The sequence below is a fragment of the Crinia signifera genome, chromosome 1, assembly GCF_055691185.1.
Source record: "Crinia signifera chromosome 1, ASM5569118v1, whole genome shotgun sequence".
NCBI classification, from domain to species: Eukaryota; Metazoa; Chordata; class Amphibia; order Anura; family Myobatrachidae; genus Crinia; species Crinia signifera.
The window spans coordinates 238,950,990-239,095,168 of NC_139217.1; the positions used below are offsets into that span (position 1 = coordinate 238,950,990).

Below are 144,179 nucleotides of genomic sequence, written 5' to 3' on the forward strand. Positions count from 1 at the left end.
ATGAGGCCTTTTTAATAAGTAAGCAGTCTGTGTGCATGGATGTTTATAAGTGAATGAAGTGTATGTGTGTATTTTTGTTAGTGACAGAAGTGTATGTTATTTAAGAGGTGTGCTGCATGTGTGTTTTCAGTGAAACAGGTGTGTGTGGATGTTTTTAAGTGACAGAGATGTGTGTGTCTGTTAAGTGTAAGGTGTTTGCGCATGTGCATGTTTGAGTGAAACAGGTGTGTGTTTGTGTTGAGTGACAGAGAAAGTGGCGGATTTCTGAGGGCCACCAAGGCACGTGAACAAACAACCCGTGTCGTTTATGTGATTTTTTTTTGACATATTAAACAGCAAACCCACATATCACAGAAGCCGGGCGACCCACAAATCACCTCACACAGAAGCAGGCTGACCTGTATACCACTCTTATAGGGAGCCAGGACACATACTGGGAGCTGCAACACCTCTGTGGGACATTGGGCACATCCCCTCCCCATGAGCAGTGACACAGAGAAGGTAATGTTGATCTGTATGCTGCTCCCTGCACACTTCTATCAATGGTTTCTCTCTTCTCTCCCTCTTTCGCAAACCCCCCCCTCTCTAACTTTCTCCCTTTTTTCACTCTCACTCCCACCCCCTCTCTCTTTTCTCCCCCTCCTCACACTCATTCTCCCGTCAACCTCCCCTCTATTCTTCCCCTCTCTCACTTTTACTCTCCCCCTCCCTTACTCTCACCCTTCTCTCCCACTCACTCCTTTTCTCACCCCTATATCTCTTCTCTACCTTTTTCACCCCCCCTCACTTCTCTCAATATCTCTCATCCCCCTTTCTTCTCCCCCTCTCACATACTCACTCACTCTTCCGCTCTCATCCCCCTCTCTCACTCAAACTCTCTCCTCTTCACCCCATCACCCATCTCCTCTCTCTTTTAACCTCCTCTGTCTTGCTTTCTGCTCACACTCTCTCCCCCCTTTCTCTCAACTCTGTTTCTTCACGCTCTCTCACACTCACCCCCTCCCTCTTTCACCCCCTTTCTACGTTCAGCCCTCTCCCTCCCCACCTAGAACCCTCTCTATCTCTCACACTTTCTCCCCCCTCTCACACTCTCAGCCCCCCCCCACTTCCCACAATTACTTTCACCTTTTCTCCACCTTTCCTCCTCTCTCTCACTCCCCCACTCTCTGACCAAAACGCCACCCCTTCCGCCCTTCTCTCTCCACCCTCCCACTAACTCCCCCTTTCCTTCTCACTCTCCACTTTTACTGTACCTCTCACTCCCTACTCCATCACTGCCTGCCTTCCTTCTCCACCCCATCACCTTTTCACTTTTCACCACTGCTTCTCCTCATCATGCCTTCAGAGGCCAAGAAATAGTTGTGAGCACACACAAATAAACCCTCCCCCGGTCATGGTCCCCCTCCCTGTTGTTTTGTTCTGAATCCACCCTTGTACAGAAGTGTCTGTTTTTATTGCATGACAGAGGTGTGTATGTGTATGTAGTAGGAGGGGGGGCACCAACATTTATCTTGCCCCTGGGCAATTGGGACGAACATACGCCACTGCTAGGGGCAGTACTAATATTGGGGGTGCTGAGGCACACACAGAGCCAGCTGCTATGCTATAAATGAATGGAATTAATGGGCAGTAACTGCCTTTGCTGAATGCATGTTATACTTCTACCTTTCTTTTATGTGTCTAAAATAATTTTACTGCTTCAACACCGTAATGAATATGCCTGTTATACCCCGTTCTCACTGCAGGCAAATTCCCGGGTCTAGCACGTTGACCCGGTAATTTGCCTTTTAACATTTTTTTTTGCAGTGTGAACTGTCTGCATACCCAGATCTCATACATGGGAATAACCCTTCTTTTTACCCGTGAGTGAGATCCGGGTATGCAGACATGGGTTGACCCATTCTCACTGCCAAAAAACCTGTGTTAAAAGGCAAATTACCGGGTAGAACTGCTTCCCCCGGGAATTTGCCTAGCAGTGAGAACGGGGGTCCCTTGCTGCAGCTCCTGATATTTAAATGCCGGGTAAATGCCGTGTAGTTCACACTCGCAGTGTGAACACAGTATTATTAAATATTTTAAGAAGCTATGGGGGGATTGGTTAAAAAACAGTAACTATCCAGACAACAGAAAGCTGGAAGGTATTCCTGTAGCAATCTTAGCCAGGTAGGTAGACAAGGTAGTGTGCGGAATACCGACTGCCGGCGTCCTGACCTTTAAGTATGTGAGGAGCGGGAATGGGTGCTCGGGGATGGGGGCGTTAGGTTTTGGCACCAGTGGGGGGATTAGCGCTAAGCTGTGGGGTATAGGGTTATGCAATAATGGGGAGGGCATTGTGCTATATGTAGCATACACATGTGGCCTAATATAATCGCCTCCGAGTTCAGTGGCACAGCGGGATGCCGGCCTAACTCTAAATATCTTTTTTTAAAGAGGCGATCATTTACAATGCATGGTTTTGCCGAACTCAAAGGCTATTACATTTGGCTAATGAAGTAAGCTAGTATACAGCATAAGGAATCATCATGTAACATATACTGTTCGAGTTTAAATAAGAAGCATATTAGAGGTCACTGAAGGGGGTCACTATTGAGGGGCATGTCAAGCTCTTCATATGGGTGTGCCTATGTGTAAATGCATGTTCTATATAACATTCGTAACTATAACTGTATAACATTAGTAAATATATGGCGGGAAGTTTTGCAAGAATTGAAACTGACTGCTGTCTAAAATATAGGGTTTATATATATTCGCTGTGATATGCATTTTGTTCTTACTTAGCACAATATACAGATGGGGCTTGTCCCATCTTTGCAGGGCTGGCGTTTCTAATGCCAGCCCCGCCATCACACCATCCCCGCCAGGGGACGCGCGCACGAGACGGTGTGTTAAATGTTATTTTATTGTGAACACTGGACTGACTGAAACATGAAGACACCACCTATATTTATCGGATGTGATGGTTTCCATATTATTATAGCATTAGCCAAATCATTATGAACAATTAAACAAACGTGTTTGTCTAAAGAAAGATTACTATCAAAAATTACTACCCTAAGTCACTCTCTGGCAGCAGCATGCTATGGGTCAGTGAACACCAGGACAAGACACTGTGTGCTTCTGTCACCCTCCTGTCAGGAGTTCCCACAATAATGGATAATAAGAGTCATCAGAAGAAACTCCTGAGCAATTACAGCAAATCACTGTCTTTGCGATGAAACTCCTTGGTGGCACCCCTGGCAGGATCTGAAGAATCCTGGACATTAGAACAATGCAGGACAGCAGGAGATGTTTGACTGAAATGGAAGTCTCCTGCAGGATGCAGGAGGGTAAGCAACTACTGTATACTACATACTATATACATTATTGTATAAAATGGGATATCTATTCATTTGCAGTAGGAGAAAATGACATATCATTGACAAATATATATGGTTTATTTTAACTGCTCCTAGGCCCTTTTCCAGTTAAATCTGGTATATTTTCTAGCGGTAGTTCTTTTCCCAATATACTGAAGGGACATTGATGGATTACAAACGAAGTATTATAGAACCAATTTTTAATAATAAGCTAGGACATGCTCCTTATTTTGTAAACAATAGTTGTTAGTAATGAATGTGCCTAAATATCACATCAGCGTTTCTTCTTTCCAGTTGAAGTTATGGGCCAACAATAGTTTCTCATTTTGGGGAAAATGAATAGGTTATACCTCTGATGCGGCATAGTTTGTTTAGTAACATGACAGAAAATAAAAAAGGGTAAGTAATACTGTACATTTTCTCATGATCAGAACAGTCTTGGTGTTTGGACACAGGAGAGCACACACCTCTAGGAGCCAGAAAGGTCTTATTTCTATATAGACCACTTCCATACCCCTGTGTTCTTCAAAGAGATCGCATTTTGGAATTTGGAGTATATCCCGGATTATATTATAAGGGGACTACACTCCTATTGAATATATATTTTAAAAAAAACCTTTTATGAGGTTAGAACAATTCATCTCATTTAATGTTTATCCCGGATTATATTATAAGGGGACTACACTCCTATTGATTATATATTTAAAAAAAAACCTTTTATGAGGTTAGAACTATTCATCTCATTTAATGGTACTCAAATACCCGAATTTATCCAAAAGAAGTTCTACAATTCCCATTACGGGCACCGCCCATTGCCCTAAGATATTGTTCTAATTAAAGATATTCGGGTTTATATTCACTACAGCCAAAAGCTTGAACTTATACTACTAATCAACAAACAAATTTATTATTATTAAAGGACTAAACAAGTTAACTGTTTTATTCTATAACCGGACCGTACACCACTGCAAATTTACAATATTGTTGAATAAAGATATAAGAAGATCCACTACAATACTTTTTTCACCCCTGATGAAGTCTCATAAAGAGACGAAACGCGTTGGATAACCATTGACTATCATTGTGATCCATAAACCAAAGAATTCATCTGCATTAGAAAAACCTTCCATAAGATGTTATGAGGTTTCTGTTTTAAATGTTTTAAATAAATGTTTTCTACTTTGAAATTGTTTATGGTTTATCTGGTATTATAAAGGAAAGACAGGAAATATCCTGATAAGTTTATAGGGCGCTATATAACACTTGTGGTTTGGACATTGGTTTTTTGATCTCTCTAGTAGGGGATCAAGTGTTATCAAGCGACCGACCTAGCATAGCGCAAATTCTGGAGATATTGTACAATGTACTGAATTATGTCCATAATTAGTTTGTTCCGATTTTTTATATGTATACCTACCCTGATGTTATGTGTGATGATTTCATCTAACAACATTAAACATTCATGCATTTTCACTATGTGTTTTTTTACTCAAAAACACACACATTCACACATCGATCGTTACCCCTCACCTCAAAATACAAATATAACTGACATTACACATCTGTATGTACCTGCCCTTACAAACCCTCAAACATATTTTGGATTAACAACACAGGCAACTTCTAACTGTACAGAAATTGTTTTTTTTTTTTTTTTACAAACGTTAAAACTTAAAAAAAAAATTAAATGTGGGCCTCAAGTTGGGCATAAAGTATATTTAAATACAGGAGGGTCAGGAATATCTCCCTCATGATCCGTGCCACCTCCTCCTGGTGCTGTTAAGTGTCTGTAGTGAAGGGGGAAAAAATAATAATATATAATATACACAAATGTTTGTTGTATTTTAACATAATACCAAGTTGTGAGTTAAGTGTGAAGGCCACATACATTTTTCAACTACATTGAAGATGGGTCTGCTGTAATCACAGTACTAAAATCTAATATGTGCACACACACATACTGTACATATTACATAACATTAAATAAATTCCTCCTTCTTGGATGAATGTATGCTGTATCCCAATTGGTAGGTTTGTGTTGGGGGACTCACCTCTAACCTCACAATTAGGCTGTGCTATTTAAGGGTAATGACATTGTTGCGGCTTAAGCACTCCTTACTATTTAAAATGTAGGACATTGTTGTACAAATTATAGGCCTACAGCTATGTTTGTAAAGCATGCATCTGCATGGCCTCACACACTATTATCATACCAATCTATAAATTAATGTTGCACATCATGCTGGGAAGTCTAGTTACACAACACCTGGACCCACATAACTTCAACACCACTAATGTAGGATATGTCATTGGATGTACTGTTATGTCAATTATTCAAGGGGTGAGGCATGGCCACACTCAAAAAATCCACCAAGGGGACCCTTGTTCCTGGAGAAGGACAGGCCACACCTCAGGGTCGACCTGCAGTGATATGTTGCAACTAATGATGATGTTGGATACACATATGTGGTTGTTGTGATTGTTTATGTGTAGAAATGTGTGGGTAAATATTAGCCACATTATTTACTTACGGCTAGTGGAGACATCCTGCTCGCCGCTGGTTGGGTGTCCTGTGTTGGTGGTTGGGGGGGTCAGGAGCAAGGGGGATGGGATTGGAGTTGGGATAGAGGTAGTGGGTTGGAGTGGGGATTGGAAAGGGTTGGGGGTGGGTGGTGGGGAGTTGTAGGGGGGTTGGAAATGGGGTGGGGTGTGGGTGGGGGTAGGGGTGTGGGTGGGGGTAGGGGAGTGGCTGGTGGAAGGGGACGTTGATATGGGGTGGGCACCAGCAGGCCCCAATGTCTCCTCCTCCTCCTCTTACTCCTCCTGGGCGGCCTCCTCCTCCTTTTCCTCCTCCTGGGCGGCCTCCTCTTCCTCCTCCTGGGCGGCCTCCTCTTCCTCCTCCTGGGAGGCCTCCTCCTCCTCTTCCTCCTCCTGGGCGGCCTCCTCTTCCTCCTCCTGGGTGGCCTCCTCCTCCTGGGTGGCCTCCTCCTCCTCTTCCTCCTCCCGGGCTGCCTCCTCCCGGGCTTCCAAAATTCACACAGAGTGAGCCAAAATTCACGTTATGCCACACAGATTAAGGCAAAATTCACATTGTGCCACATGGATTGAGCCAAAATACACACTACACCAGGCATATCCAAACAGTGGCCCTCCAGCTGTTGTGAAACTACACATCCCAGCATGCCTTGACATAGTTTTAGCATTCCCTAATAGCAAAACTGTGACAATGCATGATGGGACTTGTAGTTTCACAACAGCTGGAGGGCCATAGTTTGGACATGCCTGCACTATACCAAACAGATTGAGCAATAATGCACAATATGCTTCATAAATAGGGACATTGGCGCGCATTAAAAATTTACACCATAATGCCCATTACATGTTAAGAAAGACACCATAATCTCCATTACGTATTATGCCAAACACCATAATGCCTATAAAAATTTATGCTACATAAGTGTTTCTTACCTACATGTTCATTGCGAGGGGTTCCATGTTCATTGCCAGGGGTTCCATGCTCGTTGCCATGTGGGATTACATGCTCATTTCCAAGGGGGAATACATGCTCGTGGTAACTGGGGGTCAGCCGACTCCAGGCAGAAATGACAGCCATTGACAGCCGGGCAGAGAGCAGGGGGCTGCCCGGCTGTATTCAGAGCACTGCTATTTGAAATAATACCCCTTTCACACCAGAAAATGCAGGGACTTACCCGGGAATATGGTCCCAGGATCATGCAGGGACATTCCCGGACTGGTCCCTTTTACACCAGCCTAGTCCCTGCATTTTCTGGTGTGAGGGGGAGAGAAAACCACCCCCTTTAAAAAAAACAGATATATCTTTGGAACCAACTGACCCATTTACATGTAGGCTTCGAATTATTTTGGGCCCGTGAAACTAGGCCGTTTGGTTCCAGAGAAATCTGTCCTCAAACAACATGAACAGCCATGAAATGACATTTCAGAACTGAAAATAATTGGTTTACCCGCAATATCTCTAGAACCAATGAACCCATATGGACCTGGTATCAGATTGAAGGCCCAGCGATTTGAGCTCTACTAAGATCAACCTCGAGCTTCTGTGATGCCGGAGGGGGAACTGGCAGCCGTTGGAACCGGGTGGAGGTCAGAATTAGCGGGTCCCATGTTATCCTATGGGGAAAACGTTCCAGGTTTGCCTGGCGGTATCTCCGGTTCCCGGGGGCTAGCGACGCAGGGCTGGGCTCGTTGGAAAGCCCTGGCCCTCAGCTACAAGATGGTTCTATTTGGAGAGTGGGCCTGGAGCTGTAGCTCCATCAGGCCCATTGTTAATCCGGCCCTGGGCATCAGTGAAGAAAAGGCAAGTGTGTTGCTCCACCTGATAATGTCATATGTGTGTACATATGTTACATGTATGTTTTGATAGTAATAGGAAGGTGTGTTTGTAGATATTGCTACACTTCAATGTCACATGTGAACACAACGATGTCTAATAACCCACATTTATATATGAAACATGCACCATTGGTGTGATGTGAGGTCATGGGCACACTTCTGCTCATGTGAAGTATGTGATGGGACAACAGAAAGTGTGTAGTTGTTAAAGAGTTGTAGTATTAAGTTCCAGATGATGCTACTGAAACAAGGATGTGAAAACTGTGCACATGTAGCTGGTGTGAATCTACACATCCCAGCATGTCTTCCCATAGTTAAATAACTCCATATTATCAACACTGTCAAGATGAATTTGTTATATTGTACTGTAATGTATTGTTGTGTCGAGGTGAATGTATGTAATTGTCAGAAACTTTCAATAAAGAATAAATAAAAAAAAAAAAACACTGTCAAGCTATGGTGGGATGTGTAGTTTCACTACAGGTGGAGGTGCATAATTTGTCCAAGGATTATGTCATTTCTGCATAGTGATATATGTATGTGCATTTAGTGGGCTAATGAATTAGATGAGACACTGAAATGCCTCATAATGGAGACATTAATGTGTGTGTGGGAAACATAAGCACCAAAAACATAAGGTCACACACACTAGGAAATGTAACATAGTCATGATGTTCACTAGCACAGTGGTGAACATATCTCATGGTGATATTTGTATGTTTTAACTTGTAGGTGGTCAGACTTTAAAACTACACTGAAGAGGAAGATGACTGACCGGTACAACCACAGCATGTCCACCGGGAGGGGGCCTATCCCAGAGAACTTGGAATATACCCCCCGGGAGGAGGAGGCAATGGATGTAATTGATGTTGCCGAGGTCAGGGGGATATCCAATATGGATAGTGAGCTCTCGATGGAGGTTTTTGCTGCTGCTTTTGATGGTAAGTCACAGTAATGCATTGTATTTGGGTAGAGAGATTTTTTTGTGTATGTGATGGTGACATTGTTTAAAATTATTATCCTAGAAGAAGCAGGACCAGCTGATCAACCGGCAGCATCTTCCTCTTCAGAGCCACAGGTGGAGCAAGTGGTCCAGCCTCCACCAACACACCACCTTCCACCACAGGCCACATCTGATGCCAGGTGGATCGAGATGCTGGACAAGATCCGGCAGCAAGGGTTGGAGGCTGCAGGCCGTCAGCAGCAGTTTGTGCAATTCATGGGGGATTGGAAGGAGAGCAACACCCAGCAGTTTGAGGCCATGCAACGCCAGAATGACATTCTGGCGGCTGGCATGCAAAGCATTGCCCAACAACTCAGCCGCCAGAATGACATTCTGGCGGAGCTGCTGACCACCACCAGGTCCCTAAGGGACAATCCCCCATCTGCTGGGCCACCCCAAGCTGCTCCCCAATCTTCCACCTCTGCTGACCCTCCTGTGTCCACTAGGGGAAGAGGGCGCCAGCCTTCAGTGCCAAAGGCCCCTGTCCCCAAGGCCCCATCCAAAAAGGGGAAAAAAAGGGCCAAAAGAATGACACCTGGTTCACTTCCTTTGTGTTTGGACCCCAAATTTTTAAATTGCACTGGACATCCACTTCCTGAGTTGGCCATCTATCCAATCTATCTTTAATGGGCATTAAAGTCCTTATTTTGACCTCTAGAAATGCAGGTTTTATTTTTGGTGGTGTGTATCATGCTTAGTATTCTCCCTGGTTGTTGCAGGTCGTATTCTGGTGTCCACATTTCTCTCACCATTGCATTTGCAGGGTAACACATGTTTGGAGATATGCAACCTGTTGTGTTGTTGTTGTTGATTGTTATTTTTGACAATATGTTATATTTATTTTTTCTTTCTGAAATTAAATTGTGAACTAAGCTGTGATGCTGAACAGCAAATAAATTTATTTTAAGAATTAAAACACAATTGTTGTATGTGTAATTTCTTGTGTGAAACAAATAATACATTTATGTGTACTTACTGACCAGGGTATTTTTGTGCATTTATTGAAGTGTTGTAGAAGTTTCCTATGTGTAACCCTCTCCATGGCCATTCACATGTTCATATCCAACTTTTCCCAGCTAATTAGTTTGTGTCAGCACATGTGCAGAGCAACTTAATAGGTGAGAAAGCAGTTTCTGTGCAGGTGAGTGAACTCCAATATTAGTAGGTAAAAGCAGGTCCAGAACAATGCTCTCGTCATGGAGTGGGTGAGGTAGGCTAACAGGGATCAAAATGTACATTTGTGTAGGAATGCACAAAGGCGTAACTACCATAGGTGCAAGGGGTGCAGCTGCTATGGGGCCCAGAGCTGAAGGGGGCCCATCTTTATTGTATAAGTTATATTTTCTATATACATTTATCATCAATATTTGTTATATAGGGGCCCTTACAAACTTTTGCTATGGGGCCTGTGAATATCTAGTTACGCCCCTGGGAATGCATATGTGTCCTCCCTAAAAAAACAGTAATGTATTGGTACAGGTATGTTAAAGATGTGTGAGTCGACCAAACATGATGAAATTGCTTGTGAACAAACATGTTAACACATTTTCATAAAAATGATTTCTCAGTGTCATAAGCAGATGTAGGAATCCTTTGTTAAAGAGATGTGATTGCAATAATGTGATTGGTGACATTTTACATCCAGAGTGTAGTAAAAATTTAATTCATAGCAGAGCAGAAAGTGGTACAGTAATGTATTTTGGGTGCTATACAAAGATTGTGTGCAAAATAGTGGCCATGGGCTGAAAACATTGCAGAAACATCCTTTGTAGGTGTTAGATGTGGTTTATGTATTTGTATCATAAATACAAAACATATGTTTGTTTTAGAGTGAAAACGTTAACATATGTCGACGTGTGTAGATTGAGTGTGCTGCTGTGTAAAGTATAGGAAAACACGTAGTGATTGTGTACAAATGTTTTAGAAATACCTACCTTAGCATATATAAGCTGGTCTTAAAAAGATTCTTACCTTAAATAAAACCAACCTTTACATGTAGAGAAGTGTAGAAAGATATGCTTCCAATGTGTTTGAGTGCTGTGTGTGGCTTGCAGGTAGTGAAATAATGGTTTGGACTTAATAGACTGCAGCATTGCTTATAACATTCAGGTGCATGTGTTTGAGTAGTAATCAGCGTTAATTAGCAGACCCAGGCGTCCGCTCTCATGCGGTATCTGTAGGGGTGGTCTAAGGTGGCGGTTGGCGTCCGCCTGTTTTGTGTCTGAAATGAACGGTGCTTACGCCGATCGAGCGGTAGTAGCAGCGTACATTTTTTGTGCACACCCCCGTGTACGCCCATGTTTACACCCAGTTTCCCTCATTATTTTGGCCGCTCCCCTCAACATGCCCCTATGCCGCTCACAATGACCGTACTCTTGTGGACAGGTTTTTTCGCACGGAAAGACCCGTCCGTGAGCGTTGTGGAGTCGTCGCGCCTGCGCATTGCGGAAGGTACGCATGCGCAGATCAAAAAAAAACCTGGAACGTACGCTTACGGCCCAGCCGCACGAACCAGAATAACCTCCGAGAGGTGATCTTAACCAACAGGAGTAGTAAGAAAATATGGGGGAAATTTACTAAGCTGTCCGATTATGGTTGACCCACTGTACAAATAGGATTGGCTGCGATCAGACATTTTTTTTGGCCTGAGAACTCGGCAAATTTAAATTGCGAAGCATGTAACATTGCATACAGTATATTTTGAAGCATGTACTACTTTTTGTTATTATTATTATTATTATTATTATTATTATTATTATTATTATTATTTTTAGGAGGCCATTGTGACAAAACCAGACCATTCCTGAAGTATTATGAGACTCTATCATATGATAGAGATACACTTCTTCAACATCAACAGAGATCAAAAAGAGCTCAAAATGAAGAGGAAAGAATAATACACATAGAGCTATTTGCATATAAAAGGTAACACATGATATACTAGGGGGAGCAGCTCTATAAAATGCGTGCAATTGTAATTGTAAACCCCAAATTTGTGCAGTTCTAAGAACAATGGGGCAGATGTTATATACCTGGTAAAGTGGAATGTGATAATGCACCAGCCAGTCAGCCCCTAACTGTCATTTTACCACAGCAGAAAGTGACACCCCAGACAGGAAAGAGGAACTGCACAGGTTTTGAAAGGTAAAGGGTGCTAGAATGAACACTAGTCTTCTAATCAACCACCACCTTAAATGCAATTATTAGCAAAAATTACTGACCCCCCCCATTACTGGACATTACTTGAAGCTTATTATCATCTTTTACTTATGTACTGCCACAAGCATCACAAACCAGAGCACTATTCAGCGATTAAGCAACAGTTTTATACATTCATACAAAGAATGGTTATTTCACAAAAAGATTAATTCAATGTGAAGTAGGGAAAAATTAGAAGTGACACACTATGGCTAGTAAAAACAAGGGGTGACATTCTATGTGTAGCGGTAAAAACCGCATGATTTTTACCACACCTAATTGCACTTTTGAAAATCGCAAGATTGGGCCGTTTTTCGCATATTTGATGAGATGCAAAAAACGGCCCAAATAGTGCGACTAGGTGCGATTTGATGCGATTTCTTTAGTCCTGAAAATGTGCGATTTGCAGGAAATCGCAATTTAAAAATAAAACAGCTGCGCGGGGTCCCCCGCCAGAGCATAACCAGCCCCGGGCTCATTGAGCCGGTGCTGGTGACATAAAGTCACGGTCCCCGACAAATAGGGGTGAAACCAGCACCAGGCTCAAGGTCCGGCGCTGGTTCCCAAAATACGGGGGACAAAATGACTAGGGGTCCCCCGCATTTCAAGAACCAGCACCAGACCCAACCAGCCAGCAGGGTAATGCCACAGCCGGGGGACACTTATTATATAAGGTCCCGCAGCCAAAGCATTATCCCCCTGGCTGGTCAGCATGGGCAGGGGTCCTGGGGAAGTGGGTACCCCCCCAAAGAAGGGGTCCCTCCCTCCAGGAATTACCAGCCCATGCTGAAAGTCTGGGGCTGTTAATATGTACCCAACATGTGGGCAGACACAATGGACCAAAGTCGCTGGTGGGATATAGGCAGGGGCAGATCCAGGAGAAAATGACAGGGGGGCACCATGATAGGAGAGGGTTTGGGAGGGCAAGGGGGGGATTAGTGGTGCCAGTGTACATGCTAAGAGAGTGGCGAGAGAGAGGAGAGCAGAGAGAGGGCAGGAATGGGATTAAAAATAGGCCCTGGTGTTTAAAGTACACAGGCCCACATTGGCAACAAAAGTGAAGGATGCAGTTATTAATAAAACTTTATTACATACACACATCCACACACCTCACTTTTACACCGCTATACATACCGATCCAGGATCCAGCGCTGGTCTCTCTGCAGCAGAGCCGGTCAGCCCGCACTATCAGCGGGCTGAACCGGCTGTCTCCGATGCAGCTAACAGCTTCTGTCGCGCTGTCCCAGCGCGACACAGGCTGAGAGCGTGACTGGGCGATGCGTCTCCATGGAGACGCATAGCTCAGCCCTGATTGGCTGAGCTATGCGTCTCCATGGAGACACATAAGCCGGAGACGCTCTCAGCCTGGGACAGCGCGACAGAAGCTGTTAGCTGCATCGGAGACAGCCGGTTGTCCCCGCTGATAGTGCGGGCTGACAGGCTCTGCAGCAGAAGGGAGACCAGCGCTGGATCCTGGATCGGTATGTATAGCGGTGTAAAAGTGAGGTGTGTGGATGTGTGTATGTAATAAAGTTTTACTTTTCTGTGTGTGTGCTTTATTTTAACATTCTTTTTACAGGTGGACTACAAGTCCCAGCGGGCCCATTAATGCCCCACATGCTGGGACTTGTGGTTCTCCAAGTCCCAGCTTGCGGGGGAGGTCTGCTGGCACTTGTATTTCTCCTGTATTAAGCAATGTTAGGAATGTGATATTAACCCTATCAGGCAGGCGTCCAATGGCCAGGGATGCTGGTGACAGCCCCGGCTTCAGCCCTGGACGGGTGAAGCCTGGGGGGGGGACCCCTTTATTGGGGGGGTCCCCACTCCTCCAGGTACCCCGTCCAAGGCTGACCAGCCACGGTGCTCATGGTACGGCCGGGGGACCTTGTGTAAAAAGTGTCCCCCGGCTGTGGCATGACACTGCGGGCTGTTGGAGCCCGGTGCTGGTTTCAAAATACAGGGGGTGTGACGAAACCAGGCCACGCCCCTTTCCGTCATATGTTGTTCTCCCGCCTCTTTCTGCGCTTCAGCAAAGAGAATTGCAAAATGCCGGCGATAACCGGATATTATCACTGACTGTATTTATATCTGAGCTGTGTTCCCCAGACTGCTGTATACAGGGGACATCACAGGGCGGTATGTCGGACAATAATAGGATGTTATACTGAATAATCCAAACAGGTTATTCCATTAGGCTGAGTATGTGTGCTACTGGAGGGAAATATTCCCTCATGTTATGTAAATGACTGTAATATGTTCCCAAAGCTTTATATACTGTATCCCATACTGTTACATATGCATATGAAGGCAAGAAGATAGTTTCTGGGCACAGGAGAAACTGGGAGGGAGGATCAGCGTTGGTATCAGCGATGGTATCATGAATAAGGGATTTCTGACTCTGATGTTAATTATGGCAGTCTTCCCAAAGGCGTATTACTTAAATAATGTAACTGTATATGTGGAGACAAATGGTGACCAAATGCTTAGATTAGAACCTGGTCAGTTTGTGTATAGTTTTTGGTTCAGGGATCAAAGGGCCTCTTTATAGGCTGTTTAGTAACAGAGACAACAGGTAGTGGCAGAGACATCCACTTTCCCCCCAAATAACAAGAAGCTAAAGGATGGATAACACCAGGGTCAGTCTCCAGAGAAGAGATCTGTTTACATGAAGGTGTGAAATCCCTCACATACACAAGCTTCAAAGCCAGATGAAGGGAGCGAGTTAATCAGCCCCTGAACAGGTAATAGGAGACCCTGTTACATTTATGCAACTGCACCCAGCATAGGAAGGGTTAAGAATTCCTGAGGGAGGGGGAGAGGGGTGCCTTTGGGATGTAAGTGGGTGTTTGCAGGGAGAGAGGAGAGAGAAGTGACTGAGCGTCAGCGCTGGAAGTTGTGGACTTGCGGGTCCTGTCCAGCTGAAGCTAACCTGAGTGGTGTCGTGGTAAGGTTCTGATAACGTGACTAATACTGATGGCCTTTCTGTATATAATGTATATAGACTGTAATTGCTGATTTTACATGTATAACCCGTGTGTAAAATAAAGGTAATACTTTTGTACCTTTGCTATTGTGTATTCCTGTGCGATCTCTGGAACTCGGAGTGACCCTGGGGCTCTGCGTGAGGCATAAGTCGCGCTGCGCTGCTGCATGACCCCGGGATCTTCACAATTGGTGGCAAGCGGTGGGGATCGCACACCCAAAGGAGGGAGAGCTAGGGGCTCGTATCTTGATGCGACCAGGCTCTGGAAACACAATAGCCAGTAATTGGCCAGTATTAGCTCATGTTTGAGGGACCTGGTAACCATTGTTCCTAACAAGGATGCCGGTGAGAAGAAAAAGTATACTTTGCGAGGGCATTAAGCGAGGGAAAAATTCCGCTTAAGTGCCGGCTTGTCCAGGGGACAATCCCTGCAAGCGAGGGAACGGCGGAGTGTGCCGTGGCCCAGAAGCGGAAGCTGACGTAAGGGGGTCCAGCAAGTGACGCTGACCAAGCTCTACGAGTGCAGCCCGTGTGGAGAATGGCTCCAGGAAAAGGACAGAGACGTCCAAAGAGAGGCAAGAGGTGCCCACAGTCACCCAGAGCAGTGAGACTCATAGATGAGGAATCGTCATGGAGTCGTCTGGCTGAGGAATGGGACTGGAGAAGCCCATCCACGCTGATGCAGCCCCTCTGGGAGGATTGGGAAGCAGCATATCGGTGGATTAATGTATGGACAGGAGCTACTACAGAGGAGAAAGCAGCTTACCTGACCGATGAATTTGAGCAGTATGTATCTGAGGCTGCTGCAGGAAACCTGCTGCATACGGTGGCGTGGAAGGCTTTTGTCACAGAAGTAAGTAACGCCACGCATCAGCTAATGCATAGAAGCCGGATCGCTGAGGCCAGCGTGCCAGCACCGGGTAAAGTGGTTCCTGGGAAGGAGCCCGCGAAGAGAACTCAAAGGGAGGAGGAGTTGATGGTGCCACCGGGGTGGATGACCGAGGGGTCCACTACCGAGATCCCAGGGGGGGAGGCAGAGGAACTGTGGCCTGCAGAATCTGGAGCTCCATTAGCAAGAATGAGTCTGGAGGACCTAACTGACGAATGGAGGCTACGATGCAGCACACCCCCTGAAGGCCGCTCACACTGCACGCTTATCCGATGGGTGTACGAGCAACAAGAGGACCCGCTACATGCATTCAGCGTGTATAGGAACTGTGTCCTGTGTCCAGGAGAACTAAGAAGTGTCCAGGAGCAGTTGCAGTGTCTCCTGCACTGTTATGATAATGCAGAGAGGGTCGCCCGGGCACAGGGGCAGCTGAATTCCCCAGAGTGGCTGGACCAGTGTCAGCGGGGGGAGGCAGAGGAACGTCGGCTGCTGCAGCTTATGCATCCTCAGAGAGCCACAGAACTAGATCCCCCACTGACACAGGGAGAAATCACAGAACTGTTCCCATTCAGTGAGTTGGGAAATGAGGAACTAGCTGTGGAGTGTCCCTGTGATATCGCACCAGGGACCCCGGACTCTAAAGGAGCCCTAACATCATGGACTGTGATTGTGGCAGATGGATATCGGGAAGAGGATATTTATTCCCCTTGCATTGTGCCAAGTAGTGTGGCTGAGCGGGGCACTGTGGCCCCACATGGTGATGATGGACTGGTGCACACGGAGCCCGTGATAGATGGAGCAGTGCCAGTATGCAGTGCAGGGGCTGCCCCAGAGAATAGCCCCAGAGCAGAGCAGATCTCGGAGGCTGGGACTGTGATGGCTGAGTCCTCGCCACAGGAGGTACAAAGCAGTGGTCAGCCACTGCTCCAAGCAGCTAGCCAAAGGATGGGGGTGCACCCAAAAATGGCACCCCAGGAAGAATGGCAGTACATCTTCCCTTTTGCAGATGTGGGAGATGGAGACTTTGAAACTAGCGGCCAGGGGGTCTACAATGATTGTGCCCCAGCAGAGGGGGCAGTACTTCTCCCCTACATGACCACCAGCGGCCCAGCGAATGAGGGCATCTTGCCCCAGGAGCCCCAGCATATTCAGAAGGGGGAGATGGAAGGAAGTGTGTCTGGGGTGCGCTCTGCCACTCTACCACCCCAGGAGGATTATCCAGGACAGTTCCCACTTAGCCATCAGAGCCAGGAGGATCTGGAGTCAAAGGGCAGGTATGTGACTGGGGTGCCAGAGCAGGGAGTAGAGGCTGGGGTGCAGCGCTTCTATGAGTCCCCTGCAAGAGTGACTGACTGTAATTATGTGCCCGGGGAGCCGCTGCAGCAAACAGGCAGCCACGCAAGCAAACATGGAGGGGATGGTCAGAGGCATAGCTCATCACCCCCCTTCGCCTCAGAGAAAGACACCTCACCACCCAGCATGGCACGAGCAAGAGAATGTGAGTTTGCACCTGGGGCTGTAAGGGAGATGCCAGCAGTGCTGCCGTACAATGCCACCCCACCAGTCCTTCTCATAGCCAGGCTGGGGAAGCAGTGCACCCTGGGGAAGATGGAAGTTTGCCCAGGGGAGGCCCAGCAGTTATTGTTCAAAGGGCTGGGGGAGGTGTTCGACCCAAGGGGGGGGGATTGTGGGTAAATCAGGGGGAGACTTGCGGATACCCCCTGCTTCTCTGCAGCCATTGTGTGAAGGAGAATCCCCAGGACCGCTGCCTGCTGCTGAGGGCAGGTGGAGGCTGGGTGTGCTCAGGCCCTGGGAGGTGGGGGAAAAGGATCCCACCAGCAAGGCCCTTAAATCATCACGTAAGGGTCCAGAGGACCATCTAGAACTGGGGGAGGTGTTTGTGGGGGCTTTTGAGGGAAGAGCCGGGGAAGGATTGCGGATACCCCCTGCTCTTCTGCAGCCATGGTGTGAAGGAGAATTCCCTGGGCCACTGCCTACTGCTGAGGTGGGGGCAGAGTGTGCTGAGGCCCTGCAAGGTGGATGAACAGACATGGATGGAAGGTTGCCCAGGGGAGGCCCAGCAGCTTCAGGGGCTGGGGGAGGTTTTAGACCCAAGTGGGGTGGATGTGAAGGCGTTTGAGGGAGGGACATTGTCGGTACCCGCCGCTCCTCTGCAGCCAACATCAGCACTGTTGTTAAGAGCGGCCAGGTTCCCTGATGCTGGTCTGCATGCGCACATCGGGCCCCTCCCAGTTGCGCCAGAGGCGGGGGGAGGAGGAACAACCAAAAGGGAAGGCAAGGAGGAAACATTCCCACCTGACAGTGGAAAACCCTGTACCAGGAGCACTGGAGGTTGTGCGCCAAACTGTGAATGGCTGAGCCCAGGAGGGCCAGGGATAAGCAATACGCAGGGACATTGTGTAGCCGTGAATCGCAGCGGCGGTAAACAACAGGGGTGCTGTGTGACGAAACCAGGCCACGCCCCTTTCCGTCATATGTTGTTCTCCCGCCTCTTTCTGCGCTTCAGCAAAGAGAATTGCAAAATGCCGGCGATAACCAGATATTATCACTGACTGTATTTATATCTGAGCTGTGTTCCCCAGACTGCTGTATACAGGGGACATCACAGGGCGGTATGTCGGACAATAATAGGATGTTATACTGAATAATCCAAACAGGTTATTCCATTAGGCTGAGTATGTGTGCTACTGGAGGGAAATATTCCCTCATGTTATGTAAATGACTGTAATATGTTCCCAAAGCTTTATATACTGTATCCCATACTGTTACATATGCATATGAAGGCAAGAAGATAGTTTCTGGGCACAGGAGAAACTGGGAGGGAGGATCAGCGTTGCCCGTGGTTACGTCACTGCCTCCAGGTAATGTTCTTAGTAAACTGCGATGGTATCATGAATAAGGGATTTCTGACTCTGATGTTAATTATGGCAGTCTTCCCAAAGGCGTATTACTTAAATAATGTAACTGTATATGTGGAGACAAATGGTGACCAAATGCTTAGATTAGAACCTGGTCAGTTTGTGTATAGTTTTTGGTTCAGGGATCAAAGGGCCTCTTTATAGGCTGTTTAGTAACAGAGACAACAGGTAGTGGCAGAGACATCCACTTCCCCCCCAAATAACAAGAAGCTAAAGGATGGATAACACCAGGGTCAGTCTCCAGAGAAGAGATCTGTTTACATGAAGGTGTGAAATCCCTCACATACACAAGCTACAAAGCCAGATGAAGGGAGCGAGTTAATCAGCCCCTGAACAGGTAATAGGAGACCCTGTTACATTTATGCAACTGCACCCAGCATAGGAAGGGTTAAGAATTCCTGAGGGAGGGGGAGAGGGGTGCCTTTGGGATGTAAGTGGGTGTTTGCAGGGAGAGAGGAGAGAGAAGTGACTGAGCGTCAGCGCTGGAAGTTGTGGACTTGCGGGTCCTGTCCAGCTGAAGCTAACCTGAGTGGTGTCGTGGTAAGGTTCTGATAACGTGACTAATACTGATGGCCTTTCTGTATATAATGTATATAGACTGTAATTGCTGATTTTACATGTATAACCCGTGTGTAAAATAAAGGTAATACTTTTGTACCTTTGCTATTGTGTATTCCTGTGCGATCTTTGGAACTCGGAGTGACCCCGGGGCTCTGCGTGAGGCATAAGTCGCGCTGCGCTGCTGCATGACCCCGGGATCATCACAGGGGGACCCCCAGATTTTTTGTCCCCCGTATTTTTGGATCCAGGACCGGTCCAAGAGTCCGGTGCTGGTTTCAGAAATACGGGGGACCCCTACGCTTTTTGTCCCCCGTATTTTTGGAACCAGGTCCGGCTCAATGAGCCCGGGGCTGGTTATGTACAGGAGGGGGGACCTCACGCCAATTTTTTTTTTCATCACAAAATCGCACATTTTAACAAAATCGCACCTTTTCATGACTAAAAAATCGCACTTTTCATCCCGAAAATCGCCCTACATCGCACTTTCTCGCACTTTTCATGCCGGAATACACTCCTCATTAAATATGTGATTTCTAAGAAGAAATGCGATTTTAAAAAACGGCGATACAGGGCGATTTGAGCAAAAATCGCATTTTCGGAAAAACGGTCAACACAATAAATCTCGCCCCAGTTTTCCACAAGGTATGAATAACAAATATATCAAGCAGTGGCTACCGCAGAGTTTATTGTGAAGAAACACTGGGTGATATTTAATAGGATGAGAGATTCAGAAAGTGATAGATTTGGGAAGAAATCTCCAGTTTTTTTAAAGCGGGAATCATTTACACTTGCCGCTTTAAAAAAACCTGGAGATTTCTCACCAAATCTCTCACTTTCTGAATCTCTCATCATATTAAACCTCACCCTATGGGTGAAATGTAATAGGGTGAGATATTCAGAAAGTGAGAGATTTGGTAAGAAATCTCCAGGTGTTTTTTAAAGCGGCAATCATTTACTCTGCACAGCCAGTTTGATTTTGAAGTGTAAATGATTACACTTCAAAATCAAACTGGATGTGCAGAGTAAATGATTGCCGGTTTAAAAAAACCTGGAGATTTCTTACCAAATCTCTCACTTTCTGAATCTCTCATCCTATTACATTTCACCCTATGTGTCTGATGAGAGATAAAACTCCAGCCTGTTGTTTGAATTTAATGAGGCAAAGAAAATATATTATTTAGATGTGTTTATTAGAGCGATAATTAAGCACAAAGTATACTTTAACCCTATATGAAGCGGTATCTACAGTTGACCACGTTTAGTTCAAGTGAGACAGTTATAAATGAATGTCTATGGCTCTTAAAATATGCCATTGTGTTGTTCCGCAGCAGAGGATAATCAAATAATTTATATGAAAACCATTTTTTTTTTAAACTCTTTATTTAAACAAGTAGAGCTAGGTGAACATTTTACATGTAAGGACAGTAAACGCTATACGCAGATAGCTCAAATGTTTTAATACAACAGTTGTACTTAGAAAGGATACAGAGGGGGGAGGAGGAAAGGAGAAGGGGGGGAGGGTCAAGACATGAGAGAAAGCAATAAGTAGGTTATGATGAATTTCGTAGGTGACAGAAAGCTCGAGAGCAGTGATGAATATCAAAATACAAATAGGACTGGGGATTTCAAATGAGAAGACATATATACGTTATAATAGCCATACCAACAGGGACATAGAGGCAGGAGGAGGATCCGAGGGCAGGACGCCAAAGGGTTATCGACAGCTCTCATGTGGCCTGATAGACACGGTTAGAGGTAGGGTGGTTTGCTAGTAACCAGGGATTCCAGATTAAAGCAAATTTATGGGGGCAGTCGTGGAGGTAATAGCTGATCTTTTCCATGTTTGCTATATAACCAATATAGTTATGTAGTGCCTGCAGGGTAGGGGGAGAGGGTGATTTCCAGTTTTTGGCAACAAGTGATTTTGCAGCGGCTAACACATGAGAGAACAGTTTATTCAAGTGAGGGTCTAGGTTCTGAAAGGGGCGGGCTAGTAAAAAGGACCACGGGTCCAGGGTAATTGCAATGCCAGAAAGAGATCTCAGCAGGTCTAGGACCTGGGACCAAAAGGTGGCTATGATGGGGCATGTCCACCAGATATGGTAGAGAGTTCCTCTTCTCCCGCAGCCCCACCAACAGACCGGAGTAGCCGAGGGAAAGATTTTGGACAACCTATCAGGGGTATAATACCACCTATAATATAGTTTGTAGGAGGTTTCTTTTATGCGTGTGGAAATTGAGCTTTTGGCAATTCCCTCTCTCACCTCGCCCCAGCACATATCGTCTGGGGGGGGACCAAGATCCCTTTCCCACTCCAGCTCATGGCGGGTCCGCTTGGGAGCTGTAGCTTCTATTGAGATAGAGTATATTCGGGAGATCATCCCCCTGCCCATAGGGTTCACGATACATTCCCGTTCAAATAGGGTAGGAGCTGTTATCGGACTGGTGTGGTGGATTGAGTTGACAAAGTGGCGGATCTGAAAATACTCATAGAAGAGGGGAGTCAGTGAGGGGTATTTAGTTTTAAGGTCATCTAAAGATACCAGCGAGTTCTTAACATAGAGGTCTGATACCAGTTTGATACCCACATTATAGCACGCTTTAAATTGGTTAGGTGCACATCCCGGTGGGAATTCTGGGTTGTCCCATAGGGGGGTAATGTGGGAGGGGGAGGAAGAGAGGCTAAATTTGGGGAAGGAGTAGTTCCAGAGATTGATGCAGAATCTAAGGGAAGGGAGCAGGCACCTGATGGGCTGTCTTAAAGTTTTTGATAGGCCCCAGATGGAGGCGAGGGAGCGGATCCCCAATACTGAGGATTCAAGGTCTAACCATGCTAGTGTACCCGTTGGCGCGAATGAAGCAGCTATTTGGCTTAGGTGGCTTGCTAAGTAGTATGATTTGACATCCGGTAGCCCTCGCCCACCTGCTGCTCTGGGAAGTTTAAGAGTGTTGAAAGCCAATCTAGGGGGTTTATCGTTCCAAATAAATCTGGTTAAGGATGCTTGAATTTCCCGTAATACTTTCTCTGGGACTTTTACTGGGAGTGTCTGAAATAGGTAGAGAAGTTGGGGGAGGATAGTCATTTTTGTAGTAATAATCCTACCAAGCCATGAGATAATATAGGTTCTCCAGAGTGCAAGATCCTTGTTGAGTTTATTTAAGAGACGTGGGTAGTTTTCAGAATATAGAAATTCGTAGCGTGAGGTTATAAAGACTCCTAGGTATTTAATTTTACGAGGTTGCCATTTAAATTGGAATGTAGAGGCGAGGGAGGTTTTTAATCCTTGGGGGATATGTAGAGACAGAGCTTCGGATTTAGAGAAGTTGATCTTATAGCCAGAGAGGTGGCCATATTCGTTTATAATAGAGTATAGAGCAGACAGGGAGGATTGGGGGTGGGTGAGTGTTAATAAGACATCGTCCGCAAAGAGCGAGATTTTGAAGTCATGGGACCCAACTTCAACTCCGCGAATATCTTTTGACATTCTGATCATGGCGGCAAGAGGCTCAATGACCAAGGCAAACATGAGAGGGGATAACGGGCAACCCTGTCTTGTGCCGTTGGTTAGTGGAAATGGGTCTGATAGGGTACCATTGGTCAAAACTCTCGCTGTTGGGGAGGAGTATAGAGCTGAAATTGCTGAGAAGAATTCTTTTATACCAAAAGTTTGTAGGGTTTTAAACAAGAATGGCCATGAGATGCGATCAAACGCTTTCTCAGCGTCAAGGGCTAGGACTAGCGAGGGGGACTGTCTATGATTTAGAATTTGAATGAGATCTATTGTACGCCTCGTGTTATCTCTAGCCTGTCTTCCAGGAATGAAACCGACCTGGTCATAGTGGATCAGACCTGGAAGAACGCCATTCAGACGAGTAGCTAAGATTTTGGCATATATCAAAGTTTAACAGTGAGATTGGTCTGTAGCTTGCACATTCTTGGGGATCTTTACCTTCTTTGTGAATGATAATTATTTTAGCTTCTAACATGGATTAGGGGAATTTGGAGCCATGTAACACTGTGTTAAACAGGGTCCTAAGGCGGGGCGATAGAATATGGGCAAATTTCTTATAGTAGGATGCTGAGAAGCCGTCGGGGCCTGGGGCCTTCGACGGCTTCAGAGACTTCAGGACAATTGCTATCTCATCCTCGGAGATATCTTTGTTTAATTGAAGGGATGCCTGTTCAGAGAGGCAGGGGAGGTTGGCTTTCCGAAGAAATTTGTCAATGGCTCCGTCAGTGTGACTGATATTTGCTGTGTTCTTGTGCAGGTTGTAAAAATTTGAATAGAATGTTTGGAATTCCTTATTTATAGTGTTGGGGAATTGGATAATTCTTCTGTTCCATTTTTAATTGCTAGGATATTATTACGTGAGTTTTTAGTTCTAAGCCTGGAGGCAAGTAGTTTATCGGCCTTGTCCCCTTTTTCATAGAATACCTGATTTAGTTTCTGTAGGGATTTGGCTGTGCGTTCCGAGAGAAACGTAGAAAGATCTAATTTGGCCTTGTTTAACAACTCCAGGAGGGACGGGGATGGGGATAGCTTATGTTGCAGTTCAAGGGAGTGTAGTTTGGTCGTTAATGAGGCCAGGTGGGTTTCGGTGAGTTTTCTGTGTCTAGAAGTCATGCTAATGAGGTGTCCTCAGAGGACTGCCTTGTGGGCCTCCCAGAGAGTCTGCGGTGATATGTCAAGAGAGTCATTAAGTTGGAAATAATCAAGTAAACAGGTCTTGATTTGGTCTGTGTATACAGGATTATGTAGAAGTGAATCGTTTATTCTCCAAGCTGTTGAGGGAGGGCGTGCAGCAATCGATGCTAGCGCAGCAGTAATGGGATTGTGGTCCGACCATATCTTGGGGTGTATGTCAGCTGAGGTAATTTTAAGCGAGAGATCTCTACTTAGCAGGATCATATCGATCCTAGAGTAGGTTTTATGCGTCGACGAGTAGTATGTGTAGTCCCTTGCTGAGGGGTCAATAAGTCTGAAGGAATCAAATAGAAGGTGACGTTTGAGGAGGGAGAGTAAGGTCCTTGAGGCTGGGGATATAGATTTTGGTGCAGTCTTGTCAGGGGTAGAGGAGCGGTCTATCTTATTATCTAATACTTCATTAAAATCGCCTGCCATAATTATGGCCCCTTGAGCGTATTTAGATAGTAAGGCGTCCATTTTAAAAAAAAAATGTGCTTGGTTTTGATTAGGGGCATAAATATTAACTAGGGTGCATAAGGTTTGATTTAGCTTCCCTGTCAAAATAAGCCAGCGACCCTCTTTATCTGCGTATATATTATCTTGGACAAATGTTAGGTGGGAGGCTAGTAGGATCGAGACCCCTCGTTTCTTCTGGGAGGAGTCACATGCATGGAAAGTAAGTGGGTATATTTTCGATTTTAATTCTGGGTGTAGGGATTTCCTGAAATGGGTTTCCTGTAGAAAGACTAGATCACTCCTGGAGCGTTTGAGTGACATGTAAAGTTTAGTACGTTTGGAGGGGCAGTTCAAACCTTTGACGTTTTGAGAATAGATTCTAAAGGTCATAGTTGAGGTTGTTGTGGTCCACCTCGGATCCTCCTCTAAGACATCCTGCTGCACCTAGGGAGCAAGGGGAGAAACATGCACCATATACAAACAAGCCCATACAATAAAACATGATGAGGGTGACCCTGAGTTTAGGGAAGGGGGAAAAGAGAGAAAGGCAAACATAAACAACCAGGGGTAGTAAGGGGTCTAGGGGAAGTGGAAGACCAGGCAGAGGGGCTACTGGTCTGGGTTGCCGGTCAGGGGAGACTGGGGGGGAGTCACTATGTGACTGAGACCGGTCATGGGCAAATAGCCCATCTAAGGGGGCATGGCCTGGGGTGTCCAGGGGCATAACAAACTGTTAGGCCGGAAAATCCAGTTCTGGCCCGGAGCCAATAATACGTATTAAGTAGTAAATATGTAACAAGAACATTCAGTAAAGGTGAATAATATGTTTATGTATAATAACTCTATTTCCACCATTGTATAAGGTATTTCCCTATGGGAAGGACTAAATAGTGGAGGGAATTAACTTTTTATAGAAGCTGGCAAGAATTGTAGCATATATTTAGCCAAACCTTAGCTAAATGTAGTAGTCCGAAAGCCACCGAATATGGCTGCTGGCCAGTGCTAAGTCTAGGACTGTAACGGGGAGCACAGTAAATGTTAACATTCTAGCATTAGGGCAGCGCCATAGGGGCAAACAACATATCTAATAAACCTTCATGTCCGACTAACATTGTGCATGTTCTTCCGGACATAGTAGTTTCGGAGCACTCAGTCGCTGGTTGACAGTTCAGGGTGGAGGTCCCGAAGAAGCGGATAACCTTGAAGAGGGGACTTGTGACCAATCCCGGTTCAGGGACTTCCTAGGGGTATTGGTCGGGGCAGATGCACTGGAAGACTGACTTTCGGGGATGGTATCATTGGTTGAGGGAGGCATGGATAGTCCCATGGATGTCAAGAGGCGCTGGGCCTCCTCTAGGGACCTGGCGGGGAGAAAGGAAGGAGGAAGTGCTCCGTCCTGTCACCAAGGTCGTTGAGATCAGTCTTAAGAGCATTTACTGCCTCTCGTACTTCGGCTTGGACTGCCTGGACAGAGCGTCTTGTCTCCTGAACTTCGCGGAGTAGAGAACGAAGGTCGCCTCTAGTGAGAGGGGAATTGTCGGATTCATCAGAGTCTGACTGCTCATGATTTGATGTAGTAGAGCTTTTCTGTGTTTTGTCTGCTGAGAATGCGAATCTTCTTATACTCTGAGCGGAATCTGAGTTCCCCTGTTTGCGTTGGCCTTTAGGCATGGTGGGTGCCGAAATGGGGTTGTTATAAGCTGTCAGGATAGATCGGTTGTAAGATTGACAGGGTTGTGGTGGGACAGAAGGCTAAAAGACTGCGGTTTGCTAGAAAATATTAACGAGGCTCCGGGCCTAAGGGCATCATCAGGTAATCACATATTGAGGGGTCAGCTGCTCAGGAGTATGGATACTGCCCCCGTAGGTAATTACGATACAGGATTTGTGGAGGGGGTAGTAGAATGCAGCAGGTTAATGGCAGCCGTATCCACTAAGCTTGTAGGGAGCCATCAGGAAAAAGCTTGCTGTGTTGTCCCGCAGGCTCCCGCAGCCAGGCTGGTGAGGTGATGCAGGGGGAGAGATACAGTAGGAGGGGGGTCCTCCCGGCTGCGGGTCCACCCCACAGGCGGCGTATATGTAGCTTTGCCCGTGGAACCGGAGGGCCACGGAATCCTGATGTTGTGGAGGGAGGCACAGGTGAAATATAATTACAGGGGAAGGTGGATTTAAATGAAGTGTGCCTCCAAGATGGTCGCCGGTGTACCATACAGTTTGGGCTGATGGGGCAAACAGTCAGACTAATTGGCCCCAGTGGTAGTGGCTGCAGGTAGCTGGGGGTCAGGGAAGAGGGGTTAGAGGAGTGGAGGCTTTACTGTTTGGGAGTTGAGGGCACTGAGTGTTTAAGTGCCTCTTTTCTGAGCTGTGGATCCAGTGCAGCTTGCGAGTGCCACAACCAAGATGGCCGCCGCTTTATATAGGAGTTGCAGGGAGAGGATTAAGGGGTAGAAGAGGCCACTCACCCCTCGTTTTTCAGCCTGGGGGGTGTCCGGAGGAAACCCAGTGTGGGGGGCAGCCTGCAGGGGCTGCTTGAGCGATTCGGCGGCTCGCGCCCGCTGTGGAGCCCGCGGTGCGGGGGATTAGCTAAATTTAGGCCCCGGCTTCTAGGCCGCGGGTAGGCCGCAATCCGCGGGCGGCTGTACACAGTCTCCCCGACTCCGCAGCCTCCCGCTGGCGACGGCAGGCGTCCTCAGACCCACAGTGGGACCCCCAGGAGCTTGTTAAGCCACACATCATAATGTCCATAACATGCCAAACACCATAATGCCTATTAAAAATTATGCCACATAAGTGATGTTTACCTACATGCTCATTGCCAAGGGTTCCATGCTCATTGCCAGGGGTTCCATGCTCGTTGCTCGTTGCCATGTGGGATTACATGCTCATTGCCAAGGGGGAATACATGCTCATGGTTACTGGGGGACAGCCGCCGCTGGGCAGAAGTGACAGCCATTGACAGCCGGGCAGAGCTCGGGAGGCTGACCAGCCATTTTAAGAGCACTGCAGGTCCAGGCTATTTGAAATAATACCCCTTTCACACCAGAAAATGCAGGGATTTACCTAGGAATATGGTCTCAGGATCATTCCTGGGTTGGCCCCTTCCACACCAGCCTAGTCCCTGCATTTTCGGGTGGGAAGGGGAGAGAAAACCACCGACCTTCTCCCCCGCCCCTTTAACCGGCTATATTGTTTAACTGGCTATATCTTCGGAACCAACTGACCTATGTACGGCGCTGCGGACACTTTGCGGCGCCTTATAAATAAACGTACTACTACTACTACTACTCCTACAAGAGTTATATTGAAGCCCTTTGAATGATCTTGGTCCTGTGAAACTGGTCCGTTTGGTTCCAGAGTAATCTGCCCTCAAAGAACATGAACAGCCATGAAATTACATTTCAGAAATAAAACAATCAGTTTACCCTCAATACTGTATCTCCAGAACCAATCAACTCCATATAGACCAACCTGGTATCAAATTAAAGGCCCAGCGATTTGTATTCGAATGAAATCAACCACGAACTTCTGTAATGCCAGTGGGAGAACTGGCAGCCGTCAGAACCAGGTGGGGGTCGGAATTAGCGGGTCCCAAATTATCATATGGGGAAAACGTTGGTATCTCCGGTTCCGGGGGGGCTAGTGACACAAGGCTGGATTCATTGGAAAGTTATGTCTGAAATGACAGGGGGGCATGTGCCCAGGGGCCCCCCTCTGAATCCACCCATGGATATAGGAGACAGAAACATAACTGCAATACATACAGAAATAGTGCTATGAGGAGAGAATGAGGGTTGGGCACTGCAGGCATTTGGGGATAGTTATTTTGTATGTAGGTGTTTTTTCCTATGGAAATAAAGCTTAATGCTGACCAACCTGGGGATGATTGGTAATGTAAGGGGTTTTCGCTGTTTATTTTCCTGATTTAGTGACATTGCCCACCAGCCTTGGCTAGCATAGCTTAATGCTGTTATTGCCAATTTCAGAGTAGAACCCCTTCAAACACACACACACACACACACACATATACACACACACACAGACACACTTTTTGTTCAGTTTTTTTTTTGTTGTATTTTAGAGATGAGCGGGTTCAGATCCTAGAGATCCGAACCCCCTAAACCTACTTAATACTAGGTCGGATCCAAGGAGTTCGATGTTTCAAATCTTTCAGAGTACAAAATGAGGCCAAAACATCATCACCCGGCGTCGGATTCTCACAAGACCGGATTGCTATATAAGTCCCAGCTCCGGCGCCATCTTCATTCAGCAAGTGAAAGTCACACAGCATGGATGTGTCTGTGCTGTCTGCAGAGGGGGCTGCAGAGGTGGAAGTCTGATATGGGGGCTGCAAGGGGCTGACAGGTCACTCTGATATGGGGCTGCAGGGGGGGGGTGGAGCAAACTAAAGGGGGAACTACTGAGCGGCCAGGGTCCCATTATTAAGGGGGAACTACTGAGCGGCCAGGTACAACTATTAAGGTGGAACTACTGAGCTGCTAGGGAACAACTACCAAGGGGGAACTACTGTGGAATAAACTAAGGGTACTATTCTGTGGCACTACTAAGGGGGGCTGCTATATGGGACTGCTGTGGGGGACAAGTAAGGGGCTCTCTGTAAAAAATATATTTTTTTTTTTACTGCAGGGCTGCCCGGTATCAGTCCAGCTGTGCTGCCCAGTGTCCCATATCAGTCCAGTTGTGCTGCCCAGTGTCCCATATCAGTCCAGCTTTGCTGCCCAGTGTCCCGTATCAGTAAAAGGGAGCTGCCCCCAATTTTTTATTAAAATAAAAAATGTTGTTTTTTTTTACCTGCAAGGGGTGTTGTGTGCCATATCAGTCCATTTGTGCTGCCCAGTGTCCCGTATCAGTCCAGAGGTGCCCGCATGTGTGCTGTATAATTCCATGGGTTCCCCCATATGTGCTGTATAATTCCATGGGTGCCCAATAGAGACACATGGGGCCAGAGGCGTAACTAGAACTTCGTGGGCCCCATAGCAAAATCGTGAAGCACTACCTGACTACAGCACAGCCACAGGTTTCTGAAGGGGGCGAGCACTTCACTGCATTAGGCCCACCCTCTAAATTCCTGCGATCTTAGCACTGCAGGGAGTAGGTCGAACTGGGGCATACTTTACTGCAGTGTGGAATAGCTGCTACATCCTCCAACACATACACTTAAATTGAACAGGCTACAGGAGTACACAGGCACCAGGGCACACTGACACACACATGTTGTATAGGGACCAGGAGCACACTGACACACACACACACACACACATATTGTATAGGGACCAGGGGCACACTGACACGCACACACACATATACATTGTATAAGGACCTGGGGCACACTGACACACACACACATTGTATAGGCACCTGGGACACACACACATACATTGTAAGGGCACACTAGTGCACACATACATAATTTTTAAGGGCACACTGAAACACAAACACATAAGTTGTATGTGCACACTGACACATACATGTACATACTGTAAAGGATACAGGGACAGGGTGCAGGGGGGGAGCAGCGGGCCCTTTGAACACCTCGGGCCCCATAGCAGCTGCACCCCTTGCACCCTCGGTAGTTACGCCACTGCATGGGGCACCCAATTCCACGGATGCCCCATGACACATTTGATTGCAAAGCTCATTTTTTTCCAAATGGACAAAACCATGTGCTACACAACGTGACTAGCATGTACAAGGAGATTGTGTTGATTTATTTGATATATGACACTTCTATATTGTGTGTGACTGATACCCCTCTCACATCGCAAATCCGAGGTGGCACCAAGGATTTTGACACGCATCCCTCCCAGGAGCGACCCAGAATTTGCGATGCAATGTCCCGCACAGCAACCTGGCAACAAGGTTGTAGGAATGCAGGCTTGCTGTACTGGATATTTTCAAAACGCCCTTTCACATCGCACCCGGCAATAACATGGGTTAGACACGGGCTATCGATGTGGATGGGAGTCTGTATACGTGGAAGAACAAATTTTGTATTGTAAAAAAAGCTGCGGCTACTACATTGTATTACTTCCTGTACATCCTCAGAGACTCAGTCACACACACATATACAACTGCCCTATATCAATTAAGATGCATTTTTAGCAAAAAATACACCTAATATTGACATAGTTGTACAGAAAAGCGATCTGGTGTGCCAAGAGGGGCTGTTTGACATGACTGCAATAAATATGTGTAAGGACGTGTAAGGACATGTGTAAGGTATGTTGCACATAATCTGGCTGACTTATTCCTTGGGGTGAGATATGTAGGAGATCTATCCTCCCTCTTTCCATGTACTCCAGTTCTTATGAAATGTAAATGGTAGAATTTATATACAATTCAATTCTTACTATATTATAAGAGAGTGCCACACGATTGTAAAATTAAAAATGAATTTTATTTTACCAATAATTAATACAGTATATTAGAGAATAAAAATAAATATATAGTAAAAGTGTTTCCCCTCTCCCATCCCCCTCCCTCTTTTCTTATTCTGTACCCCCTCCCCTTTTTTTTTTCTATATACAAAAACTCAAATAAAAATTGAATCTTTAAAAAATAAATAAATAAATATATAAAAATCACACTACAATACACAATGTAAATGTTTCAAAAAGCTCCTAATTGATGTATATATATATATATCGGTGGGTGACGACCGGCACTTGGTACAATAGCTGGCAACACGGAGGTGCCTTCCACAATATAAGTATAGCGGTGGTGTTTCAAAATAAATGAAGACTGGAGGCGGCACTCTCAAAAAGCAACAAACTTGTATTCTGCACTTTAGTTTTGTTGCTACGCTTTGTTATGTTGCACAGTCAGCAGTCCTGAGGAAGGGGCGCAAGCCTCGAAACTGTCGACATGCTAATGCTGACACCACCTTTGCTGTGATTTTTTGCACTATGCTCTTCATGTTTTGAATACAAGTTTGTTGCTTTTTGAGAGTGCCGCCTCCAGTCTTCATTTATTTTGAAACACCACCGCTATATATATATATATATATATATATATATATATATATATATATATATATATATATATATATAGCAGAAATTAGAGGCCAGCATAACACAATAAAATAGCAAAAAAGTGAAATTGTATTTAATATCTTAGAAAACATTTAGGTGGACACACCAGCATAGCAAAAAAATATAGTCCATATACAAATTACCAGATCCAACAAAAGACATTGCAGGTGTAGCATGGTGGTCCACCCAGAGGGTCACTGATGCCCAAGATATATATATATATATATATATATATATATATTTAGTAACATTCAAAGCGACCAGCTCCGGAGTGGTATTAACTATATTTAAGGAAAACCACCTTCAATAAAGTGTCTCGTGCTCCAAAAAGTGATGTCCCACTTAGGGTAATTGAGGAGTTGTAAATTGATGGATAGTTCTCAAATGTCACAAATTGGTTGCCAAGAGGGGCTGTTTGACATGACTGCAATAAATATGTGTAAGGACGTGTAAGGACATGTGTTAGGTATGTTGCACATAATCTGGCTGACTTATTCCTTGGGGTGGGATATGTAGGAGATCTATCCTGCCTCTTTCCATGTACTCCAGTTCTTATGAAATGTAAATGGGAGAATTTATATACAATTCAATTCTTACTAATAAATGTATATTATAAGAGAGTGCCACACGATTGTAAAATTAAAAATGAATTTTATTTTACCAATAATTAATACAGTATATTAGAGAATAAAAATAAATATATAAAAATCACACTACAATACACAATGTAAATGTTTCAAAAAGCTCCTAATTGATGTGTGTATATATATATATATATATATATATATATATATATATATATATATATATATATATATATCAGAAATTAGAGGCCAGCATAACACAATGAAATAGCAAAAAAGTGAAAATGTATTTAATATATTAGAAAACATTTAGGTGGACTTGATGGTATTAATCATCTGGCATAATGGTGGATAACAACCCCTCAGAAGCACCATGAGGAAACCGTCGTATCTTGAGGACGGAGAAACGCGTTAAGCCTGCCCTTATCCAGCATCTGCTCACATCAACCCAGCTCCAGCCCTTTTCCTATTGCTTCCAGCACCTCCGCAAGTTTGGCCGCCCGCTGCGAGTGACCTGCGGTGATCGCAACAGCGTATTACCATCAGGCCGGCGAGTGAGTTGTCCAATCCCTCATCAAGACATCCAGAGGGCATAAGGAGACTGGGGACGGTCGTCTGCTCCCGACGATGGCTCCTGCCGCACTGAGCCCCGCCGGTTGAAGCGGTTCGCAGAGGTTAACATCATCCTAACATCTTATCCCGACAGTCTGCTCCCGACGGTGGCTCTCTTTCCAAGTGAGCCCTGCCGGTTGTTAGCGGACAACTGAGGCATTCCCCCGTCCATAACATCTCCTACCTGAGACCTCACAAGCCAAGCGGGACTGGTAATTTATACCCTACGGAACTCATTTCTAATTATCTAAAGGCTAACTGAGCTGTGGTACGCAAGTCTTATTTAAAGACAATTATGAAGAGCTAACATTCAATTATGGGACATTGCAAATGCTTATATTTCCCAATACTAATGCTGGATATTGTATTTTAGTGTTTTTTAATTTTTAATTTTCTTATGTATGGTTTTTTACAGTGTTTACTGCATTGATATATATTTTTATATATAATAAATATTTAGATCAACACAGTGCGCTCTCTTTATCTCCTTTTTGCTATTGTTTTGAATTAATCTCTGGGAGCAGCATAACTATTAAACATATAGCTGTGGTTACATTTAAAATTTAAGAATCTATATTTACTGCGCCCGATAGACTTTTTATCAAAAGTACTTGTCATTTGAATTCCTGGTGGAATCTAGGAAAGGTGGCTGCTAAAGGTGAAGCTTTGGTGCACTGACTAAGACTAGAGGATTGCTTGGCTTGCAGAGGGAATAGGATACACAAGTAGATTCTGCTGCTGTATCTGCATAAAAAACTGAATGTTACAATGTTTTCCAGCAAACACTGTAACTTAACATTTCGTAAGCAGATACAGCCCGAAATATATTCAAACCAGATATAATTGTAGTCAGCAGAAGCTGCTTGTGCATCTTTTTCACTTCATTTTGCGAATAAGACAAATTTTATTGGAAAAAGTCTTATCAAAGAAGCCTAGCACTACCGATTTGCTTGAATAGAAGAGCTATTTAATGCAAAAGAAGGCTAAATGTACGTAAATACAGCCCATGACTGGATCCTATGCAAAATGATGTAGTCTTCCTCCCTCCCCCATTTAAGAACAATGCATTGTGCAGAGGATGAGATCACTTGATGCACCTGCAACTTCTACCCCAAGACCTCTACAATAGAACAACTCTGCTTCTTCCAGCTGTGTTATATAGTGACTATTTAACCCTTTCATAAAAGTGCTAAAGATCTGTTGTTGATTTATAATAGTTGCCTAGAAATTTAAATTTGTTCCCATATCCAATATTTGATTTTTTTTTTTTTTTTTTGACGTTACAGACCAGTTTGGGTTGAATAGTGTGAAGAATCCCAAACTAAATCTGTTATAAATCTATAGCGTAAAGTGAAATGTGAAAAATATCAAATAGTGTTACGTTTTCTAGGTTACGCAAACAAAATACGGAGTGCCAGGATTATTGTTTCTTGTTAGAGCCATTGTCTACTTCAGCTTGTAATCAGTGTTAATCAGACATTTGATATTTTTGGTTCATTGTTAATGAGAATTGTTTTAAACAATATAAATCCTCTGTATTCTATAATAGGAAATTTGAACTGATATTAAGAAGAGATAATAGTGTTTTTGCAGATGATTTTGAAGTGATATCTGATAATGTGCCTCTGCCTATGGATATCTCATTTCTATATACAGGAAAACTAAGAGGTAAGAGATAAACAAAAACTCTGCATTATGGACACTAGTATATATTATAAATAAGGTCTATATTATACCGTCTGTGTTTCTGGCAAGTGTCAATCAAACTCAAAATTACTGTACTTTTGTTTTGTTCTAAATATAACTTCAATTTCCCACAGGTCATTTTCCAAAAAACAAAAAAAGCCATCACAATCTCCTTTTCTAAAGTTTCAGTTTACTTCAAAGCTTTCATCTGGGATTTTAAAATAAAACAAACTCTTCCCCCATACAAGTTTAATACAGGCATATTCAGCTACCACTCACCCATTCTGCACTGATGTCAGCAGAGACAGCTACTCTTATTGCTCAGTGGGGTAAATAAATAGCCGACAGGGGGTTGAGTGCTACGAAGCCCCATGTGGCCACATTGTGCTCACCATGATGCGCTCGCCACAAGTTTAATTCTCCCTCTATGGGGTCGTGGACCCCCACGAGGGAGAATAGCCTCTGTTAGCTAGGATCCAGACTGTTTGGCAATTAACAGTCGAAATTTCGATGTCAGACTAATGACCACCAAAATCCCTGTCAGAGGGTTACCCGACACCCCTTTGCTAGTTTCTCCTGATGGATGTAAAGGTGCAATATTATTAAACACAAAAAACATATTTTATTGCATATAATGTTGTTACTTTAAATCCAGAGTTTGAACGCTCCAAGGGAACAGCAGCATTGAAACTGCATTAAAGTCCAATACTTATCAGGCACTTAATTGATTACAATTTACATAAATCATAAGAAAATATTTGAGTGTGTCTTTAAATGACTGACAAAGAATACTTGGTGTATTAGTTCAGAACAAATGGGGTTATTCAGACTCGATTGCATGGAGATTATCAATAGAATACGCATGTGTACCACATGTGTATGCATGTGCAAGGCCATCCTGTGATAAAATCATTCTACTTTTCATCACTGGCTGTACGCAGGTTGTTTGACATAAAGCTGTTTTTGGGGGTGGTAAATGGCTATTTTCTGGCAGTATCAGATAAAAGTATTTGGCGACCATCAATTGATCTCCTGCTGCGGAGACATGCGAGGGGGCGGGTGCTCCAATGGGCGACGTCGCTGGTGCTCTGTAAGCTGCGATACTTGCAGCTTACCGAACCAACCAGAATCACCGCCTGAATGTATTGTCCTGGACAATTGACAATATAAGTCACTATTGGAAATTAGTATACATCAAGTTATTGTTTATCAATAGACTGTGCTTATGATTGAAATATATCAAATTAAATATTAAGAACAAGAAAGCGTGTTACATCAAAAAAGAAAATAAATATGTAAATAAATAAATAAATTGGGAAATACATTTTGACTCTCTCTCTTATCTCCCTCCCCCAACCCACACCCTAATCACATGGTACTGTAGGTTAATTTATGACCGGATAAATCATTATGGAATGGTCATTATTTACTAGAGGTAATAGATATCAAGATGTATTTTGTAAACGTTGATGACAAAAACTGTTTTATCACCAAGGATATAGAATGCTTTGCCTGCAGGAAGGCCATAGGATATGCAGCTAGGGTGCCAAACTTTTCAACAACTACATCAAAATTCACAACCAGATGGGTATCTTTGTCAACTAAGCAATTCAAGTTAGTCACACCACCTATTCTACATATTGTGATTGGATATGAGGGTAGTCCATTCTGAAACTCGGGGTTGTCATTAAAGGGAAGTAGAAGTGTTTTGTGAGAATTTAGCCCAGCTTTATGTCTAACCCACTGGCAGATTATTCTGACATTTTATAGTAAAGGGTTGTTTTGTATGTGTGTGGAGACTTCTTGATGATCGTTGAGATGTAAAAAGCCAACTAAACTGCCACCACCTAGTAGTTCTGTTTTTAGAGGTGTTGGTTATAGTTATCTTATCCAGAGATCCAGTCTGAAATGTATCGGAACATAGCGGCATTATTATAGAGTCAGATGTCTGGAAATCCTGCCCCTTTTCTAGTGGCTGTTTTGGTGTTATTAAACTTATTTGATGTATTTTACGGTGTCTCATAAATTGTTTAAAAAGTTTGTGTATATATATATATATATATATATGTATATATATATATACTAGGTCAGGGGTTCCCAATCTTTTTCTAATCACGGCACCCTAGAGTATCATAATTTTCCCACGGCACCCCTAGGCCCCAAAAAATATATATCAAATTAAGTAGATTGTGTTTATATGTGCTTCTTAGGGTCAGTTATGTGGTAAAGGGCAGGATTTGGTTCTGATTGTACACATTTTAAGATTGGCAGCCACCAGCACTGGTTTTGTCCAGAAATAATTGATCATAAATAATTTGAATTGGTCCTGGAAAACCAATCCGAGGCACCCCTGCAAGTGTCCCACGGCACCCCAGGGAGCCGCGGCACACAGTTTGGGAACCACTGTACTAGGTGATTCATCGCGCCCTACGGGCGATCTTCACACCGTCGTAAGGGGCTGCGCCCCCTTAATTTGTGAACGCTTGTATTGTGTGAAATATGGTTAGAATTGTATGAAAGATACCCTGTATTGCAACTTGAGTTATAGGTGAAATGTGTTAAATAGAGAGCATATGATTTGGAAGGGGTGTGTATTGTTTTGTTTAATTAAAAAGCGGTTACAGAGTAAGATGTACATTGATAGTGTGGATGGTACAGTGACATTTGTGGGTGTGGGGGGGGGGGCTGTGGGGGTTGCGTGTTGTTTAGGTGTTTGTGTGCAATAGTATAGTAGGGTGTTTTTGAGTCAGCGGCTCCCCACTGGCGGAGCCCACGACACAGGGAAACAGGAGGCTGGGTAGTGATAGGGGTGTGTGGGCATAAGGGGGACTAAAGAGGAGGGTGGGAGACACTGTGCAGCTTCTGTCAGTGGGTGGGGGTCCAGCGTGGCAGTACAGGAGTACAGGACGGTGGCCCTGAGTCAGTGTCTCCTCCTACTGGGTGGGAGTTAGGGTGCATGAGAGCAGGAGGCTGGGCTATGAGGCATGATATGGGTATGTGGGCAACACAGCGTCAGCGACTCCCCAGTGGGGGAAGTTACGGTTCAGGAGAGCAGGAAGCTGGGTAGTGATAGGGCTGTGTGGGCATATGGGGGGGGCGCGAATTGCAGGAGGGGGGGCACGGTGTGTTGCCGCGAATCACAGGAAGGGGGTCGTGGGGCGGGGGTTGCCGCGGCGAATCGTGGGAGGGGGGTCACAGAGGGGGGCGGGAGGCAGAGGGTTTCTGGCACTGAGGGCTCACTGGGCTGGTTCTCTGTCATGTGAGTCAGTCATGTGAGTCAGAGGCTCCACCCAGCGTTACAGACACACTCACACACTTTGAGTGACAGATGTAGCCAAATATATAAGAGATATATATATATATTGTAGATATTTTAATGTAATATGTAAAGGAAGGGCCTGAATACATCAGTCTCGGAAAATAAATCATCTTAATTAGGTTTAAGCATCCTAAGTATGACAATGGTAGATTTTTCCAGGTTTTGAGTTCCTCCAAGATTTTTCTAATTATGGATGTATACTTGAGCATATATAGCTTTGATATTTGATGAGAAATCTTGACCTTTAAGTATATATAGTTAACTGTAGTCCACTGCAGTGAGATATTTGTCATATTTTGGTTTCATCTAGTAGAATGTCCTAAGGAGTGAGCCACTGATTTATTTAAGTTTTACTGCAAAACTCAATATTTCTTTAAAGTTTTTAGTGTATCGAAGATATGAGGTAAGGAATCAGAGGGGTTGCAAATATAGAGGGGCACATCTTTAGCAAAAACTGTCAGATTTGCTTCACTCAATCCTACACGTACACCTTTAAAAACCACATCAGATTCCAATACACATAGCAGCGGGTCAATAGCAAGATTGAACAATAATTTGTGTTTGCTAAATTGTAAATAAATATGCACCAAAGACTTTTATGCCACTGTGTAGGATGGCTTCAGTGGAATTGCTGAATACAATTTACTGTAAACAATGAGAAGCAATTCAGACATGAGATATATCCATACCTCCCAACATTGGTGGCAGTGGAGGTGGAACACAAAATTGGGGTATGGCATATGTTCACAGTTCTCCACGAGGCCACGACCCCCGTTTTTGCCACTGTGGGGATTATGGCCAGAGCTGTGAGAGCTGCTAGGGCAGTACAGATGGTATAATGGTTAGGATTACTGCCTGACAGCGCTGAGGTCATGGGTTCAATTCCCACCATGCTACTAACTGTGCGGAGTTTGTATGGTCTCCAAATACTTGCGTGGGTTTCCTCCGGGTACTCCAGTTTACTCCCACAATCCCAAAAAATATACTGATAGGTTAATTGGCTCCCAACAAAAATTAACCCTAGAATGTCTGTGTGTGCGTGTACATGTGGTAGGGAATATAGCTTGGGGCAGGGACTGATGTGAATGTTCAACTATACTCTGTAAAGCACTGCGGAATATGTATGCGCTATATAAGAAACTGCTAATAAGTTAATAAAATATGCCACCTCTCTTCAGTGATGCAGCTTCTATTCCCTGCTGCTCTGGTAAACAGGGAAGGGGGGGACTGCCCCCCACCATGGAAAACTGCCAGCCCCAGGCATGGGACGGGCCCTAAAAACTTGACGGTCCCACAAAAATTGGGATAGTTGAAGGTATGGTATAACTAATAATACAGGATGCGGTCAATATGCCGGCAGTCGGAATCCCGGCCGTCTAAATACCAACGCCAGAATCCCGACGGCCGCAATGCTGGTACTTTGGCCCTCTATGGGTGTCCACGACACCCATAGAGGGAGAATAAAATAGTGTAGCTAGGCACCGTGCCTGCTGCGTGCCCGCAAAGGAGGGCATTCCATGGCCCCCCCTTGTCCGCATTGCGGTGGTCAGAATTCCGGCGTCTGTATTTCGACCGCCGAGATTTTGACCGCAGACATTTCATACCGGACCCAATAATACAATTTATTTATAGTTTGTAAAGAATGTAATAAAAAGACCACACTAAGCTTTGAGGAATCCATGAGAGGATAAAAGCACAGGACAGCACACTGCGTTGTTTAAAAACAAACAACTCTGTTGTACATGGGCATGTTCAGCTTGCGCAGACAGTGCAGGCACATTTATGCACACATTATTCCTTATTGTGTCCAGTCTTTATCTGTATGTCTGTCTGATTAATAACATTCTAATTATTTGATTTAGATGAGAATGACTCATTCTGTCATGGTTCTATTATCAATGGCCATTTTCACGGTTCTATTGAAACAACAAATGGCACATTTTATGTAGAATATGAAGAGATTAACAATGGCACAGTTGACTCATATATATATCATGAGACAGACATTGGTAAGTAATGTAATTTTACTAGATACTTAATGCTGTTAATTTAACTTTCATGCAATATGCCATTCCTCACTCATGTCTCCAATGCGATTATGGTATAAAGTGTTAACAGCTACTAGGTTGACAGTCAATAGGTAAACACCAAAAATTGACACAAGCAAAAGTCGACATGGGAATGGTCACTTCACCTGCCATGCTACAGTCACTTAACTGTTCCCAATTGTGTTTCTGATAAAGTATGAAAAACTTAAAAAAAAAAAAAAACTTAAAAATAAATGTTGTTCTTTTGATGTGTTGAGCATTGCTACATCAACCTTTATTTGACTGTGTCCACCTTTTTTTTTTAAACATTTTTTTTTATTGAGACATTGCATACATGTATCAGGGACGTGCAGTCAGGGGAGGCAGGGGAGGCAGTGCCTCCCCTGTCATAATGATGAAAATAATAAAAAGAAGATATTTATATATATATATATATATCTTTTTTTATTATTTTCATCATTTCCACCTCTCCCGCTGCCTCCCACCCTCTTACATTACTGCACGTGAGGGTGGGAGGCAGCGGGAGAGGTGCCTCCCGCTGTTAACATTAAAACTCCGGGGGGGGGGGGGCGGGTAGGGGCGTTCAGGGGTCAGGGTGCAGCAATAGGCTGTAAAAGCCCATTGAAAATGAATGGGGAAGCGGCACTTATACTGGTTCCACAATAACAGGGGCACCAGTATGAACGCACGCCACCAGATGTGATTGGGCCAGCAGATGGCCCACATGGAGAGGATGCAGCAGCGCGGCCAGCGGGGAGTCGTGGCGCCGCTGGGAGAAAGCCGCTGTCACCACCGTGGAGAGGAATGGCCGCCGCCACTGCCGAGGAGAGGACAGGTGAGTCAGCCAGGGGGGGGGGGGACGCGCATGTACCGGTGGCTGCTGCATACCATGTAGCACGGTGTCCGTGCCTGGCCGCAGGGGGGGAGGTCAGTGCCTCCCCAGGCAATGACCTCACCACATGTCACTGACATGTATCATAACAAACATATTGTCGTATGTTATATAAGGTTCAAATAAATACAGAACATATTGAATTGTATTTGTCCAGCATTTTTTGTCTTACCATCATACAAAGCATTTTGAGGTTATTTAAGGAGGTGCAGTAGATATTACATTCACATATTCATTCAAGACAGATAGGAGGGTCTTGAGCAGCCCTTCTAGTTAGATACCACATAGTTGTTTTTAGGCTAGTATGGATCATTCATCATCTCCCATCTAAGAGGGAGAGTAGGTATATAAGATTCCCATAAAAGGAAAAAAAAAATCCACGTGTTTACCTCTATCAACAGTCGCCTCTATCCAGTCCATACGGAATAAAAAGTGGAGCTTAGTCAAAAATAGGGGAATTTTGGGGGGTGTGGCATCAATCCATACCTGTAGGATAGTTTTTTTGCCTGTTGCACTTAATGCTAGTAGTTTTTTTATTATCTTTTGTTATACGGGTTGCAGGGTCAGAGATGCCCATTATTGCCCATTCCAGATTGAAGGGGACAAAGGTGACCAATTTAGCCTCTGCATAGTGTTTTATAAGAAGCCAAAAGTAACAAATTATAGGGCAAGCCCATAAACAGTGGTAAATGTCTGCATTTTCTTGTTGACATTTTGGGCAATTATGTGTTTCAGAGTTTCCCATATCATAATGTCTGAGGGGGAATAGTATAGAACATCAGTAGATGGCAGTATAGCTTAAGTAAATGGATACCTGAAGAATTATATCAGCTCTGCTATTGAGTGTTCAGAAGCTGTGATATAGCTTGGTCATTTTACTGATTATACGAAGATGGGTAACAAAGAGTTAGCTCACAGTTTCCAAGTGGTGTCCAAAAGAATGCAGCGGAGAGTGTTCCAGCAGGAGTAATTAATAAGTCATATGTTGTGGGTTGAGAATATGGTTAAGGGCACAACTGGTATTTCAGAGAAGGAGGTGGGCATCTGCAGAGCAGAGCACTTAGGAAGAGTTAGGTTTTGCGGTTACACAGGTCTTTTCACCGTGAGCCATCTGAGCAGATATCTATCCGTTTATCCTAGGGACACCACCTCTTTAGGGGGATTATGGCAAAAAGCTCCCAATAAGTGCAGGGCTACTGACTTTAATGTGGGTCTTGAACACAGTAAAAGTGTTTAGTTTCCTAGCTCTGGGCAGGTGCAGTATTCCACTTACCCAATGGGTCCCTCCGGTTAACAGATGGGTGTTTTAGCCATCTCCAGCAGCACCACAGCTAGTGTAATCTTGATCAGCCTTTTTTGGCTGTTGCTTCCCTTGCAACACCCCCCCGGCTGTTCCCGCTGGCAGCAGGCAGAGTCCTCCTTCCTCTCCGGCTCACTCACCTGTAAGAGTCCCAGGCAGCTCTCCCAGCTATCGCCTCCCATGCGTTAGACTCTTGGCGCGTCCCGCTCATCAGGAGGCTCTCCATCCGCCTCATCTCCCACCGTCACCGCTGGTAAGCAGGCTCTGGCTTCTCCGTCCGTGTCCAAGTTGCTAGGGTGTTCTGCTGTTATACTGACCCTGCTAGCTCCCTAGGAGAACATTATAGCAGTTATGCAGTTACTTGTATGGTGTACACATGAGGGCATTATTAACTGTACCACCTACATAGGCAAACTATTGGCATTGCCATAAGGTCACTTGAAAATTGTCTGTTCCTTTCATTTGCAGACTACACTTTAATGAAAGACGACAAAGCTTTTGAAATGAATTTAAAAAAATATAAATTTTTGGAGAAAATGAAATGGAAATCAAAGGTAGGTACTTTATACATTGTTTCATTTACCACCAAAATGTTCACATTCTGCACACTCTAAATCTATTCTTTTGTATTGTTTTGTGGATAACACTATGGTGGCCTCTACAGTGGCCTCTACGATGGCCTGTAAGTAATAAAAGGGTAATTTCAATTTCCTTTCACTTAAGCAGGTTAAAAAAATCAGGTTTCTCAAAATATACAGCACTGCTCAGTTTGGCTTTTTTATGACCTGTCTTATCTTAGTCTGATGGGACTTTCCTGTCTAGAAATGTATGTATGTAGAAAAGACGTGAAGAACTCAACTAAGGAAGGAATTTGGGGGCAGACTTATCAATGGGTGATATTCTTATTATTACTGGTGTGATAACTCCATATATAGTAAGGATGACATGTCTTAAAATGCATATAGGTACCCAGGAGATTATAGGCATATGATGTCATACTGAATATTCTTATTATAAGATACTGAAGGTTGTGTTATAGACTTGTATACATTTCATGCTGTGTATAGATAAATGCCTTCACAGAAGGTAACTGAGACTCTCATGGAAAGCAGGACTTTTATTATGGATGAATGGTATACTAATTTCATGCAAAATACTTATATGTTATAATGCCTTCACGGAGGGCAGTGGAAACTTTCATAGAAAAGAAACATTTAAGTTATAATTCTGCAAGTGAAAGGAGAATACAGACTATAAGGGAACACCCCTTACAGCCAGCCAAGTGGACCATTCCAAACAGTCTGCTCTATGGCAGAATCTGGTGGACTGTACCATTCTCCCTGCACTAGAGGGGGGAGTTTTTCCCCGATTTTGTGAACAGTCAAGAACTAGTTAATAAAGTTGGGGAGTCAAAGAGAGGAAAAAAAGAGAGCAGGAGCTGTTAAACGGTTTTGGTAGTTCCCTGAGGGAGATGGCAGAGCTACACAGCAGGCAAGATGGAGAGCAGTGCTGACAGGGAAAGTCTGAGGAAAAGTGGAGAAGCAGATCTGCGCAGCATAGTAGAAGAGGAAAGCAGTGCTGAAGGATAATACTTACCAGAGGGGAGTGGTGAGCAAATCCATCCCCCGAGTCCCATATTAGATAGAAAAAGGAGGCAGTTCCCTGAGGTAATCTGCAGGAGTGGAGCTTCAGCCAGGCAGGGAGTGCACGCAGTTCCTGGAGGGGAGGTTCAGGAGGCTGGTCTCTTAGTCATAAGAGGCGGCAACAGAGCTGAGTAAATGCTGAGACTTGCATGACAAAACGAGTGGGGAGTGGTGAGTGCTGCCCAGCCCCCTCAGTATATCCTATAGCTACACAGAGAAGTCCAGTCTGAGGGAGACTGACAGATAGTAAAAACGTCTTTCAGCAGCAGCATTACAGAGAGGGACACAGTGCCAGTGTAATAAGGATTAAGTGCACATTAAACATTGCTCAGATCTTCAGCAGAGGTTGAGACCAGTAACCCAGCACATAAAGAGACACTAGCTATTTAGTGCAAGCAGTAAAGTAATTATAATACAGTCCAACAGTGGAAAGCTACAGGGAAGTTACATCTGCTGCAGCAGTGAGAAAAGGAAAGACATCAGTTACACTGCAGTGACAGGGATCCTTACCTAACCCATGACATACCTAGTTTCCAAGAGAAGACTATAATAATTTCAACTACAGGACATTCAGAAGCTTTATATACAAGGCAGCTTAATAAGGAGCTATACAAGTTAATCTAAAGCCATACTCAAGAAAGTACTGTATTTTAGGAGTTAAAACTTCCATCTAATAGTAAATATTTGACAGACGCCTAAAGTATTTATTTCTATTTCTTCTATTTCTGTGGATTACAAATACTTTCTAAAGGAAAGCTACCTCTGCCATTATTGAACGACTCACCTTACAGGACTCAGGTGAGGACGTTAGTGACTCAGTGGTAACAGGATTTGGTCAGTGAGTAAACTCTGCAGAAGATACAAAGTGCTTGATTGTATCCTACAAAGACTAGTGTACACTTGGGGGATTTATACATTTTTGCGTAAAAATACTAAAGTGATTTTTATATTTAAACCTATGCATGTTATGTTGATGTGATACATTGTAATTGTATTGAACTGTTTGAATTGTATTAGCTCCGTATATATATTTCATTAGTACCTCAAATAACTTGTTTATTTTGTAGCAAGCAGGTGGGATTAGTTATGTCATAACCTCTCCAGCCTTAGAGAGAGAGTGGGAGTATCGAATTGAGGACAGATCCTTGCTGTTCCAGAACAATAAAATCTTCCAATTATTTTGTGATTACTTGAATTGTATCTATTGCATACTATATTGCACTTGAAATGAAATAATAAATTGTTGAATACTGACAAGAGTTGTGTACGAGCCTAAGAAGGGAAACCTGCAAAGAAAGGAAAATCATATACTTACCCGTGATAGATTTCACATTTGGCGTGTCACGAACAGGATACGTACATTAAAAGCGGAGAAAACCTAACCCAGCGTCACTCAAAATGTCTCAAGACAATAGTCAAGAAAAGATGCTTGGCAACGAGGACCAAGGAAATGCAAGGGATAGAATAAGTACAATGGCACGTAAACCGGCAGTGATAACTATGCCCTATTACTTGGGGGCGCCATGGCTTCCCACTTATACTGGAGATATGAGGACGACTGAAACCAATGCGTTCCACGACTTCAGGGAACAAATCGAGACCATGTTCCAAGTATATAGGTTAGATGAAGACCAACAAGTGGAGATCCTTTTGGCTCAGCTGAAGGGGTTTGCAAAAAGGGAAGTGAAGTCGTGGCCGGAAAGCCAAAAGAAATCGGCAAAGGACATACTGAACAAATTGGCAAAAGTGTTCGATGAGAAGACTCTATCAGAACTTAAAACACAGTTTTATTCCAGAAAACAGCAACCGCATGAAACATTTCGAGAATATGCTGTAGTATTACAGGAGGCATTACGAGATATAAAGTTGTGTGCCCCAAGAGAACCGATTGAAGAAGATGAGACGTTAACCAATCAATTCCTCGATGGAATCTACGACGCGAATATGAAAGGACAAGTAAAAATGTTGCATCGACAAGAATCACCTATTAGCTTTGCAGACTTCAAGGACTTGATAACAAGGGTGTTAGGTGATAAGCCCAAAAAAGGAACTACCCTCGGATCCGTTGAAACCATTTTTCAGCAAGTTCAATCTGCTGCCTTTAAAGACCCCATCAAAGAAATGAAAGAACAAATTGCTGAATTGACACAAGGCATGACTGATCTTTGTCGAGAATTGAGAACACTGAAAGAGACGCAGACACCACAGAGACCCTGGCAGATGGAGAGAGATCCTTGTTACGGATATGATGGGAGAAACGCTTTATGGAGCTCTAGACGACTTCCTAGAGATACATTTGATGAACAAGGAAGACCCATCTGCAGGCATTACCAAAGGAGCAGGCATATTGAGCGAAATTGCCGCAGTACGGAACATTTAAACAGAACTCCCGAGGTCCGGGACCAACCGTCGGGAGAATCTTCAGTAGAAGGTCCCACATCGCAAGAATGGATACCAAAATTCATTGGGTGTTGCCCTACCATTGAAATCAAAGTGAAAGGAGTCAGCATACCAGCATTGTTGGATACCGGGTCACAAGTGACTACGATTCGATGGGATGAGTTCATTAAGCATTGGAGGAAAGAAAGTATCATAGCCACACCACCGGTCGAGTTGAATTTGTTAGCCAGTAATGGACAATGTATCGAGTGTTGCGGATCTCCTCAATCAAGGATGTTTAATTACGGCTGTTAAAGACCAATGGTTACCGCCCATAATTATTGGAATGAATGTCCTAAGAAATTGCCCGGAAGAACTAATCTCGACACTGACGCAAGAACTGTTCAACCGACCTCAGACTGTGAGACAAGTCATGCAATACACCGTCTATGAGCGAAGAAGCCAGGCAGGGAAGAGAGTGCTGGCTACACAAGTACAAGGAACTGTCAAGTGGTTTAATGTCCGGAAGAGGTATGGCTTCATCAACAGGAATGACACAAAAGATGACGTCTTTGTCCATCAGACGGCCATAAAGAGAAACAACCCACAGAAATTTCTGCGCAGTGTTGGAGAGGGTGAGACGGTTGAATTTGATGTGGTAGAAGGAGAGAAGGGTGCTGAGGCAGCCAACGTGACGGGCCCTGGCTGTGTACCAGTTAAAGGAAGCTGGTTTGCTCCTAACAGACGTCAGTTCCGCAGATGGTCTTACCAGCCAAAAGTAGAGGATGCTGCTGAATCTGGTGGAGAAGGCATAAGTACAGACCAAGCAAGTGAAGGGGAGAGAGTGGAAGAAGTGTTCCCTCAGCAGAGACCCATGCAGTGCAGAAGTCCACCGCCATTCTTCCACAGACAACCTTTTGGTAGGGGAAACGGAGCAGCAAATCAGGAGCTTGACACCCTCCCCAAGGGGACGGAAGTGATACAGACCGATGGGGTGAACGAACACGAGCATCAGCATGAACTGGCCAAGAAAGCAGTGGAAGAAAGGGTGGAGACAGCCCAACACCCACAAGGGACAAGTTATGGCCAGAACGCAAATGCTGCATCATTCCGAGTGGGAGACAGAGTTTGGAAGCTGGATGACAATCGGAGTAACGACTTAGATCCCTTCTGGGAATCTGAACCCTACGTAATTGTTCACCTTTCGGCTACAGACACTGGGGTGTATGGAATAAGAAGAGATGGAGATGACCACCAAGTTCTTAAGATGGTACACAGAAACCAACTTGAGCCATGCCAGGACTGTACAGAAGAAGACGCAATACCACAAGTCCCCTACCATCCTATGGAAGACCCACTATATCTTCAGCGCCTTAGGGAAATACTCCTCGCAGAGAAAAGAAGAGAGGCCGAGGAACGTGGCCTATTCCTCCACAAAGATGGTGCAGAGGAGATGTCCAGCAGACTCATTAGAAGTACCCAAGGGGTGAAACCCCTCAGATTCAGAGACTGATCATAAATGCTTAAAGTAAAGAATAGTTTATGAAAAAACTGTAAATACTCTTGATTCTAAGGCATGTAATGTGTTGCAGTGTTCGATGTGTATGTATATATATATATGTAGTATGTACGATGTTTTAAAATGTATAAAGTACATTGCCTGAGGACATGCAATGCTTTACCAGGGAAAAATGTGATAACTCCATATATAGTAAGGATGACATGTCTTAAAATGCATATAGGTACCCAGGAGATTATAGGCATATGATGTCATACTGAATATTCTTATTATAAGATACTGAAGGTTGTGTTATAGACTTGTATACATTTCATGCTGTGTATAGATAAATGCCTTCACAGAAGGTAACTGAGACTCTCATGGAAAGCAGGACTTTTATTATGGATGAATGGTATACTAATTTCATGCAAAATACTTATATGTTATAATGCCTTCACGGAGGGCAGTGGAAACTTTCATAGAAAAGAAACATTTAAGTTATAATTCTGCAAGTAAAAGGAGAATACAGACTATAAGGGAACACCCCTTACAGCCAGCCAAGTGGACCATTCCAAACAGTCTGCTCTATGGCAGAATCTGGTGGACTGTACCATTCTCCCTGCACTAGAGGGGGGAGTTTTTCCCCGATTTTGTGAACAGTCAAGAACTAGTTAATAAAGTTGGGGAGTCAAAGAGAGGAAAAAAAGAGAGCAGGAGCTGTTAAACGGTTTTGGTAGTTCCCTGAGGGAGATGGCAGAGCTACACAGCAGGCAAGATGGAGAGCAGTGCTGACAGGGAAAGTCTGAGGAAAAGTGGAGAAGCAGATCTGCGCAGCATAGTAGAAGAGGAAAGCAGTGCTGAAGGATAATACTTACCAGAGGGGAGTGGTGAGCAAATCCATCCCCCGAGTCCCATATTAGATAGAAAAAGGAGGCAGTTCCCTGAGGTAATCTGCAAGAGAGGAGCTTCAGCCAGGCAGGGAGTGCACGCAGTTCCTGGAGGGGAGGTTCAGGAGGCTGGTCTCTTAGTCATAAGAGGCGGCAACAGAGCTGAGTAAATGCTGAGACTTGCATGACAAAACGAGTGGGGAGTGGTGAGTGCTGCCCAGCCCCCTCAGTATATCCTATAGCTACACAGAGAAGTCCAGTCTGAGGGAGACTGACAGATAGTAAAAACGTCTTTCAGCAGCAGCATTACAGAGAGGGACACAGTGCCAGTGTAATAAGGATTAAGTGCACATTAAACATTGCTCAGATCTTCAGCAGAGGTTGAGACCAGTAACCCAGCACATAAAGAGACACTAGCTATTTAGTGCAAGCAGTAAAGTAATTATAATACAGTCCAACAGTGGAAAGCTACAGGGAAGTTACATCTGCTGCAGCAGTGAGAAAAGGAAAGACATCAGTTACACTGCAGTGACAGGGATCCTTACCTAACCCATGACATACCTAGTTTCCAAGAGAAGACTATAATAATTTCAACTACAGGACATTCAGAAGCTTTATATACAAGGCAGCTTAATAAGGAGCTATACAAGTTAATCTAAAGCCATACTCAAGAAAGTACTGTATTTTAGGAGTTAAAACTTCCATCTAATAGTAAATATTTGACAGACGCCTAAAGTATTTATTTCTATTTCTTCTATTTCTGTGGATTACAAATACTTTCTAAAGGAAAGCTACCTCTGCCATTATTGAACGACTCACCTTACAGGACTCAGGTGAGGACGTTAGTGACTCAGTGGTAACAGGATTTGGTCAGTGAGTAAACTCTGCAGAAGATACAAAGTGCTTGATTGTATCCTACAAAGACTAGTGTACACTTGGGGGATTTATACATTTTTGCGTAAAAATACTAAAGTGATTTTTATATTTAAACCTATGCATGTTATGTTGATGTGATACATTGTAATTGTATTGAACTGTTTGAATTGTATTAGCTCCGTATATATATTTCATTAGTACCTCAAATAACTTGTTTATTTTGTAGCAAGCAGGTGGGATTAGTTATGTCATAACCTCTCCAGCCTTAGAGAGAGAGTGGGAGTATCGAATTGAGGACAGATCCTTGCTGTTCCAGAACAATAAAATCTTCCAATTATTTTGTGATTACTTGAATTGTATCTATTGCATACTATATTGCACTTGAAATGAAATAATAAATTGTTGAATACTGACAAGAGTTGTGTACGAGCCTAAGAAGGGAAACCTGCAAAGAAAGGAAAATCATATACTTACCCGTGATAGATTTCACACTGGTTACAATCGATAATTTTTGCTCTAGCCAATCAGCTCCTGGAATTTTCAAACACATTACAGTTGGCTGGCTCTCCATTTATCATTCATGGCTATTGATAACAATAATATCACTTGTTAATAAATATGCCCCACTCTTAGGGGTAGCTGAAAATATTGTATTCAGGCAAGGTGGGAATAAAAGAGGTAGTAGTCAATAGGGTAAATAGGTTGAATGGGGATAGGTTTAAAATGTATAATTAATTTAAATATGTCACTAAAATACATATTAACTAATTGATAATCTAATATCCATAGATGGATACAATCTAATCATTGTAATTGGTTATTTAAATTATTATAATTTCAGAACTGTGGTCAATTTCTTTGGCACTTAACTGTTCCTTTTGGTTTATTTTACATTTAAAATATTTAAATGGAGGGATTAGACATTGTGAAGTACATGTGATATACTTTCAATAAATGTAGGAGTATTAGCACAGACCATAACCTGTATGGCTAATGGTGGTGTACAAGAGAAGGCATGCCATTTTTATTATCTTTTAAACTCAGATATAACTCTTACAAAGTTCTATAGCAGGAAAGATAAACAACATTCCCTTAGATGACAAATTCTGTATCTAATACAGTATTTGTTCTTTACTTCAAGTATCAGCAAAACTAGTTGTAGCTGCTGTCAATAATACAATATATGGACAGGAAATCATTCCAATCAGAGGCATCACTAGGGTGGTATGCAGGGCCGGCGACAGGTTGGATCAAAGGAGACATGTGTGATGGGCCCCAGCGATCTGAAGGGCCCCAGAGCGCAGCCAGGGCCAGTCTGTGTTACCCCCGTGGCCGCTGCCTGCAGCTTGTCTGTCCATCTGACTCACTGTTGTGCACGCCACCCCCAGGTCTCTCCTGCTGCTGCAGCGCTGATGTGTCACTCACACAGTGTCCACCACGTAGAGATGCATGGCCGTAGCCGCTCAGTGCTCGGAGGCTGAGTCGGCTGTCTCCGGGCTGCACTGCGCACGGACCTTACTGGGCATGCACGGCACCCACGACGATCTGTGTTCCGCACTGTGTGCTGCCTGGGCTGTGGCTGCCTCCTCCGAGTCCTACCCTGCTGCAGCGGAAGGAGATTCTACAGCATATTTGGAGAAGAGAAGAGTCCCCAATTTGAGATACTTATACTGCAAGTATCTGGAGCAAAACTGGCAATTAAATATTAAGGAGAAAGCAATCCCTGTAGTGGGTATCTATATACCTCAAGGCCTGTATATAGATCTTTGTTCCGGCCATCCGTCATCTGCTCTACCACAATGGACTCACTAGCGCGGTCATTCCCACGAACACCCCTGCTGACTGCCCCTGCTGCACTGCCCCCACCAATGCCGACTGCCCCCAGTGGCGCTTCTGTGTGTAATAGTGCAGGATTCTCCTACCCCTCTGGTTGGTATCCGGAAGCCATTTCAAAAGCTGCATCAGCCACTAGCCAATCAGAGCTTACATACTGGCAGCTGTGGTGCTTGGCTACTGGACTGTGAGTTCTGTTTGGGTCACCAGCTGGCACCATATCTGAAATGGCCCCCGGAGGTGTAGGAGAAGCCTTTGCTCTGTTCTCCTCCCTTCACAGTGACCAGCAGCTGCGTCAGAGCCTCGGCCAGTGCGGTGAGTAAGCACTAGTCTACAGGGGGCATTATAAGTAAGCAGGGGGTGCGTGGGCCCCAGAAATATCATTGTACAGGGCCCCAAGATTTCTGTTGCCGGCCCTCGTGGTGTGTATTACACCCGATGTGTAATCCACTGGAATGGGTGATGCCAAAACGTTGTCTCCCACTCAGTGACTGGTGCTTTACTTTGACAATATCTGCAGCACAGGGAACGTCTCCAGGGGCAGCCCAGCATCTCTGGGAATACTAATGATAATTCTTATTATATATAGGCATTGGCATATGTATAATGGGTAAAAGATGTGCAGTGCACACAGGCCCCATTGGGGCCCACACCTTGCACCCATTTAATGATACTCACCTATACTTCAGCATGAAAAATTATGCAAAAATGGCCACTGCAGCCATTTTCCTGTGATTCATGCATGCGCAATAGAGGTGTTTCTGGGAACGGTGCATGGATGCCATGTTCCCAGAGTCCTCCAAATGCATATTAGACTCTGGTAAAATGTCAGAGTTTACTGGACCACCAGGGAGGAGGGGGCCCAATCACAGCCTATACACAGGCCCCCTGTGCAAAATATCCCTTAAAAATGTCAGTGTCGCTCTCAGCGACTGTTCTTTTTTTGGGTGCAATATTTAACTAAACTTCAATTAATTGTCTTGGCTGTATTTGTATTTATTTATATATTCTAAAAGAACAGTAGCTGTGAGCGATGCTGGCATTTTTTATGGATATTTTGAGGAGCTCTTTCACCAACGTTGCCACTCAAAGGATTAAAGTGCCTCTGGCCATAGGAGAGATGTATTTGCAATGGCCAGTTTGTGAGGTGTAAGTATAAATTGGTGGAATAGCAGCACTCTAAATAATTATATTTCAGTTATTACCTTGCAAGTTGTGAAATGACCGCTATAACGGTGCTAAACGGTGCTCTTTCAGTGCAACAAATAATGCATTTGTTCATTATTCAGTTTGGTTTTCAACAAGTTCTGTGTGAGTATTAGACAAACTTGACCTAGAAAATGTAGTATACGTGGTTGAGCACAGAACAATTAAAGATGCTGGGAACCTTTGATGATTTCCGTGTTCAACATTTATCTCAAGTCACTTCAAAATTAGCAAGGAAAATCAGCAATGTTAGAAGAAGTAGACATAGACAAATGGAATCCATATATAAAAGTAGAACATTCCATTTATAGAGGGACAAAATTGTTCATGTGAATTCAGCCCATGCTAAATATTCTGTCCAATCATGAGTAACAAAGACAAAACATTATAAGTATTTTAGTATTGTTCCATTAGGTATCACACCAGCTCGGTTTGACTGAGGAAGTACAATCAGGAGAATGAAAGCCCTATTTCAAGACTATTGCAAAAGGCAAAATGATTTCCAATGCCATTGAGTTATTAGCAAAATTATTAATAGCGTGCACCTATTTATCTACCATTACCTGGATTGGGGTGTAATGTCTAAATGGAGAAATGTCTGCAATAGAATCCAATCACTGGTGAGACTAATACTACAACTTGCCAGTTATCAGTAAGTGGGGAGAGTTTTAGGATTTTTGTTCTGAGCACAATAAATTATAAAGGGACCGATTGATCTGGGTTTACACATGCAAACTTCTGCGCATGTTAAATTGTCGCCGGGCTGTTCCCAGAGGAGAGGGAGCGATGGGGCAGACGGAGGCGGTGGTGGCACTGGGACATGGGACCATCCAGCGTTTCATGGGTGTCCCTATGAAAACGCTGGGCATTCCCATAGGTGCTTGGGCAGGCCTATGCCAGGTGGTTGACATCACGTGACTTCAGTTGCCCTCCCCGGCTTCGTCCTGGGGAATCACAAATATAAGTCAGCCTCAACTGACATATTTGCGAAGGCAGGAACAATCATTTAATGGTTGCCGACCATCAAATGATTTCTCCAGCTGTGGGCACATACGAGGGGATGTGTCTTCGTAACACATACGACGAGGGGGTATTCGGCAGGGCAGCACCACAGGGACTCGTTAAGCTACTGTATGAGCTTCGCAGCTTACCAAGTCAATTACAATAGCACCCATAACCAATAATGTTTATTTTTCATTGTGGATTAACATACAGACTTGTTTTATAGATGCCTGCCAATTAAAACCACTAGGAGGAGGCAATATATCAGTGCTTCTTTTGTTCTAAGCAACCAAATGTTTCCATGAAGATCAATTTGATTCTGCAAAGAAGCAGCATATCATTTTTTTTCTGTTTATCTATATATGTTGTATGAGCAAACAATCCCCAAAACCCTGTACAGATGCACTAAGCTTCAAAAGTGATAAAATGGAGAGTGTAAAACAGCCAGCCGATCAGCTCCCAACTGCCATGTCACAGACTGTGATTGAAAAATGTCAGACAGGAACTGATTGGTTGTTTATCACTCTCTAATTTATCATTTTTGAAGGTTAGTGCATCTGGCCCAAAATCCTTACATTGTCTCTAATGTGAAATTTGCTTAAGGCGCATTATAGTCTTAAGCATATGCAGAAAATGTCATGTTGCCATATCAACATTTTAACAAATTCAGAATCACAGTTGTCAACATTGTTCTGTTGACATATGAATGTCAAATTGTAATTGTTGACCTTTTGTGTTCTATCTACTGGATTTGTACATTAAACAAATTACCATTGCTGGAAATTTCATTTTCCTTTGTATTTTGTTCATTTTGTTCATTTTTATAATATGTTGATTTATATTTTAGGAAAAACCTGTCAGTAGGCCTAAGAGAAGTGTGGATTTGTCCCGTACAACATGCCTTCTCCATTTGAAAGCCGACTACTTATTTTTTAAAAGATTTACAAACTTACAAGAAGCAATTTCTCAGGTATGAAACTACAACTGTGTAATGAAAAAGGAATTAGTGATTGTTGAGTAAAAATGGCTAGTTATTTTCAGCAATATTATGTGACTACAGTCCTCTGGATATTTATTATTTATTTATTTATTTATTTACAGTTTCTTATATGGATATAGATTTGTCAAAAATAATAGTATTTCAAAATGGCTTCAGATGTCTGAATAGAAATCTGTTATAACTGCAGGGCTATAGAGAGTGGCCACAGGCCCCATTATTGAGAGGTGTGGTGGACAGTCATGGGGGAGGCATGGCCCTGGACCCTCTTACAAAAATGGGGAAAAAAGAGTATGTGTGGCATAGAGGGTGCTGGCGCGGGCGACTGTTACCCCTCCAACAAGTCCGGGCGTGGATAAAAGTACCCTCCTATCAGCACCCCTGCTGATATGCACAGTAAAGACCACTGGAGTAAGATAAAGGGAAAAAAAGACCCCACAAATTCTCAACATAATATAACAACATAAATAAAATTTCTCTTAGTAATATATAGTATATCAAGATGGTTAAATGTCTTAAAGGATTACCTTGACCATGCATTCCAGCTTTAAATTATGCTAACTTCTTTCTTTTTCGTTATATTTATCTCATGTTAAAAATAAGATGACTATAATAATATGGTCAATGCTTAATTTCAGCTTTGGCTTTGCCTAGCTCTACAAAAGTTTAACTAAGCTTTCTTCCAGAGTTGAGTTTTTCTAGAAAGCCTTTGTTTTATCTCTGCCCTGACATTTATTTTTCTGGTTCAGTCCTCACACTTTTATTCTCATGTAATAATTATTTTACAATGCAGTATTTTATGGTATGGTTTAACTCACATAAACCCTTTCAGATATGCAAAATCTGAGAATTTGAGGTCCTGCTTATAAGTCGATGTATGAATCAGTGATAAGGGAGGAGAAGTGATAAAGTGCCTGGTAATTTATCACTGACCAATCATCTCCAGACTGTTAAGTTACAGGCTGGGTTTAAAAAGGGACAGTTAGGAGCTGATTGGCCGGTGATAAAGTACTGGCCACTTTATCAATTCTCCCTTATCATTGCCTCATACATCTACCCCATAGTTACATAGTAGTTAAGGCTGAATAAAGACATGTGTCCATCGAGTTCAGACTTGCGTCCATCGACTTTTCAGTTATGTCTGAAAGGATTAGATATAGGTTGAAAGACCCATGTCCACAACCCTACAATCGACCACAGGTTTATTTCCTAGACGAGAATCCCAGATTAGTGCCCTTGTTTACATTTGAATGGTATGGCTCGGGATTTTAGACACGGTTAATCTATAAAGGAGCTGATTAGCTGTTTAGGGCTGCCTGGGGCTGGTACAGATAATCTCATCAGTGGCACGGTATGTACACTTTAAATGAGCCTCCCAGCAGCCCCCTCCTCAGCGAAAAGATGGAAGGGAGACCACTGAGAGTCACAGACAACACAAGAGAGATCATTATCTCTTTTTAATTCAAGTGCTGCATTGTTTCCAGAGTTGAAAGCCCTGCAACCATGTTTGTTTAATTGAATACATGGGTATTAGGAATGCATATACCAGTGGTCAATCAAGAATGGACATGAGGTACACAAGGTGTTTTTAAACTATTTTGTTATTTTATTAAACCTTCAACATTTGACAAGCCAGTGAGAATTGCTTTAATATAACCAAATAAGAACACTGATATCAAAGCCATAAAATCAGAAAATAATAATAAAACATTTTACTGACATGCATTCAAATGAAAAGAAATCTGAAACAGATATATTAATATACATAAACAAAAAGAGATTGGACAATCATTACGAAAAATATATGTTTGATACCACAAAGTATTTAGTAAACATTTAAATATAGCTTCTGTAGTAGGGATCATCAGAATCTCTATTAAAAAAAATGTGCACATATTTTTTTGATGCGGTGCATTTAACCAATCCATATGAAAAATGAAAAAGAGTTTTTCTTTAAACATTTCAAGGGTTATCAAGTTATTCTGAATTCATAATTTCAGAATAATTTTAGCTGATAAAACTGAATAGCTGCCTTACATCTCTGGGAACCCTGTCATCTGGAGTTAGAAGACTAAATAGGCAGCTCAAGCGCCTGTTTAAAGTTGATTCGCCTTGTAAAGAAAATGAAAATCGAAAACTTTCGACAGTTGACCCTTATCGACTGAGATTTAATACCCCCATAAACATTGCCCATTCTGGAGAGATTGGGGGATAAATGACTAAACTGTCAATAATAATATGCCAAGCCCTCAGACTAAATTTATTCTCAGAAGAACGAGACCAGAGGCAGTGATATAGGTCTGCTGAAGTTTGATTGCATTTGGGGCAAGCAGGATTCTCCAGGATACCCAAGAATCCACTAAAAGGAGAGATGTATGAGCAGTGGGAAATACATCTCTGCAAATTTGGCTATCAGGAAAGGAGTAATAGAGTACTGTACCATATTAAGAAGTTCATCAATTGTTAAGGAGTGAAAATGTTCTAGCCATTGGGCCAGATCTGTTTGCAAAGAGGTGTTCCGCAGAGGTCCTAAGAGATCGATAATAAGCAGATATTGCTCCTCTAGATTATTTAGGTACCAATAATGAATTGTTCAGAGAGTTGTCCCAATCTCCTGCGTGGATGAGTCTTGAAATTTTGCTCACAAATTATTAAGCCTGAAAAAGAGAAAATTAATAGCACAGATACTAAAAAATTTGACAACAGCTTCCAAATGAGACATGGTTTTATAAGTTTAGGAATCATAAAGTTAACCCACCATAAATAGCTCTCCAGCCTCCCAAATCGAAAAAACCTGTGAAGCCTCAACATTCTCAAAATATGGATTTTATACAACAGTTAAAAGAATAAGGTGGGACCCAATTTAGATATATACCGTAATAACAGCCATATTTTCCTTATAGTCATAGGAAGGGGATTGTCTGTCAAGGATTTCAGATGGCATGTCTCTATCTGACATCAGCTAAAAGGCCACCAATGTGACCAAAGGCAAAAGCTTATGTTAGCATATTTAGGAAATTAATGCCACTATTCAAATTGGGCTGACATAGATGAATCATCTCTAGTCATTCCAAATTAAATTGGGAAACAAAAGGTGTAGAAACTTTTCAAGGGAATTTTAGAGATATTATTTTTGTCAAAAATCCTTACAGTATCATTTAACTGCAAAACGTATGACCAGTGGCGGCTCGTACCTTTTGTAGGGAGGGGGGCTGCCTCTGACCACGATGCAGGCACCCACCCCATTGTCGCCGCTGCCGCCGCTGGTCCCTGCAGTGAGTTCATGGCACCTGTGATCTGATGACAGGCACCGGGACTGGCTCATGAGCAGTACAAACAACAGCCCACAGAAGTAATCATAGTCCCGGTGCCTGTTCTATACAAAGGACAGGCACCGGGACCAGCGCCTGCGCAGTACCGATATAGGTACTGCGTATGCGCAATCAGCATTTCCACACGGCAGCCTGAACAAAGGTGTCCTAAAGGGAGGGAACACCTCCCAATGGGACTGCCTTGGTGACTGGCAGGTCGGACTTCCAATAGGAAGTCAGTGCCAGTCGCAGTGAAGCCAGTGCAGTTTTACAGACTGCATCTGGATTCACTACAGTGGCGGATATTACCTGGGGGGAGGCTCAGGCACCCACCCCATTGTCGCCGCTGCTGCCGCCGGTCCCTTCAGTGAGTTCCTGGCGCCTGTGCTCTTATGACAGGCACCGGGACTGGCGCATGCGCAGTACAAACCTCTGTACTGTGCATGCGGCCAGCTTCTATGGGCTGCTTCGGAAACAGCCCAAAAAAGTAATCATAGTCCCGGTGCCTGTACTATACAAAGGACAGGCACTGGGACCAGCGTGTGCGCAGTACCGATATAGGTACTGCGTATGCGCAATCGGAGATTCCACACGGCGGCCTGAACAAAGGTGTCCCGGAGGGAGGGAACACCTCCCAATGGGACTGCCTTGGTGACTGCATCTGGATTCACTACAGTGGCATTTTACCTGGGGGATCCTCAGCCCTGCAGCCCATACAGATGGAGCCAGGCACTTCCTTGCAGGGGCTGGCGATTCTATCGCCAGCCCCCCGCCAGCGGCTGACACTCACCAGGGGCGTGCCCAAACGAGACACTCGTGCACGCCCCGTGGCTACGGAGCTGGCTCCACCGCCTGTCGCCTCCCCTGGTGCCTCTCACCGCCCCACTGTCCCCCCTATCCCTGCCCATCTCCCTTCAGGGAGACAGGTTCCTGCCCACACGTCCCAATCAGATGCATGCGTGTCCCAGTCAGATGGAGCACCTCTGCGCCGGTGATCACCAGTGGAGACATGCTGGCGATCCCCGACCAAAGAAGAGAGGTGCTCCTTCTGTAGGTAAAAACCACCACTGCGTATGACTAAAACATTGACTAAAATTAGACTATAATGAAACAGAGTTCCACTGATTATATCATGACTAAAACAAATAAAAAAATCATTTTGGGTCATTAAGAGTAATACTGCATTTAAAATCCTTGTCAAAATTAACAGGGACAGACAAAGGGTGACAGCATAAAGTAGTGGGAGGCAGAGGTTGACATCAGAATGCATGGGGAGTAGGGGGTTGGGCACTCGGTGAAAGGGAGAGGTAGAGGGTGACCGCTTAATGCAGAGAAAGGTTATCATATAGATAGGCAGTGGCAACAAAAGGCAGGGGGAGGCAGAGAGTGATGGGTAGCAGTGGGTTACAGGGAGAGAAGGACAGGGAGAGGCAGTGTGTGTCTGGGGTACAAGCCCAATGTCCTGCATGGTGCAGAGAACAGGGGGCATGAACCTTGGTGGGGACTGGAACACAGTAGTCTCTACTCTGTGACATGGGTCCCTGCCCTTTGTGTGTTCTGGGTGTGAGCTGCATTTAAGTGAATGGGAAAAAGTGAACAGCAGTTCATTAACTAGACAATGTATATGGCTGTGATTAGTAGTGCTGATAAGTGGCAGGACTCTCCTATCAACTGGCACAGAAAATAGGTCAGCTCTGCAGCCCTAAGGCAAGGGGCAATTCTGCACTGGGCTATTCATTTGACATTGCTCAAAATGGTCTCTGGAAGGGCCAGGGGATAACTCATTGCTGGTCTGAGCAAAGGTGAGCCCCTTAGCCCTGGGGGCCCTGGTAGAAAGCACCTGCTGCACCGATTGGTAGTTTCACCTCTGGTTGTGGCTACGTCTTCCTAGATTTGTCCACTCCCTTCAGCGTCCAGGCCTATGGTGACCCTACCTACTAAACAGTGTTTTCAGTCTACTTCCTATTGTGGGCCTCAACTTGCTTACTATACATTTTACTGGACATGAATAAAAATAAAACAGAAAAATAAACTATAATGCAAATAAAATGCAGTATTTTAGCTTTTAATGTAAACAGACATTTATTTATATTTTTTCATATAAATCATTGTCATTTCTGTATTTTGTACAGTATGTCGAAGTTGCAATTCTAATATTTACTTTGTGTATTCATTTTCTTACAGATTGCTGGATATTTAAGATCAGTAAATGCAATATTTGATCAAGTCAATTTTAATGGCATCAGACATATTAACTTTAAAGTAAAAGTGTTAAATGTAAGTATGACTTGATGAGCATTTATGTAACCTGCCTTTTGTTATCCATGATATAAAAATGTACATTTTGATGATAGTTTATATACAATTTGTGCCTTAAAATCTTGAGAGACTTTAAAATGAGGGGAGCTAATACTGAAAAATAAGTGTAAAGACATTTGTGACAAATCTCTAAAGATCTGTCTAACGTCCCCCCAGCCTGCCAAGAATAGACGCTGGCACATGTGCACAGCGTCTATTCAGCGCCAACGAGCGGCGGGAAATGGGGGCGTGACCGGAGGACGCATCATCAGTGAGGCCACGCCCCCTTTTCCCGAGTCCACGCCCCATTTTCGAGAGTCCCAACTGCAGAAGTTGGGAGGTATGTTAAAGTGTAAGACACACATGTTACAGCTAATAAGAGGCTTTTATACTAATTTTTAGGTTGCATGCCTGTGTGTGTGTGTGTGTACATGCAGAATTAATTAATTTCTTAGTTTGCTTCTATTCTCTTTACATGCCACCGATGAAAAAAAATCAGCGGCAGTTGCAGGACCAACCATGCAGGGAGCCACTTAGCACATGTAAACATACATATGTAATATGTGTACCAGCTGGTTTCCTCAGGGATCAGATGTGCTGAGTGTATCTGGAGCCGTGCAGCTCCTCGGAATCAGCATAATGCTTCACATACTCCTTTTAAGTCCACCCTTGGACTTCCATTGGCTAGTTTTACAGTTTGGCAGTGGGTTTAGGAGTGTGTGAAAACTTTGTTCCGGGGACCACATAGTCGCCTGATGCATACAGCAGTGCTGATCCCGAGGGGAACCATCCACCACAGATAATCCATACTTAATAACATGTATGTTTATATGTCATAAGTGGTTCCCCCCTGCACTTCATGGACTACATCTGGCTTCATTGACACTAAGCAGGGTGTTGAATTTTACTGGGAGGTAAAATCTTCCAGTGGTTGCCATGTACTTATACATGAAGTCTTGGGAACATTCCTCCTGTCTTACTGACATTAATCACCATGTCAGTATTGTATAGTGGGTTTTTTTTAACCTCTTCATTGTAATGTCCTCTTTACAGATATAGCCTCTTTCTTCTTGGCCTTTAATAGGATTAACTGTGAAAGACCAGTCACACTAATCCCCTGTTAATCCCCTTGCTGTATTGTTCTCTCTAATGTATTACAGCTGATCATAGGCGTGCACAGCACATTTTATTAGGGGGTGCACTGTCAAAGCGGTGTGCCTAGCACCACCTATTGGGCATGTCTAACACCGCCATTGGGTCTGTCTAACACCGCCAATCAGGCGTGCACTCACTACAATATAAAACGTCTCTCAGCCACACCCTTATATCCTGCCTATTTCAGTTTTAGGGCCAGATGTATCAAGCTTCAAAAAGTGTTAAAGTGGAGAGTGATAAACAACCAGCCAATTAGCTCCTGTCTGTTATGTTACGGGCTGGGTTTGAAAAATTACAGGTGGGAGCTTATTGGCTGGCTGTTTATCACTCTCCATCTTATCACTTTTTGAAGCTTGATACATCTGGCCATTAATCTTCTAATTACTCTGTGTAACAGTACATGCAAATAAAGTCAAAATCATATTTGGAAGGCACAGATATGTAGTGATATGACAATGGTGTAATACAATTAATAATGCAAAACACACATAATTGATTGATGGGCGCTTATTTTAATGGAATACAGGTCTAAAAAGCAAAAGTCTTTGGTAAAAGGTATTGCTGGTATTACTACCAGCAATAAGTATGGGGGTGGGGGCACAGCATTAGGGGGTGCCTGTGCACCCTTAACACTCAATGTGCGCACGCCTATGAAGCTGAGAACAATAGATGAAAGGAAGCTTTTTCTGCGCCTAGCTGCAGAAATTTAGTCAAGATGAGCCTGGCTCTGTCTGTGCCCATTTTAGTATTCTGTAACCCCTTTTTATTATAAATTCCTTTGTTGTTCTTTCATTATTACCCCTTGCTTTGATTAGAATGGAATGCTTATGGAGCATAGTAATAATCACAATGATCTCTACTTATTATACATAATATGATTGATGGTCTATTTCATACATACAATAATTAGGTATTTTAGGGATCGGTTCCAAGAGAACGGAACCCCGCTGAAACTTACCTGATCTGAGGCCGGATCGTCGAGAGTTTGAGCAATTTTCTGGATCCAGAACGAGGCCTAACGTCATCATCCCGCTGTCGTGTTCTAAAGACCTAGAACCTATATATGTCCTGGTGATCATCATTATGGCTGTACATTTCAGACAGCAATCTTCTTGTATTCTGCAAGGAGGCTGCGGGTTTAGGGACTTTTAAATGGATATGGGGACTACTAAGGGGCTGTGCGGGCTACTAATTGAGGACTACTAAAGGGGGACTGTTGTGACGGACTACTAAGGGATGACTACTAATATGCAGCTTGTAATAGAAAGTATTGCCTGCTCTGCAAAGTATATGTTTTACAGAGAAAATAGTTTATAATTCAATTTCACAAATTGGATTTTGTTTTTATATGCTCAACAGATAATTCAGGAGGAGCAGCCCGATAGTGTTATGCATTCTGCTTTTATTGGCCCAGAAAAACTTCTAATGTTACATTCCTCATCCAACTGGAATAGTGTCTGCCTGTCATACTTATTAACAAACAGAGATTACAACGGGCTCCTCGGACTTGCATGGATTGGGCTTGAAGGTAAAGTCTAATAATGCTTTAGTGCTCATTGTCAACATCGTTTTTTAATTGTAAGGCATGTTTATTAATGTTTTCTTATGCTAAACAACCGTATTTTGAAGATTTTCACAAAAATGAAGTATCCTTACAATGTATTAAGAACGGATGTTTCCTGTGTAAACCTGTCTCTTTTTGCTAAGCTGGACCTATAGGTGTCTATGTTGGCGGCTAAATTATTTATCTAAAAAGTTAGATGGAATGTTATGGCCTGTTTTTGGCTCCAGTGATCACTCTAAAATAAACAATCTTGAAATGAGAGATTTAAAAACACAACTGAATTATTGCACTGATTAATACTGTAGCTTTCCAATGCAGCCTGCAATATGGAGTTCTGATTATTGATTTCTAATTAAAGAGTGACTAAAATTTACATTTTACAAAAATACATTTACTATCTCAAAAATACGGCAATTCGTATTCGTATTGATGTGCTATCAATACGAATACGAATTGCCGTATTTTCGGGATAGTAAATGTCAAAAATAAGTGTATTTCTGGATACAAATACACCTATTTTTTACAAATTTCCTTTAGTAAATTTCCCCCTATATTTCTATAAATCCATCTATTAAATGATCAGCCATGTGCTTACATTGCGTACACCTTTAAAATATGTTGGATTTTATTAAATTAATTAGTTGTCCGCAATAATAATTACATTCATACTGTAAATATATACTGTAGTTAGTATTGTGCATATCCTTTCTTCCTTATAAAATACCCTCCATTTATGTAGAGATATAGGGGGTTATGCAATCTGGGATCACGGCTGTCGATCCCCGCCGACAGCCGTGAACCTGGCCCTTTTGCGGTCAGATCGACTGCAAAACGACAGATGGGATTCAATGCCCCGCCTGCCGATGTGCGCAAAGGGGGCATGGCCTCGGAAATGGCCGTGGATTGTCAATCTGCGGCCCAGATAACGTCAATCCACGACCGTTATCGGCAGAACAGGCCTGACAGCTTCTGAAGTCGGGCCCGTTCTGCCGTGATCCCGCATCAATGCTGTCGTTAATGACAGCATTGAATAGGGAGCCGCCGATATTTCCCACGTATGAAATAGTGGCGGCACATTGCATACCCCCCTAATTGGAAAATGAAGATGTATGTACTAGATTCTGTTCAAAGATTAGTAGAGACATAAGTCTTTTTCATTATTGCCAGCAAGTATAATAATTAGAGATAGAAATTAGGAACTAATGAACTTGATCTTTTATGATGACATGTAAGAAGTGCACCAATTTAAATATTTTAAACCTGAAATTATGTTTATTACTATATTGTTGTTTCATTTGTTCCCCTAGGAAATGGTGGAGGCATATGTTCTAAATTTTCCAAATTAAACAAAAGTATTGATATAATGGAGTCACGAAATACAGGAATAATTACAATACAAAAGTATGGCTATTACTTACCTTCAAGACTTATCCATATTACACTGGCACATGAATTGGGTCACAGCTTGGGATCTCCTGTAAGTCTGCTCTGAGAAGTAAACTGAACTTTAAGTCAATGGGCCCCCTGATACACACTATCATTGGTTGGAAAGTTCACATACAGACAAATGGCAACAGTTGGAAGAAGGATGTGAAGGCAGCTTTGCAAGCCAATAAAAAAGTGTCTTATATGAATTGTGACAGCAGGGTACTTTGTCCATGTCTCTTATGAAAGAGCCGCTTTGGGGGAAATTTACTAAAGGAAATTTGTAAAAAAAACTAGGTGTATTTGTATCCAGAAATACACTTATTTTTGACATTTACTATCCTGAAAATACGTCAATTCGTAGTTGTATTGATGTGCTATCAATACGAATACGAATTGCCGTATTTTCAGGATAGTAAATGTCAAAAATAAGTGTATTTCTGGATACAAATACACCTATTTTTTTACAAATTTCCTTTAGTAAATGTCCCCCTTTATGTGAGAGTCTGCAGACTAATGTTAAAGACAGAGTTAAATATTCACATTCTTCTGCACACACAGTACATCTTCCCAGGTAGAGCACATGTGTGTCACTGATCAGCTAGTGGGTACTTGGTATGAGTTTTGTTCTCGTTTAAGGAGGTTTGACCAATGCCACTTAGTGACAGGGTCACAGCAATACTTTTTAGACAGTGGCATATGTAAATGCTGGAACCACACCTAGAGCTGTCTGTGTCATCCTAACATTTTCCTCAATTAATTACAGCCCATAGGTTCCTTAAAACCTGTGTGAGCAGTTATCTGTTTGCCAAAAAATCTATAACACCCAGCCTCGCATTACAACATACAATGGGGCCCATTTACTAAGGATCCTATATATGTATATAGGATGTTACCAACCAGGATCACACTGCAAAATATACAATCCTATTGGATACATTTATGTCCAGGCAGGGACAGGGGCTATGAAAGTATTCAATACCTTCAAGCTTCTCAGCTGAGTGCCAGGCGGTCTGCGTATGCAACCTGACCCACGCTAACCGCACTGTCCACTGAACTGATGATAAATGGGTCCCCAGATATTTTCATCTACTATATATATATACAGTATTATAGAAATGTATTAGAGCAGATACTTTATACACAGTTATATCAGGTAATCTATTTGTACTGTTGCTTCTTTTCCAGCATGATGAAAGTACGCAATGTGAACAGTTCAGTGCTACCAACCCAAATGGAAATTATTTGATGTTTCCAAAAGCCATGGATGGAAATCAGTACAATAATGACAAGTTCTCCCCTTGTTCAATCCATTACATTGGATCTCTCCTAAAGGTCAAAAAGGATCAGTGTTTCATCGGTAACCAGTGTGAAATGTATATAATATTAACAATGTTACTAACAAACAGGGCCAGATTAAATTAGGAAAGTTGGTTTCCTCACAGGTAAAGCTCTAAGTTTAATGTCCAGAGCTATTACATTTTCTGCATTTTCCCTGTGCAGAAAACCCAAAGGGTAATGAGTGGTAACACATAGATTCCGTATTAAGGGCTTGATTCAGACCCGGTCGAAATTACACAACTTCAACTGAATTAACTGAATCTGAATCAGCTCCTAAATTCCAAAATCTATGGGTGTCTGTTCTAGATTTTTTCTCACAGAACCTTTGGGATGGCTCTTCAATAGTACAAGTGGTTCAGTAACACTGACCACAAATTGAAATGGGATATGACAGACTAGTCTATCTGCTTAGGTGATGAAAATAGTACAACAATCTTACAGTATTATTGTCCTATCACTATCAGTCACTAGCATCTGCCAGGTTTTTAATCAACAGGGGAGTTCAGGGACTTGGACGGAAAGCGGGCCAAGGTGGCAGCATTGAGGCTTAATGCCAGCAGTATATTGAATGTGGCATTGACCGAGAGTTGATCGGAGCTCAGAGATCAGCAGCCCTGCAGTGGCCATTTTCCTGAAGACCATTTACCAAACGCATGTTAACGTGTGCTTATTTTCAGAGAGTGATGAGCCTACCTGTGGCAATCAAATAGTGGAAGATGAGGAACAGTGTGATGTAGGGTATAGAGACGAGGACCCCTGCTGCTACAGTGCCAATGCAGGAGAAGGTTTGCAATGTACATTAAAGCCTGGAAAACAGTGCAGGTATGTTATCATTCCAGAACAAATAACATACACTGGAATAATATATAAAGAGATTTTACAAATATACTATGATTCAGCATGTAACATTGTGAATGTAAATTTGAAGCCAAGAAAAAAAAAATTCACAATTTTTTAATCACCCCTTTTCAATTGTCTTTCACAAAAAAAAATACATAGATCCCACGATAAGCTGTGGACCAATGTACTTTAGTGCCACTTATCATGGGAAAAAAGGGCAATTATCTGAGATTTGTCTGCATGAGGCAGGTGTCTCCTTCACACACCATAAGTAGTAGATCCTAAATGCCATGTCACGATCCGAGCTGTCAGACAGACTTTCTTACCGGCTAAGTGCCTCCGCAGGTTCAGCTTGCGGTCCAGACGTCATCTCTGCCGGCCTCCTGTCTCCCAGTGACAGTCCCCAGTGCATGGCAATCCACCTGTCCGCCGCCATTGCTCCCAGTATCCAGCATGGTGTGCACAAACACACTTTCCCGCCATAGCAGACATGGGGGCTGCCATGTTCTTCCCAGTCACATGTCTGTGCTGTCCAATCCTGTTGGTTCTGATCTCCCTGTCATACTTCCTCGGCCAATCCTGGCCACCCAGTGGGGATAAGTATGCTGGGAGCTCTCAGAACCATTGCTAGTGCTTCAGTTGTCTCCAGTGTATGGTCAGCTGTCCTTGTCTCTGTACAAGTGTATTCTCTGCTGGTGTTGTCTTCCACGCTGCAGTGTGTTCCAGGTTGTTCCATCTCCTGTGAAGTCCAGGTTATTCCACCGCCTGTGATCCTGCCTCTCAGCCCAGCGACCAAGCCTAGCTCCGGGACTCTGGTCCTTCCGATGCTCCAGCATCATCCACCATCGATGTTTCATCGCTAGTCCGATATTCCGGATCTCCTGCTTCCGTCCGTCATTCCGGACCCACAGTCATCTCCCGTCCGTCATTCCGGACCCACAGTCTCCTTCCATATCCGATACCCGAATCCGATGTTCCCACATCATCATCGATAGTCCGATATTCCGGATCTCCAAGCCAAGCTTCCGTCCGTCATTCCGGACCCACAGTCAAGCTCAAGTCTTCCGTCCGTCATTCCGGACCCACAGTCTTCACATCCGATGTTCCACCATCGATCCCACATCACATCACATCTGTAAAGTATTGCAATCTGCATGAACTCTGTTATTTCTCCTGCATACTTTACTGCCTGTTTATATTACAACCATCTGCAAATAAACTCCGGTTGTATTTTACCTCTGACTGCTTATTGGCTCTGGGTGCACTGTTGCGCACTCCATGCGCAAGGGTCCTCTCCAACCTCCCCGGTCCAGGTCCCCACCAGAGGTCTCAGTCTTGTCGACTAAGCCCCCTGGTGTGACAGTAAGCACTAGCCAAATGGATCCAGCCGCAAACCAAGCATCTCCACCCAGCCCTGTACAGCAACTGGCTGTTCACTTGGATCAGCAAGAGGCTGCGCAGAGCCAAGTGATTCATTGTCTGCAAGATCTGTCTTCCCGGCTGGATAAGCTACAGACCACTCTCAGTGGCCCTGAGCCTGTCAGAGAACTTCCAAGTCCAGTTCATCCTCCTGTAATGGCTGCTGCACCTCGCCTTCATCTGTCTGTCCCCACCAAGTATGATGGGAACCCCAAGACCTGTCGAGGTTTTCTCAATCAGTGTGAGATTCACTTCGAGCTGCAACCCAGCAACTTCCCTACTGAAAGGGTCAAGATCGCCTACATCATCTCCCTCCTGTGTGGAGCAGCGTTAGAATGGGCGTCTCCCTTATGGGAAAGATCTGATGCCATCCTGTCCAATTACAAGGACTTCGTGTCAACATTCCGGCGTATCTTCGATGAGCCTGGGCGATCAGCATCTGCCTCCACTGAACTCCTCCGTCTCAGACAGGGATCCCGCTCCGTCGGGCAATATCTGGTCCAGTTCCAGATTCTGGCGTCTGAACTCTCCTGGTGTGATGGGTCCTTATACGCAGCTTTCTGGCATGGCCTATCCGATCGTATTAAGGATGAACTCGCTACCAGAGACTTACCCTCAGGTCTAAATGACCTTATATCATTGTGTATCAAAGTAGACCTACGCTTCCGAGAAAGGGCTGTAGAACGTCACAAGAGCGCTCCAGTTAAAGTGCCAACTCCTCCACCTTCTTTACCCACTGCTCCCGCAGTCCATTCCAAAGAAGAACCAATAAACCAATAAACCGCTTCCGTTTGTCTCCCGGAGAACGTCGACGTCGTCGGTTGGCACAGCTCTGCCTGTATTGTGCCGATCCTGCACATCAAATTTCTGCATGCCCAAAGCGTCAGGAAAACTCCTCCTCCTAGCCCGTCAAGGAGAGGGTAGGCTAGGAGTAATTAAGTCCTCTCCATCAGCAACTGATTGTGTCCTTCCAGTTTCCCTACAAGTTGGTCAGCATTTCAAGACTGTCTCCGCACTTCTTGATTCCGGTGCCGCTGGCAACTTTGTTACTGCAGAACTGGTCCGCAAGTGGGGGTTGCCCACTGAAAGTCTTTCCAAGACTGTCTTCCTTACTGCTGTGGATGGCAGTAGGATTCCTGATGCGACAGTCTCCCGCAGAACTTTGCCACTTACAGTAAAAGTGGGAGTCCTGCACACTGAACTTTTGTCCTTCCTGGTTTTACCCCGAGCCACTCATGCTCTGGTTCTGGGTTTACCCTGGCTCCGTCTTCACAATCCTCGTCTTGATTGGAAGACATCGGAAATCCTTTCCTGGGATCCTTCCTGCTCCGGTACCTGTCTCCAAAAGGTACTCCCAGCTCGTCATTCTTCAGCCGATGCAGCAGACCTTCCGCCTCTTCCCTACCAAGAGTACTCAGATGTATTCAGCAAGTCTGGCGCTGATGTCCTACCTCCTCACAGACCGTGGGATTGCCCTATCGAACTTATCCCAGGCAAAGAACCACCCAGAGGTAGAACCTATCCTCTCTCTCTTCCAGAGACTCAAGCCATGACCAATTACATCAAGGAAAATCTGGCAAAGGGATTCATCCGTCCTTCAACTTCTCCTGCTGGCGCAGGATTCTTCTTCGTCAAGAAGAAGGATGGAGGCCTACGTCCCTGCATTGATTATCGCGGCCTCAATGACATTACAGTAAAGAACCGATATCCGTTGCCCCTCATCACCGAGCTGTTTGACCGTGTCAGCGGTGCAACCATCTTCACGAAACTCGACCTGAGGGGTGCATATAATCTCATCCGCATACGAGAGGGCGACGAGTGGAAGACGGCGTTTAATACCAGAGACGGCCACTATGAGTACCTCATCATGCCCTTCGGGCTCAGCAATGCCCCAGCCGTGTCCCAGCTCTTCATCAAAGAGATATTCAAGCTTCATGGGCTGCCTCTTGAAATCATCTCCGATAGAGGAGTCCAATTCGTAGCCAAGTTCTGGCGAAGCCTGTGCTCCTTGCTTCAAATCAAGTTAAAGTTTTCCACAGCCTACCACCCTCAAACCAATGGCCAAACGGAGAGGGTGAATCAGGACCTTGAAGCATTTCTCCGCACATATGTCTCTTCTTCCCAAGATGACTGGGCTCAACTCCTTCCATGGGCAGAGTTCTGCCATAATAACCAATATCATTCTTCATCAAATGTCACTCCATTCCTTGCCAATTATGGGTTTCATCCTCGAGTTCCTGACTTCACTCTGCAACCTGTGTCCTCTGTTCCAGCGGTCGACACGACCATCCGGCAATTCGTCAAATCCTGGAAGCTCATTCGTTCTTCACTTCTGAAGGCTTCAAGCAGGTACAAAAAATTTGCCGACAGGAAACGCAGAGCTGTGCCAGCCCTCCGTCCAGGAGATCGTGTCTGGTTGTCAACCAAGAATCTTCGATTGAGAGTGCCATCGATGAAGTTCGCTCCCCGATATATTGCTTCAGTTGTCTCCAGTGTATGGTCAGCTGTCCTTGTCTCTGTACAAGTGTATTCTCTGCTGGTGTTGTCTTCCATGCTGCAGTGTGTTCCAGGTTGTTCCATCTCCTGTGAAGTCCAGGTTATTCCACCGCCTGTGATCCTGCCTCTCAGCCCAGCGACCAAGCCTAGCTCCGGGACTCTGGTCCTTCCGATGCTCCAGCATCATCCACCATCGATGTTTCATCGCTAGTCCGATATTCCGGATCTCCTGCTTCCGTCCGTCATTCCGGACCCACAGTCATCTCCCGTCCGTCATTCCGGACCCACAGTCTCCTTCCATATCCGATACCCGAATCCGATGCTCCCACATCATCATCGATAGTCCGATATTCCGGATCTCCAAGCCAAGCTTCCGTCCGTCATTCCGGACCCACAGTCAAGCTCAAGTCTTCCGTCCGTCATTCCGGACCCACAGTCTTCACATCCGATGTTCCACCATCGATCCCACATCACATCACATCTGTAAAGTATTGCAATCTGCATGAACTCTGTTATTTCTCCTGCATACTTTACTGCCTGTTTATATTACAACCATCTGCAAATAAACTCCGGTTGTATTTTACCTCTGACTGCTTATTGGCTCTGGGTGCACTGTCGCGCACTCCATGCGCGACAGTGCATGGAATAACTCCATGCGCGACAGTGCATGGAATAACCTGCACTAAACCAAACCGATCAGGGACACATGACACGTGGTTCACCCCTGCTATAGCACACTCCAATTCACAACTAATCAACCAAGGGAAGTCCAGGGCCTGATTTAAGGTTCCAGAAGCCCCAGGTTAACACATATGTAGCATCCCTCATAATGTTGCTGACACACATATGAGTGCTCATGGACTCGCCAGTCATATTGCCCATGTGCAGGTAATGAAGGCTATACAACTGGCATGTCACACCAGGGGGCTTAGTCGACGATACTGAGACCTCTGGTGGGGACCTGGACCGGGGAGGTTGGAGGGTCCTCTCCAACCTCCCCGGTCCAGGTCCCCACCAGAGGTCTCAGTCTCGTCGACTAAGCCCCCTGGTGTGACATGCCAGTTGTATAGCCTTCATTACCTGCACATGGGCAATATGACTGGCGAGTCCATGAGCACTCATATGTGTGTCAGCAACATTATGAGGGATGCTACATATGTGTTAACCTGGGGCTTCTGGAACCTTAAATCAGGCCCTGGACTTCCCTTGGTTGATTAGTTGTGAATTGGAGTGTGCTATAGCAGGGGTGAACCACGTGTCATGTGTCCCTGATCGGTTTGGTTTAGTGCAGGTTATTGGGAAAATAAGGGGAACCTATAACATCACAAAGGGTACCATCAGTCACAATAAAATGTGCAAAAATGCTGTATGCCCTTTGATCAAGATGCATGTCAGTATTGCTGCACCCTGTGACTGACTTATGATTTAGTGCAGTGGTTCCAAACCTGGGGTACTTGTACCCCTGGGGGTACAATGCAGGCCAGTTGGGGGTACTTGAAAATAATATTGGTAATGGTGGAAGAAGTCGACAGGAAACGCAGAGCTGTAACATGGGAATAACTTGATCTTTTGAAATATATACAACAACATAGTGATAGATAGATAGATAGATAGATAGATAGATAGATAGATAGATAGATAGATAGATAGATAGATAGGATAGATAGATACAAGGGAAACTCAAAACATTAGAATATCATGCAAAAGTTCATTTATTTCAGTAATTCAACTTAAAAGGTGAATATAATATATTCTACAGACTCATTACATGCAAAGTGAGATATTTCAAGCCTTTATTTGTAATAATTGTGATGATTATGGCTTACAGTTTATGAAAACCCCAAAATTCTAAATCTCAGAAAATTTGAATATTACATGAAATCAATAAAAAAAAATTAAAATACAGAAATGTCAGACCTCTGAAAAGTGTGACCATGAATACGTACTAAGTCTTGATCTGGGCCCCATTTGCATTATATTCTACCTTAATGTAACATGGCTTGGATGCTATCAGCCTGTGGCACCGCTGAGGTGTTATGGAAAACTAGTATGCTTCAATAGCGGCCTTCAGCTCTTCTGCATTGTTCAGTCTCATGTCTCTCATCTTTCTCTTGTCCCACCATGATTGTGAATTCTACTGATCCAGACTGAGAGACTATGTAAAGTCCCAGGAACCCTTTGCAGGTGTTTTGGTTTAATTAGCTGTTTAGAGTGTGACACTTTAGCTGTAAGCTGTAATCATCAAAATTATTACAAATAAAGGCTTGAAAAATATCACTTTGCGTGTAATGAGTATCTGTAATATATTAGTTTCACCTTTTAAGTTGAATTACTGCAATCAATGAACTTTTGCACGATATTCTAAATGTTCTACTTTCACATGTAGATTTGTAGATAGATGTTGGTGAATAATTTTGTCCATACTATTTGCTATTTCAGGTTCTTGCCAAATGTTTCAGCAGAGTTGCATGTTCCTTGAGAAACATCATCATCATCATATTCATACTCCCTTTAAGACCACATCTGATGGATAAATGCTCCAATAGCTTTTCCAATCACTACCCCCAGAGAGTGCATAACTAATAATAGTAACAGTCTTTTAGGTATAGTGCAACTAGCATAAACATTATACCTGCTGTAACTTAAAGGCACAAAGTTATCTGAGAACTAAAATCCTTCCTTTGTGCACTTAGAATTTACCTTTCCATTTAGCTCTGTAATTATGTTGCTCATGGCAATGACATATTCCATAAAGTTAGAAAGCTCTTCTTCCGGCTATTTCCCTAAACTGTATTTTTTTTAAATTGAATTAAAGAATACTTTATTAAAATGTAAAATTTGAAAGGAATGAAAATTGGGGGAGCATGGAGTAATGAAGTACTTATTGGTACAATCAATTTGTATTGCATTAAAAGCTAAAAGTCTGTTAAAGACATTTGAAAAAACATGGAAATATTCAGGGGACTATTATCATTTAAAAATATTATTGAGTGTCACCTAAAAAGGTGTTTTGTTATTACCACTGAAGAAAAATTGGAAGGAATATAGAGGACAAGGTGATTAGAAGGATTATTTAATAATTCTGAATAATCCAGGCAGATACGTCAAGGTGAATTATAAACTAAAATGTAATGGATATATATAGCGGCTCCATCTGTACATACAAACTGTTGATTCAGTGCCATGCCGTGATTTTGATATCTGTATGCTATTTTTGCCATGGGCACCCTCCCCATGATTTATCTGTAAGTGGTTGTGCCGGACCTCATTTGGACTCTCTCTCTCTCTCTATATATCTATATCTATATATCTATATATCTATAAATATATATATATATATAATATATACAGGGGCTGGCTGGCAACTTTCAGCCTGAGGGGCAACACAAGCAAGTGGCCCATCACCATCGCCATCGTTTCACCACCCTACCCTCTCCCCTCTAGTATGCAGCAAGGATTAAACAATCCTTACCCACCACACACATACACCAGAAATGGGGACAGTACGTCCCGAAGGCGCATTGCAAAAAGTTACACTATAAATTAAAGTTACACATAATGCCACACACCGTAATGCCCATTACACATAAAGCCATCACTGTAATGCCCAAATATAATGCCAAGACCGTAATGCCCATTACACATAATGCCAACACCGTAATGCCCATTACCAGCGCTATTTTTGTGGGGGAACGCTCCGGAACGCCGTTCCTGAAGGTCTGATGAAAAATGACCTCATCAGGAACGGCGTTCCGGAAGTTCTAAACAGCGGCACAATAACTTGGCTTACTCCACTGCAGTCGGGTTCCGGCGACCAGCCCGTCTACCTCCTACTCCATGGATGCATGCACCGATGTCACTGTGCAGTGCGCATCCATGGTGACACCCACCCACGGCACCTGAGACGCGTGCTCTGACTCGCTCCAGCCCGCCTGCCTGACCTGAGGAGCACACTCTCCGGACTGCCTGCCTGACCTGAGAGGACGCGCTTCCCCCATCTACCTTAGCCTGTGGAACCTTTCATCTTGCGCTGGATTCTCATCCCTGCCTGTCTGGTACAGTGAGAAACAATTCCAATTCGATGTTCTTTTTTCTCACTGCTGTAGTTGCCCGAAATAGTCTGGGACCATTGATAGTCTAGGATGTTTAATTGATTGCAGAAAAGACTGCTCCATTTCAAATATATGTGTGTATTTTTTTTTTTCACCATCCCTTTATCTCAACACCTATCTGCTGATTGCAATGTGATAATGAGAATAACTATAGTAGATACAATGGGTGCCATTTATATGGGGCACAGAGGTTAGTGGGTTTACCTAAGTCTCTTATAATGGGCATCTCAGTGTGTGGCATATGTATAATGGGCATCTTGGTGTGTGGCATATCTGTAATGGGCATTGAGGTGTGTGGCATATGTATAATGGGCATCTCGGTGTGGGTCATATGTATAATGGACATCACTGTGTGTGGCATATGGATAATGGGCATCACGGTGTGTGGCATATGTATAATGGGCATCTCGGTGTGGGTCATATGTATAATGGACATCACTGTGTGTGGCATATGGATAATGGGCATCACGGTGTGTGGCATATGTATAATGGGCATCACGGTGTGTGGCATATGTATAATGGTGCATCACGGTGTGTGGCATATGTATAATGAAGCATCACAGTGGGGCATATGTATAATGGGCATTACGGTGTGTGGCATATGTATAATGGACATCACGGTGTGTGGCATATGTATAATGGAGCATCACGGTGTGTGGCATATGTATAATGGAGCATCACGGTGTGTGGCATATGTATAATGGAGCATCACGGTGTGTGGCATATGTATAATGGGCATCATGGTGTGTGGCATATGTATAATGGAGCATCACGGTGTGTGGCATATGTATAATGGAGCATCACGGTGTGCGGCATATGTATAATGAAGCATCACAGTGGGGCATATGTATAATGGGCATCACGGTGTGTGGCATATGTATAATGGAGCATCACAGTGGGGCATATGTATAATGGAGCATCACGTTGTGTGGCATATGTATAATGGTGCATCACGGTGTGTGGCATATGTATAATGGAGCATCACAGTGGGGCATATGTATAATGGAGTATCACGGTGTGTGGCATATGTATAATGGGCATCACGGTGTGTGGCATATGTATAATGGGCATCACGGTGTGTGGCATATCTGTAATGGGCATTGAGGTGTGTGGCATATGTATAATGGGCATCTCGGTGTGGGTCATATGTATAATGGACATCACTGTGTGTGGCATATGGATAATGGGCATCACGGTGTGTGGCATATGTATAATGGGCATCTCGGTGTGGGTCATATGTATAATGGACATCACTGTGTGTGGCATATGGATAATGGGCATCACGGTGTGTGGCATATGTATAATGGGCATCACGGTGTGTGGCATATGTATAATGGTGCATCACGGTGTGTGGCATATGTATAATGAAGCATCACAGTGGGGCATATGTATCATGGGCATTACGGTGTGTGGCATATGTATAATGGACATCACGGTGTGTGGCATATGTATAATGGAGCATCACGGTGTGTGGCATATGTATAATGGAGCATCACGGTGTGTGGCATATGTATAATGGAGCATCACGGTGTGTGGCATATGTATAATGGGCATCACGGTGTGTGGCATATGTATAATGGAGCATCACGGTGTGTGGCATATGTATAATGGAGCATCACGGTGTGCGGCATATGTATAATGAAGCATCACAGTGGGGCATATGTATAATGGGCATCACGGTGTGTGGCATATGTATAATGGAGCATCACAGTGGGGCATATGTATAATGGAGCATCACGTTGTGTGGCATATGTATAATGGTGCATCACGGTGTGTGGCATATGTATAATGGAGCATCACACTGGGGCATATGTATAATGGAGTATCACGGTGTGTGGCATATGTATAATGGGCATCACGGTGTGTGGCATATGTATAATGGGCATCACGGTGTGTGGCATATGTATAATGGTGCATCACGGTGTGTGGCATATGTATAATGGAGCATCACGGTGTGAGGCATATGTATAATGGGCATCACGGTGTGTGGCATATGTATAATGGGCATCATGGTGTGTGGCATATGGATAATGAGCATCACGGTTTGTGGCATATGGATAATGGCATCTCGGTGTGGGGCATATGTATAATGAGCATCACGGTGTGTGGCATATGTATAATGGGCATCACGGTGTGTGGCATATGTATAGCGGGCATCACGGACTGCACTATTGGGGTCATATGTGTATCATGCCCCATTTTCATTGGCCAAGCCTCATGTGACATGTGGTAACACCCAATTTTTGACGCGCGCACACAGTACCATTTTTTTTTTACACTTGCACCACTGGCTGGGCGGCATTGTTTATCTGGACTTACTGGGGGTATTGGGGGCATTGTGTAACTGGCACTGCTGGTGGCCTGTGTATATATGGCATTACTGATGGCATTGTGCATTTATGGCACTGCTGAGGGCATTATGTGCTAAATAAAAAAGGTTTTGCATGAATTGATGCCCCGCCCCTTTGGTAGCTCCACCCACAGCACTGCCCACTTCTGCCCCGCCCACAGTTCCTGAACCTATTTTCCTACAAAAATAGCACTGCCTATTACACATAAAGCCATCACCGTAATGCCCAAACATAATGCCAACACCGTAATGCCCAAACATAATGCCAATGCCGTAATGCCCATTACACATAATGCCAATGCCGTAATGCCCATTACACATAATGCCAACGTCCTAATGCCCATTACACATAATGCTAACGCCGCAATGCCCAGTACACAATGCCAATGCCGCAATGCCCAGTACACATTATGCCAATACCATAATGCCCAGTACACATAATGCCAATACCATAATGCCCATTAAATATAATAATGCCTATTACATATTATACTATCTAACTGCTGTTTACCTACATGCTAATTATCAGAGGAATGTCACTTGTTGCCAGGGGTTACATGCTTCTTGCCAGGGGTTTAATTTCTGCCATGGGGAGTGATATTTCTTGCCAGGGGGGAGCCAGGGTACATGCACGTCGCCAATGGGTTCCATTTAAATAGCGCGCCAGCGCTACACGAATCTGCACTTCCAGGTAGCGCTGGCAGCACTGTTCTCTAAGTTCTGACAGACACTAGAGGTATGGCAGTACCTCTAGTGTCTGTCTACGGCAGCGGCCATTTTTGGAGAGGCCGTCGCTACTCACATTTATGCGGCCGGAGTTTGCTGGACAGGGAGGCGGCCGGCGGCTGCGGTGGAGACGGCTGCGGCAGCGTGTGCAAGAAGCACACAGCCGGCCCAGCCACTAAATAGTCAGACCGGCCTGGGGGGCATGTGGCACCCCGCCCCCCGGCTCAGCCCGCCCCTGTATGTGTATGTGTGTGTATATATATATATATATATATATATTGAAACAATTGTGGTTTGGCACTCTGGACGATTGTAGATGTGACCAAGGTGCCCTCCGTGGGTATGTAGATATTTGTAGTCTCACAAGCGAATCCAATTCCTGGATTGAGCTTGTGAATAAGATTCGGCACTCAATGGGTTTGTTTTAGGAGTGTATTAAAAGTAGCATAAGTGCTCCAATTGTGCTGGTTACATAGACAGACGACGTTTCAAGACCTGTGCGGTCTTTTCATCAGGTCAAGTAATAAATACATGGCATGTGAGCCGTGCAAAAGATTACAACAAAACAGTTTCTTACCTCTCTAGTGAGACATTAAATAGATTACTTCAGCGTGCAGGAGCGATGCCGCGTCTCTGGGACTTCCGGGAGGCCGGTCTCCCTGGGCCGCCCCGTGGGAGTTACCTCTATGACGTCACTGAGAACAGGGCATCACGCTGCTGTGTATGACAAACGTAAAAATTAGTGATATGAACGTGACACTGCAATATAACATTTCAAATTGTGAAACAATAGTGATTGACTTGTACACATTGTGATATGTCACAAGCGCTGTAAAAAACGTGAAAAGTTTAGAAAGTTTAAAACACTAACAAACGGGTATTTGGTATATCTCTAGTATATCACTTTGTAAATATTTGTTACTTTTATGAAAGCATATATCTATTACTTCTATTCAAGCATGGAGGAGATATCCCTCTAGAGGAGACTGAGCCAACGTCCTGTCATAATGTCAATAATCAACTGATTCTGTACTGTATCGGGATCCGCCGTTCTCACATGCGGTCCTGATGTTGTTACTAGCTCAATTTTGGCTTTATCATCAACTTCTTATATCTGTTTAAGACTTGGCTCTGATCCTCTGTAACTGTATCCTGGTTGTGCATAACCTTGGCAATCTTCTTATCCCAGGATTGTCTCGCTTTAAAGGAAAATGTTCCACGTAAATTTTTCATTCATTCCGTGTGGTGTTAAGGAATTTAATGTATGAATCCACTTTGACTCGCATTGGGACAATCTTTTTTGGCGGTCACCCCCTCTCGGATTTGGCGGTATATGATCAATGATCTTACAGCGTAAACTCGCTAGCGAGTGTCCCATAGATTTGAAATGTTTAGCAACAGGTTGTTCTATTGCTTTTGAATCCTTACCCTCCAAAGAAGCTCTAATCGATGAACGATGCTGTGCCATCCTGGTCCTAAGATCTCTTGTTGTTTGCCCCACATATATTAAACCGCATGGACATATTATAATATATATAATATAGGTCAAAGTACATGTCAGAGTTTGATGTATTTTGTGCTTTTTTCCAGTATGGTTTTTTTTTACATAGGTACCAGGTTCCATGTAGCTGCAAGTCGTACATGATGGGCATCTTACACTTCCGCGATTTCTTGTAGGCAAGAATGTCTCTTTGGACAAAGGTGACAAACTAGTTTTTACCAAGATGTCCCTGATGTTTCTACCGCGACGGTATGAGGGCATGAGCTCCTTGTCTTTCAGGCATGGTAGGTCTTTGTCGCTGGTGACAATGGGCCACAATTTCTTGCCTGGCACCTTGGTGTATATTTGGTGACAAAAGGAATTTTATTATGTATTTGCTTATCAGGAACTTTTTTCAATAGATGTTCACGTGGTATCTCCATCACTTGTGCTTTTTGTTTTAGCAGTTCTCTATATGGATATCCGCGAACTGTAAATTTGTGGATCATTTCATCCAGTGTCTTAGATAATGTGATTTTATTACTGGAGATCCTTGCTGCGCGTAGCATTTGTGAACGTGGGAGGCCACGGGTCAACGCAGGTGCATGACAGCTTGATTTTAGGAGGAATGTATTCCTGTCGGTTGGTTTATTGTATACCGATGTCTGGAGCTGATTGTGCTCAATTTGGATAGTCACATCCAAGTAGTTGATGGATTTTCTACTCAATTCATGCGTAAATTTAATTGGCGTATTTTTAGCATTTATTGAGTCAATCACTGCTACCAGAGATTCTTCAGTGTCGATCCAGAATAGTATCAGATCGTCTATATATCTTGAATACATGTAGATCCTCCTGGCTATCATGATGTCATTGAAAAAGAATTCCTGTTCTTGCTCGAACATATAAATATTCGCAAGTGCCGGCGCCACCGGTGATCCCATCGCACACCCGGTTATTTGTTTAAAGAACTGACCATTGTGCATGAAGAAGTTGTGAGTTAAAGTATATTGCAACAGTGCAATAAACAGTGGGATGGGGATTGCATCAAATTTCTTGCGGTATAGGAATGTTTCCACTGCTGCGAGTGCACTGGAGTGGGGTATCAATGAATATAAGTTCTTTACATCCAGGGTGCACATAATCATGCCCGATGGGACCTGTGGTATTGTCATTAATTTGTTTAGCAGCTGGGTAGTATCTTTAAGAAACGTTTGCTCTTGCATAATTAGTGGCTGTAGAAACATGTCTAGCCATTGGGCTACTGGATGGGCGATTGAATCAACAGCCAATATGATCGGTCTAGGTGGGGGATTCCTCTCGTCTTTGTGAATCTTCGGAATTGAATAAATCACAGGTATTTTCGGGTGTTCATTAATTAAATTTCTCATGATTTTACTGTCAATCTGTTGCGATTTCACTGCAGGCTCCAGTATGTTGTAACATATACATGTATTTATTACATTAAAATGTGTTGAAATGCAGATTGTCAGAGACATTTGCCTCAGAAATATATATGTGCTGTTATGAACTCTCACACAAATATGGCAATGTTAACCAAGTAACCAGAATGTATCTTGTGCTGTAAAAATGTATAAAAGTGTATGATATGGACTCGTTGTGAATATAGCATCACCTATAGTGAAGGAATTCTAGATATACAGTTGCTAATGCCATGTTTTAAGGACATTTGTACTGGTAATGCCTGAGGTAATTGCCTTGGCTGTCAATCATCATTATCTGAGCGGGAGAACTAAGGAGCTCCAGACAGCTGTGTTTTCCCGCTCAGCTGGCCTGAGGTGAAGGTCAGCTGACCCTGCAGGAGTAGTATAAATAGAGCTGTCAGAGCTCTGACGGTTAGGTTATGCAGTTCCCTCTTTTGTGCGCTCACTTCACTGCTGCCGGCCCTGAGCTGTAATCTTATATGTAAACATTGGCCGCAGCAGGAGAGGATATGAGCCGGAGAAAGAGCTCCTTATGAAAGCTGAATACTGCCTGGAGGAATAATAGGAAAGCAGCCCTGAGTTCCTACATTTACATGGCACTGAAGAAATAGCTGCGCTGCCAGCTGAGGAGTGCGCTCACATTACTTATAGAGGAGGAGATCGTGCTGCATGCTAACTTCAAGTACTCAGCCGGAGAGAATCTGTGTTACACAGTAAAAGCTGTCTGCTCCCCTGTCCCACACATATAGAGATTCAGTCAGAGAGAGAGCTGCCCAGTTCATGCCCCTCTACACCCGGGTGACGCTTGCATCATCAGCAGCGCTGCCCGCGGGAGACGGGAGGAGGCTTTGGGAGAAAGTACAGGGTGCATCTCAGCCAGAGAGAAGCCCTGAAGAGTAGCGATTGTCTGCGCTGAAGAGAACTGCCCAGTCGGGGAAGGAGCGCAGCTGTAACTGCTGAGAAAGCTGCTGACTACAACTGCTGCTGGGAGCCTCTCACTGAAGAAGCAGTCGCCCACTGATCAGCTGTTCCTGAGAGCCGGTGACAGCGCTGACTGGAGGAGGAGGGCGCCGACAGAAGGCCAGCCCAAATCAAGCCCCTCTACACCCAGAGCCTGCCTGCACATACAGAGGCACTCTGCGGGAGACGGGAGGAGGCAGAACAAAAGGAGAGGACACCAGAGACGCTAAGGAGAACTGAGCCTGGAGCTGAGCAGCGTCTCCCAATCGGTGAGTGGCGCCAGCGATTGACAGACACCAGCCCCAGCAGTGACGCCTGCCCAGTCAGAGAGAGGGAGAGGGGGAGAAGTCGCTCCCTCTACAGAGCCAAGCAGCCGGAGAGAAGGAGCCGCCCACCCGTACATCAACGCTGCTTGCTCCTATCACAGAGCCGTCCGGGCAGAAGACCGGGGAAGCGCCGCACAAGAGGATCGCCCACCCGTCAGTCATAGGCGCACCCCCGCAAGTCGCTCCCTTGTTTCATCAGCTGCTGGAGCGAAGGGGCATCCCTAAGCACGCCCCTCCACACCCAGAGCCTGCTTGTCATTCAGTAGCGCTCTGAGGGAGACGGGAGGGGGCGTGTTGACAAGTGGAGAAGGGAGCCGCCCACCGGCTCATCAGCCGTATATGAGAAACGTCGCTCAGCAGCCAAAGCTGCCGCCCAACAGCAGCAGGAGGGAGCCAGAGCATAGTGTTAAGATCCTGCCCCTCGTTCAGCCCCTCTACACCCAGGCACTGCCTGCGGGAGACGGGAGGAGGCTTGAACAGGGGAGAGATAGAGTGAGATGATCCTATGAAGACACACCAGAACTGACAGCTGCCCAAAAGTCAAATCATCCCCCAGCGCTGCCAGAATCAGGAGCCAAAGTTATCACAGCAGCCAAGTAGAAAGCAGGAAGAGAATAGACAAGAGGGACAGCTTAACCAAGAAAGGAGAAAGAGAAGGAGAGAGAGAGAGAGACAGTTGTTTAGTTGAACCAGGACAGCCGCAGGAAGGGTGAGCGAAGGAACTTTTATCTATACACCTAACACTACCAGGAATATAGACAGGACCCTGAACCTACCAGGGCTCCTCAATAGGGAGCTACTTGTACTATTAACATTGCTAGTCTCTAACCAGCAGTATTAACTGTACGCTTCAGTGACTATAGTACAGAACTGGGCACTCAGCCATTTAGTTACTATAATTGACACTTAGGAGTTTACAAATTCACGGACATTGAATTAATTGCCTTTGGGCTTACAGCCAAACAATTATAAAACAAGGATAGAAAGTTTCAACCTTGTAAGGGAAAGTCAGACTATCGTATCCAAACACAGTAATTTAAATACATTGTGTAATTAGCATTGTATAACTACGGGACAGATATAGAGACTTCTTACAGTGCCAGTGGTATCTAGTGAAGACCAGCGTAAAGACAAATTTCTTAGGCATCCTGAGTTTATCTACATACCTATTTACATCTTCAGTACACCTAAGGGCCCCAACGTGCACCAACGAAATACTAATATTGCATTGCTATGTGTTGCTAATTGAAACGTATTTTTTTTATGCTACTGGCCAGTAAATGGTAATTTTTGTAGATGCATGCATAATATGACCTGTATAGGTAGTTTAAAGGATTAGAATGTTAATGTAATTGTACATATATTATTAATGTGAATTTAATGCTTGAAGTATATGCTATATTAAATTAATACTAAGTTATACTTACCTAGTTGTGGATATTTTCCTTGAAGCCATTCAGCGATATCTATATAAATAGAAATAAAGAACAGAAAGAGTTAGGTTTCCCAAGTGATCCTCACATACGGTGCTAAAACTTGGGTGGAGGCACTATACATTAACAGTTACCCTCATACTTAAAGGAGGGTTACAATGTCATATAAGATTTTTTTGTATTTTTCTGTGGGGTTGGATGCAAGACGCTTGTATGTTGTAGTGTCCTTTAATAACTCATCCAATTGTGTTACATATTTCTGACGGTCCTGGAGCACTAGTCCCCCACCTTTGTCGGCGGGGCGAATTATGATGGTTTGATCTTGAGCCAGCTGTTTCAGGGCAGTGCGTTCGATTTTAGAAAGATTACTGTGATGCGATGTCTTTTCCGAATGATGCTTGCTGATTGATTGGTCCAGTAGTCGATTAAACGTTTTTAAAGATGCATTTGCTGATGGTGGGTCAAATGAGGTGGGTTGCAGTTTCTTAGGAATGTTGAGTGGTTGTGGAACCGCTTGAGATTTCTGTTGAAAGAATTCTTTTGTTTTTAATGTACGATGGAGGCCGTATAAGTCTATTTTCCACTGTAGATCTTGATGTGTGGTGGTGGGAACGAAGGAAAGGCCCTTATTCAGAACAGATATTTGTGGTTCTGTAAGGGTGTGGGAGGATAAATTAAAGACTAGTTTTTCATTCCCTTTGTGGGTGGTTTTGTAGAGTCTTTGGTTTTGCCCCCCTCTGCGCGACCGTCGCCGGCTTTGGCTCTTGTAATTGCGCCTAAAGGGCCACTTGCTCCTCCGGACGGATCATCTGATTCATGAGCACGAAAATCACTATCACTGTTCGATGTGGAGTCGTTTCTACAGGCTTGTAGGCGTTTCTGACGCCATGATGGTCGACCTTTGCTGTTGTAAGGGCGAGATGATGCTGGTTGGGTGCCACTCAGCCATCTGTAAACTTTATATTCTTCATAATCTGTTTTTACAGTCGTAAGTTTCTTTTTCTTAAACAGCACAAGATCTTCCTTGTATTTTTGACACTGGATTTCAAGTTTTTCCCAGAGTTGTTTATTTTCTTATCGTCCAGCAGTTTTTTGTGTGTCGTTTTTAGCTCAGTGATTTTCTCTTTAGTTTCACTCAGGATTCGTCCTGATTCAGAGACGACTAGTACCATCAAATCAATACTTGCTTTATTCAATATTGATACCCACTTTCTACAAAAGTCCGCATTGTTGCGGCCAATAGTGGGGATGTTGCGGATGCGAAATCCTCTCGGTATCATGTTTGATCTAACGTAATCAGAAAGCGATGTGCCATGAAGTAGGTAATCCGTTTCCTTTTTAATGTATTTCAGGAGCAATGTATTTAACTCCTCTGGTGTGGTAATGTCCTGTTGGGGACTGAGATCTGGTTGGAATAACATAGAACTTATTTCCTCCTGTGAAAAGGATAAATGTTCGCCAAGGTGCTCTTTCAGGTCCAGGAAAGATAATTTCTCCATGGTTTGATGTTATTGGGGTATAATTCCCGTGTTAGATGGAGATAAAAACTGGATATTGTTATCCTTTTGCCGGTTGGATCAACGAAAATAGCAAAAAGAAAAAAGGTTGAATAGATTCTGGTGCCGTAACTTTCAGATGTCCAATCCTGCAAATCCGATATTATAGAAACAATTGTGGTTTGGCATTCTGGACGATTGTAGATGTGACCAAGGTGCCCTCCGTGGGTATGTAGATATTTGTAGTCTCACAAGCGAATCCAATTCCTGGATTGAGCTTGTGAATAAGAGGCGGCACTCAATGGGTTGGTTTTAGGAGTGTATTAAAAGTAGCATAAGTGCTCCAATTGTGCTGGTTACATAGACAGACGACGTTTCAAGACCTGTGCGGTCTTTTCATCAGGTCAAGTAATAAATACATGGCATGTGAGCCGTGCAAAAGATTAAAGTACTTTGATCTATATTATATATATTATAATATGTCCATGCGGTTTAATATATGTGGGGCAAACAACAAGAGATCTTAGGACCAGGATGGCACAGCATCGTTCATCGATTAGAGCTTCTTTGGAGGGTAAGGATTCAAAAGCAATAGAACAACCTGTTGCAAAACATTTCAAATCTATGGGACACTCGCTAGCGAGTTTACGCTGTAAGATCATTGATCATATACCGCCAAATCCGAGAGGGGGTGACCGCCAAAAAAGATTGTCCCAATGCGAGTCAAAGTGGATTCATACATTAAATTCCTTAACACCACACGGAATGAATGAAAAATGTACGTGGAACATTTTCCTTTAAAGCGAGACAATCCTGGGATAAGAAGATTGCCAAGGTTATGCACAACCAGGATACAGTTACAGAGGATCAGAGCCAAGTCTTAAACAGATATAAGAAGTTGATGATAAAGCCAAAATTGAGCTAGTAACAACATCAGGACCGCATGTGAGAACGGCGGATCCCGATACAGTACAGAATCAGTACGATTATTGACATTATGACAGGACGTTGGCTCAGTCTCCTCTAGAGGGATATCTCCTCCATGCTTGAATAGAAGTAATAGATATATGCTTTCATAAAAGTAACAAATATTTACAAAGTGATATACTAGAGATATACCAAATTACCCGTTTGTTAGTGTTTTAAACTTTCTAAATTTTTCACGTTTTTTACAGCGCTTGTGACATATCACAATGTGTACAAGTCAATCACTATTGTTTCACAATTTGAAATGTTATATTGCAGTGTCACGTTCATATCACTAATTTTTACGTTTGTCATACACAGCAGCGTGATGCCCTGTTCTCAGTGACGTCATAGAGGTAACTCCCACGGGGCGGCCCTGGGAGACCGGCCTCCCGGAAGTCCCAGAGACGCGGCATCGCTCCAGCACGCTGAAGTAATCTATTTAATGTCTCACTAGAGAGGTAAGAAACTGTTTTGTTGTAATCTTTTGCACGGCTCACATGCCATGTATTTATTACTTGACCTGATGAAAAGACCGCACAGGTCTTGAAACGTCGTCTGTCTATGTAACCAGCACAATTGGAGCACTTATGCTACTTTTAATACACTCCTAAAACCAACCCATTGAGTGCCGCCTCTTATTCACAAGATCAATCCAGGAATTGGATTCGCTTGTGAGACTACAAATATATATATATATATATATATATATATATATATATATATATATATATATATATATATTCCACAGAAAGGCTGCACAGCACATAATTTGTATCCTTTTTCCAAATGCTGGGGTGTCAATTTCTCAGAAACAATCCATCCAGAATTATCCCATAAATATTTCCAAACAAGGGACAGTCCGTATTGATTGACCATACTTTTCCTCCCAAAAAAAGGCTATCAACCCATCTAGAAGTCTTTAATATTTTTTTTGACATTGGTGAGAGTGTGGTAGCAGTTCAAATAGACAGCCTTTTTAATCTTTTTCTCTTTTTTCAATTTCTAATTTTTTCTATTTTTCTTGTGTACATTTTTTATGTAATAATTGTTACATTAGTACTAATAGTATTGATAAGTACTGTATATGTTTATGTGATACCTGGTATACCCTATTGGCTGATTACGACCCCCCTATCTGAGTAAAAAAATTTGTAAGGTGGGTTCCATTATACAAATAGGAAATTCAGCAATGTCATACATCTTTAGATTAAAACTGCTATTGGCGTTATATGTAAGTAGAGATTAAGTGTAGGTAATCCCCTATAGCACTGTTAATATGCATAAAAAGAGCACAGAGCGGACAAGAGTATTAGCTATGTGGAGAAGTGTTACTATGGATACGCGTTACTATGGTGATGAGCACGCAGAGTGCTGTAGTACTCATCGGTACTTATGTAGTATCTGGGCTGCCGATTTTCTGATTGTATGCATACAATCAGATGCGATGCAATGCGATTCGATGCAATTTTGTATAGGATTTAATGTTAACAAGGTCCTGTTCATTTCCCCACTATCCAAGTGGGCATAGAGTTGATTTTATAAAGTGTGGCGAGCGCAGCGAGCCACCGAGCCCGAAGCGTGGCGAGCTGACACAGATTTCTTAAAAAGTATTCTGTGTCCCCTCGCGGGGCTCGCCATGCTTCGGGCTCGGTGGCTCGCTACGCTCACCACAGGTTTATATCCAACTCCATGCCCACTTGGATAGTGGGGAAAGGAAAAGGACCCCTTTTTCCCATTGAATTCTATGTTAAAATGGACTCAGACCATTTTAACATTGAATCCTATGGAAAAATCAGGACCATCACATTGCATCGCATACGGTATTTGGTCGCATGCGATGCGATCATACCCTCCAACATGACCCATTCCATTAGGTACAAAATGCTCTGTACCTGGACTTCCCTGCCAGTGGCAGTTACAGAGGTTGGACTCCAGTACAGACCAAAATTCAAAGAGGGGGTCATATCAACTGCCAGTGAGTCCAGGACAGTGATGTTTGGTGTGGCTCCCCTTTTGGAATATTGGACTGTGCTGCAGTCCCACCTCTGTAACTAGGGAAGTCCAGAAACAGAGCATTTTGTACCTAATGGAATGGGCCATGTTGGAGGGTAGGTGCGATGCTACCGATCTGACCCGATTTCTAAATCGGACGCCCAGATACTACATAAGTACCTACTCATTCCCTTGTTAGATGTGACACTGATATTGAGTCCAGCCGCACAGAAGTGCTTTGAAGTATGCCCCTGTATATGTCAGTTCCGGGTTAGCGTGTGGAGCGCATTTTGCGTTCCACGGGCTGGACGGACTACGATTGGATAGTTGTCTTGCTGTGTAGCTTCCGGTTAGGAACTTCCGGTGGGTTGCGTTCCAGGATAATGGAACGCATGCTGACTTGTGTGATGATCGCTATGGAGTGTGTGACATCGTGTAAGAGATTTTGACCACATGAGAGTCTAGGTAAATATATCTTTGATTAATCACACAGCCTAAATTTGTTCTTATACAGATTGATATGACATTGCTTTAGCACAGAGATTTCCAGATGTTAATGAGTTGGGGGGGGGGGGGGGGGGGGTGTCATCAACCCAGAGAGTATTTAAACCAGGTTGTACCAGTGTTAAATATGGTTCCATGCCTCAGGGTGGTCTTGATAAAGGTCCCCAAGAAGACCGAAACGTCAACCTTTTGCACTGAGATGTTTGAATAAACACCAAAAGTATCAGCATTAAGAAGTTTGGTGAGTTCTCTCTGCTTGTTTGGAAAAAAAAAAATATCTATATCTATATTTATATATAGATAGATATATATATGCAGTAGAGGTGTCTGTAGGAGATAGATGCATGCATGAGATACTCCTGCATGCCTTTGGGAGTGCTGTGGCTGAGGACAGCATTTATGTAGAAGGCAGGTGGGATGGGAAAGCAATATACAGTAGTAAATGATATTGATAAGCAATATACAGTAGTAAATAATTTGGAGAAACTGTTGCGAGATGCGATAACTCGCATCAAACTTGTGGCAAATTGACAAATTTTGACCTCCAAATTGATATACTGCAGGCACGTGCAGTCAGGGGAGGCAGGGGAGGCAGATCATATCTTCTTTTATTATTTTCATAATTTCTACCTCTCCCCCTGCCTCCCACCTTCTTGCACTGCTGCATGTGAGGGTGGGAGGCAGCGGGAGAGGTGCCTCCCGCTGTTAACATTAAAACTCCGGGCAGCGGGGGCGGGTAGGGGAGGGCAGGGGGCAGGGTGCAGCAATGGGCTGTAAAAGCCCATTGAAAATGAATGGGGAAGCGGCACTTATACTGATGCCGCAATGACAGCGGCACCAGTATAAACGCACGCCCCCAGATGTGATCGGGCCAGCAGATCCAGTGCTGGATCCGCTGTCCAATCACATACATGCAGGGCCCTGGAGGGATGCAGCAGCGCGGGCAGCGGGGAGTTCGTCACCTGCAGGGAGAAAGCAGATGTCACTCACCCGTCTCACCGCCGAAAGGACTGGCCGCCGCCGAGAACAGGTGAGTCCGCCGGGTGGTGGGAGGGGAGGGAGGGGGGGCGCATGTACCGGCGGCAATCCACGCAACCACCCGCTGATCCCCTGTGATGTCGCAGAAAGGTAACCTGCGGGGAGCGTCCGCACCCCTCTCTGCCGGCATCAGTGTTAAACCCGCTGTCCCCCGCGCTCGCACCCACACCCCCTGGAGCCCCGTGCTGGACAGTCACGGACAATCTCCGCTGCAGGCGCCCGCTGCCCCCATCCCCCATGTGCTGGACAGACAATCCACGGCAACCTGGGGGGAGCACCCGCACCCTCCCTCCCCCCTCCGAGTGGGTGAGCGGAGGGGAGAGGGAGGCGCACGAGCGGGGGGGTGCCTGGGGCGCTGACAGGGCTGACACCGGCCCTGACTGTATACACACAGGCACTGCAGTGACGTGCGGTGAGGTTATTGCCTCCCCAGGCAATGACCTCACCGCACGTCACTGATATACTGTATGTAAAACCCACTGATTTGGAGCTTGTAATGCAAATGTTTATGGAGACACCAATGCCAATGCACACTTGTGGCATTTAATATAGTCACAATTTGGAATTTACTCCCAAAAATCAAGAGTTGAGCAATATACACTCCATTACATTTACACCCCTTTCTCTTGAAACCATTCCTGCAATTTCCCCAACGTGTAGATTACAGATGACTCTTTTTTTTTTCTTTTAGTCCCAGCCAAGGAATATGCTGCAGTCAGTTGTGCTCGCATAAGCCAAAAGGAGAGCGCTGTCACGAGGAGACCGAGTGCACAGTAGATAGTTTCTGCACAGGAGATTCTGCCAGATGTCCAAAACCCACCCCGAAAAATAACTACACCTTGTGCAACTATGGATCAAGGATATGTTTGAATGGGGTAAAAATTGTAACTTGACTAAGACACTGCATAGCACACTAGACTTGCACTGGTATCAGGAAAGGACAAATACTACGGGCCTTGTTCACTTGTTTGCACTGAAAAAATTGTATTAAATGCACTGGGTAAAGTGACACATTTTGAACCCTGCATTTCTAACTGATTCATTTCTTCATTCATTCCATTTTTCAAATAGTTAACAGTGAGCAAGCTGTGACAAGCACATTACACAGACTGCAAGTTTATTACATTTGTCAATAAAAACACAATACTGTATTACTGTAATTACACTTTTAAGTAAGTGGGAGTTCTATTTCATATGGGATGTTACTATGGGCAACCAATTATTTATATAACACCTTCTGGATGATGATAGCTAGAATCTGATTGGTTGCCCATAGCAACATCCCATCAGAAATAGAACCCCCATTTTAGTAAATTGACCCCAATGAGTTAATCTGATTTTGTTATTTTTTTCTAGATCCTTTAATTATTGCCATTGTATCTTCAGTAATTCTTATTCTGCATAAATAAAAGGCAGTTAAGACAAAATAATTCAAGTCCTTTGGAATTTTTCATACTGTATTTTATTTTGTTGCATCTACAACAAACATTTTGTTTATCTGCCTTGAACACTATTTTATAACTTTATGCTTGTCTCTGACACTGAACAAAAGTTGTTTATATATGAATGATATGTAAATTGTAATTAATAATGTTTTCAATTATCTGATTCATGCTGTTCATTCTAAGGAGTATTAATATATCATTCTATGTTTTCTAGATGTGTCTTCAATCAGTCTGTGTAAAATTTGGTTTAGAAAAATGCGACTGTAATAGTCTGTCTATGTATGAGATGTGCCAACTGTGCTGCCAAAAGCCAGGTACACATAACAACATACTGTATAAATGTGAGAGATAGAATACATATATGACATACTGTAGCTACAAAATATCAATATATGAATCAAATAAATGACAATGAGAAACCTCTGAATCTATTTGCAATATAAATCATTACACTTCATGGTTATAGAAAAGGAAAATGATGTTCTGTACAAGTGTACCAACCACCCGTTGCACACTCCATTGCCTAAGTGTATCCTCTCTCCCTCGCAATACATGTTGATTACTTCAACAATAACATGTCTAACTTCACTGTATCTTTATATGGTACTATTATGGCCTACCCCTAACCTTTCATCGGGTGCATAACCCTAACCCTAAACGCCCCTGTTATATACCCTGGGTGGTGACACCAGTAGCACACACCTTGATATGATCCTGACTGTACTTTCCCTTATCTTGTATTGGTATATAGCTTTCCCACACTTACGTTATAGCATTGAAATCTCCGTCATGCATGTCTTTGTAGAATGTTTAGTCTTATGCATTCAGCAGCACATGCTAAACAGATCATGACCACAACTTGTTCTATTTTCTTTCTGTCATTGTTCATCAGATTTCAGTATGAACCATGTTCTCATTAATCTGTGGGTTTATTGTAATATTTGTTTTTTGGGTACTTATGTATTATCTGGGCTCCCATGTTAAATGCACCCCATTTTTTCATACCCCTACTATCCAACTACGCACGGAGTTGATTTTATATAGTGTGGTGAGCGCAGCGAGCCACCGTGCCCGAAGCGTGGCGAGGGGACGCGGTCTCATAAGAAAAACGGGAGCCCAGATATTACATAAGTACCGTTTTTTGCTATGTGCAGTATGCAAGAGTGTACTCTACTTATTATGAGAGTGGGGGTAGGTGGAGTGGGAGATGAGTTCCACCACCTCTCCAGGACCGCTTTAAGCACTGCTGCTGGCAGCATGCTTATGTAAACATTGTTTACATTGATTGTTGATACATTGTGAAGAAGTTGTACTATTATTGATTGACAGGTGATATCGATTCCTGTACAAATACATATTCCACACAGCTGCAACATCTATTCGGGAGAACTGTCATTGTACTTCCTCCTGGCACACCTTGCGGACAAAGGCAAGGCTATTGTGATAAATTTCATGTGTGCCGCCTTGTTGATGCAGATGGTCCAATTGCCAGACTGAAAAATACTTTCTTGAATTTGATAGAGTTTGACACTGCAGCTTGGATGAAGGTAATTATGTTATATTTAACAATATAGAATGATAAAAGGATGAAATATATTTACATCTAGTTTTTTTCAAAGGAAGTCGGGGGAGATTGCACACTACAACTGTAAATGTACCCATAACCTAGTGCAGTGATGGATAACCTTGACACTCCAGCTGTTGTTGAACTACACATCCCAGCATGCCCTACATCATTTTTAGCATGGCCAAATAGCAAAACTGTAGCAGAGCATGCTGGGATGTGTAGTTCAATAACAGCTGGAGTGTCATTGTTAGCCATCACTTCCCTAGTGCGATTTTAGGAGACTTAATGTGATTTCCACACATTGGGATGATAAATTGGATGAAAAATATGTTTTACCTCTAGATCTGATCCGATGCACGGTCCCGAGTGCATCAGAACGGAATCAAGATTGTTTGGTCTGTACTATAGATTTGTTGGCTCTTGCTGGAATCACATGCAATATATCATATGCAGAGGCGTCACTAGGGTTGGTGCCACCCGGCTAGTAACTCTTAAATCCTGAGCTATTGATCATTTATCATTAAACGTTCCAATATTGCTTTATATATATATATATATATATATATATATATATATATATATATATATATAAAAATTCTATGTCTCTATATGTAATATACTGTGTATATATATATATATATATATATATATACGTCAGCCAGTGAAGGAGCTTTGAATTTTGCTACACTGTGGTGACCTATTTGAGAGGTGATATCCCAAATCTGAATCACTCTTTTGATTTGCCTATTGGTATCTGAAAACTTACCTATATTTACACGATTCTGTTTTTTCTTTAAAACATAAGGCCGGTATGGCCTTTACCTATCTTTTCCACCATATTGGTATGGTGAATCCTATACCCTAGGATAACACCTTTAATTACACTATACACTCAGCTAGACGGATTCTTCCGATAAAGTCATCATCCCAGTGATTTCCAGTATCCAATTGTCCAGGATCGGGTCCACACTGGTGTCATTCAGTACACCAAGCTAAAAAACAGCTTCCCCTAGAGTCATCTGTTTAGGGGCCCTGTAAAACTCCAATATTCAAGGATTTTATCCCTACTCTCAAATTTCATCAAAGTACCAAGCCAGTCTGGCTTCCACTTGGTTTACTATCTTCTGATTTTATCATTATCCTGTATGGATTCAAAACGCTGATTAAACCATACATTTTAATTTATTCTGTCTTACCCCTGAAGAAGTCGTTCTGATGAAACGTGTTGGGTTTCAATAAAGAACTTTTTACCGTGAACGGATTCCACGTCTCATTCGGGAAGGGGACAATAAATTGTTGTTATAAATATTACCAGTGTCTTACGCAGTAAGAAATTTGTACTGAAGTGACTAGGTGGTACTAAACTCAGCGCTCTCCGTTAAACCCCCCTTTTTATATACATATATACATATATATATATATATATATATATATATATATATATATATATATATATATATATATAGAAACATAGAATTTGACGGCAGAAAAGAACCACTTGGCCCATCTAGTCTGCCCCTTTTTTAAACATGTTACCTCAAACCATATTTGATCCTTATTTTTTTGTAAGGATATCAATATGCCTATCCCAAGCATGTGTAAATTGTACTAGTGTATTTTCCTCTACCACCTGTGATGGGAGGCTATTCCACCTATCTACTACTCTTTCTGTGATGTAATTCTTCCTCAAATTTCCCCTGAATCTTCCTCCCTCTAGTTTCATATATATATACACAGTATGTGGCCATGTGATTTTACATATACATTTCAAATACAGAGTGAGTGCTAGAGGGATAATGATTAATATATATAAAGGGAAGAATAGGAAACGGTAAGAAATAAAATGCACATGTAGGAGAAAAAATGGTATTGTGAGTCTGTGGGTGTTGGAACGGCAAACACCATCGGGTGGCGTGGAGGAAAATATCATAGCTTCTCACTGTTCTCCAGAACCATCCACAGGGCGAGCCCACAATAGAGGTAGGGAGCGTATAGTTTCCTACACCCACGGACTCACAATACTCTCAGAGAAGAGTGTAATCATTTTTATAACCATCTTTTCTCCTAAAGCCACTGTTGCATTTTCTTTCTGTTTCCTATTCTTTCCTTTATACATAGTAATCATTATCCCTCTAGCACGCAGCGCACATTACAATTATAGATATATATATATATATATAATATACCTACAAAATCACTCAAGCAGGTGACAGTCCTCTCCTCCCTCACTGCGTGTGCCTTACTCCCTCACAGTGCTGGGTACTGTGCAGTCTCCTCCTCTCAGTGCGTGCTGCTCCCGAGTCCCGGCTGCCACCTGATGACATACACGCAGGCGCTGCATGCTTCCTGTGCCCCTGCACAGTGAGTGACAGGAGTTGCATGCGGGGCAGCAAGACAGGCTTTCATTGGCGGCGGAAGTAATTGCCGGATCCTGGCCAGTGCATGTGTGTGTGTGTGGGGGGGCGGGGTTCCAGGTCTGTGCAGCAGCCGGAGGTGGGGTGCAGTGTGAGTGCGGCTAATTTTGCTGCTCCCCCGCACCCACCTAGTAACGCCACTGATCATATGTAAAAGGGACAAATACAATATATATGTTATACAGCTGCCAGGGAACTGCCTGGGTATTGCTGTTGTAAAAAGTGAATTGACTATTGTAAAAAAAAAAAATTATAATTTTATAAAGATATTTTTCTTTAAAAAAAATATTGCAAACAGATTACAACAGAAAATGTACATGCATCAAATAAAAGCAAATGTATTACATTAAAACTCACAAAATAGAAATAGGGGGCGAGATTTAGGGAAATGCGATTTTTTTACAAAGTGCGATTTTGTTCAAAATCGCCCTATATCGCCAGTTTAAAAAAACGCACTTTTGCTGTGAATTCGCAAATTTAATGAGATGCAAATTTGTGGCAAAAAAGTGCGATAATGTGCGATTTTTAGTCATGAAAATGTGCGATTTTTTAGTCATAATAATGTGCGAATTTGATAAAATGTGCCATTTTGTGTTTTAAAAAATGGCGTGAGGTTCCCCCCTCCTGTGCATAACCAGCCCCGGGCTCATTGAGCCGGTCCTGGTTCCAAAAATACGGGGGTCAGGGCCGGTGCTAGGGAGTTCGGCGCCTTCCTGCAAACTCTAAATTTGCCCAAAGCGTGGCGAGCGCAGCGAGCCCCGCGAGGGGACGCGGATACTTGTGAAGCCCGCGAGGGGACGCGGATACCTGTGAAGGTATCCGCGTCCCCTCGCGGGACTCGCTGCGATCGCCACGCTTCGGGCTCGGTGGCTCGCTGTGCTTGCCACACTTTCTATTTTCAACTCCACGCCGACGTGGATAGTGGGGGTATGAAAAGGTCGTAGGACGCATACCGCCGCCCCTCGCGGGCTCGCTGTGCTCGCCGCGCTTCGGGTTGGCGTTCATAGTGGGGGTGGTACAGTAACAAATGCCCTTTGGGGTGCATTTAACATGATTTCAACACATGTCAATGATTTCTTTGAAAAAGGGCATCGCATCGCATCACATCGCATGCGATGGCATGCGACGGAATGCGATTTTTTTCTTATGCGATGCACATCGTGGGAGCCGTGATACTACACAAGTACCCTGTGGCCCTCCAGATGTTGTGAAACTACAAATCCCAGCATGCCTTGCCACAGTTTTAACACTCCCTTATAGCAAAACTGTGGCAAGGCATGCTGGGATTTGTAGTTTCACAACATCTAGAGGGCCGCAGTTTGAGGACCCATTTGCTAGAGGCATGTGCCATAAAAAAATAAAAAAAGATTTGTTCTCAAATTACACCACACAGTAGCACAATCTTATTCACATTACACCACATGTAATGCCATTGATTCAATTATACCACACATCAGTTTCCCTTATTCCCACTATGAAACACAGAGTCCATTATTTATGTTACATCAGGCATTTGTACCCTTTACACACAGTAGTGCCACTTATAAATAATTTCCAGAGTAATGTAGGTTACACCTAATGGCCACAGTAGTGCCACCTACACATAATGCACAGGAATGTTATTTTCACATAATGCCCAGGCTAGTGCTGCTTACAGATAATGCCCAGAATAGTGCCCTTTTACATAATGCCAAGAGTAGCGCCACTACACATAATGCCAACAATAGCAGTAACACAGCTTTCACATAATGCCCAGAGTAGTGAGTTTTACGCATAATGCCCAGAGTAGTGCGTTATGCAAACTGCCCAGAGTAGTGAGTTACGCATAATGTCCAGAGTAGTGAGTTACACATACTGCCCAGAGTGGTGAGTTACAAATACTGCCCAGAGTAGTGAGTTACGCATACTGCCCAGAGTAGTGAGTTACGCATACTGCCCAGAGTAGTGAGTTACGCATACTGCCCAGAGTAGTGAGTTACGCATACTGCCCAGAGTAGTGAGTTACGCATAATGCCCAGAGTAGTGAGTTATGCATACTGCCCAGAGTAGCGAGTTACGCATAATGCCGAGAGTCAGTTCCGGATTTGCCACTGAGGCACGGGCCTAGGGGCGGCACATACTATGGGCGGCAGCCAGGCTACCTGTGAGAGTGACTGACCTTCTGTGAGCCAGAATGGGGTGGCAATGCATTCCGGCAGTCCCCCCACCTTGCCCGGCCACAGAAGCTCCAGTAATTACTGCTCACAGAATGCCCCGAAGAATTCTCTATGGTGGATGACCTGACTCCGCCCACCCAGACTCTGACCTCTTCAAGTTCATAATGTGGCAGCTCAATTTCCTGTACTTGTGGTGGGTGGGTGAAGGTGGACTGGAGCAGCTGCAGCAGTGATGAATCACGGACCCGGCTGGCTAAGTTCGGGGCTAAATTATCTTTGGCTTCCCAGACGTTGCCATGCGCTGTCCATCGCCACTAAAGATGAGTGATTTGGCCTTCCTTGTCTACCATCTGCCTCTTCCACATACTACAACAGTGTAAGCTGGCCAGGATGAAGATGCTGCCGTCATATTGCTAATGCTGCCGGCAGCCTGCATGCTTAAAGAGGAGCTGCCCAGCGTAGACCCACGTGGATACAGATAAGAGAGACCTTTGGCACTGGAGGGAAGCAGGGGGAATGTGAATGGGAACGATGGAATATGTGAGGGGGGGAGGTGTACAGAGTGATGGTGGGGGGAGGTCTGCTGTGTTTCTGAGGGAGTTTAATATGTGAGAAGGTGTTGTTAGGGATGGTAGGTGTACTGTGTGAGGAGCATGATTTCAGCTTGCACCCTGCCAGGGTTGGCAAGGTTAACTGAGGGAAAAGTGCCCTGTTTAAGAGCCCAAAAGCGACTTTTCACACCACATCATTTAATTTAGGAAGTCTGGTAGACTCATTGTGCTACTTAGTGTAAAGCATAAAATCTGCAACATAAGAAACATCAGTTGAAAATTGCTTCAGTCAGAGTCTTGCATCAAGTAGGTGCTAAAAATAGTGTTGTTTCATTCAACATGGTGATTCCTGGCTAGAATAATAGAATTTGCAGTCTCCCTCTATACAGCATTCACTCAATAGGAGTCACGTGAAAGATGTGACGCGAAGTGGCTCCTCCCATATTTTATGCAGAGTTACTACCTGAGACTGGCACAGTAGCAGAGATTAGTGGAAGCAGGCAATGGAGGCAGCCAGGAGAGGGCATAAACTAATCTTTAGATTACAATAATTCTGCTTAGTCAGGGGCAATGCTTACTTATCAGTTAATTGCCACGGCCACTGGTACATAGTCTTCTGCTGCTGCACGAGCACTATGCACAGTATGCACGGCAGCACAACTCTTTATATTTAGCTGCCAGTGGCACAGAAATCGAGGGGAGCATGGGGCCCCAACTCCAGCAGCGGGGTGTCCAGTTGTTGTTTTTTTTTGCTGTGCACCACGTGGTGTGGTGGGCATCCTCCCGCCCCAGCACAGTTTGCGCATGTAGTGATGTGCACTGTGATGTCATGATGTCCCGACCCATATTACACGTGCAGGAGGAGGAGTTGAGAAGGCAGGGCAGCATCCAGCAGCAAGGCACTGTGCGACACTGAGATTGTATTATACAGTGACTCTCTGAGTCAGTTCCCGTGTATCAGTGGCAGCGCCGAACAGTGCCCCACTGCTGGATGAGGCCCCGATATGGCCATTTACTCTCCATACAGTAATTGACCAGCATCGGGGAAAGAGGAAGACAGAGGCGGGAGGCAGCATCCAGCAGCAGGGCACTGTGCAACGCAGCAACTGATACATGGGGACTGGCTCAGGGAGTCACTGTATTTACTGTATATGTAGAGGAGGTGAGGTTGGAGGAGGCAGGTCCACGTCCAGCAGTGTGGTTCTGTGCGGCCGTAATACACAGGGACTTGGGCCGGGGAGTGTATATTTATGGAAAGGAGGAGGTGGGTCAGGCCTTACGGGCTCGCTTTATGCAGCTCAGGCAGAGCCACACCTGTCGGATAGTCAGAGGAGTCAGGGCTATTCAGGGATATGGGCCGGCAGTGATGCCGCCAGCCGCTGAGGCCACTGAGGCAAGTTATAATGTATGTCTGTGTTTATGTAATTGTTTGGGCGGCGGTGCATCGGCCTCACTGTTATCGGCCTCCATGGAAACTTCCCGGGAATATAATGGCCAATCCGCCCCTGATGGGAAGGTTGACAGTCAAAAGGCTGACATGAGGTTTACCGACGCGTTTTGCTATAATGGTACAGCTTTTTTCAAGTTACCATTACAGCGAAACGTGTCGGTTGGAAAGGCGTTTTATCACCCACCTTTGAAAGATACCCATAAATCCATCTACAGCGGTACCGCTATGGAAATGGTCCCCAAGAATAGTGTTATCCTAATTGTTGGCATATGGAGAAGTTCCCAAGAATAAGCTTGCTGCCACCATACAGCGCATCTCCTCCCCACAGAGGCACACCACCTCACCAGAAAAAATTGCAGAGGAACCTGGGACTGTATACTCCCCGCTTATACCCCTGCAGAGGGACACTTGCAATTACTCTTTGGGACTCAGTGGCAGGTCCAGATATATCAATCGATACGGGTGATTATATCAATCTTTTCCATGCATCTATCTATTTTAACCAAATAATTTTTTGATTATGTATGGTTTTAATTGTTATTGTGTATTAAATAATGATTTTTTTTAATCCATTGTATTTTAAATTCATATTCAATTAGCACAGCTCATTCTCTATTTTTCTCTTATTTTTAATGATTACTTATAAGCCCTCATTTGATAATAGCCAAATTAATGGATTAATAAAAAAAGCCACTGGTGACTTTTTTTTAATTATGTATACATATTTACTAAGTAGAACAGATTACAGGGGCAGGATCTGCATGGGGATGTGGTCATTTGGTCTACAACCCCATGTCGACCTTTTTACTGTCAACCAAGATACTGTCAAACTAATGACCTGTCATTCTAATGACCTAATTCAACTTAGAACCATGTCGACCCTTTCCCATGTCGACCTAGACCCATGTCGACCTAGACCCATGTCGACCTAATTGTGTTGACCTAATGTCTGTCGACCATCATGCTGTAGACCAAATGATCCCAACCCATCTGCATGTCCTGTTTATTTATACTCTATTCAAGATGGAATATGGTAGAGCACAGTGCAGTGGTGTAAGTTTGCCCCAGTTTCCCAGAGGCAAGATAATTATTGGTGCCCCCCCCCACACACACACACACACACAGCACCTACATATAAATGTATGCATGTGTGTATGTATGTATGCTATGGATATTATGTTTATAATAAAGAGAGTGTGATGTCTAAGGTCCTGCTAGGCGGGGGAATCAGCCACAGAAGTGATATTGATGGCTTTCTATTAACTGATTCAAACTTGCAGTGGTGGAGAGGTGCCCCCTTGTGAGCAGGAGCCCAGCAGCAGATGACTCCATTGTCTCCTAGAGTTACGCCTCTGGCAAAGTGGATATTTTGCAGTTACTGGTACATTTCAGGTTGACCGTACTATCACACGCATCCAAGTGCCGCCCCAAACATGTGTGTGTCTAGGGGACAAAATATATGAAAAAAAGCAGAGGCGCATGGGCCTCGAAGTAATGTTTATGTTTTTTTGTTTGGTTTACTGTAGTACAATTTTAGTTTTTGGGTGAAAACCCATTTCTGATACACAAACGGTTGCAGATGTTGCAATAAAAAAAATTATTAATAGTTACATTTGTATCTGTCTTCACTAATATATGTGTTAACTATCAATTTATATTTTTGTTTATTGATATTTTTGGAAGCCTATAGGAGATAATACACTTAACTATATATATTTGCACACAACATATATTGCTTACACACTGTAAAGGTGGCGTCCTAATATTTTGATATTTTTTGGTAACAAACTTAAATTATTCTTAATTAAATTTTTTACAATTATAAATATGTATCTTGGAGTTTGTGTAATGTAAATGTGCTTATAACATTGTAAAAAAATGTATGACAACAAACTTACACCTCCATCATGTCTATTTTTTGGAGATTTTTTTAGCAAGGTTTGGTGTGCGAGTTTAAAATTTGCACCCTATTAAATTTGCACGTTGTATACTTTATAATGGGAAAATGTCTGGAAACGATTTGTAGTGTGATTAAAATTCGACAGGTCAAAATGTGCGATTTTCCCGCAATTCACATCCTATTAAATTAGCGATTTTCTCAAAACGTGCAAATTTGACCGTTTTCTTTTGCGAAAAAAATAACCCTCACCCAATAGTCTAAAATTCACACTCTATTAAATCTCGGCCAGTATATCAGAACAAATCTGTACTTGGGTAGTTACATTATCTACTTAAAATCAAGAGAGATCCTTTAATCTTTGATATAGATTTACTCATCAACAGTCCTAGAATGTGTACTCAATGTACTTTATAATGTATACATACTTTTCTGTCAATATGTTCTTTTAAATCAATAAGGTTATAGTAAATATGTTACTACCAAAGAATATACAATCTATTTAACTAACACCTGTATTTATATTATACAGACACGTTGGTGGGCCATTCTTCTAATTATATTAACGCTGGCTGCTTTGATTGTTGGAACAATATATATTCTTGGCAGAACTCTGGACTCTAATAAAGGTACTGTAATATACAGTATAATGAAGATAAATATATTATGAAAATGTTGATGTTTGTTTAAGAGCAAGTAAATACCTAATATGATACCCCTTTTACATCGCCATGCTGCATCGGACCGTGGATCTCGATCCCGTGACCTGCGCTGGTCAACCATTATACAGTGGGGACCTAAGTTTAACCCTTCCTATAACCCGGGTTGAATTGATAGGTTGGTCAACCTGGGTTATAAGCTTTGGTACTTTACTATCGCACCTCAACCTGGGTCAAGACATTGGCAACCCGGTAATTACCTGGGTCCAAGGTGCGGTGTGAACTTTATCCTTCATTTATTTTTAATGTGTCAGTAAACTACAGATCTGCAACCTGTTTAGGTCAGAGGGTAATCCAGAAACAGATTAAAGTGGGTTTTAAAACTGTGCTTGAATGATTGCAGTTTGTAGGAAAGTCTGGTCAAGAGCAGTAGGTAGTTCCAGAAATGGAACAGTACTTCCGGTGGGCAGGGACTCCAAGATGGCTGCTCTTTATTTGATCTCTGTGCCTGGCATTGATCTAAGCATTTTTGTGTCACTCCACAAAGTAATTAATTGAAAGAGGGTGCATACAGGGGTCAACCTGGTGGAGAACTCAGCTATAATTTTCTCCCCAGAGTTCTGTGTGAACCTACTAGTCACCATCTTACTTCAGCATTGCTTCTTCAGCAGCCTTATCCTGCCCCCTTCCCCTCTGCCTGACACCTTCTGACTGCAGTGGGTGATTGTGAATGGATCCACTGGTGACTGTGGGCAGTTTTCCACCTCACAGTCTGGAGTTGAAACTCCCTCACAGTCTGCCCATCTCATGCAATCTCCCTGATTGGTACTTGAAACAGAATTTTAAAGCAGATAAGAACTATTCAGCCCATGGTTGCCAGTTGCCACTAGAAATTGTTGGGCCCAGGACTGATTTCTAGTCCGGACCCCCCTCATTTACTGCCAGCACCGCTGGTCACTTGGGGGGGAGCAGAGTGAAGAGAAGCGCAGGGTCCCCCACCTCCCTTTCCACTTTGCTGCCCTAGCTGAATCCCACTGCTCCTAGAGCGCAGTCTTCTCCTCCACCTCTGAACGCTGGCACCCATTTAAATTATGGTGCCGACTTGTAAGACAATTGGGGCTCATGGACAGACGGTGCCGCATTTTAAAGGACCGCAAGCATCTGGAGGTGAAGGAGGAGCCTGAGCTCCAGGAGCCGTGGGCTTCAGCGGGGGCAGCTCAGCAGAGGCAGGTGGGGGTGCGGTGGGCAGAATGAGTGGCCTGGGCCCTTCCCTCTCTGTCAGAGTGGCTAGGCCCGGGACAGCTGTGCCCACAGCACCCCCTTGATGGCGGCCCTGATTCAGCCCATCTTGTTTGCCCCTTACTTGTGTTTCTCTTTGGAGGTATAACTATGATGGAACTCTCTGATATTGTCTCTTGATTCATGCACAGATGCATTCACTGGTGAATATTATAAATCGTTGTGCCTCACTATTTCCCCAAATTAATTATTCCATGTGCATTATCTGCCTTATCTCTCATTTAAACACATTAAACATGTGTAAAAATCACACCCTATTCATGCTACCTATATTTTCAAAAGTTTTGATTTTCAATTCTATGGGCGAGATGCCCATAGAATTGAAAATCGAAACTTTTGAAAATATAGGTAGTATGAATTCATTAAAACAACATACCCTGTACTGTGATATTAGGCCAAATAATAATACTTTGTATAACAGTAGAGATTTTTTGTTGTTTTGTTTTTAGTAAAAGACCTGAGCAAGGAAACAACCAGAAGTAATACTTATACTAGAGAAGATGTGTGCTGGGAAGTAGAAGAAGTAGAAGAAGTAGAAGAAGAATATATGGAATGAACATGTTTATCTACAATCTGACAGACAGTGATTAGAGTGGTAGATAAATACTACTGACCCATCTGATATGTCAGATGATATTCAAATATAATGATTGATCTGTTACCATATAACACAGGGAGAAGACTATGGTGATCAACTTACTACAGTGTTAGACCAAGGTAGCGCTGCACATACTGTATAAAGAAGTCTATGTACGAAGCATTGGAGAGATAAACAAAATGCTCATAACTGTCACAGCCTGCAACATGACATTTAGGATCTGATTGGCTGGTACTTCATATCTCTCTCTTTATATTTTTACTGCATGTACTAAATCAGTATTAATATGAAGACAAACTAGACTTGTGCTTTGATACTGATAGGTAGGCACACCCCATTGTATATTAAATCTTGCTTGTTTTGTAATATTTTACCTATCCTGTATATAGTATCATAGCAATCGCCTTTTTAAAGGCGCACATTTCTGGGCCCAATAAAATTTCTATTTCAAATTGAAAATGAGTAAAAAAAACGAAATAGTGTGATTAAGTAGGTATTTCATTAGTGAGTTAGCAGGTTAGTGGGGAGGTCAGTACTGAAATTTGGTTAAGTTGCAAAAGCCACTATGCCATTCAATTTAGGCAGGCTTCAGCATATGCAGGTAGGCCACATATGCCGATTTCATCTGAAACGTGCCCGAAACACTCAAACGGGCTTGTATCCTGGAAGGGAAAATAAGGGAGACATGAAGTAGCCACCAAATGATACACTGTAGGCCATCTTTCCAAATTTTTATGCACAATGGTTCCATCATGTAGTAAATGCATGTGCAAATACAAAGGTGTATTACATTAAATGAGCGGTTCTAATGAGTGGCCCAAAACTGACTTCCTGCCTGCATAAATCAACCAAACACTTATTCAAATAATCAGTCAATCAGCTGAAGTGGAGTTTGATTGGACGTACCATCAGGTGCAATCAGCAGGTGAGGCAACCAGCTGGACAATCTGCTGCAGGCCCATTGTGACATCATAATCCGGGTGGCTACCATTGCTGCAGTCAGTTGGGTGGGACGGTGAAGGGGCGCGGGGGGGGGGGATGGGACGTAGAGTTTCTGCTTCTCCAAAAGGGAGTTATCATAGCAATCGCCTTTTAAAGGCACACATTTCTGGCCCAATATAAATGTCCATTTATAATGTGAAAATGTGAAAAAGAAAACGAAATAGTGTGATTAAGCAGGTAGTTCATTGGTGATTAAGCAGGTTATTGAGGAAGTAAGTCCTGATATTTTGGGAGGTTGCAGGGGGAACTATGCCATTCAATTTAGGCAGGTTTCAGCATATGCAGGTAGGCCATATATGCTGATTTCAGCTGAAAAGTGCCCCAGACACACAAACAGGCTTGTATCCTTGAAGGGAAAATAAGGGAGACAAGAAGAATCTGTAGGCCACCTTTCCGAATGATTTTGCACAATGGTTCTATCATGTAGCAAATTCATGTGCAAATAAAAGCTCAAATGAGCTTCTCTAATGATCAGCCCAAAACTGCCTGCCTGCATCAATCATTTAAACAATTTTTTTTTATGTATTCTGTTTTTATTGAAAATATAGAAAACAGCATCATAACATCAATCGTATTCCCAAGTTCGAGTAAGCAATAAATAATAAACAAATTGGGTAGAACCTCATGTGTTTTCATTTTGAAAGGGAAGAAATAAAAGGAAAAAGGAGGGGAGGAAGATAAGGGGGGGGGCACCATGGACCTTGTTTTTAAGTTTGTTATAATAGTCTTAGTAGTGTTACACCAGTGGTTCCCAAACTGTGTGCCGTGGCACCCTAGGGTGCCTCAGGACACTTGTAGGGGGCCTCAGGCTGGTGGTCCAGGATCAATTCACTTTATTTATGGTCATTGTAATAGCCAAAACCAGTGCTTGTGGCTTCCAATCATAACATATGTGGTCTGACAGAGGTGCATCATGTCACTCCTCACATAATTCAACCTAAGAATGACATATAAACACAGTTTACATAATTTTATATATTTTTTCTACATTGTCAATAAGATGCTTTTATCTTAGGGTACCGTGAAAAAATTCTGATGCTCCAGGGTACCTAGATTCCAAAAAGTTTAGGAACCACTGGTGTTATGCTATTTACAAGTCAGGGGCCTTGTTTTCATTGCAAATACAGGTCTTAAAATTAGCAGATTCTTTAAATGCGAGCCAGGGGAACCAAGTTGCAATAAAGTCAGATGGTTTATATTTTGCCGAGAGTAATATATCTTCCATGGACGTAGTAATCTAGTCTTGAAAACCATGTTTTAATAGAGGGAGGGTTAAGGGACTTCCAAAGATTAGGTATAGAAGCCTGAGTGTCGAGTCAGGGATTTCTTATATTGGGAGACTGGTATAGTGGAGTGGTTCAGGAGCCAAAATGCTGGATTCGAAGGGACGTGAGTGGAGAGAATAATTTGGGAGATTGTAATTTAAACAAATATTTAATTAATCAATCATCTGAAGTGGAATTTGGTTGGTCACACAATCAGGTGCAATGCAGACTTTGCTAGCTACCCAAATTAGTTGCAGTAGACAGTCACCTGACCAATCAGCAGCCAGGCAGCCAGCTGGCCAATCTGCTGCACCGCCCATTGTGACATTATAAACAGCCAACAGGCCAGGAAGCATCCATTGCTGCAGTCACTTGGGTGGGAGGGCGGTGGAGGGGGAGGTTTTACATCATGTTTCTCCTACAGATGGAAGTTTTTCTGCATCAATCAATCAACCAACCAATGAATTAATCAATTAATTAATCAATCAATCAATCAGCTGAAGTGGAATTTGGTTGGTTGTACCATCAGGTGCAATAATTTGCAGTAGACAGACAGCTGACCAATCAGCAGGCCAAGCAGCTAGCTGGCTAATCTGCTTCAGGCACATTGTGACACCATAAACTACCAGCAGTCAGTTGGGTTGGAGGGCGGCGGAGGTAGAGGATGGACGTCAAGTTTCTCCTGTAGATATACACAGCAGGTAAACGGCGCTAATGGACCACACTAATTAGTATTCAAAAAGTACAAATTTATTAAAAAGAATAAACAATAATATACTTATAACAATACCACCGGCCGGTAGAAAATAGTAATATGTGCACAATATATGGCCATACAAAAATAAAAATTAAATTTAAAAAGAAAGTTTCTTTACTGGGCTACAGCATGTGATTGAAATCATTATTTCATTGAGATAAAGCTAGGATTGCCTGGTTTGGGGTAGAGCATATATTGAATATGAGGCTTAATAGCTTCTTTCTCCCTTTAAATGTCCATTTAGCAGTAAGACAGTTCCAGAGATCCCAAGAAACACATTGAGTGTATTTTAATGTCAAAGTATGTTAGCAGGTATTTAGCAAGCGTATTAGTCAGTCACACACTTAAGCCACCTTTTGGAATGGCTCTTGGATTATCTCCAAACTGCAGGTGCTCTCTCAAACAAGCGAAGCAGCGGTTATGAAATAAAAGCAGTTTTTATACTTATGCTTCAAAGCGAGTGTAGGCACTTCAGATGCGCACTGTGGGGCGAGATATTCGCTAGCCTGGAGCGGGTCCCCAGCTGCTGGTCTTCCCAATTGTGCAGCTCCTTTCTAGGACTCTCAGCTCCGGCAGATTCTCCCCGGCTCACGTGGTCTCGTTTGTGTACGGAAGTCAAAGTGACGCTTGATGACGCGTTTCCCCGCCTTCTCCTGGTCAGCGGCTTCATCAGATGATTTGTCACAGTACAACTTCGTCTATTTATACGTGCTCGCGCCGCCCAAATGGGCGTATATTTAGCTGTAATAGGGTTTGTGCGGCAGCTCCGTGTGTCTCTAACCAAGCCTCGTTTTAGCACATGCTTTAGTACTTTGGGGATAACCAAGCCTCGTTGTAATAATTACAACAAACTTTACTCCTTTTTGTACGGCAACCAAGCCTCGTTCTCATGCCCGGTCTCCATTAACATATATGGCTTCATTATTTAGATACAGTTTGATAATATACATATATAGAAACATACGGAATAGTAATACTAAAATTTGCTTAATCGCCATGTTTACATATAAACCAACATTTATGTACACATTCAATTACATCCTAATTCTATTACTAGAACGGAAAGAGGGGTGAGGGAGGAGGAGGGGGGGACAGGAGGGGGGTAGGGAATTAAGGAAAAAAGGAAAGATGAGGAGATTTTTTTATATAAAATAGAGTTTTTTACAATAAAATCCTTTACAAAGGAGGAGAGAGTAGTTTTTTAAGGTTTATTTGAGGGAAAAAGAGAGAAAGCATAAAAAAGGAAGGGGAGTGGGTAGCGTTCCCAAACCAATTAAAAAATATATATATATATATGCATAATAATAAAAATCTATACATAATCTATATAATTAAAGAATATGCATACATATATAAATGCACAGTAGAGATATTAATGAAAATAAAAAATAACAAATAATAAAAAAAATATATATTAATAAAAAATAAATAAAAATAAAAATAAAAATAAAAATAAAGATAAAAATATGTTCATCGAAAAATTACTTAACTAAATTATTATAAATAATGCTAATTATATCTAACGATTTATAATATCAGTAATTGGTGGTAGTTAGTGAATATTAGATATTTCCAGATCTTAACCATATTAACAACAATAATAATTTATCCAAACAGAAGAAATATAAACATATAAATCTATATAAAAATGTATAGATACACTAGATGAGGGGGTCTGGGTTAAGTAGATAGAGCATAAGGACTAGTCTTTGTTATGAGAGGTGAGAAGGGATATTAGTCTTATCTGTAGTGGAGGTCAGATCATTCGATTTTATATATTATTCAATTCTATAGTTTCATTCAAACCATTAGGTATCATTGTCCCTAACTGGAAGATCCAGTAGGCCTCTCTTCTACATAGCATTCCAAACCGGTCCCCCCCTCTTTTTGTGGGTTTGATGTATTCTATGGCTTTCACTGAGACCTTATTCATACATTGACTCTGGCAAATGGAGACATGTTTAGACAGCGGATGTGTTTTGACTCCAGCTATTATGTTACGTTTATGTTCCATAAAACGTGTGTGTAGACATCTTGTGGTGCGGCCCACATATTGGAGGCCGCATCCACAGTCTATCAGATAGATTACATAAGATTGTTTACAATTGATAAACTCTTTAATTTTATAAACATTTTTATTAACAAATGAACTGAAATCCACATTTTTATGTTTTTCGCTGTGTGTACATGTATAGCATTTACTATTGCCACATTTGTGGAAGCCTGCTGGGAGTTTTTTGAGCCAGTCTTTTTTATCATCTTTTTTATCTTCTTGTTTTTCCCTACAAAAATGACTACACACTAATTTATTTTTAAGATTATCTCCTTTTCTAAAGATTACCTTATTGTTATCGCCCAGAATTTCTTTTAATAAATCGTCTTGTTTCAAAATAAGCATGTTTTTATTTATAATTTTCTGTATTTCTTTGGCACAGTTATTATATTGAGTAACAAACGATGTTTGCTTATTTCCTATTTCTATTGTCTCACTCTTTTGTTTTCTTCTTTCTGTTGTTTCCATAAGCAGTTTTTTTCTTTCTATTTTATCAACTTCATATTTTGCTTTTTGGACAAGGTCAATTGGATAGCCCTGTTCCAAAAAGGTCCCTACTAAGTTTTGTGATTGTTTATGAAAAGCTTCGTCCGTGGAACAGTTACGCTTCAATCTGATTAATTGGCTTTTGGGTATATTGTCTTTCCAGACTTTTGCATGCGCACTGTCATATTTTAAATATCGGTTCTGATCGACTGGTTTTACATATGTTTGTGTTTCTATTTTATTATTAGTCACAGCGAGCGCAATATCCAAGAAGTTTATACTAGTAGTGCTGTGAGAACTAGTAAATTTTAAACCGAAATCATTTGTGTTAAGACTATCGGTGAAGTGATTAAGTGATAATAGGTCTCCATCCCAAATTATAAATAAATCGTCAATATATCTGCCATAGAGGACCAGACTCCCCCCGAGCCCGCTCCCCCACACATGTACGTCCTCAAAGGCACCCATGTATAGGTTTGCGAAGCTCGGGGCGAATCTGGTCCCCATGGCAGTCCCCCGTGTCTGTAAATAATAACGTGAATCAAAAAGAAAATAATTGTGTTCTAAAATAAAAGTAATTGATTGGATAATTAGGTCACGTAGAGGGTCCGAGAGTTCACCATCTTTTTCCAATATTTGTTTAATTACTTCCACTCCCTTTTTTTGTGGGATGTTGGAATATAATGCTTCTACATCACATGTGAGGAGATGGTAACCCTCTTTCCATTCAATCTCATTGATTTTATTGAGGAAGTGTTTTGTATCTCTGATGTATGATCTCAGGCCCTCCACGTGACTCTGTAAAAAATGATCAACAAATTGTGATAGGTTATTCGTGAGGGACCCTACACCTGAAATAATAGGACGACCAGGGGGTGAAACAAGTGATTTGTGAATTTTTGGTAAATAATAAAATGTGGAAGTGACAGGGTGCATGGGAAAAAGAAAATTAAAAGTCTCCTTGGATATTGCGCCCGCTGCAAGAGCTTGGTCTAACATGTCTCTCAGTTCGATCTGATATCGGACTGTGGGGTTGCCGTCCAGATGTTTATAGAATTCAGAATTGTTTAATTGACGATAACATTCTGTAGCATAATCTTCTGTGTTTAGGACGACAACCCCACCGCCCTTATCGGCCGATTTAACAGTAATATTTTTGTCCGTGTATAGACATTTAAGCGCCTTACGTTCTCTTGGATTTAAATTGTCTCTTGGTCTTTGGGAGTCTGCTTTTTTACACATAATATTTAATTGGTCTAATGTTAGCTTATGGAAACTTTCTATGAAAGGTCCTTTAAATTGGAGGGGGTAGAAATCTGATTTCTTTTTGAATTTTGAGGTTCTTTCATGATCATATATTTTTACTGGATCATATATTTTTACTGGAGAAGGGGGATTATCACTATTTTGGTTGGATTCATTTTGTAGGGACTCAAGGATATTTAGGGCACCTAGGTCTTCTGTATTCAAAATTATTGGAGATTTTTCACCTACACTCGCTTGGAAGCATAAGTATAAAAACTGCTTTTATTTCATAACCGCTGCTTCGCTTGTTTGAGAGAGCACCTGCAGTTTGGAGATAATCCAAGAGCCATTCCAAAAGGTGGCTTAAGTGTGTGACTGACTAATACGCTTGCTAAATACCTGCTAACATACTTTGACATTAAAATACACTCAATGTGTTTCTTGGGATCTCTGGAACTGTCTTACTGCTAAATGGACATTTAAAGGGAGAAAGAAGCTATTAAGCCTCATATTCAATATATGCTCTACCCCAAACCAGGCAATCCTAGCTTTATCTCAATGAAATAATGATTTCAATCACATGCTGTAGCCCAGTAAAGAAACTTTCTTTTTAAATTTAATTTTTATTTTTGTATGGCCATATATTGTGCACATATTACTATTTTCTACCGGCCGGTGGTATTGTTATAAGTATATTATTGTTTATTCTTTTTAATAAATTTGTACTTTTTGAATACTAATTAGTGTGGTCCATTAGCGCCGTTTACCTGCTGTGTATGTTTTCTGTATTTTCTGAGGGCTGAGTATCCCTCATAAACGGAAGCTGGGACCATTACTAGTGCCCTGCGCTTGGTTATACTTGTTTGGTTTTTGTTTAAAACTCCTTTTTGGGGTGAAATACTCATTTAACCGGGCTGCAGGACACCATATTTGCTTATCGCCATGTCAATGTTAGTATGCATGTCGGAAAGAATGCAAAGGAGAGATATGTATCTAAAGGGCAATAATAACAGTGGAGCCTCTGCCCCCGAAATTGAAAGCCCCGACATGCATAAATTATTTAACAAATTGGAAAATCTCTGCATGTCCGAGACCCGACACTGGTGGGACCAGATCACTCTCCAGAAATATGTGGATAGTGATCTGATCCCAAGAGGTTTGAGGATTTTAAAATCATCCACTTTTCAGGATGATCAGGTATTTACTAAAAAATGGAACGACATCCTGGATGGATGTTCGAAAAATCTAATGAAATTACTCATAAATCAAAGAGAGAAAAGGGTCTTGGAAATGCAAGAAGAGATAGAGAAAGTACACATTCAACTAAAAGTATTTGAAAAAACACAGGAGTACAAAGAAAGAGATATAAAAGTTAATCAAAACATCAAAAGTTTTGAAGAGGAACTGATATTTAAGAAAGAGTCCAAAATGGACAGAGATTTAAAAGACTACGAAAAGGGAGAGATACACAGTTTTAATAGAGGTTTTAGAACCGCTATGCCTAAACAAAGAGAGAGATTCGGCAGTAGAGATAGGAGAGAGAATAAATTTCAGAATAAAAAAGAGGTACGTTTTGAGAGGAGATATGGGGAGAATAATCAAAATAGCTATACACCCAGATACAAACAGAGTAACAGATTCGATACGGGTTATAATAACTATAAAAAAAGGAGTTATGATTCTAATTACCGTAATAACAGATATCAGAATCAAAGAGAACCAGAGTTTAGAAATTTTAGGAGTACAAACAGATATGAAATATTTAATGACTACCAATCACCCAATCAAGAACCTATGGGGAGACAAAAAAGAATAGAAAGCTTACAAACCGAGACAGAAGAGGAGTGGGAACAATCACCACAAATAAACTACCGTCATTTTTTGGAGCAGCGCCCGAAGGACGTCAGACCCAAAATAGGCATAACAACAAAAAGAAAAGGAGAGGAACTAGGGGAGGAAAACGAAAACAGGCAAAAAAATCCCTGTATCCGATAAAATCTAAAAATAGGGGGGTATTTAATCTATCAAAAAAACATCTAACGGAGGAAGAAAAATCAGTACTCGAAAGAGGGCTAAATTTTGCCCCAGTGTCAAAACCAAACATGTTCAAACTGTTTGTGGACCTAAATAGGTTCACACGCAATTTGAGCAGAAAACGATATTTTGCATATAAAGCTTTGAAAAATAAAAATAATACCCAAGAAAAATCTCCAATAATTTTGAATACAGAAGACCTAGGTGCCCTAAATATCCTTGAGTCCCTACAAAATGAATCCAACCAAAATAGTGATAATCCCCCTTCTCCAGTAAAAATATATGATCATGAAAGAACCTCAAAATTCAAAAAGAAATCAGATTTCTACCCCCTCCAATTTAAAGGACCTTTCATAGAAAGTTTCCATAAGCTAACATTAGACCAATTAAATATTATGTGTAAAAAAGCAGACTCCCAAAGACCAAGAGACAATTTAAATCCAAGAGAACGTAAGGCGCTTAAATGTCTATACACGGACAAAAATATTACTGTTAAATCGGCCGATAAGGGCGGTGGGGTTGTCGTCCTAAACACAGAAGATTATGCTACAGAATGTTATCGTCAATTAAACAATTCTGAATTCTATAAACATCTGGACGGCAACCCCACAGTCCGATATCAGATCGAACTGAGAGACATGTTAGACCAAGCTCTTGCAGCGGGCGCAATATCCAAGGAGACTTTTAATTTTCTTTTTCCCATGCACCCTGTCACTTCCACATTTTATTATTTACCAAAAATTCACAAATCACTTGTTTCACCCCCTGGTCGTCCTATTATTTCAGGTGTAGGGTCCCTCACGAATAACCTATCACAATTTGTTGATCATTTTTTACAGAGTCACGTGGAGGGCCTGAGATCATACATCAGAGATACAAAACACTTCCTCAATAAAATCAATGAGATTGAATGGAAAGAGGGTTACCATCTCCTCACATGTGATGTAGAAGCATTATATTCCAACATCCCACAAAAAAAGGGAGTGGAAGTAATTAAACAAATATTGGAAAAAGATGGTGAACTCTCGGACCCTCTACGTGACCTAATTATCCAATCAATTACTTTTATTTTAGAACACAATTATTTTCTTTTTGATTCACGTTATTATTTACAGACACGGGGGACTGCCATGGGGACCAGATTCGCCCCGAGCTTCGCAAACCTATACATGGGTGCCTTTGAGGACGTACATGTGTGGGGGAGCGGGCTCGGGGGGAGTCTGGTCCTCTATGGCAGATATATTGACGATTTATTTATAATTTGGGATGGAGACCTATTATCACTTAATCACTTCACCGATAGTCTTAACACAAATGATTTCGGTTTAAAATTTACTAGTTCTCACAGCACTACTAGTATAAACTTCTTGGATATTGCGCTCGCTGTGACTAATAATAAAATAGAAACACAAACATATGTAAAACCAGTCGATCAGAACCGATATTTAAAATATGACAGTGCGCATGCAAAAGTCTGGAAAGACAATATACCCAAAAGCCAATTAATCAGATTGAAGCGTAACTGTTCCACGGACGAAGCTTTTCATAAACAATCACAAAACTTAGTAGGGACCTTTTTGGAACAGGGCTATCCAATTGACCTTGTCCAAAAAGCAAAATATGAAGTTGATAAAATAGAAAGAAAAAAACTGCTTATGGAAACAACAGAAAGAAGAAAACAAAAGAGTGAGACAATAGAAATAGGAAATAAGCAAACATCGTTTGTTACTCAATATAATAACTGTGCCAAAGAAATACAGAAAATTATAAATAAAAACATGCTTATTTTGAAACAAGACGATTTATTAAAAGAAATTCTGGGCGATAACAATAAGGTAATCTTTAGAAAAGGAGATAATCTTAAAAATAAATTAGTGTGTAGTCATTTTTGTAGGGAAAAACAAGAAGATAAAAAAGATGATAAAAAAGACTGGCTCAAAAAACTCCCAGCAGGCTTCCACAAATGTGGCAATAGTAAATGCTATACATGTACACACAGCGAAAAACATAAAAATGTGGATTTCAGTTCATTTGTTAATAAAAATGTTTATAAAATTAAAGAGTTTATCAATTGTAAACAATCTTATGTAATCTATCTGATAGACTGTGGATGCGGCCTCCAATATGTGGGCCGCACCACAAGATGTCTACACACACGTTTTATGGAACATAAACGTAACATAATAGCTGGAGTCAAAACACATCCGCTGTCTAAACATGTCTCCATTTGCCAGAGTCAATGTATGAATAAGGTCTCAGTGAAAGCCATAGAATACATCAAACCCACAAAAAGAGGGGGGGACCGGTTTGGAATGCTATGTAGAAGAGAGGCCTACTGGATCTTCCAGTTAGGGACAATGATACCTAATGGTTTGAATGAAACTATAGAATTGAATAATATATAAAATCGAATGATCTGACCTCCACTACAGATAAGACTAATATCCCTTCTCACCTCTCATAACAAAGACTAGTCCTTATGCTCTATCTACTTAACCCAGACCCCCTCATCTAGTGTATCTATACATTTTTATATAGATTTATATGTTTATATTTCTTCTGTTTGGATAAATTATTATTGTTGTTAATATGGTTAAGATCTGGAAATATCTAATATTCACTAACTACCACCAATTACTGATATTATAAATCGTTAGATATAATTAGCATTATTTATAATAATTTAGTTAAGTAATTTTTCGATGAACATATTTTTATCTTTATTTTTATTTTTATTTTTATTTTTATTTATTTTTTATTAATATATATTTTTTTTATTATTTGTTATTTTTTATTTTCATTAATATCTCTACTGTGCATTTATATATGTATGCATATTCTTTAATTATATAGATTATGTATAGATTTTTATTATTATGCATATATATATATATTTTTTAATTGGTTTGGGAACGCTACCCACTCCCCTTCCTTTTTTATGCTTTCTCTCTTTTTCCCTCAAATAAACCTTAAAAAACTACTCTCTCCTCCTTTGTAAAGGATTTTATTGTAAAAAACTCTATTTTATATAAAAAAATCTCCTCATCTTTCCTTTTTTCCTTAATTCCCTACCCCCCTCCTGTCCCCCCCTCCTCCTCCCTCACCCCTCTTTCCGTTCTAGTAATAGAATTAGGATGTAATTGAATGTGTACATAAATGTTGGTTTATATGTAAACATGGCGATTAAGCAAATTTTAGTATTACTATTCCGTATGTTTCTATATATGTATATTATCAAACTGTATCTAAATAATGAAGCCATATATGTTAATGGAGACCGGGCATGAGAACGAGGCTTGGTTGCCGTACAAAAAGGAGTAAAGTTTGTTGTAATTATTACAACGAGGCTTGGTTATCCCCAAAGTACTAAAGCATGTGCTAAAACGAGGCTTGGTTAGAGACACACGGAGCTGCCGCACAAACCCTATTACAGCTAAATATACGCCCATTTGGGCGGCGCGAGCACGTATAAATAGACGAAGTTGTACTGTGACAAATCATCTGATGAAGCCGCTGACCAGGAGAAGGCGGGGAAACGCGTCATCAAGCGTCACTTTGACTTCCGTACACAAACGAGACCACGTGAGCCGGGGAGAATCTGCCGGAGCTGAGAGTCCTAGAAAGGAGCTGCACAATTGGGAAGACCAGCAGCTGGGGACCCGCTCCAGGCTAGCGAATATCTCGCCCCACAGTGCGCATCTGAAGTGCCTACACTCGCTTGGAAGCATAAGTATAAAAACTGCTTTTATTTCATAACCGCTGCTTCGCTTGTTTGAGAGAGCACCTGCAGTTTGGAGATAATCCAAGAGCCATTCCAAAAGGTGGCTTAAGTGTGTGACTGACTAATACGCTTGCTAAATACCTGCTAACATACTTTGACATTAAAATACACTCAATGTGTTTCTTGGGATCTCTGGAACTGTCTTACTGCTAAATGGACATTTAAAGGGAGAAAGAAGCTATTAAGCCTCATATTCAATATATGCTCTACCCCAAACCAGGCAATCCTAGCTTTATCTCAATGAAATAATGATTTCAATCACATGCTGTAGCCCAGTAAAGAAACTTTCTTTTTAAATTTAATTTTTATTTTTGTATGGCCATATATTGTGCACATATTACTATTTTCTACCGGCCGGTGGTATTGTTATAAGTATATTATTGTTTATTCTTTTTAATAAATTTGTACTTTTTGAATACTAATTAGTGTGGTCCATTAGCGCCGTTTACCTGCTGTGTATGTTTTCTGTATTTTCTGAGGGCTGAGTATCCCTCATAAACGGAAGCTGGGACCATTACTAGTGCCCTGCGCTTGGTTATACTTGTTTGGTTTTTCTCCTGTAGATGTATGTTTTTCTGTGATTGCATCCAGAATCACTTTCCAAAGTGCAAAAGTGAGTTACAGTATATTGGTTTTTCCAGATTTACTGCAGGTTTTGGAACTGCTGGTAATATTCTGCTAGACCATTCCAAATAAATAACCTACATATGGTTAGGGGTAGATGTTCAATCAGTTCAGTAATACCACTCAGGTGCATGCAAGGGAGGGGTTAATACCGAGTAAGTAAAACAAGACATAGTTTCCCCAGCTCACTGAATGGTAATAGTAACCAATCTTGAACATTACATGATAATAGAATTCAGAGATATTGGTTACATATACCTGCGCAGGTGTATGCTATGCCCCCAAGCCGCGTCAAGGCTTCTCTGTATATTGGGGGTCCTTAGTGCTATATCTAGGTGCAGGGAGCGTCACCCCAAAAAACTGGCATAAGCTAGAAAGCCCAGTGCGGCACACCAGTGGAAAAACTATAGTGTTAATAAATATTAGTGGTAAGAAGCCGAAGCTATGTATATATTAGAGATGTGCGGCGGACACTTTTTCGGGTTTTGGTTTTGGATCTGGATCTCTCTTCGTGTTTTGGATCTGGATTGGTTTTGGCAAAACCACCCTTGCGGGTTTTGGTTTTGGTTTTGGATCTGGATTTATTTGGAAAAATGCTAAAAATTGCTAAAATTATAGTTTTCAGGCCTGTTTTTGCCCCTAAAGTGTTATTAAGCTCAATAACATTAGTTTCCACTCATTTCTAGACAATTTTGATCACTTCACAGCTCACAAAATCGTTTTCATATATTGTAGTAGGGCCATAAGGTTATCCCGAGGTAGCTGGATGACTAAGCTAGGCGACAGCAGTGGGCATCACATACATGTGGACCTTACACTTCCAACCTGGCACATGTTGGAAGCAGAGCAGCACTACAGGGGCAGACAGGGTGGCAGTTTAATAACAGGATATATGTCGTCACACTGGACAATGGATATATGTCACGCTGGACACAGGATATATGTCGTCACACTGGACACAGGATATATGTCGTCACACTGGACACAGGATATATGTCGTCACACTGGACACAGGATATATGTCGTCACACTGGACACAGGATATATGTCGTCACACTGGACACTGGATATATGTCGTCACACTGGACACAGGATATATGTCGTCACACTGGACAATGGATATATGTCACGCTGGACACAGGATATATGTCGTTACACTGGACACAGGATATATGTCGTCACACTGGACACTGGATATATGTCGTCACACTGGACACAGGATATATGTCGTCACACTGGACAATGGATATGTCGTCACACTGGACACAGGATATATGTCGTCACACTGGACACAGGATATATGTCGTCACACTGGACACAGGATATATGTCGTCACACTGGACAATGGATATATGTCGTCACAGTGGACACAGGATATATGTCGTCACACTGGACACAGGATATGTCGTCAGTCGTCACACAGGACAGGACACAGGATATATGTCGTGAGTGACTTGTGACACTGGACAATGGATAAGATATAGGCCGTCACACTGGACACAGCCCCTTGTATTAATGCTGCCCCTGTACACAGTGTACTACTCAGCAGCACTGCAGCCCCTGTGTGTGAGCACTGCAGCACTGAGTTAGTTAAATCACAAAAAAAACACAGGGTTCAGGGCTAAATAAAATAAATCACAACACAGGGCTTAGGGCTAAATAAATCACATCAGGGCACGGGCCACAGGACAGCCCCTGGACAGTGGACACTGCAGCCCCTGCGTGTGAGCACTGCAGCACCTAGTTAGTTAAATCACACTACAGGGCTCAGGCCACAAGTCTACAACACAGGGCAGTGAGGGCAGGTCACGGAGCACAGCACAGCACGGAGCACATGGCACGGAGCACAGCACAGGGCAGTGAGGGCAGGTCACAGAGCACAGCACGGAGCACATGGCACGGAGCACAGCACAAGGCAGTGAGGGCACAGGTCAGGTCACGGAGCAGATGGCACAGAGCACAGCACGGAGCACACGGAGCTTCCCAACCACCCTCTTCCCTCTCCAAGATTGGAGTGAAGATGGCGGGCGCGCGTGCGTCTTTTATAAGATCCCGCTCCCGCGAGAATCCGACAGCGCGATGATGACGTTCGGCCTCGTTATTGGTCCGGAATTCAGGCGGGAACACCCGAGCCGGCTCGTATCTGGCCCGGATCCCCGATATTCGGATCTGTCGGATCTCGGGGATCCGGACCCGCTCATCTCTAGTATATATATATATATATATATATATATATATATATAGAGAGAGAGAGAGAGAGAGAGAGAGAGTAATACGATACAGATAGAGGCACTCCAGCGGACTTGGTGAAACAAGCAGCGTTTACTGTGATACATGTATCACAGTAAACGCTGCTTGTTTCACCAAGTCCGCTGGAGTGCCTCTATCTGTATTGTATTACTCTCTATCCATTGTGTCTGGAAGGCACCCGCGGCAGCTGCTCCAAGCCACTCGTGGAGTGCCGGGCTGATACACTCTATATATATATATATAGAGAGAGAGAGAGAGAGAGAGAGAGAGAGAGAGAGAAAATGGTAGGGTAACGGTGCTGAGGTGTGGGGTGTGGTGCCCCTGGACTGGTTGGGCTGGGTGGCTCTAGTGCTGCACACTCTTACATTCTAGTAACACTTTTTTTTATTTTCCTCACTAACACAATTTATTTAATATTTCAATTACATTTCATTCTCTCTCTCTCTCTCTCTCTCTCTCTCTCTATACATAGCTTCGGCTTCTTACCACTAATATTTATTAACACTGCAGTATCTCACTGGTGTGCTGCACTGGGCCTCCTAGCTTATGCTAGTTTTTTGGGGTGCCGCACCCTGCTCCTAGATATAGCGTTAGGGAACCCCAATGTACAGAGAAGCTTTGACGTGGCTTGGGGGCATAGCATACACCTGCGCAGGTATATGTAACCAATGTCTCAGAATTCTATTATCATATAGTGTTCTAGATTGGTTACTAATACCATTCAGTGAGCTGGCGGAAACTATGTCTTGTTTTACTTACACAGTATCAACCCCTCCCTTGCATGCACCTGAGTGTCAGTGGGAACTTATTGGAATGGGTTTCCATGGCCAAGCAGCTGCGTACAAGCCACACATCTCCAAGTCCAATGACAAGCACCGGATGGAGTGGTGTAAAGCACACAAACAGTGGAGTAGTGAAAACATTTTCTGTGGAGTCATCACAGTTCCTTGTGTGGCAGTCAGATGGGCAGGTCTGGGTTTTGAGAATGCCAGGATAACGTTACCTGCCTGACTGAATTATGCCAACTGTGAATTTGTTGGAGGAGGTATAATGGTATGGAGCTTTTTTCAGGTTTTGGGTTAGGCCCCAGTGAAGAGCAATCTTAGTGCTTCAGCATACCAAGCCATTTTGAACATGCTATGCTTCCAACTTTGTGGCAAACAGTTTGAGAAAAGCCTTTTTCTATTCCAACATGATGGTGCCCCAGTGCACAAAGCAAGGACTATAAAGACATGGGGTGAAAAGTATTAGCATGCAAAATTTTTGCCAAAATACAGGCACATTTGCACGTTTTCCACAAAGTGCATATGTAGTAACGTGAGAATTGCCGTAAAATTTGCACGTTTTGTCCTGTTAGCACATAAAAAATCTCATCCAGATGCTTTCTCATAGATGCTTTCTGACATGAATCCCTTGTGACGTCAGTCACTGGGATACCCAATCAGGGTTAAGCTCCAGGGTACTTCCCCAACTCCATGGAGACTGCTACATCCAATCAGGGCTAAGTTCAGCCCTGATTGGGTATCCCAGTGATAGACGTCATAAGGGATTACCTGTCAGGGGCAGATGGAAGCGGCTGTGATAAGACACACATCATTTATTTATTTTTAACCCTTTGGACACTTTACCAGAGAAGGGGAAAGACCTGCGGTGGAGCACGTGGTAAGGTGAGAATGTTTGTCTACTTGCGTTAATGCATTTATGGATTTATGTAATAATGTCTTACATTGTGTTTGTATTTTTTTTAAGCTTGGTCATGTTGTGGAAGTACAAGTCCCAGTGGGCCCTTTAATGCCCTGTCTGCTGGGACTTGTGGTTCTTCATGTCCCTGCATCTAAAGGAAGCTTGCTGGGGCTTATAGTTCCACAGCACAACCCAAGGATAGATGTTTAATTTTTTTTTACACAAAATTATCAGCCCGGCGCCCCCTGCTCATTGATGCTGGGGATAGCCTGGGGCTTAAGCCCTGGATGAGTGAAGACTGGGGGGGAACCCCTTTATTGAGGGGATCCTGACTCCCCCAGGCACCCTGTCCAGGGCTGACCAGTCATGAGGGACCTTGCATAAAAAAGTGTCCCCTTGCCTGTGGCATGACACTGCTGGCTGTTGAAGCCCGGTGACCCCTAGTCTTTTTGTACCATGTATTTTTGGATCCAGAACCTGCCCAAGAGCCACATAATGGTTTCTAAAATACAGGGGACCCAGAAACTTTTTTTTTAACAGAAATCTTCACATTGCCAATGCCAAAGAATAGCACATTCCCATTACTAAAAAAAATGCATTCACATTACTAAAATAACGCACTTGTCTAAAAAAAAACAAAAACACACATTTCCCTTACTAATAATCACCAGAATTGACAAGCGATTTTTGACTAAAATAAATTGCATCCTTTTATATTTGCGAATGTGAAGTGCGATATGGTGCGATTTTTTTTAGCTGTCTAAACAATCTTATCCTACTACAATTACACATGTTTTGATGTGTGGAAACACTTCAGTGGCCCATACAAAGCCCTGACCCTATCACCTTTGGGATGAATGGGAATGGAGATTGTGAGCCAAACCTTCTCGCCCAACATCAGTGCCTTACAGTAAAGGCCCCCATACATTAGGCCGACTTATCCCAGGGACAAGTCGGACCCAATTTACCTGCGAGCCGCCCGGCAGCTCCCTGGGAGGCTCACATACAATTTGGCACTTGATGTGCCATTTTTTACATGGGATAAATCGCATGCGATTTATCCCATGTAAAAAAAAAACCCGGGGAGCTGCAGGGCGGTGAGGAGTAGTAGGGGCGGGCAGCGGCGGCGGTGGTGGGGGCGGGCAGCGGCGGCCAGCGGTGGTGGGGGCGGGCGGCGGGTGCGGTGAGCACTGCTGACCTGGCTGGGCAGTGTACTTACACATAGCAGCAGCGGGGACGGGACGCGTAGTAGCGGCTATTAGATTTTTTAAATATTTGTCAAATGACCGGCCGCTCTCTGATTGGCCGGAGAGCTCTCAGCCAATCAGAGAGCGGCCGGTCATTTGACAAGTATTTTAAAAATATAATAGCCGCCACTGCGCTGCCCGTCCCCGCTGCTGCTATGTATGAATGGGCAGCCTGTGATTGGCTGAGCGCTCTCTCAGCCAATTGCTGACTGGCTGAGAGAGCGCTCAGCCAATCACAGGCCGCCCATTCATTGTATGGGCTTTTTTTTTTATTCCGTACTGACAGCTCCCGCCGGCTCCCCCTGCCCGGCTCTATGCCGCCTGTGTCCCCCGCAGCGCCCCCAGCCCCCCCTGCTCCCTCTACCGCCGCGCCGCCCCACTAGGTCCCAAGTCGGGTGGTCGGACGTGCAGCAGGTCCGACCACCCGACGCAGATCCGATGCGCACGGGACCGCGCATCGGATCTGAGGGGACATCAAAACTAGCAGATTTTGGTCCGATTTCGGGCAGATCCGACTGATCTGGCAGAAATCTGACCAAAATCGGCTAGTGTATGGGGGCCTTAACTCATAAATGATTTACAGAATGATTGGGCACAAAGGAGCAGATGTATTAAGCCTTAACAAGAGATAAACGCAATGGTGATAAGGAGAGATAAACGTCCAGCCAATCACCTGCTTACTGCCATGTTACAGGCTATGTTTGAAAAAAGTCAGTAAGGAGCTGATTGGCTGGACGTTTATCTCTCTTTAGCACCCTTGCATTTATCTCTTGTTAAGGCTTAATACATCTGCCCTAAAGTCCCAAACACTCCAAAGTCTTGTGGTAAGCCTTATGCTGCCCATACCCTTATGCGATCAGATGCGATGTCCCATCGCAACCAGTGCTGGTGTAAGGACTTTTACCACACCAGGCAGGGGAGGGTGTGCGCAGACCCGCCGCTCCATGCTCCAGGGAAGGGGGTGCGGGGTGCGGACAGACCCGCTGCTCCATGCTCCAGCGGGGTGATGGGGGGTGGTGCGGGCAGACCCGCCGCTTCATGCTCCGGTGGGGAGATGCGCTGCTCCATCCGGGGGGGTTTGCGGGCAGACCCGCTGCTCCATGCTCCGGCTGGGGGGCTGTGTTGCTCCGTCCTGGGGGGGGGGGGGGTTGCGCGCAGACCCACTGCTCCATGCTCCAGGGAAGGGGGCGGGGTGCAGACAGACCCACTGCTCCATGCTCCAGCAGGGGGGGTGTGCGGGCAGACCCGCCACTTCATGCTCCGGTGGGGAGGTGCGCTGCTCCATCCAGGGGGGGGGGTAGTTTGCTTGCAGACCCGCCGCTCCATGCTCTGGCTGGGGGAGCTGCGTTGCTCTGTCCGGGGGGGGGGGGTGTTTGCGGGCGAACCTGCTGCTCACCTGTCGTTCCAGTCAGGGAACTTCATACCACCCTCAAGTGGCCGCATCTGATCGCATCAAGTGGTGTCCAATGCAGCACCCGATGTTGCATGCCATCTTGCAATGGACATCGGGTGCTGGAAGAGGGGTGGTGTGTGGCTGAGTTGGTGGACCAGAGCTGGGGACCATATCGGTGGAGCTTTCAGGCGGCGGGACTTGTCAGCAGCAGCAGTTGACTTTGAAACACTGGACGGCCCTCTGATTGGCTGAGACAGCTCTCTCTCAGCAGCCTCAGCCAATCAGAGGGCCGTCCAGTGTATCTGCTGCCACTGCCGAGTCCCACCACCTGAAAGCTCCACCACTCTGGTCCCTGCTACACAGTCGCCATGACTCCCCTGCTGCTGCTGAGTCCCTCCGGTCCCCAGCATTAAGGTACCGGCTCCCCGACAGCGCTCCGATCCCCATCCCGGCCCCCGAACCCGCTTCTGATTGCATTCGAGAAATTGCATGTGGTTAAAAACCATATGCGATTGCTTATGCAATTTGATCAATTTTATGTGCAGCTCATAATATCTATCGATGCGACATTCGATGGCATGCCTGCGCATGGCGTTGAATGTCAGCTTAAAAATGCATGCAATCATTCAATTTATAGGCCAGATATGGTCGAAATCGAATGATTGCATGCAATATCTCACATTTGTATGGGCAGCATTAAAAGAAAAGTGGAAGCTGTTATAGCCCCAGAAACGGCACCAACTCCATATTAAAGTATATGTATTTGAAAACAGTGTCATTACAGTCCCTGTTTATGTAATGGATAGGTGTCCAAATACTTTTGTCTGTATAGTATATTTGTGAGAAATATAGTACTTTAGCTCCATGTCAGTCACTCAGTATGGTGCTTCCATTTATAACACCAGTCCCTTAGCAGCCATCTTCTGACTAACCATTAGGAATTTAAAAAATTTCTGTTCACATAACATTTGAAATCTGACTCATTGCTAAACTGGTTCACATTGAGAGTACTTTGATCTTTATCGTCATTGTTGTTTGAGAAACAGACATTATCTTTTGTTGTTTGAGAAACAGACATTTTCTCATTTTATATATATTTTTCTTAGTATGCTTAAAAAGTAAATTTTTCATTCAAAAGTGTGGTATACAAAAACCACAAAGACGTATTTCATGAAACAGTGTTACACAAGGTAGAATTTGATTTAGAAATTATTGAATTTATTTTTCAGACTCTATGAAGAAATGTAATACAGATGGAGCGCAGCTCATTCAGCCGGGGTCTGGTGATAGAATTGACAACCGCCAGCCCTCGCCATCTGCCGGTAGAATCGACAACCGTCAGCCCCCGCCCCCTTCCGATGGAGCTCTCCGCCACCCCCGTTTCTCCCTGCCGGTCCACACTGGTCCTCGCCGACTCCCCACACCCCCCTAACCCTGCCCGGAGACGGCCAGGGATTCCACCGCCCAACGCTGTGCGACAGGGATGCGCATGCGTGTGAGACGCTCGCGAGTCCCCATCAGATGGAGCGCCTCTTCACCAGCTCTGACCAGTGGAGGGAATCTGGCGAGGGCTCTGACCAGTGGAGGGAATCTGGCGAGGGCTGGAGCTGTATGAGATGCACTCCATCCTTAGGTTCTGAGATTGGCAGAAGTGCGACATGCCAGCCAATCTGGAATGTTGTTTTCAAGCATCAGTCATCTACATTCTGTTATTTCTTAGATTATATACAGCTTTATTCAAATGGATTTTTTAAATTGTATTTATTATACAAAGTAATACATTTTTTTTAAATATAACAACAAATCTGAAAAATATATAACACCTATTAAAGTAAATTCAAATACTTTGATTGTAATAACTGCTTTCCTTTCATGTTGATAAGTTTGATTAATGCATTGCTGAGATAGGATGGAAGTCTACCTAATACATCTTCTGGCACTTTTTATCATTTCTCTAATGGCCCTATCTATCTCTTTATTTTTTAGTGAATATATAATTGGATTTAGTAGAGGTGTTACAAAGGTGTACAAAAGAGAGAGGATCTTGTTGATGTTTATAGATTGTTTCTTAGTAGGTACACCATATAGAATAAAGAGGGTTCCATAGTAAATTGACACCACAGCCAAGTGAGAGCTGCATGTGGAGAAGGCCTTCTGTCTACCCTTTTCTGATTTAATACCGATAATTGCATGGATTATGGAACCATAAGACACAGTGATGAAGATAAATGGGAAGAATGTAAAAAGGAAAGCTAATGCATACACCTGAAATTTTGCAACTGAAGTATCTGAACATGAAAGTTCTAGTAATGGTGCAAGGTCACAGAAGAAATGGTCAATTGTGTTAAAGTGGCAGAACTGGAGCCTGAAGAGGTAAGTTGTTACAGGTATAGTAGGAAGAAATCCTGCTGTCCAAGAAAAAATTATGAGATTTCGGCAAAGTCCTGCATTCATAACAGATGCGTATCTCAAAGGGTTACAAATTGCCATGTAACGATCAAAAGACATAACAGTCAGAAGTAAACACTCTGTTGATGCTATAGAACCAAATATGTAAAACTGAATAATACAGTTGGATATTGGTATATTTTCTTTTTCTGTCCACAATATATGTAGCATGTTTGGTTCAATATTTGTAGTTATTAACAAATCAGATAATGAGAGGTTACTCAAAAAGAAGTACATGGGTGTGTGGAGGTGTTTCCAAGTTGGCACTAAACAAATAATGAAAAGATTTCCAAGTAATGTTACAATGTAAATTAAAATAAAGACAATGAATAAAAGAACTCTGAACCTGTAAAAGTTCTTAAATCCAATTAATATGAATTCTGTGACTGATGTTTGGTTGATGGTACTCATTGACTGAAAAACACGGAAACAAAATGGGATAAATTAACAATATGTTTAAATTCAAAAGTAAAAATGCTCAATTTTTGCTTAGCTTTACACAATTTATGTTAATATATATATATATATATATATATATATATATATATATTATATACACTTAACATCGGCACTCACCTTTCCTAGTTTGGGGGTGCCCTATGGCTTGTGACCACATTGTTTAGACATTGTAGGGGTTCTGCACACACTAAATTAACTGATAATAAATAGTGTAGTGGAGATTCGGTTCATGAATTGATCAATGCATTTAAGCCTGCAACCCCCTTCACGGGACCCCACTTTTCTGCAGGTCCTAAGACTATCGCTGAAAATGGCTAAAATACACATAGCTATCACATCAATGTTTGATTCCAGGCGTGCTATCTGGTCTGAAGCTCACAGCACACTTTGCTTTTATAGGTGAGCAGCTACCAACACACCTGTCACTAATCATCTAGGGAAATCGTTAACATAAGCTATGGAATCTTGCACCCTGTTTTTAACTAAGATTCCATAGCTTATGTTAACCATTTCCCTAGATGATTAGTGACAGGTGTGTTGGTAGCTGCTCACCTATAAAAGCAAAGTGTGCTGTGAGCTTCAGACCAGATAGCACACCTTCTGTCAGGAGGAGGCTGTTTAGCTTCTCATTTCCTCATCACAAAGATGTGCTAATTTTCTTCCTCCAGAAATGTACAAAGTGCATTGTAAGTTTAGTATGCATTCCTCAATATTCAATATACACAATATACAGTATGGTGCAGTCCCAGCTCAGTGCTAAACATATATTTCATAAGTACGTATACTTTGTGCCCAGCAGCAGGCTTCATCTTACAGCAGCACTGCAGAATGGGTCCTGTCCCAGCTCAGTGCCGCTTCACACAGGGCCGGCGCCACCACTAGGCAAATCTAGGCATTTGCCTAGGGCGCCGGCCACTGGAGGGCGGTATTTCGCCCCCCCTTGCCGCCCGGGTACCTGTCCTGCGGCGTAAAAGCTGGCGGCGGCAGCGGGGGGGTCCTTGCAGTCAATAAGAAATAACGAGCGCTATCTGCCGGGCTATGCGGAAGCACTTCTGTTTTGGAAACACCTGCCGCACGCTGATTGGCTGAGATTCAGCCAATCAGCGTGCGCCGTGTGGCCAGTGTTTCCAAACAGAAGAATTATTTCTTATTAACTGCAGGGACCCCCTGCTGCTTTACAGCGCCGCAGGACAGGTACCCGGGCGGCAGACACCGGGGCGCCCCCACCCCGACTTGCCTGGGGCTCTCTGGTGCCTTTCACCGGCCCTGGCTTCACACAGTTTAAAACATGTCAAGTGCCCTTGTTCCGAATAACGGCGAAGCACGGAGAGTCAACCCCTTCAGTGCTGTGGCCACCATTAACCCCGTGTGCCGGGTTTTCCGGCCACAGGTGCGTCTAACACCACCAATCAGGCGTGTCTACCATCATCTATTGGCACTCACTACAATATAAAAGTCTCTCGGCCACAACATAATCTCCTGCCTATTTCAATCTTTTTTAATCTTCTTATTACTCTGTAACAGTTCATGCAACTAAAGTCAAAAACATATATGGATGACACAGATATGTAGTGATATGACAATGGTGTAGTACAATTAACAATGCAAAACACACATAATTGAATAATGGGCTCTTCTTTTAATAGATTATAGTTCTAAAAAGAAAAGTCTTTGGTAAAAGGTATTGCTGGTTGCTAGCGGCAGGGACAGTGGCGTAACTATAGATTTCGCTCCCCCCATGCGGAAAAACTTTCTGGCGCCCCCCCTCCCCCTTCATAATGCACATTAAACTATATGTGGCTCCATACTCTACCGCCCTGCTGCCGGGAGCGCAGAGCAGTGCTGCAGATCAGATCTCTCTTATGGATCCGATCTGCAGCATTGCACATCCCGCTCCCTGCTGTGCTAGTGACAGCTGAGCCGGCGCTGCATGATAGTGCAGGGGGAGACGAACGGCAGCAGGGGGGCCCTTAATCCGGCTCGAGGGTATGGAGCCACCTGTGACTGACTTCTTCTAGGAGGAAGTGGAGGAAGGTCCCGGGCAGAGGAGGGGGACACAACAAGTACTCACAGGCTACAGGTCGTCACCTCACAGAGCGGATGTGAGAGGCGGAGTGGAGGGGTTGTGGAGTTCCTTCTGCCGGCGCCGCTGACTGACAGCTTGGGACAGCACCTCCGAGTCCCTGCACTGTAGTTTTTTTGCCTGGCAGCATGCACCCTGCAAAGCCCACGGGGTATGTGGGTGCCGGCGCCCCCGCTGCTGCCCGCTCCCCCAAGCGGCAGCGGGGGCTGCCTTACGATAGCTACGCCACTGGGCAGGGAGGTGTTTTAAAGGGCGGGCACAGCATTAGGGGTTGCCTGTGCACCCCTAACACTCTATGTGCGCACGCCTATGAACATCATATAATATTGAATCACTTTTGTAATATTGACTTTTAAAAATAAATGATGATGTCAGTGAAGATGGAGATTAGGGAATACATTCTAAGCAAATTTATTAGATTTGTGTGTCTTTCTATTGCCAATACTATATATAATATTGGAAGCAACTCAGAAATAAAACTGGAGTAAGTGTTTCCTTTATTAGATCAACCATTAGCGTAACTAGATAATATACAAAATGTTTTTTTTTTTTTTTAGATCTTTATCCTGACATAAACACTTTTAAATATCTCAGGCTAAGTAAGTGTATGTGATGTAGAATTCAAATGTGTTCACGTATTCCAATGACATACAGTAGTGGTGGGTAAGTGAAAGTCTGCATCTAATGTCTGACCAATAAAAATACAGACAGAGGGTTGAATAGGACTTGAATGCAGCTAGGTATTTTAACTGTTATTATCATAAAAAATAAAGCACCTTGTGGACTGAATTACAGCATTATACAGTATAATCATGTATTAAAAGCACATTTCATACTCAAACTAGGGATGTGCACCGGCAACTTTTCGGGTTTTGGGTTCTGATTACCTTGAGGTTTTGGTTTCTAATGGGTTTTGGCAAAACACCTCCTAAGTGTTTTGTGTTTGGATTTTTTGGTGTTTTGGGTTCTGATTTTTTTGTTAAAAAAGCATAAAAACTGCTAAAATCGCTGACATGTGGTTTTTTTTTTTTTGCTCCTACGCTATATTTACCTCAATAACATTAATTTCCACTCATTTCCAGTCTATTCTGAACACCTCACACCTCACAATATTGTTTTTAGGGCAAAAGGTTGCACCGAGGTAGCTGGATAATTATGCTAAGCCACACAAGTGTGCGGCACAAACACGTGGCTCATTTAAGAGTGGCACTGCGGGACAGGTATTGTTTTTTAGTTAAACTATATATAGCAGCCTAGTAGGTACTAGGTAGGTAACCTTAGGCAGTAACACTGCCAGTGGTAACAGTGGACTGAGTAACTAAATAATACTGGCAGCCTCTATTCAGGGCAGGCAGCACCAGTGGACTATATACAGTATAATTCAATTAATTATTAATAATATAGCAGCCTAGTAGGTAGAGAAAATAAACTACTAGGTAGGTAGGCAGCAGCACTGCCAGTGGTCACCACAAAAGGTAGTTACACATCACCAGTAGCTTTATGCAGTGCACCAGCAGAATTTATAATAATTACTGTAATTTTATTATTAGGTACTGCTTGGCAGTGGCACTCGTCAGTGCACCAGCAGCATGGAATTATTTTTTACAGTCCCACCCAGCACAAGTATTATTTTTCAATTAAATTATTAGATATAGCAGCCTAGTACGTACTAGGTAGGTACACTAGGTAGGCAGTAGCACTGTCATTGGCAACAGTGGACTGAGTAACTAAATAATACTGGCAGATTCAGTGCAGGCAGCACCAGTGGACTTTATATATAATATAATTAACTAATTATTATTATATAATATAATATTGCAGGCACAGCACAGCACCAGAGGTAGGCCCCAGCACAGAGGAGACAGTAGTACTACAGGTACACAGTTAGACTGTTCTCCTAAGCAGAGAGGAGAACAGAGTACACAGCAGCACTGAGGGAGACAGCCCCAGCAAATAAAATAATTAATTACAGCACAGCACACCAGAGGTAGACCGCACAGAGGAGACAGTAGTACTTCAAGTACACAGTTAGACTACACAGCAGCACTGAGAGACAGCCCCTGCGATTAAAAAATATTGCGCTCAAGGTCAAGCTCAAGGTTAAGCCCCAGCAGCAGCACCAACACACCCTCTCCCAACCCACTACTTGACTGGAGTGAAGATGGTGGGCGCGGCAGCCGCTTTTAAAGCCTCGCAAAATCTGGCGCCGGGAGATGACGTTCTGACCACGCGGACGGACCAGAGTCAGGAGGGAATCTCCGAGCGCTGCTCGGAATCAGGCTCGAAATGATGACGTCCGTGGGGGCTCGGATCTCCGGAATCCGAGTCTGCACATCTCTAACTCAAACATGTCTAAAGTTGTCTAATTTGGAAGACCAGTAAAAAAATAAATAAAAAAAAGGCAAAAAAAAACAAACAGTAGTGGATTAAACAGATCTCACAAAAAAATGTGACTGTTGATTTTAAACGAGTAATGCTGACATTTGTACTGAAATCACTAAATATACAGAAACATATTTTCATTGTTGATTTATAAATGCTCTGCGGCACCAGGCAGTGGGTCATACATAGCACAGGTAGAATAAATATCAACATAAAAATAAAGGGTAGGGAGGGCCCTGCCCATGGGGCCCTGCTCATAGGACTTAAAGGCATACAGCTGAGACAAGAGAAGTGGAAGAGAGGAGAAGATTAGGACAGATTTGTATTATGGGGTTTCACATACAGGTTGAGTATCCCTTATCCAAATATCTGTTATCTAAATTATACCGAAAACCATAGTGCAGTATTCAATGCACATTTACGAAATGTGCAGCGAATACACATTGGCAGGGTATCGGAGGGCTGGAGCATTCGCTGCCAGCCCTCCGTGTCACCCTATTCAACTCGTCAGGGGCAGCGAGCCCCTGGCGGCGAATTTTAACCCCTGCGGCAAATGCCGCTGTGAGCTGGGGGAAGGCGGCAGGCAGGAAGATGGAAGTCTCCCTGCCTGCGCCTGGCACAGAGGAGGGCTGCCAGGACACTGGCAGAGCCACCTCAGAGCTGGCAGGGGGCTGGGATAATCAGCCGCTGCACTCCCTGGTCCTGATCGTGCATATGTAATGATTGGGACCAGAGTGCAGTGAATAAATGAATATTAATGAGCTGCTCTTGGCTCCCGGCCCCCTGCTGGCCAAAGTGTAAAAAAAAAAAAGTAAAATAAATTAAAATCAAATTAAATATATATTAATGTGCTTTAAGCACATGATTACAAATAGCATGCCCCTTCTTAGAAAACAAAATATGATTTTTTGACACCAAACTTCCCCCCCAAAACCCTTTTTCAAAAGATCACTTTCCGGTTCACCTAAAAAAGATGTTGAATGCAAAACGGCGAATTATGGCAAAAATCATGGAGAAAGCAGTTCTCCATCTTAGCATTGAATACACTCTCCGCGAATCCCAGTGAAAACCCCATTGAAATACTCCAGCGACTTGCAGCGAACATGAAACGGAGAACTGGCCGGCATTTACTGTTTGCTTTCGGCGAACAGTGAACATTGAATAGGGTGAATCAGATTTTCAGTGAAACAGATTCACCGCAAGGAGTGAAAACCGCCCGATTCGCTGAAAAAAACAGAGATTGGGAGCATTGAATACTGGCAATAGTCTCCAAAATGTACTTTTCTTTTTTGCTTAAAACCTACTGGTTGACTACGTCTGTAACTGGCACTACTAGTAAGTAAATAAGTAACTTAGTTTCATTTAAATAGCACGCTTATACAACATAAATGCAAGATACCTCAAGATACCTTGTTCAAATATAAAAATATTCCAAAATACAGAAAAATCCGTTATCCAAAATTCTTCTGGTCCCGAGCATTTTGGATAAGGGATACTCAACCTGTACCATTTATTGCTGTACCATTTTATTACCTTAGGTAATGATTTCCAGATACAGTATTATGATATCTTCTTAAGGGGAATGTCAGTGTGGGTTATACAAATCTTTTACATACTATTACTGCACATATTTTATAGTTTTTCAACACTGCCTGTTACCAATAACCCAGCTGATCTCACTTATTCCCCTGTGTTTAAATCATAAAAAAGCTCTGTCCCTTGGCTAATTTACTTCTCCATTGGGACACACAATGCCAACATCCAATTAAGTTAACTGCTTTGAAAAATCGACAATATACTGAATGTTATTGTAACATTCATGCACAGTGGGGTATATTCAATGCCGGGGACGAGCTGCGACAGCGAGCAGGGCTGCCTGCTCAATGTCACAGCTCGCCCTGTCAGTATGCAACTGACCCCATACATACGCCGATTCCCCCTTGCTCCATTTTTAAAGTGAGGGGGAGTCAGCATATGCAGCTGCCGAAACAACAAAACTCATGGCTAAATGCAGTGGGCTCCCTGTATTAGCCATGAGCCTCGCTGTTTGGGGGAATCCTCGCTATCCTGTGACAGTGAGGATTCCCCCCAGAATGTTGAATATGGTGAGCGGTGAGGGGGCAGGATGGCGAGGGTTGCTTGTTTTCGGCGATCCCCGCCATTTAACCCCTTCGCCGACTACTCCCCCACGCATTGAATACACCCCAATGTTGTAAAGGATGATGTCCCGAGGCAGGTTTAATGTTACTAGTAACTACTGTAACCTCAAAATGCTTCTCCTTGAAGTTTCTTGTTGTATGAAATGTGCCAATATCCATATACAGGGCCGGTGCTACCCACTCAGCAGCTCCTGCAAAGCAGGGAGGCGCCATGCTGAAAAGGCGCTGTCTCCCTCCCTGCTCTGCTAAAGCTGCCTCAGCCCTCACTGTCAGTATGGAGAGGCTGAGCAGCTCCCTGCCCCGCACACACACTGTCCTCCTCCTTCGACCTGCCCCATCTTCCTCACGGACACTTGCGCTGAGGCATGTAGCGCTGTCTGTGAATGCCTGGATGACATGTCATGTCTGGATCCGCCCCCTACACATTGCTCCCTGCGCCTGTCAGCTGTCAATCAAATGATGAACAGGCAGCAGCCCCTTCCTTCCCTCTTCTCAGTGTGCTATGCCAGTGCCTCTGCCAGTCCTCAACACTCCGCCCCCTCTATCTCCTCCCCTCTTCTTCCATCTCCTCCTTCTCTCCCCTCCTTTCCCTCCTCAGTCACGAGTGCTGCACATACTTTTTGTACTGCTTTCGGATCGCATCGCACACACATTGCATGCATGCCATGTGATGCGATGAGATCTAGCCCAGATTCTCACAGCGTGTATGGGCACCTTTAGTGCCTGCAACATTTTGCGGACACAGCACTGAGATGGTGTATGCATACATGTACATACACCCGAGATCCTCCATAGGATCTCATGTTGCATACACTCCCACAATCAGGCTGCAGCTTGTTGCAATGGCAATGTGAAAGGGCGCAAAATGCATGGTTTGCAGGAGGGCGCCAGACACCCTAGCACCGGCCCTGTCCATATATATATATATAGGTAAATGCAAAGGTGTACTGACACCCTTTGGTGCAGCAACATCTACCGAATCCAGTCCTGTAATGAGAGAATCTTGTCCAGTGGCAGGAAAACCTTCTGGTTTACCATGTCCAGAATCAACCCCAGGAACAGCAGTCTTTGGGATGGCAACAGCTGAGATATTTGGAAGTTTATTATCCAGCCATGCTGAAGAAGAAAATTATATACCTGAAGGGCATCTTGTAGTAGCTTTTCCCATGAAGGTGCTTTGAGAAGGAGATCATCTAGGTACAGTATGGGAAAATTGAGGCTCCCAGTTGCAGGACCCCAATAATGCCTCTGAGTCTCTTTATTAATAATACTCCTGTCACGAAGAGAGGTCACATGGGAAGATGAGAGTACCTTATGCTGCTCATACACGCTGCTTTGTGAGCGTGCGTTCCGTGCTGTACTAGCACGGATCAAATCGCATTGCATTGTATGTGCACACGTTGTGCATGCAATGCGATGCGATTTGATGAGAACTAGGTACAAAAAGTATGTGCAAGCACATACGTTTTGTACTGTGCGATGAGGTGCGTGGGAGCGCACACCTCAAAGCACACATCGGGTCAGCCCTTATAGCAGCGTGTATGGGCTGCTTAAGACTTGACATCTTTGCGAGGATTGCAGAGCGAGCAGGTCCGCACTGCCACAGTAAAAGCACAAATGTTCGCTTCTGCGACATTCACGTTCTTTCTCTGATAACCTTCACTGTGAGCTTGTAGAAAAACTTTCCCCTGAAGCAAATGCCTAATTCCTCTAAGGTGAGGCGTAGCTGCTACACTGGTCAAGATGGACGGAGATAATGTTTCCTGGGAAATGGGCGGAATGGAAGGTCTTAGTGTCACAGGAAGGTCATGCAGAAGTTTTGAGGTACACTAAAGGGTTTTAGAGAGAATATATTGTAGCTGTTTGAAGGGTTAATCAGCCATCTTGTCTTAATGTACTTCTGAGTTTCGTTTCTCCTGTACATTCTTTATGTGTTTCTGAGTTTCGTTTCTCCTACACATTCTGTAAGTTTCCTTTCCTGCATGTCACGTGTTGCTACTTCCCCATTCTGTTCCAGTTTACTCTGTGTTGTGCACTTTCCAGATAACTGTATGTTTTGTGATTTGTCCGAAACTGCTGTATGTTACATTTTGCCCCTATATGGTAACTTGTACTCACCCCTCCCTAGACACTGTACCCACCTACCTAAATGCCAGCCTATTAGCTTGTCGAGCCTACATCCTATGTAGATGTATTGTTATAAATATGTTGTACGCCCCCCATTAAAGGCAGAGCTGTACCTTGCATACTTGGTCTCCGATTATTGATCATTTCATACAGGGTCTCTCTCTCACGGAATTCTAAGGAGTCATCACATTGAGGTCTATCAGGTAAAGGAGGGATAACAATATATGTCCCAACAGCTGGGGGCTCTGAGTTCGGGATTCTGGGTCTGTCCCTAGACTGACAGAGAACTAATCTTTTTGTCATTTTGGGATTGCAGACAGTCAGAATTTGAACCCGTGTATCTCTGTTCCGGGAACAGAAGAACACTTTTACGAAGTCTGGGACTTCTGAAGTCAGGGACTTCACTTCAATGTGCGCACACAGATCTGGGATCTGAACATTGACATTTGTGTCTGGGACACTTAGGCCCTTATTTTGATCGGCACGGTACGGCCCGCGTGCGGCCGTACCGCCGATGTTTTTTGTCTGCACGTGCGCAGAGGTCATTCTGCGCATGTGCAGCCCCCTTCGCCGCAGACGGATTTCGTCCGCCGCAAAGGGGGCGTATAGGGGCGTGAGGGGCTTCAGCCCCTCATTTCCCTATGTGTACGCCCCGCGTTTCATGGGCGTTCCCATGAAAACGCGGGGCGTATGCATGGTAATGAGGGCATGACGCCCTCATTACCATGACATGGGGGCGGAAAGCTGACGTCGCCGGATGTCAGCTTTCAGCCCCCTTACAAGCTCCCACACGGACGATTGTCCGTGTGGTCTGAGCTTGCGGGAGCTGCCGCGGCGTGCGGGCCTGCCTTCGATGGTCGTCGACCATCGAAGGCAGGGGGCAGCTCCCACCATGGTGGAGGCGTAGCCTCCACCATTTTTGTGCGGATCGCCAGCCGTCCGTGTATGGACGGCCGTGGCGATCCGTCCGGTGGGCGGCCCTTGGTTTGTGCGGTCGGAGCCCCGTGTGCGGCTCTGACCGCACCAACCAGAATAAGGGCCATAGACAGGACCTGGGGTCCGATTTAGTGACCTCAATTTGATCACTCGTCTCCTTATGGCCATTCTTTTCTGTCTTCATTTATTGTATGTTTAAAACTGTCTGTTCTATTGAATATCCTTTGTGTGGTTGGTAAGTGAACACACAATTGATATCTGTATAACCATTGTAAGTGCGGTTGGTAAGTTCACGCACAATAACATCAGGAAAATATTGTTTACTGTATGCCAACAGACTAGCGGCCTTGATGCTTCCTTACCTCTAAGGATAACGCTACGTGAGGCTTCATATACAGTATTCACATAACAACAAGACTCTGTCCACCGTCACGTAGATGGTCTGTTGTTTCACTAACATTTTGTACTTAAAAAATTATATTAATGGGATGTACTTAGAGGAAATATAGTTCATATAATATTCAGATAAAGACCAACCCTCACAGTCTGCTGCCACAGGTCCCGACCTGCCTGACTGAGACGGCGCCCCTGGTCTGAGTATTAAGAACTTTCCACGCTCCCATTCACAGTCAGAAATATTGATACACAATCATACCCCGATATGGGTGGAAATAATAGTAAGAATAAAACAGTCTATCCACCCCCATTACCTAGTGAAACATGTAAGGAATATGTTGCCCGTAATTCATCCACGGATTACTTCTTAGTTAACCCATGGGTGGACAATTTAGCAGGTTGGACAGAAACAGTAAGTCCCAACCCTTTCCCCAGAGATGGATCCAATTACCCTTTCTTCATGGATATGGTCAAAGGTCTTTGTCTAGAGGACAAAGAAGCCTGGCCATACTATACAGGTGATCCATCATGGGACATGAAATATATGTCTGCCGGAGGAGAGCAATGGCTCACTATTGCTCCTTTCTGGCACGACACAAATTTATCAAAGAAACAAAGAAAGATAAAAAGTGTCACCACTAGGTTACACTCAATAGAGGAAATAAGAAGTAATAAGTCAGTCAAACAATTGTCACCCCCACCCTATAGCCCAGTTTATCCCTCACTAACTGACACCGATCTCCTTGCCATCGCAAGCCATGTTGTCAGCCCAACTGCACCAAAACCACCCAAAAAGGAAAAAACACCAGTCCACAGTAGGGACAGTTCACCCAGTTGCAGGAAAAAAGATGAAGAGGAGGATATACCCCTTTTAGAAGGCTCCGGCTTAACGGCAGAAGAGATAGAAGAACAAAATATACTTGCCCGAGCAAGAGAAAAGTCTAAAAGAATCCATGCAGACAAATCATTAGTTACCACAGAAGTCGGCCCGTTAACAATGAGATCAGGTGCAACATATGAGGGAGTCCAAACCAGCCTCCCCTTTATGACAATAGGAGATCAATTGCTCACAAAACCAATTGAAATAGAAGATTTAAATAGAATCATTAAACACTGCCCGAAACCCACTGTCACCCCGACAGGATGCATTGCCTATCTTAAAAAAGCATGCAAAGGCAGGAATTATACCCAAGAGGATATGAGACTAATCATTGATAACGTTATTGACCATTACCATGGTTGGAACTGGACCCTAATTCCCAGTATAGACAAACAGCCCAAAGAGATAGGAACTATCCAATACCCCCTAAACACAGAAAAAGGAATAACGCAAATGTGGACTGAAATAGAAAACCACATGATTGCTGTTTTCAAAAGTCGATCCTCCCTACCCGTAGCAGTGGCCTGTAAACAGAAACCCACTGAATCAGTCACAGAATTCTGGAAAAGATTTAAAAAATGTTGGACTGAGGAAGCAGGACTTCACCCACAGTTGGAGACCCTACTCATATCCACATTTATTACCAACTTACTCAGTTCAATTGCCACACCAGTAAAACAAAGTGTCTCTAGTTGGACTTCGGACAAATTAGACGACTTTGAAACCCACCTTTATGAAAAAGAAGCTGCAGGTTGTTTTGATGTTAAAAAGGTCCTGCCCAGTACCCATAACTATCAAAATGTCAATCCAAAGAATCAAGGTAGACCCCAGAGGTTTAATCGCAATACCCAGGGCCACCCACATCGCCCACCACAACAACCACAGCCTTATAGGGCCCCTCCCTATAACAACAATCAAGTCCCAGTTAAACGAGGAACCTCTTATTATAATTGTGGCCAAAACACACATTGGACCAGGGAATGCCCATTCCCACCACAAAGGCCCCAACAACCATCTTTCACACAAGGGCCACCCAGAGCAGCCCGTGGCCCCACACCCGTCCAAGACCATGTGCGTTTTAGGGTTGACTGGTCCGACCCCACCCTGTGACGAGGCCCGAAGGAGGGTATCCCATCTTTTGTCCAATTCACCACCCACTGGGAAGATGCACCCCTTGTCACATTATATGTGAATGGGAAGAAACTACCTTTTTTGGTAGACAGCGGTGCCACAACCAGTGTCCTGTGTTCCTTACACTATGATGGTGAATTACAAAAGACTACTCCTTCAATGGGAATCAACGGGATACCCACTGACACTTACCTGACTGACGAACTGACCATACAATCTGAAAACGGACGTTATTTAGGTGAACATCAATTCAGGGTCATCGCAGAATGCCCTGTCAACTTATTGGGAAGGGACCTTTTCAATAAATTCCGCATCTCCATCACACCTTCACCCAAGGGAAGTGGACTTCACGTCACTTCACCACACTTCTTAATGTCCCAAGACTCACTTAACACTTCAATTGACAAAATCAACGCAGGAATCTGGGCCAACGGTCCCTATGACACAGGCTTCATACCCTGTACGCCATACAAAGCCAAACTCAAACCAGATTCAAGTCACGTGTACAGTAAACAGTACCCATTATCACCAGAGAAGATTGAAGGTCTTAGACCAATGATACAGGAGTTCTTAGAACAAGGCATACTGAGATATGCGATCTCACCATACTGCACACCCATCAACCCGGTCGCTAAGGCTGATGGAAGTATTAGATTTGTACAGGACTTGAGGAAGGTAAATGACCTCATAGTCCCAATTGCACCAATAGTGCCAGACATAAACACACTCATTTCAGCCATCCCTGCAGACGCAGTATATTTTACAGTGGTGGATCAGAAGAACGCATTTTTCAGTATCCCGATTGACGCAGAGACCCAATTACTCTTTGCTTTTTCTTTTGAAGGTAAACAACTCACCTGGTGTCGTTTACCACAAGGCTATATTGACTCACCTGTAGTCTATAGCATAGTCCTCCAAGCCACATTGGCTCCATGGCACCCCCCCCCATAGTTCTGTCCTGCTACAGTATGCAGACGATCTGCTACTCTGTAGTCCAACTGAGGAGGCCAGCCGGGAGGATGGTATATCACTGTTAAACTGGTTATGTGAATGTGGACACAAGGTGTCCAAAACAAAAATGCAATGGTGTCAAAAGCATGTCAATTACTTGGGTTTTGTGCTCTCTGAGGGAGAAAGGAAAATCAGCCCACAACGCATACAGTCTGTACTGGGCCTGGTCACCCCAGCTACCCAGAAAGATATGCTGTCTTTCTTGGGTATGGTAAATTACTGCAGACAGTGGATTTCTGATTGTTCCTATTACGATAATATCTTGAGACAATGCACACTCAAAGACAAACCCAAAGTCATACAATGGTCAAATGAAATGTTTTCTGCATATGAAAAGCTCAAAGCAATGTTAGTTAAAAGCCCCGCGCTTGGTCTCCCCAACTATGTTTTGCCATTTCACCTGTTTGCAAGGGACACCTGTAAAACTATGGCGGGTGTGCTCACCCAAGTTCATGGAGGCAAAATGCGACCCGTCGCATTCTTTTCAAAGGTAATGCCGGTCACTGTACAAGGAATGCCTGCTTGTCTTCGAGCACTGGCTGCCTGTGCAATGGTTGTTGAAATGGCTGCCGCACTCACTTTAGGACACAGTACCGTTCTTCATACTACACATAACGTACTGTCCATCCTCAAAGGCTTACATACACAACACATGTCAGCCCAAAGACTCAGTGGTTACGAGGTACTCCTACTAGGTAACCCATCACTCATTATCAAGTACGCAACAAATTCAGAGGGACCGGTGCCCATACTCAATGCCCTTTTAGGCTTAAAAGGACCTGACGACGAGGCACCTCCTCCACATGACTGTTCTCTGACAATTGACTCAGAAACTTCACCCAGAAGTGACATGTCGACTGTGCCCATACCTGACGCCGACATAATTTTTGTTGACGGATCTTGCAGTCGACCAAATGACAACACGTACCAGGCAGGCTACGCAGTAGTTAAACTTCCTCAAACTGTTCTTGAAGCAAAAGCAGTTCCTCTACAATCAGCACAAGCTGCTGAACTAATTGCTCTCACAAGAGCATGCCACCTATATACTGCAAAGCCTGTCACTATTTACACAGACTCCAAATATGCCTATGGCGTTGTCCACGACCATGGTATGATTTGGCAGCGCCGAGGCTTCACAGGCGCTGATGGAAAAGGCATATCACATGCCCAATTAATCACTGATCTCCTACATGCAATCACACTGCCTTCACACATTGCCATCCTCCACTGCAAAGCACACACCGGAGGAAAGGACGATATCTCGCGGGGCAATGCCCTTGCTGACACTGCTGCAAAACAGGCTGCTACCACATCCACATACAATCTCACACTGGCCGTAATCTCGCCACCATCATTAGATGACACATACTTACTTACGGAATTACAGGCGGCTGCCTCTAACTCTGATTTATCAGATTGGACATATCCAATTCTGCAGAAGAATCCACGGACTGGATTAATCTGCAAAGAGGGGAAACCGTGTATCCCCCAAACAAGTGCTTCACTGTTCATAGCACACTACCACGGAGTAGGTCACCACAGTAAAGTCACGACAACACTGCTCCTCACCAATGATTTTTACATCACAAATGCAAAAGAACTTGTAAACCAATATGTTAGCAGATGTATTGTGTGTCTTAGAAACAACCCAAACAACCCCAACAAAGCAAGACACCAGCATCTTGAATACCCAACCACCCCGTTTACTCACCTGCAAATAGATTTTACCCATATACCAGGTACAGGAAAACAAGAATACGCTTTGGTCATAGTTGATATGTTCTCGCGATGGCCAGAAGCATTTCCAACAAAGTCCGAGGACGCAAAAACAGTTGCCCGCATTCTCACGCAGGAGATCATTCCGCGATGGGGATGCCCACTACAAATCAATAGCGATAAAGGATCAGCCTTTACTGCAAAAGTCACTGAAGCTCTAGTTAAAGCCTTGCAAATCCAATGGAAATTCCACATTCCCTATCATCCCCAGAGCTCAGGTATCGTGGAACGAATGAATAGGACTTTAAAGGATAAATTGAGAAAAGCAACAGGCGGCACCTTCAGCAAATGGAAGACAGTCCTTCCTATCATACTGGCTGAAATTAGAATGACGCCACAAAAGACTCTAGGTTATTCCCCCTTCGAAGTGCTAATGGGCAGACCCTTCCCCACGCCCTGGGCGAAGAAACCATTAGTCATAGCGGAAGGGGACTTAGAAGTAATAAGAGAAGAATACATAAGATCCCTAATACAGAAACTAGATGAGATTGAACAAAATGTTATCTTTAAAAATCCTTCTCATCCACAGATAGCCACTCACCCATTCAGGGTTGGAGACAAGGTCGTTGTGAAGATCCTGCCAAGGAACAAGAACCCCGGAGACTTCGCATACGGACCAGAGACAGAAGTGGTCGCTGTCACAAGAACGGCTGTTCTTACAGACGAGGGACCAACGTGGATCCACGCATCCAGAGTAAAGAAAATCCCAACTTCAGCTGCTATCGACACAGAGGTCGACACCGATCCAGAGATTGACACAGGCCGGACCAGCGAGGTACTAACGAGGGTAGACAACCCTGACCTCCACCCTGGAGAAGAACTGCTGGTTGGAGACACCGAGGATGAGGATTTACAAACTCCTGAAGCCGAGGGGGACTTTGAAAGAAATGATTCCCCCCACTTTAGCCCTAGTGACTTTGCTAGGTCTTGCAGTATATATACCCCTTAAAGCTGAAGTAGATATAACTCGAGATGACGAACTGTTAACCCTATGGTATAATTCATCTAATACCCATGTTGCCACATTTGTGCTTGACTATTTCCAATTCCCAAAACTAGCTAAAAAGAGAGAAAAAATCGATCTAGCCATGCGATTCGATCAAGTACCAAAGTCCAACTTAAGGCCCGAAGTTATTTATATCTGTGTAACAAGTGATTACTGGGGACACAACTGCGATTATTGGGGGGCGGCAGCTTGGAATTCAGGGAACAAGTGGAATTACCGCCCCACCGAGGCCCTGAACAGGAAAGACAAACATAACAGGGCCCTCATAGACAGAATGACTATCTCTAGGCCCACCACCAGCTGCACCTCCTCTAACGCAGACCGACCCCGCGGGTACTGGAAACCTAAGACCCTCAAGCCCTGCCAGTTTACAATAAATATAGAAAACCCCAGCCCCCAAGACAGCGGCCTGTACGTATTTGGACTTCACTTCCCCCGAGGCCTAGTCCCTAGCCCCCGGCAAACCTTCTACCTAAAGGATATGTATAATGATAAAAACTATGTCCCCAGTGCACAGAGGGGAAGGGATGACACAGGTAAGCCTCTTATGCCACACATAGTTAAGTTCAAAGACATGTTAGCTATCAACAACCCCACTTATGAAGATACTATAGCTATGGAAACTGGATTCTCAGATGTTAATTTTTGGTTAGAATGGATGAAATATAATGCCCATAAAAGTAATAATACTGATTGTTATGTATGTGCTAAATCCAGACCTCATCTAGGTACTGTCCCCCTGAATATACCAGAATCAGAGGATAAATGTTTTTTTTACCTTGTACACTGATAATAAGACATTAGATAATGAATGTGAGTCATGGAAAAGGAATTATCCCATTTTGTCTAAACACACCAACCCAGGTAACGCTATCACCATCTACCCAGGTAATTACACTTGTTATTACTCAAATATCACCAATGGAGCTGATTTGAAAGTATTTCCTGAAGGATTCTGTGCCACTCGCAGATTCTTTGCCCTACCCATTATGAAAAAGTCCCTTGGTGATATTTATTTTATCTGTGGTGATATGAAAATTAGAACCAGACTCGAAAACACATGGAAAGGAGAATGTGCCCTGGCTAAAGTCATTATGCCTATCCACATTCTACCCTCCAGCATTGAAATACCCACAACAAAACCACTAGACATTATTAGAAGTAAAAGAGAAACACCTAAGGAAAGTTTTGATCCTCATGTATACATAGATACTATTGGTGTCCCAAGAGGGGTCCCAGATGAGTTCAAAGCACGAAACGAAGTTGCTGCCGGCTTTGAATCACTGATACCCATTGTGACAATCAATAAAAATGTAGCATGGATAAATTATATGTATTATAATCAGCAGAGATTTGTTAATGATACCCGAGATGCTTTGAAAGGTACAGTATAGCTGAACAATTAGAGGCCACCTCCCAGATGACATTCCAAAATCAAATGGCCTTAGATATGATTCTTGCTGAAAAAGGAGGAACTTGTGTGTATATTAATAAAGTAGCAGGATGCTGTACGTACATACCTGACAACACAGGTCCCAACGGTAAAATCACTTTAGCTATTAAAAAGTTAGAAGATCTATCCATCGAACTCAAGAAGAACTCAGGTGTCACCGACCCCTGGAGTGCTTGGTTTGGATGGATGAACAATTGGAAACATGCCTTAGCTCAGCTAGGCATTTTCCTACTTGTAGTACTGATATTATTTATGATTATTGCTTATTGTGTTTTCCCCCTGTGCAAGAAGATTGGGGCAAAATACCTAGACAATGCTACACCTGTTATGTATACTGATTTGTCTGCCAAGACCCCTTCCCCAGAAGATTACGCTGCTTATGTCACACAGCAACGCCAGAAGAGGGAAGCCGTTTATAAGAATCAGATAGTCTGAGAGACTATGATTCTAAGAGGGGATTGAAGGGTTAATCAGCCATCTTGTCTTAATGTACTTCTGAGTTTCGTTTCTCCTGTACATTCTTTATGTGTTTCTGAGTTTCGTTTCTCCTACACATTCTGTAAGTTTCCTTTCCTGCATGTCACGTGTTGCTACTTCCCCATTCTGTTCCAGTTTACTCTGTGTTGTGCACTTTCCAGATAACTGTATGTTTTGTGATTTGTCCGAAACTGCTGTATGTTACATTTTGCCCCTATATGGTAACTTGTACTCACCCCTCCCTAGACACTGTACCCACCTACCTAAATGCCAGCCTATTAGCTTGTCGAGCCTACATCCTATGTAGATGTATTGTTATAAATATGTTGTACGCCCCCCATTAAAGGCAGAGCTGTACCTTGCATACTTGGTCTCCGATTATTGATCATTTCATACAGGGTCTCTCTCTCACGGAATTCTAAGGAGTCATCACATTGAGGTCTATCAGGTAAAGGAGGGATAACAATATATGTCCCAACACTGTTCTAAGAGAGAGATAAAAGTCTTGAACAGGTCTTGATTACCAGTAGGCAGGATCCGGTAAACCGGGGGCACGGGGAGTGGCAATTCCACTGGAGATACATGAAGAGTGGACTGATTACCATCCAGCCTTGCAAAGAGGTCTTGCAAACATAGAATCACTTGCCCCTGGGCAACTTCTTGC

General features: G+C 43.5%; 2 protein-coding genes across 2 annotated transcripts; one reads left to right on the plus strand and one right to left on the minus strand.

The window, feature by feature from the left end:
- Positions 1-8,580: 8,580 nt before the first annotated feature.
- On the plus strand, positions 8,581-106,168 carry LOC146066920 (disintegrin and metalloproteinase domain-containing protein 10-like). Its single transcript, XM_083179144.1, has 16 exons — positions 8,581-8,668; positions 11,505-11,655; positions 34,239-34,357; positions 39,557-39,703; positions 42,403-42,488; positions 54,106-54,228; positions 59,751-59,843; positions 62,379-62,547; positions 63,891-64,060; positions 65,197-65,368; positions 66,027-66,171; positions 89,627-89,810; positions 90,595-90,694; positions 91,710-91,927; positions 100,948-101,044; positions 102,823-106,168. Exons 1-16 carry the CDS (start codon positions 8,581-8,583, stop codon positions 102,927-102,929), a joined length of 2,169 nt encoding a protein of 722 aa, XP_083035270.1. The 3' UTR covers positions 102,930-106,168.
- An 18,540-nt stretch (positions 106,169-124,708) lies between these two features.
- On the minus strand, positions 124,709-125,650 carry LOC146066936 (olfactory receptor 5G9-like). Its single transcript, XM_083179145.1, has one exon. It carries the CDS (start codon positions 125,648-125,650, stop codon positions 124,709-124,711), a length of 942 nt encoding a protein of 313 aa, XP_083035271.1.
- Between the last annotated feature and the right edge of the window lie 18,529 nt (positions 125,651-144,179).

What these genes read in the sequence shown, in the direction of transcription:
- LOC146066920 (XM_083179144.1), top strand. Translation starts at nt 8,581, where the DNA reads ATGGATGTAATTGATGTTGCCGAGGTCAGGGGGATATCCAATATGGAT. An exon ending in TGCATGGATTGGGCTTGAAG is followed by an intron (nt 62,548 to 63,890) that starts GTAAAGTCTAAT and finishes TTGTTCCCCTAG; the next exon opens with GAAATGGTGGAGGCATATGT. An exon ending in AAAGGATCAGTGTTTCATCG is followed by an intron (nt 65,369 to 66,026) that starts GTAACCAGTGTG and finishes GCTTATTTTCAG; the next exon opens with AGAGTGATGAGCCTACCTGT.
- LOC146066936 (XM_083179145.1), bottom strand. Translation starts at nt 125,650, where the DNA reads ATGAGTACCATCAACCAAACATCAGTCACAGAATTCATATTAATTGGA.